Source organism: Salvelinus fontinalis, unplaced genomic scaffold (assembly GCF_029448725.1).
Source record: "Salvelinus fontinalis isolate EN_2023a unplaced genomic scaffold, ASM2944872v1 scaffold_0585, whole genome shotgun sequence".
Taxonomy (NCBI): domain Eukaryota; kingdom Metazoa; phylum Chordata; class Actinopteri; order Salmoniformes; family Salmonidae; genus Salvelinus; species Salvelinus fontinalis.
In genome coordinates, this window is record NW_026600794.1 from 1 (window position 1) to 124,432 (window position 124,432).

Consider the following 124,432-nt stretch of genomic DNA (forward strand, 5'->3'; position numbering starts at 1 on the left):
ATCTACATATTCATATTGAGCTTATACGTCTGTGTACAGGAACGTATTATTTGGAAGAGAAAATATATCAGCTTATTGTTAAATTATTATGACGTTCTTTCCAATACAAAAAAGTGTAGTAACTATTGTTTCCAAACTGCGTTACCCACTCCAGCCAGCAGATGGCGATGTGCGTCTTTCAGGTGTTGCTTCTTGCGTGACGTGTCATTTTCTGGACCGGACGCTTCTTCAGGAACAACAACACGGCTACTCTTTCAACCACCCCGGTAGCTTGCTAGCCAACATAAAACTGAAAGATTGACGTTTTAGACCATGTTTGTGTACATTAGCTAATCCCAGTGTTTTAAACAAATTTCGGTTGACGTATCAACTGCTTAACTTTAACCGAATTTGCTTGTTCAATTTGCAAACTTGTTAAAGATTGATACTGAGCCTAGCACTAGGCTAGTCGCTAATGCTACCTAGCTAGCTAACATCCCTGACAATGAGCACACCAAACTACTCCTCCCTTGCTAATGACGAGGGGGTCTGCTGTACGGAGAAACAATCTTTCAGAATGAAAAAGGAGGAAGAGGAGGCTGTTATAGTGATAGAAGAGAAAGCACCTTTTAGAGAGGAAGAGGATGCTATCTCAGTAAAGGTGAAGGAGGAAGACGTTTTGGGAGTGAAAGAGGAGACAGAAGATCCGATTAACACCAGTGAGTACTTTCTTAAAAGCAGGGACACAAACTATGCAGTTGTTGAACTGTGGGGGCGTTCTACTGAAGTTATATATTTTAATATGTTGTTCAGTACTGTATAAATTGTTAACGGTTCGATCTGCCATTGGTACATTTTTGTTGGGACTTTTCAATTAGATGTATTGAATTCTCCATGTGGTCTATATTAAAGTTCCCCTCATCTAATATAACAGGCTTTTAAAATTCAATATTGGTGCATATTTTCTACTTAAAATATAAAAGGGATGCAAAAGTCACCCATTTTGTGGAACGACCCTTTTACATTTGCACCACAAAGAACATTGTAGGAAATCATGATGAAAGTGGCCATTTTAGACATATTCATGCCCCTTGTAAGACTCTAAGATTGCAATAGATGGTCATAAGTTTACCATCTGTTTGATGTCCTCGTTCACACAGGAGAGAGACATGACTATCGTGGATCCTCTGGGGAGCCTCAACAACATCCTGATGCTGACGAGTCAGAGAAGAGTCTCTCCAGATCAGAACACCAGATGGTACAGGTTGGTCTGGTCTAGCATACAGCTTGCTCTATCGGGTCTGGGCTGGGCTTCTGTAAAACACTTTGTGACAACAGTGACATCAGCATCCATAATGATATGTGTCTGTGTCCCCTCTTTGTGGTTACCAGGACAACACTAGCCCTTCCTCCCTCCCGGAGTCCCCGTGTCGTGCCTCTCCCGGTAGCACCTTACTGCTGGGTATGAAGAGGTTGTCTGTGCAGCTGGTGGACTGCAGGAAAACAACGGGGCTGAGTGGAACTGTGAGAGGAGGAGGAGAGAAGAAAGGATCAGATTTGACTCATCAAAGTAAGTTCTGTAGTTCAGTTTGAACAAATAAATAGATCTGCCCACTGGTATCTGTTACCAGGACAACCAGCAGAGGTCTGTTAGTCGACAGGATGATAGACTGGTATCTGTTACCAGGACAACCAGCAGAGTTCTGTTAGTTGACAGGAAGATAGACTGGTATCTGTTACCAGGACAACCAGCAGAGTTCTGTTAGTTGACACGAAGATAGACTGGTATCTGTTACCAGGACAACCAGCAGAGTTCTGTTAGTTGACATGAAGATAGACTGGTATCTGTTACCAGGACAACCAGCAGAGTTCTGTTAGTTGACAGGAAGATAGACTGGTATCTGTTACCAGGACAACCAGCAGAGTTCTGTTAGTTGACATGAAGATAGACTGGTATCTGTTACCAGGACAACCAGCAGAGTTCTGTTAGTTGACAGGAAGATAGACTGGTGGATATGGATGTTATGAATATCATAACACTGAAAAAGGATTCTGCCAATGAAAAGAGAGAAACCAATAGACCATATAAAACCTTGATGAAAGTTCGTTTTGGAGAGAAAGTTTCAATGATCCGTTGTAAGGTGCTTGTTTTACAAAAACTTTTCCTTAAAACATTATGGATGTTACATTGTCCCAGTCAACCCCCCTATCTTTACAAGACTGTAGAACAGGCAAACTTAACTCCAGACACTGTTAATTAATTAACTAATATTGGAGGAAAGCTGTGATCAGGCTGCCCTCTCAAGAGAAAGCTTTGAACTGTAACCAGTGCCTGCAACCTTGATCAGGTTATCAATCAACCTACCAGGGTAGTTACAAACAGTACAGAAATGAAATCATCCACATATTTGGATCATATCTTTACTAATGCTGCAGATATTTGTTTGAAAGCAGTATCCAGATTCTTTGGATGTAGTGATCACAATATAGTAGCCATATCTAGGAAAACCAAAGTTCCAAAAGGCTGGACCTAATGTGCTATTTAAGAGGTCATACAATTGTTTGTAGTGATTCCTATGTTGTTGATGTTGTTGGGTTATTTTTTTTCACAGTAAATAACTCACGGACACTAGAGAAGCTTTAACCAAGTTTAATTATTCCCAAAGGTTTTGTACAGCTGTAATTCAGACAACCCAACATTTGTTCCATCCAGATATACAGTGGGGCAAAAATGTATTTAGTCAGACACCAATTGTGCAAGTTCTCCCACTTAAAAAGATGAGAGAGGTCTGTAATTTTCATCATAGGTACACTTCAACTATGACAGACAAAATGAGAAAAAAAATCCAGAAAATCGCATTGTAGGATTTTTAATGAATTTATTTGCAAATTATGGTGGAAAATAAGTATTTGGTCAATAACAAAAGTTTATCTCAATACTTTGTTATATACCCTTTGTTGGCAATGACAGAGGTTAAACGTTTTCTGTAAGTCTTCACAAGGTTCATTGGTGGCTGACTAAATACTTTTTTGCCCCACGTTATATCTCACGTAAGACACTCCTCCTTCTCTCCAATCCTTACATCTTATGGTTCCACAGGAAGAGAGTAAAGAGGGTAACAGGATACCAAACCTTTGTCTCCCTGATGAGAATCTGTCCTGACCTCAACCCCTCCTTCATCTAATCCACAGATGTCCATCTGTCTCCCCTGTTTCACACTTGCTTTCCTCTCGTCCACCCAACACATAGATAATGTGTTACTGGTGTATAGAAGAGTAGGATTGGTTAACACTGCTCTACACTCTCCTAGATAATGTGTTACTGGTGTAGAGAGGAGTAGGATTGGTTAACACTGCTCTACACTATCCTAGATAATGTGTTACTGGTGTAGAGATGAGTAGGATTGGTTAACACTGCTCTACACTCTCCTAGATAATGTGTTACTGTTGGTGGTAGTGGAGGACCAGGATTGGTTAACACTGCTCTACACTATCCTAGATAATGTGTTACTGTTGGTGGTAGTGGAGGACCAGGATTGGTTAACACTGCTCTACACTATCCTAGATAATGTGTTACTGGTGTAGAGAGGAGTAGGATTGGTTAACACTGCTCTACACTATCCTAGATAATGTGTTACTGTTGGTGGTAGTGGAGGACCAGGATTGGTTAACACTGCTCTACACTATCCTAGATAATGTGTTACTGTTGGGGGTAGTGGAGGACCAGGATTGGTTAACACTGCTCTACACTATCCTAGATAATGTGTTACTGGTGTAGAGAGGAGTAGGATTGGTTAACACTGCTCTACACTATCCTAGATAATGTGTTACTGGTGTAGAGAGGAGTAGGATTGGTTAACACTGCTCTACACTCTCCTAGATAATGTGTTACTGGTGTAGAGAGGAGTAGGATTGGTTAACACTGCTCTACACTCTCCTAGATAATGTGTTACTGGTGTAGAGAGGAGTAGGATTGGTTAACACTGCTCTACACAATCCTAGATAATGTGTTACTGGTGTAGAGAGGAGTAGGATTGGTTAACACTGCTCTACACTCTCCTAGATAATGTGTTACTGGTGTAGAGAGGAGTAGGAAGGATGCAGTCTCAGGTTTGGAAAGACTGAATTTATTTCAGCACCAACAGATCAAAGCGGAACAAAACCCAAACGTTGTTGTGCTCAAATTATATCTTCATTAACAAAAAGGCACAGGGTGAACTATATAAAGGACTCAGGAAATAGTAGGAGAGATTCCTCTCAGGAAAACAAGTAACATTTACAAATGACCGACAAAAAGGCGAATGTCAGAGGGAGTGTATATATACAGTGATAGAGGGGCGATTGGAACCAGGTGTGTGTAATGATGACGAGACAAGTCCGGGGGTTGATGAGTGAAGGGCGTTTGACAGCAGTAGGTTCGGCAGCAGCTAGAAGGCCGGGGGTTGATGAGTGAAGGGCGTTTGACAGCAGTAGGTTCGGCAGCAGCTAGAAGGCCGGGGGTTGATGAGTGAAGGGCGTTTGACAGCAGTAGGTTCGGCAGCAGCTAGAAGGCCGGGGGTTGATGAGTGAAGGGCGTTTGACAGCAGTAGGTTCGGCAGCAGCTAGAAGGCCGGGGGTTGATGATTGAAGGGCGTTTGACAGCAGTAGGTTCGGCAGCAGCTAGAAGGCCGGCAACGCTGAACGCCTAGACTGGACAGGAGGGGGAGCCAAAGCAAAGTCTGGTGTGACATAATGAGAGAAAATCAATAGAATATTTAATATATTTTCTCAAATTCCGTTTTCTCCGTTTAGTAATTTTCCAGGTTTCTGATATTGTCTCTGTTTTTCAGTTTTTCGCTCTCAAAATCACATTGTTAATAGAAAAACAACAAAAGGAGACCACTTTTGTCGTCTGAGAAAAATCTAAGACAGTTTCATTTTTGGGTGTAGATATCCTTTAATTCAAGTGGCACCAGCAAGAGCCTTGCTTGGTTAGTGGTGTCTCTGTAGCACACATGTGATTGCAGAGTTTGCTGAACAAATCACAACTGGATTGATGCAAATAATCATGATATCATTCTGCCAGGTAGGCATAGACTACTTTGTAGTTGACATTTAATTGAAAAGGTTTGTGGGAAAACTTGACTTAAATGTAAATGTAAATGTAAAACTTTTCCATCAACCAGAAGATGGTTGTCATTAGCATCATCGCTAAAAACTACACATAGTGGTAGACAAATGGACTCAGACAGGGGCATTTCCTGGCTGTTTCCTCTTCAGAAAGTTGAAGGAAAATACAAATCACTGAGGTGAATTTAAAAACGACTTGCAGGCAGTGGGTTAAAAATAACTATGACAAAAAAGGAATACAAATTATACCACCACCCAAAAGGGCACTTTAGAGACAGGAAGGGCAAAGGGGCATGTGCTCTACACAGGTAGAGTCCTATCTGTCCATGTTGCCTTTTGCAAAGTGGGCACTGCTTTATGTGCTAACACTCACCTAAATATCCCATATGCCACTGGGTGAGAAGTTTTAATTGTTTTTGGGCAGAATTATGTGAGGTGTTGTTAGCGATGAGCCTTGGTCAATTTGACGAGGATGGCATATTCCAAGCTAATGTCGCCCTCTTCAATCTGTCACCTAATGGGCAGGTCAGCCCTGGAGGAACGTTTTGGCTCTAAGAAGTAAGTTAACATAACATCTGGTTGTTTTTAAATTACTTTTTTTGACATTGCTTTATTTTTGTTCCAATCTGTGTTACCCACTCCAGTCAGCAGATGGCAATGTGAGTTTTTCAGGTAATGCTTCTTGTGTGACGTATCATTTAATGGACGGGGCGGGAGGCTTCTTCAACAGCGACAAAAGGCCTCTGATTCAACCAACGCGGTGGTTTGCTAGCGAACATAAAACAGGAGCATTTAAGCTCTTTAGACTAATCCTGTGTATATTATATTATATGGTGTTTAGAACACAATTCTGTTTACGTATCTAATAGTTCATTTTAACGTAATTTGCTTCTTAAATTAGGGAATGTGTTAACTTCATACTGCACTAGGCTAATCGCCCAGAGCATGAGCTCACTAAACTAGACGGAGAAAATAAGTTCTGGTGAAAGGAGAGGAAGAAGCTTCAGAATCAAAAAGGAGGAAGATGCCGTAACATTGAAGGAGGAGAATGTAGTGAAAGACGAGGAAGAACCTTTTGGAGTAAAAGAGGAAGAGGAGGCTATCTCAATAAAAGAGGAGGAAGACGTTTTGGAAGTGAAAAGGGAGGAGGAGGAGTCAGAATATCCGATTACCATCAGTGAGTACTGTCTTTAAAAACAGGGGCACAAACAGCAGTTGTTGAACTGTGGGGTTTTAAAGGGGGATTCTACTGAAGTTCTACACATGAATATGTTGTTCTGTACTGTATAAGTTGTTAGTTTCAATCTGCCATTGGTACATCTTTTTTTAGGACCAGGACGTGGTCTATATTAAAGCGCACTTCATCTTGTATAACAGGATTTTACAATCCAATTCTGGTGCATAATTTCTACATAAAATATCAAAGGAATGCAAAAGGCACCCATTTCGTGGTACAACCTTTTACATTTGCATCACAAACCGTATTTTAAAAAAAAGCATAATGAAAGTGGCCAATTTAGGCCCTTTTTAGACATATCAATGTCTCTGGTAAGACCCTATGATTGCAATAGAAGATCATAAGTTGACTGTCTGTTTGATGTTGTCATTCACACAGGAGAGAGATGTGACTATCATGGATTCTCTGGGGAGCCTCAACAACATCCTGATGCTGACGAGGCAGAGAAGAGTCTCTCCAGAACAGAACACCAGATGGTACAGCTTGGTCTGGTCTAGCATACAGCTTGCTCTATCGGGGGCTGGGTTTCTGTAAAGCACTTTATGACAACAGTGACATCAGCATCCATAATGATATGTGTCTGTGTCCCCTCTTTATGGTTACCAGGACAACGCTAGCCCTTCCTCCCTCCCGGAGTCCCCGTGTCGTGCCTCTCCCGGTAGCGCCTTACTGCTGGGTATGAAGAGGTTGTCTGTGCTGCTGGTGGACTGCAGGAAAACAACAGGGCTGAGTGGAACTGTGAGAGGAGGAGACGAGAAGAAAGGATCAGATTTGACACATCAAAGTAAGTGCTGTAATTTAGTTTGGACAAATACAATAGATCTGCCCACTGGTATCTGTTACCAGGACAACCAGCAGAGTTCTGTTAGTTGACAGGAAGATAGACTGGTATCTGTTACCAGGATAACCAGCAGAGTTCTGTTAGTTGACATGAAGATAGACTGGTATCTGTTACCAGGACAACCAGCAGAGTTCTGTTAGTTGACATGAAGATAGACTGGTATCTGTTACCAGGACAACCAGCAGAGTTCTGTTAGTTGACATGAAGATAGACTGGTATCTGTTACGAGGACAACCAGCAGAGTTCTGTTAGTTGACAGGAAGATAGACTGGTATCTGTTACCAGGACAACCAGCAGAGTTCTGTTAGTTGACATGAAGATAGACTGGTATCTGTTACCAGGACAACCAGCAGAGTTCTGTTAGTTGACATGAAGATAGACTGGTATCTGTTACCAGGACAACCAGCAGAGTTCTGTTAGTTGACATGAAGATAGACTGGTGGATATGGATGTTATGAATATCATAACACTGAAAAAGGATTCTGCCAATGAAAAGAGAGAAACCAATAGACCATATAAAACCTTGATGAAAGTTAGCTTTGGAGAGAAAGTTTCAATGATCCGTTGTAAGGTGCTTGTTTTACAAAAACTTTTCCTTAAAACATTATGGATGTTACATTGCCTGTCCCAGTCAACTCCCCTATCTTTACAAGACTGTAGAACAGGCAAACTAAACTCAAGACACTGTTAATTAATTAACTAATATTGGAGGAAAGCTGTGATCAGGCTGCCCACTCAAGAGAAAGCTTTGAACTGTAACCAGTGCCGTCAACCTGGTTCAGGTTATCAATCAACCTACCAGGGTAGTTACAAACAGTAGAGGAATGAAATCATCCACATATTTTGATCATATCTTTACTAATGCTGCAGAAATTTGTTTGAAAGCAGTATCCAGATTCTTTGGATGTAGTGATCACAATATAGTAGCCATATCTAGGAAAACCACAGTTCCAAAAGGCTGGGCCTAATGTGCTATATAAGAGGTCATACAATTGTTTGTAGTGATTCCTATGGTGTTGATGTTGTTAGGTTCTTATTTTTCAGAGTAAATAACTCACGGACACTAGAGAAGCTTTAACCAAGTTGAATTATTCCCAAAGGTTTTGTACAGCTGTAATTCAGACAACCCAACATTTGTTCCATCCAGATATACAGTGGGGCAAAAATGTATTTAGTCAGCCACCAATTGTGCAAGTTCTCCCACTTAAAAAGATGAGAGAGGTCTGTAATTTTTATCATAGGTACACTTCAACTATGACAGACAAAATGAGAAAAAAATCCAGAAAATCACATTGTAGGATTTTTAATGAATTTATTTGCAGATTATGGTGGAAAATAAGTATTTGGTCAATAACAAAAGTTTATCTCAATACTTTGTTATATACCCTTTGTTGGCAATGACAGAGGTCAAACGTTTTCTGTAAGTCTTCACAAGGTTCATTGGTGGCTAACTAAATACTTTTTTGCCCCACGTTATATCTCACGTAAGACATTCCTCCTTCTCTCCAATCCTTACATCTTATGGTTCCACAGGAAGAGAGTAAAGAGGGTAACAGGATACCAAACCTTTGTCTCCCTGATGAGAATCTGTCCTGACCTCAACCCCTCCATCTAATCCACAGATGTCCATCTGTCTCCCCTGTTTCACACTTTGCTCTCCTCTCGTCACCCAACACATTCCGAAGCCATCTGTCTTTCTTCAGAGAACCATTAACTTCTGACATAACACCCAGTCTCTTTCACTTCCTATCACTTCTTTAATGTCTCCATGTTCAAAGTTAAGCCGATTCCATCAATGGAAACAATATCTGTTGGTCCGTGGTGTGTAATGACGAGCCACCAGACGCTGCCCTTGACACGTTTATGAAATTGCTTATCCCAGTTACTCATAAGCATGCACCCATTAAGAAAATGACTGTAAAAAACGTTAAATCCACGTGGATTGATGAGGAATTTAAAAATGGTATGATGAAGAGGGAGGCAAAAGAGATGGCAAATAGGTCTGGCTGTATAACTGATTGGCAAACCTATTGCAAATTGAGAAATCATTTGACTAAACTGAATAAAAAGAAGAAACTACACTATGAAACAAAGATAAATGACATGAAGAATGATTGTAAAAAGCTTTGGAGCACCTTAAATGACATTTTGGGCAAAAAAATCAACAATGACATGTCACTGGTGTCTGACAACGTGGATGGAAAATGATTGAGGATAATAGCGGCCGATATTTCCACTTCTATTCGCATTATCTTCAATTTAAGCCTACTAGAAAGTGTGTTCCCTCAGGCTTGGAGGGAAGCTAAAGTCATTCCACTACCCAAGAATAGTAAAGCTCCCTTTACTGGCTTAAATAGCCGACCAATCAACCTGTTACCAACCCATACATTTAAAAAAATAAATGGTGTTTGGCCAGATACAATGCTATTTTACAGTAAACAAATTGAGACTTTCAGCTTATAGGGAAGTTCATTCAACAAGCACAGCACTTACAAATGACTGATTGGCTGAGAGAAATTGATGATAAAAATATTGTTGGGGCTGTTTTGTTAGACTTCAGTGCGGCTTTTGACAGTATCGATCATAGTCTGCTGCTGAAAAAAACGTATGGCTTTACACCCCCTGCTATATTGTGGATAAAGAGGTTTTTTTTATATGTAAACTTTATTTAACTAGGCAAGTCAGTTAAGAACAAAGTCTTTTTTTCAATGACGGCCTAGGACTGCCTTGTTCAGGGGCAGAACGACAGAGTTTTACCTTGTCAGCTCGGGGATTCGATCCAGCAATGTTTCGGTTACTGGCCTACCGCTCTAACCACTAGGCTACCTGCCGCCCCAGAGCTACCTGTCTAACAGAGCACAGTGTTCTTTAATGGAAGCCTGTACAACAAAATCAAGGTAGAATCAGGAATTGCCCAGGGCAGCTGTTTGGCACCTTCTTTTTTCAATCTTTACCAACAACATGCCAATGACATTTGAGTTAAGCCAGTGTATCTATGTATGCGGATGACTCAACACTGTACACTTCAGCTACTACAGCGACTGAAATGACTGCAACACTTAACATAGAGCTGCAGTGAGTTCCAGAATGGGTGGCAAGGAATAAGTTTGTCCTAAATATTTCAGATTACCTTAAGTTACATGGCCTACTATGCTAATTCTGTAGCGGTATTGTAAGAGGGGGGTAAAGATAAAGATGTTGTCTGGGCGCCAGGCAGGTATTAACTCTAGTTATTAAAGTTAGTTATTACCTATTATAACATTATTACTATTATAAATATGATTAAAACTGAAAGGATGAGAGTAGAATAGAGTAGCGCTTCCAGACACATTCTAAACATGATAGAGTCTTAAAGGAGGACTGTAGCATCTAATGATGAAACATAATGGAGTCTTAAAGGAGGACTGTAGCATGGAGTCTTAAAGGAGGACTGTAGCATCATGAGGTGGTCACCTGAAATGCATTTCAATTAACATGTGTGCCTTTTTAGAAGTTAAGTTGTGGAATTTCTTTCCTTAAACTTTAATTTGGTTTATTGCACTTGTGAATGCATGGAAGTTAATTATTTCAAATAAATAAATATTTTGCGCTCTGCAATTTCACCGGATGTTGTCGAAACGTTCCGCTAGCGGAACCCCAAGCTATAACAGGTTTTAATGTGTTTGAGCCAATCAGTTGTGTTGTGACATGGTAGGGGTGGTATACAGAAGATAGCACTATTGGGTAAAATACGAAGTTCATATTATGTCAAGAACAGCTCAAATAAGCAAAGAGAAACAACAGTCCATCATTACTTTAAGGACCACCACAGGAATGGGAGACCCAGAGTTACTTCTGATGCATAAGTTCATTAGAGTTACCAGCCTTAGAAATTGCAGCCCAAATAAATGCTTCACAAAGTTCAAGTGCTTTGTATCTTGTGCTTTGTATCTTCGACGTAAAAACAAGTTTTGGACTTCCACACAAAATTACTTCTTTAGTTATTTTATGTTTAAGGAAGTGTGTAGGTCACATTCTGTATCATACAGCTATGAAAGTTATATATTTAGAACTACCTGCTCGATTGGATTCTAGCGACGTCTGTGTCTTCAGTGTCCTAGAACTGTCTAGTTTTTTGTGTTCTGACTTGTAAAACAGGATGAATAAAATAAGTAATGTAAACATAGCAGTAATTGCCAGGAAGCTCTACATTTATTTTAAAATCACACTATAATTGTTAAAACTGGCCTCAGGTTATTGAGAGATCTGATTTAGGATTTACCCTCGTAGCAAGGTTGTTTTATCATGTGGAGGTTTCATTTGGGTCTCTATTTAAAAATAACACAGTGTCTTTGGCAGGAGAACGACCAGACTCAGAGGAACCAGAGCCAGGGACATCCAAACCAGCAAGACGACACCAGTGCTCCCACTGTAGAAAGAGTTGTAACCGGTTATGGGACCTGAAACAACATGAGAGAATACACACAGGGGAGAAGCCTTACCACTGCTCACAGTGTGGAAAGTGTTTCAAAATGTCACGGGACCTGAAACGACATGAGAGAATACACACGGGAGAGAAGCCTTACCACTGCTCCCAGTGTGGAAAGCGTTTCAGACAGCCAGGGCATCTGAAACAGCACGAGAGAATACACACAGGGGAGAAGCCTTACCACTGCTCCCAGTGTGGAAAGTGTTTCAGACAGCCAGGGCATCTGAAACAGCACGAGAGAATACACACAGGGGAGAAGCCTTACCACTGCTCCCAGTGTGGAACGTGTTTCAAAATGTCACGGAACCTGAAACGACATGAGAGAATACACACGGGAGAGAAGCCTTACCACTGCTCCCAATGTGGAAAGTTTTTCAACTGGCCAGGGGAGCTGAAACGACATGAGAGAATACACACCGGGGAGAAGCCTTACCACTGCTCCCAGTGTGGAAAGTGTTTCAACCAGTCAGGGGAGCTGAAACAACATGAGAGAATACACACATGGGAGAAGCCTTACCACTGCTCCCAGTGTGGAAAGTGTTTCAAAATGTCACGGGACCTGAAACGACATGAGAGAATACACACGGGAGAGAAGCCTTACCACTGCTCCCAATGTGGAAAGTGTTTCAACCGGTCAGGGGAGCTGAAACAACATGAGAGAATACACACAGGGGAGAAGCCTTACCACTGCTCCCAATGTGGAAAGTGTTTCAACTGGTCAGGGGAGCTGAAACGACATGAGAGAATACACACCGGGGAGAAGCCTTACCACTGCTCCCAGTGTGGAAAGTGTTTCAGCCAGTCGGGGGGGCTGAAACAACATGAGAGAATACACACCGGGGAGAAGCCTTACCACTGCTCCCAGTGTGGAAAGTGTTTCCGCCAGTCAGGGGAGCTGAAACAACATGAGAGAATACACACGGGAGAGAAGCCTTATCACTGCTCCCAGTGTGGGAAGTGTTTCAAACAGGCAGGGCATCTGAAACGGCACGAGAGAATACACACAGGGGAGAAGCCTTACCACTGCTCCCAGTGTGGAAAGTGTTTCAACCAGTCATGGGAGCTGAAAGGACATGAGAGAATACACACAGGGGAGAAGCCTTACCACTCCTCCCAGGGTGCAAAGCTTTTGCCCATTTAGGAAGCCTGAAATAACACATTAGACTGCACACAGAGCGGAGAATGCTTACAAAAGCCCAGACTTAGGGAAAATATATCACTCATAACAGTCTTTTAAACGTCATTAGAGAATCCACACAGGAGAGAGAAATTACTTCTCTTAGCGTGTATACTGATATTTCACATCACATTGACTTAATATTCATCAGAGTACATACACAGTGCTCCCATTGTCTTATATTGTTGACTGATAATGTGTTTACTTGTTTTTACCATATGAAATTAAATGGTACAAGGTATACTCAAACATATATTTGTTTGTTTTTATTAGAAAACATGAATTTAATATGGAGTATGTCACTTTGAATATAAAGTAGATCAGATTCCATGTGTTTAAATGGTCCTTTTTAAAACTCTTTGTGTGTGTTTATCTGGGTGTGTCATTCCTCCAGCACTACAGATAATACAGTGATATTTGGATGTGATGCATTTGTTCCATTGTTTACATTTGCATTGTTGGCCCACTGATGATTTAATGAAATTCAAATATTCAGACTGTAACGGAAAATGTTAATTGTATGTGTGTCCACATAACTGATTATGTGACTAACCTTGTGAAACTGTCCTATTATAATCTCCTGTTCTTTGGACCATCATTATGTGTTGCAAACCAGCTGCACCTGCGTCCTTGTATGAATAAAGTCCCTCCCAGGAACAGGAAACTATAAAGATATGTGCTCATCACCCAATGCTTTGGAATTCAGACTGTCTACACTGCGCTGTGCAACTCTGTTATTCTCTCTGAGCTCAGAAATAAAGAATCTTGGTTTGACTTGGACTCCAGCAGATGCTTATTTTATAATATCCACCTCAACTCTCCCACGGATTGCTGTTTATCATTGTCTCAATGAAGAGTTCCTCGTTCAACTTTTCTGGGGGCAATTACAAGCCTCCCACTGGTTGAATAAACGTTGTTTCCACGTACTTTCAACAAAACAAATCCATGTGATGATGATAGATGTAGAAAACTGATTGGATTTGTAAAAAGCCATCAACATCAGTTATTTTTAGTTATTTTTCATCCAACTGGCAACCTAAATCCAATGACAGGTGACATTTTGTGTTGATTTAATGTTGAATTCACTTTAGTTGACGACTCAAAGAAATGTAAATAGAAACTAGATGTTGAACTGCCGTCTGTGCCCAGTGGGCTGGTTTGAATACGTGGCAGGTGTTGGATCAATATCCACCTTAGTAGCTAAGTTTCCATGTAATTTGAGACAGATTTTCATGTGAATATTCTAAAATCTGCATAAAACAATATACGCCTTTTCCCACCAGAAATGTTTCTATCAAACAGACTCATTGCAGATAAAAGGCTTTGCGTGACAAAACTTAAATATACATTTTTGAGCATAAAGGAGTTTCCACCGCTATTTCTCGCTTAAACATTTTTACTGACACAAAAAGACCCCACCATGTCAAACGAACTAACATATCGTCTGTCGGCTTTTATAAAATTGTAAAGGCATATCCTGTTTCCATCAGCCTGGTCATTACTTTTGAAATGGTTGGATCAATATCCACCTTCATGATATGGATGAACCTCTGATAATCAAGTGATATTTAGAATGTCTGAGTAGTTCTATATGATGTCATAATACACCCCTCTGATAATAGGTTGACTGGGGAGGTGATGTACCACAGTCAAAGTCCTGCAATAAGAGCTAAGAGACTAATATTTGTGTAAACTATATAAACTGTTTACAATTTGGCTCATGCATCCTCCCTTCTCTCCCCTGTAATGATTCCCCAGGTTGTTGCTGTAAATGACAATGTGTTCTCAGTTGACTTACCTTGTTAAATAAATAATAACCATGTTTCCAGCCAAAGTTTATTCATTAGGATATATACAAATATGATGATGTCATAGTGATTTCATGACATGTGAATGAACAAGCCTTTTCATACTTTATAACATGGCTATATACAATGCCTTCAGAAAGTATTCAGACCCCTTGACTTTTTTCCACATTTTGTTACGTTACAGCCTTATTCTAAAATGTATTAAATCATTTTTTCCCCTCATCAATCTACACACAATATCCCATTATGACATCACAATATCCCATAATGACAAAACAAAAACAGGTCTTTAGAAATTGTTGCAAATTTTATTTTATTTTTTAACAACTGAAAAATAAAATGTTCATAAGTATTCAGACCCTTTACTCAGTACTTTGTTGAAGCCCCTTTGGCAGCGATTACAGCATTGAGTCTTCTTGGGTATGACGCTACAAGCTTGGCACACCTGTATTTGGGGAGTTTCTCCCATTCTTCTCTGCAGACTCTCTCAAGCTCTGTCAGGTTGGATGGGGAGCTTCGCTGCACAGCTATTTTCAGGTCTCTCCAGAGATGTTAGACCAGGTTCAAGTCCGGGCTCTAGCTCGGCCACTCAAGGACATTCAGAGACCAGAGACTTGACCCGAAGCCACTACTGCATTGTCTTGGCTGTGTGCTTTGGGTTGTTGTCCTGTTGGAAGGTGAACCTTCGCCCCCAGTCTGAGGTCCTGAGTGCTCTGGAGCAGGTTTTCATCAAGGATCTCTCTGTACTTTGCTCGGTTCATCTTTCCCTTGATCCTGACTAATCTCCTAGTCCCTGCTGCTGAAAAACATCCCCACAGCATGATGCTGCCACCACCATGCTTCCCCCCCAGGGATGGTGCCAGGTTTCCTCCAGACGTGACGCTTGGCATTCAGGCCAAAGAGTTCAATCTTGGTTTCATCAGACGAGGGAATCTGGTTTCTCATGGTCTGAAAGTCCTTTTGATGCCTTTTGGCAAACTCCAAGTGGGCTGTCATGTGCATTTTACTGAGGAGTGGCTTCCGTCAGGCCACTCTACCATAAAGGCTTGATTGGTGGAGAGGTGGAGAGATGGTTGTCCTTCTGGAAGGTTCTCCCATCTCCACAGAAGAACTCTAGAGCTCTGTCAGAGTGACCATCGGGTTCTTGGTCACCTCCCTGACCAAGGCCCTTCTCCCCCGACTGCTCAGTTTGGCTGTGCCGCCAGCTCTAGGAAGGGTCTTGGTGGTTCCAAACTTCTTCCATTTTAGAATGATGGAGGCCACTGTGTTCTTGGGGACCTTCAATGCTGCAGAAATGTGTTGGGACCCTTCCCAAGATCTGTGCCTCGACCTAATCCTGTCTCGGAGCTCTACAGACAATTCCTTCTACCTCATGGCTTGGTTTTTACCCTGACAGTCTCATAATAAAGGGTCTGAATACTTACTGTTTTGTAAAGAAGGTATATTTTTTATCTTTAATAAATGTTTCTAAAAAACTGTTTTTGCTTTGTAATTAGATGTTTTATATTTAACTAAGCAAGTCAGTTAAGAACAATTTCTTATTTACAATGACGGCCTACCGCTGAACAGTGCCTTGTTCAGGGTCAGAACAACAGAGTTTTACCTTGTCAGCTCAGGGATTCGATCCATCAACCTTTTGGTTACTAGCCCAATGCTCTAACCATTAGGCTACCTGCCACCCCAAATGATGGGCTATTGTGTGTAGATTGCTGAATATATATATATATTTTTAAATCCATTTTCAAATAAGGCTGTAACGTAACAAAATGTGGAACAAGTAAAGGGGTCTGAATACTTTCCGAATGCGCTGAACAAACATCACATTGAATATTCACCTCACTTTTGAAAAGCTCCATGAGGAAGAAAGGATTCCCAGATGATCTTTTAGATGTTCTGTCTTCAGGATGTTCTGGGTTGATGGCTGTTGGAGAGGGGAGGGGCAGTTGAGTGAGCTGGGGCCTTTTATGGCCCTGCCTCTGGGAGCCTGTCAGCTTGTGACATGATGAGAGAGAGTGAGAGAGGGCCGACTTGTAAGATATTTTGTGCTATAAACGTACTTCTATTTGAAGAGCTTTTTGACCATTCAGAGACCTAATCTCAAACACTCATGAAAACATGAAAAAAATATTGTCCACACGAAAGACTGAATTTGGTAATAAAAAGGATTTTTGACAAGTTATATGCATGAAAATAAAGATGTTAAATTTTTTTTGACATTTTGGAGAGTTTTTTGCAGACTATATGAGAGGAATAAGCCTTGTTATGGATACATGTCTATAAAGATAGACTGGTATTAGATATCTGAACCATTTTTGGGGCACATGTTGACAAGATGTTGGGGAATCACTGGAGGGGAATATTGACCAACTGAGCATCTCAGTGTACAGCTCAATAAACACAATAGTAGTTTTGTTACATTTCAGTCTTCTGTGATGAAGTGTCATATTGGGATGCAAACTCAAACATGAATACATTTAATCTGTATCTGACATGGTACTGGTGTCTTCTTTTTTAAAGCCCATAACCATGTGTGTGATGTGTAAACAACAAAGGGCACCCCCCCCCCCCCCCATAAAAAGATCCTGCGACAGAAAGCTGCACAATATGTTGAGTAAAGTATTTTGTTAACCATGACTATATCAAACCCAACTCCATGTGTTGCCACTATCATGTATCCTACCATGACTATATCCAACCCAACTCCATGTAATGCCACTATCATGTATCCTACCATGACTATATCCAACCCAACTCCATGTAATGCCACTATCATGTATCCTACCATGACTATATCCAACCAAGCTCCATGTGTTGCCACTATCATGTATCCTACCATGAATTTATCAAACCCTACTCCATGTGTTGCCACTATCGTGTATCCTACCATGACTATATCCAACCCTACTCCATGTGTTGCCTCTATCATGTATTCTACCATGACTATATCCAACCCAACTCCATGTGTTGTCACTATCATGTATCCTACCATGACTAAATCCAACCCAACTACATGTGTTGCCACTATCATGTATCCTACTTGGCTGAAGCTTTGATCCAATGGAAGAAGTATTAAGGAGCAGGGAGGTTAAAGGTCACTTCAGGATACAGCTGTTACTCTACAACAGTAAAAATGAAACACTGCTTTACACTCTCCTAGATAATGTGTTACTGTTGGGGGTAGTGGAGGATCAGGATTGGTTAACACTGCTCTACACTATCCTAGATAATGTGTTACTGGTGTAGAGAGGAGTAGGATTGGTTAACACTGCTCTACACTCTCCTAGATTATGTGTTACTGTTGGTGGTAGTGGAGGACCAGGATTGGTTAACACTGCTCTACACTCTCCTAGATTATGTGTTACTGTTGGTGGTAGTGGAGGACCAGGATTGGTTAACACTGCTCTACACTCTCCTAGATAATGTGTTACTGGTGTAGAGAGGAGTAGGATTGGTTAACACTGCTCTACACTCTCCTAGATAATGTGTTACTGGTGTAGAGAGGAGTAGGATTGGTTAACACTGCTCTACACTCTCCTAGATAATGTGTTACTGGTGTAGAGAGGAGTAGGATTGGTTAACACTGCTCTACACTCTCCTAGATAATGTGTTACTGGTGTAGAGAGGAGTAGGATTGGTTAACACTGCTCTACACTCTCCTAGATAATGTGTTACTGGTGTAGAGAGGAGTAGGATTGGTTAACACTGCTCTACACTCTCCTAGATAATGTGTTACTGTTGGGGGTAGTGGAGGACCAGGATTGGTTAACACTGCTCTACACTCTCCTAGATAATGTGTTACTGGTGTAGAGAGGAGTAGGATTGGTTAACACTGCTCTACACTCTCCTAGATAATGTGTTACTGGTGTAGAGAGGAGTAGGATTGGTTAACACTGCTCTACACTCTCCTAGATAATGTGTTACTGGTGTAGAGAGGAGTAGGATTGGTTAACACTGCTCTACACTCTCCTAGATAATGTGTTACTGTTGGTGGTAGTGGAGGACCAGGATTGGTTAACACTGCTCTACACTCTCCTAGATAATGTGTTACTGGTGTAGAGAGGAGTAGGATTGGTTAACACTGCTCTACACTATCCTAGATTATGTGTTACTGTTGGTGGTAGTGGAGGACCAGGATTGGTTAACACTGCTCTACACTCTCCTAGATAATGTGTTACTGGTGTAGAGAGGAGTAGGATTGGTTAACACTGCTCTACACTCTCCTAGATAATGTGTTACTGGTGTAGAGAGGAGTAGGATTGGTTAACACTGCTCTACACTCTCCTAGATAATGTGTTACTGGTGTAGAGAGGAGTAGGAAGGATGCAGTCTCAGGTTTGGAAAGACTGAATTTATTTCAGCACCAACAGATCAAAGCGGAACAAAACCCAAACGTTGTTGTGCTCAAATTATATCTTCATTAACAAAAAGGCCCAGGGTGAACTATATAAAGTACTCAGGAAATATTAGGAGAGATTCCTCTCAGGAAAACAAGTAACATTTACAATGACCCACAAAAGACAAAATGGCAGAGGGAGTGTATATATACAGTGCTAGAGGGGCGATTTGAACCAGGTGTGTGTAATGATGACGAGACAAGTCCGGGGGTTGATGAGTGAAGGGCGTTTGACAGCAGTAGGTTCGGCAGCAGCTAGAAGGCCGGGGGTTGATGAGTGAAGGGCGTTTGACAGCAGTAGGTTCGGCAGCAGCTAGAAGGCCGGGGGTTGATGAGTGAAGGGCGTTTGACAGCAGTAGGTTCGGCAGCAGCTAGAAGGCCGGGGGTTGATGAGTGAAGGGCGTTTGACAGCAGTAGGTTCGGCAGCAGCTAGAAGGCCGGGGGTTGATGAGTGAAGGGCGTTTGACAGCAGTACATTCGGCAGCAGCTAGAAGGCCGGCAACGCTGAACGCTTGAGCTGGACAGGAGGGGGAGCCAAAGCGAAGTCTGGTGTGACATAATGAGAGAAAACAATAGAATATTTAATATATTTTCTCAAATTCCGTTTTCTCCGTTTAGTAATTTTCCAGGTTTCTGATATTGTCCCTGTTTTTCAGTTTTTCGCTCTCAAAATCACATTGTTAATAAAAAAACAACAAAAGGAGACCACTTTTGTAGTCTGAGAAAAATCTAAGACATTTTCATTTTTTGTGTGTAGATACCCTTTAATTCAAGTGGCACCAGCAAGAGCCTTGCTTGGTTAGTGGTGTCTCTGTAGCACACATGTGATTGCAGAGTTTGCTGAACAAATCACAACTGGATTGATGCAAATAATCATGATATCATTCTGCCAGGTAGGCATAGACTACTTTGTAGTTAACATTTAATTGACAAGGTTTTGGGGAAAGCTTTTCCAACAACCAGAAGATGGTAAAGGTGCATGTGGTCTACACAGGTAGAGTCCTATCTGTTCATGTTTCCTTTTGCAAAGTGGGCACTGCTTTATGTACAAACACCAACACTCACCTAAATAGTCCATATGCCACTGGGTGATAAGTTTTCATTGTTTTTGGGCAGAATTATGTGAGGTGTTGTTAGCGATGAGCCTTGGTCAATTTGACGAGGATGGCATATTCCAAGCTAATGTCGCCCTCTTCAATCGGTCACCTAATGGGCAGGTCAGCCCTGGAGGAACGTTTTGGCTGTAAGAAGTAAGATAACATAACATCTGGTTGTTTTTAAATTACTTTTTTGGACATTGCTTTATTTTTGTTCCAATCTGTGTTACCCACTCCAGTCAGCAGAAGGCAATGTGAGTTTTTCAGGTAATGCTTCTTGCGTGACGTATAATTTAATGGACGGGGCGGGAGGCTTCTTCAACAGCGACAAAAGGCCTCTGATTCAACCAACGCGGTGGTTTGCTAGCGAACATAAAACCGGAGCATTTAAGCTCTTTAAGCTCTTTAGACTAACCTTGTGTGTATTAATCTTGGTGTTTAGAACACAATTCTGTTTACGTATCTACTAGTTCATTTTAACGTAATTTGCTTCTTAAATTAGCGAATGTGTTAACTTCATACTGCACCAGGCTAATCGCCCAGAGCATAAACTCACTAAACTAGACGGAGAAAAGAAGTTCTGGTGAAAGGAGAGGAAGAAGCTTTCAGAATGAAAAAGGAGGAAGATGCCGTTACATTGAAGGAGGAGAATGTAGTGAAAGACGAGGAAGAACCTTTCAGAATCAAAAATGAGGAAGATTCCGTAACATTGAAGGAGGAGAATGTAGTGAAAGAAGAGGAAGAACCTTTTGGAGTAAAAGAGGAAGAGGAGGCTATCTCAATAAAAGAGGAGGAGGAAGACGTTTTAGGAGTGAAAAGGGAGGAGGAGGAGTCAGAATATCCGATTACCATCAGTGAGTACTGTCTTAAAAACAGGGGCACAAACAGCAGTTGTTGAACTGTGGGGTTTTAAAGGGGGATTCTACTGAAGTTCTACACTTGAATATGTTGTTCAGTACTGCCATTGGTACATATATTTTTTTAAATTAGATTTATTTCATTCTCCATGTGGTCTATATTGAAGCGCACTTCATCTTGTATAACAGGATTTTACAATCCAATTCTGGTGCATAATTTCTACATAAAATATCAAAGGAATGGGGCCTCCCGGGTGGCGCAGTGGTCTAGAGCCGCAGTGCTAGCTGCGCCACCAGAGTCTCTGGGTTCGCGCCCAGGCTCTGTCGAAGCCGGGCGCGACCGGGAGGTCCGTGGGGCGAGGCACAATTGGCCTAGCGTCGTCCGGGTTAGGAAGGGTTTGGCCGGTAGGGTTATCCTTGTCTCATCGCGCACCAACGACTCCTGTGGCGGGCCGGGCGCAGTGCACGCTAACCAAGGTCGCCAGGTGCACGATGTTTCCTCCGACACATTGGTGCGGCTGGCTTCCGGGTTGGATGCACGCTGTGTTAAGAAGCAGTGCGGCTTGGTTGGGTTGTGTTTCGGAGGACGCATGGCTTTCGACCTTCGTCTCTCCCGAGCCCGTACGGGAGTTGTAGCGATGAGACAAGATAGTAACTACTAACAATTGGATACCATAATTGGGGAGAAAAAGGGGGTAAAATGTAAAAAAAAATTAACTGCCCGAGTTACATCAGGAACGCACAACCCCTCCATCAGTGCTCAGACAGCCTATTGCGGACAAAGAGAGAGTGGACTCAGGGCTTGTAGGCCTGTGTTAAGGCAGGTCATCACCAGACAGACCCAGCTGGACCAGACTGGACTGGCAAAAAGTGCTCTTCACTGACGAGTTGTGGTTTTGTATCACCAGGGGTGATGATCGGATTTGCGTTTATCGTCGAAGGATAAATGAGCGTTACACTGAGGCCTATACTCTGGATCGGGATCGATTTGGAGGTGGAGGGTCCGTCATGGTCTGGGGCGGTGTCACAGGAACATCATCGGACTGAGCTTGTTGTCATTGCAGGCAATCTCAACGCTGTGCGTTACAGGGAAGACATCCTCCTCCCTTATGTGGTACCCTTCCTGCAGGCTCATCCTGACATGACCCTCCAGCATGACAATGCCACCAGCCATACTGCTCATTCTGTGCATGATTTCCTGCAAGACAGGAATGCCAGTGTTCTGCCATGGCCAGCAAAGAGCCCGGATCTCAATCCCATTGAGCATGTCTGGGACCTGTTGGATCGGAGGGTGAGGGCTTGGGCCATTCCCCCCAGAAATGTCCGAACTTGAAGGTGTCTTGGTGGAAGAGTGGGGTAACATCTCACAACTAGAACTGGCAAATCTGGTGCAGCCCATGAGGAGATGCACTGCAGTACTTAATGCAGCTGATGGCCACACCAGATACTGACTGTTACTTTTCATTTTGAACCCCCCTTTGTTCAGGGACACATTATTCCATTTCTGTTAGTCACATGTCTGTGAAACTTGTTCAGTTTATGTCTGTTGTTGAATCTTGTGTAAATATTTGTATGAACATATGTTAAGTTTGCTGAAAATAAACGCAGTTGACAGTGAGAGGACGTTTCTTTTTTAGCTGAGTTTATATATAGTTACTATCAGTTTTAGGAACATCTACCCAAAACATTTCACCCTATTTTTTACTTTACCCAAAAAGTTCACGACATCAGCGTTTAGTCAAAATGTTGAACATTTGTGAACGTCTAAATAAATTGGCCTTTTAAATAGCGTTTCGAACCCTTTCGACAACGGGGAGATGTTACTGATGTGCTTTGTCTTCGACGTAAAAACAAGTTTTAGACTTCCACTTAAAATTACTTTACTTATTTTTGGTTTAAGGAAGTGTGTAGGTTGGATTCTGTATCATACAGCTATGAAGGTTATATATTAAGAACCACCTACTCGATAGGAATCCAGCGATGTCTGTGTCTTGAGTGTCCTAGAACTGTTTAATTTGTGTTCTGACTTGTAAAAACAGAATGAATAAAATAAGTAATGTAAACATATCAGTAATTACCAGGAAGCTCTACAACATTTGTTTTAAAATCACACAAAGATTAAAACTGGCCTCAGATTATTGAGGGATCTGATTAGGATTTACCCTCGTAGCAAGGCCGTTTTATCATGTGGAGGTTTCATTCAGGTCTCTATTTAAATAAACACTCTGTCTTTGACAGGAGAAAGACCAGACTCCGAGGAACCAGAGCCAGAGACGTCCAAACCAGCAAGAGGACACCACTGCTCCCACTGTGGAAAGGGTTGTAACCACTTAAGTGGCCTGAAAAGACATGAGAGAATACACACAGGGGAGAAGCCTTACCACTGCTCCCAGTGTGGAAAAAGTTTTGCCCAGTTATGTAACCTGAAAACACACGAGAGAATACACACAGGGGAGAAGCCTTACCACTGCTCCCAGTGTGAAAAGAGTTTTAAGGAGTTGGGTAACCTGAGAAGACATGAGATAAACCACACAGGAGGTAAGGGTGTAGGCTGTTGAACAGTAGGACATAGGACAGGAGAATTCCCAATACATGGTGGGACAGATGAGTCCAAATTTAATTTCAACCGCCATGTCTTTGTGAGATGCAGAGTAGGTGAACGGATGATCTCCGCATGTGGGGTTCCCACCGTGAAGCATAGAGGAGGAGATGTGTGGGTGCTTTGCTGTTGACACTGTCAGTGATTTTATTTTGAGTTAATGGCACACTTAACCAGCATGGCTACCACAGCATTCTGCAGCGATATCCCGTCTGTTTTGGGCTTAGTGGGACTATCATTTGTTTTTCAACAGGACAATGACCCAACACACCTCCAGGCTGTGTAAGGGCTATTTGACAAAGAAGGAGAGTGTTGGAGTGCTGCATCAGATGACCTGGCCTCCACAATCACCTGACCTCAATCCAATTGAGCTGGTTTGGGATGAATTGGACCGCAGAGGTTAGGAAAAGTGGCCAACAGCATTATCAGCATGTGTTGGAACTCCTACAAGACTGTTGGAAAAGCATTCCAGGTGAAGCTGGTTGAGAGAATGCCAAGAGTGTGCAAAGCTGTCATCAAGGCAAAAGGTGGCAAGTTTGAAGAATCTAAAATATATTTTGATTTATTTAACACTTTTTTTGGTTACTGATTCCATATGTGTTATTTCATAGTGAAAATAAAGAAAAACCCTTGAATGAGTAGGTGTGTCCAAACTTTTGACTGGTGCTGTCCGTAAAATCCCCTGGCAACCACCTCAATGGACATTCCTGCAGTCAGCATGCCAATTGCCCGCTGTGTTGTGTGACTCAGTTGGTAGAGCATGGCGCTTGCAACGCCAGGGTTGTGGGTTCATTCCCCACGGGGGGACCAGGATGAATATGTATGAACTTTCCAATTTGTAAGTCGCTCTGGATAAGAGCGTCTGCTAAATGACTTAAATGTAAAATGTAAAATGTGTGACAGAACTGCACATTTTTGTGGCCTTTTATTGTCCCCGGCACAAGGTGCACATGTGTAATGATAATGCTGTTTAATCAGATTCTTGATATGCCACACCTGTCAGGTGGATGGATTATCTTGGCAAAGGATAAATGTTCACTATCAGGGATGTACCACTGCTCCCATTGTGGAAAGAGTTTTAACATGTTAGGAAACATGAAATATCATGAGCGAAATACACACAGGGGAGAAGCCATACCATTGCGTTCAGTGTGGAAGGAGTTTTACGGAGTTAGTGAAGCAGAAAGCTCATACACACAGGGAGCGTATACACACAGGGAGAAAGAAGCCTTACAAATTTCACTTTTCAATCCAAGGTGCTACCCAGAACGAAGGCACCGTCCACCAGACAGACTGGACTTATAAACAAACAAACAAAAACTAATTGTTCAAGTTCAAATTAAAAGATGCAAAACAACTACAACAAGTTCTGGGACATGTTTCAGTTGTGGTTTGGTTAAAGTCTGATTGAATAAGAGAAGGAATGTTCTGTTAATTACTGATGTCCCCTTTAAGAACGGAGCACCCTTGGTCATGCGCAGTGTTGTTCTATGTTAATCTGGTACTAACTCGTTTTAGTAAATGTGAAGCTGCAGTTCCATTCCTTGTATGCGGAGTCTTATGATATAAATAAGTAATAAGAGCTAAGACAAAGAGACACGACAGTTATTATAGAAATATTTGCGCATAAAGCCGTTTCCACAGCCATTTCTCGCTTAGACATTTTTACTGACACAAAAAGACAACTAACAACTTGTCAAACAAACTAACAAATTGTCTGTTGGCATTTATAAAAGTGCATATCCTGTTTCCGTCAGCCCGGTCATTACTTTTGAAATGGTTGGATCAATATCCACCTTCATGATATGGATGAAGCCTGATTTGGAATGTCTGAGTAGTTCTATCTGATGTCATAATACACCCCTCTGATAATCAAGTGATATTTGGAATGTCTGAGTAGTTCAATCTGATGTCATAATTCACTCCTCTGATAATCATATGATATTTGGAATGTCTGAGTAGTTCAATCTGATGTCATAATTCACTCCTCTGATAATCATATGATATTTGGAATGTCTGAGTAGTTCTATCTGATGTCATAATACACCCCTCTGATAATCATATGATATTTGGAATGTCTGAGTAGTTCTATCTGATGTCATAATTCACTCCTCTGATAATCATATGATATTTGGAATGTCTGAGTAGTTCTATCTGATGTCATAATACACCCCTCTGATAATCATATGATATTTGGAATGTCTGAGTAGTTCTATCTGATGTCATAATACACCCCTCTGATAATCATATGATATTTGGAATGTCTGAGTAGTTCTATCTGATGTCATAATACACCCCTCTGATAATCATATGATATTTGGAATGTCTGAGTAGTTCTATCTGATGTCATAATACACCCCTCTGATAATCAAGTGATATTTGGAATGTCTGAGTAGTTCTATCTGATGTCATAATACACCCCTCTGATAATCAAGTGATACTTGGAATGTCTGAGTAGTTCTATATGATGTCATAATACACCCCTCTGATAATCAAGTGATACTTGGAATGTCTGAGTAGTTCTATATGATGTCATAATACACCCCAGTCAGTGTTGTTGAGCAGAGAATCAACCAGAGAATCAACCAGATTGATTCACAGTCAGTGTTGTTGAGCAGATAATCAACCAGGATGTCCATGTCGAAAGTCATTCAGGTGCATAATACAATGTTTTTCTTCTATTCTGTTATTCAATTAGAAAATGTAGTCTGAATGAGAACAAGCACATCTGTGAGCGTTATGCATTATAACATCGATTGACTAAATGATGACGTTGACAGCTTTGTAGTAAAACCAGGGTTGGAGTTAATTCCATTTCAATTCCAGTCAATTCAAGAAGTAAACCAAATTCCAATTCCACATATTCCTCATTGAAAACCATAGAAGAGAATTGGCATTTTCAGTTTACTTCCTGAATGCTGAATGGCAGTGAGATGCCATCCTCCTTCTCACATCCAGCCTGTTCCTGATATTCTGGTCTACATACACAATCACTTACAGTGCATTCGGGAGGTATTCAGACCTCCTGACTTTTTCCACATTTTGTTATGTTACAGCCTTATTCTAAAATTGATTAAATTGGGATGTTTTCCTCTTCAATCTACACACAACACCCCATAATGATAAAGCAAAGACAGGGTTTTAGAAATTTTTGCAAATGTATTTTATAATTAAAAACTGAAATATAACATTTACATAAGTATTCAGACCCTTTACTCAGTACTTTGTTGAAGCATCTTTGGCAGCAATTACAGCCTAGAGTATTCTTGGGTACACCTGTATTTTTGGCTGGGTCACTCAAGGACATTCAGAGACTTGTCCCGAAGCCACTTCTGCGTCCACGTCCACACTGTATTGGCTGTGTGCTTAGGATTGTTGTTCTGTTGGAAGGTGAACCTTTGCTCCAGTCTGTTCATCTTTCCCTCGATCATGACTAGTCTCCCAGTCCCTGCCGCTGAAAAACAACCCCACAGCATGATGCTGCCACCACAATGCTTCACCGTATTTGCTCTATTGTTTACAGGATGATTTGTATCTTATAGAGCGTGGCTTTAAGGGAGTAGTATGGTCACATCTAGATAAAAACGAATGTGAAAAATGAACAGAGCAAATGTGTTTTAACACACTACCTATTCATGGAAGTATTTATTAATCATCCACATGTTCATATTAAGCTTCTACTTCTATGTACAGGAATGTATTATTTGTAAGACGTAAGAGAAAAAACATCAGCTTATTGTTAAATTATTATGACGTTCTTTCCAATACAAAAGTGTAGTAACTTGTTTCCAAACTGCGTTACCCACTCCAGTCAGCAGATGGCGGATGTGCAATCTTTCAGACGATGCTTCTTGCGTGACGTATAATTTACTGGACGGGTCGCTTCTTCAGGAACAACAACGCGGCTACTCTTTCAACCGCCTCGGTAGCTTGCTAGCCAACATAAAACTGAAAGATTGACGCTTTAGACCACGTTTATGTACATTAGCTAATCTCACTGTTGTAAACATAATTCTGTAGACGTATTAACTGGTTAACTTTAACCTAATTTGCTTGTTCAATTTGCAAACTTGTTAAAGATTGATGCTGAGCCTAGCACTAGGCTAGTCGCTAATGCTAGCTAGCTAACATCCCCGACCATGAGTTCACTAAACTACTCCTCCCCTGCTAAAGAAGAGGAGGTCTGCTGGACGGAGAAAGAAGCTCTGGCGCTGAACATTGTCGTGAAAGAAGAAGAGGAGGGTATTACAGTGAAAGGAGAGAAAGAACCTTTCAGAATGAAAAAGGAGGAAGAGGAGGCTGTTATAGTGAAGGAGGAAGAGGCTGTTATAGTGAAGGAAGAAGAGGCTGTTATAGTGAAGGAAGAAGAGGCTGTTATAGTGAAGGAAGAAGAGGCTGTTATAGTGAAGGAAGAAGAGGCTGTTATAGTGAAGGAAGAAGAGGCTGTTATAGTGAAGGAAGAAGAGGCTGTTATAGTGAAGGAAGAAGAGGCTGTTATAGTGAAGGAAGAAGAGAAAGAACCTTTCAGAATGAAAAATGAGGAGGAAGAGGAGGCTATCTCAATAAAGGTGAAGGAGGAAGACGTTTTTGGAGTGAAAGAGGATGAGACAGAAGATCCGATTAACACCAGTGAGTACTTTCTTAAACATGGGCACAAACTATGCAGTTGTTGAACTAATGTGTGGTTTTAAGGGGCATTCTACTGAAGTTCTATACTTGAATATGTTTCGAGCAAGGATGCCAACAAACAACGCATACACAGTTGTATAGCGGCAGAATAGGATACCGGGTAGGGAGTGGGCTATTTCATAAAGTCTTTCACTCACCACGTTTATTCTGAAAAATGTCTGTCCTCACTCTGGTAGCCTATGGACAAACATTAAGAATAAGCTACATGGTGAGTTGATGCCCTTTTGGCAGCTAGTTAGCTAGGTGAATTGATCATGCTACTTTGTATGCGTTGTTTGTTGGCATCCTTGTCATTTACGAAGTTTTTTGAACAGATTCCTGTTGGAACGTTCCACAAACTATACCCACCCGTTTCCTACTGTATACATTCTTAAAGGTTCAGTCTGCCATTGGTACATTTATTTTGGGGACTTTTAAATTAGATGTATTGAATTCTCCATGTGGTCTATATTAAAGTTCCCCTCATCTAATATAACAGGCTTTTAAAATTCAATATTGTTGCATAATTTCTACTTAAAATATCAAAGGGACACAAAAGGCACCCATTTAGTAGAACGACCCTTTAACATTTGCATCACAAACAATATTTTATAGGCCCTTTTTAGACACATTCATGCCTATTGTAAGACCCAATGAATCACAGTGGTGGAAAAAGTACCCAATTGTCATACTTGAATATAAGTAAAGATACCTTAATAGAAAATGACTCAAGTATACGTGAAAGTCACCCTTTTACATTTGCATCACAAACAATATATTTAAAAATCATGATGAAAGTTACCATTTTTTTTGAGACCCTATGATTGTAATAGACGGTTATAAGTTGACTGTCTGTTTGATGTTGTCATTCAAGCAGGAGAGAGACGTGACTATGGTGGATCCTCTGGGGAGCCTCAACAACATCCTGATACTGACGAGTCAGAGAAGAGTCTCTCCAGAACAGAACACCAGATGGTACAGCTTGGTCTGGTCTAGCATACAGCTTGCTCTATCTGGGTCTGGGCTGGGTTTCTGTAAAGCACTTCATGACAACAGTGACATCAGCATCCATAATGTTATGTGTCTGTGTCCCCTCTTTATGGTTACCAGGACAACACTAGCCCTTCCTCCCTCCTGGAGTCCCCGTGTCGTGCCTCTCCCGGTAGCACCTTACTGCTGGGTATGAAGAAGTTGTCTGTGTTGCTGGTGGACTGCAGGAAAACAACGGGGCTGAGTGGAACTGTGAGAGGAGGAGAAGAGAAGAAAGGATCAGATTTGACTCATCAAAGTAAGTGTTGTAGTTTAGTTTGAACAAATGAAATAGATCTGCCCACTAGTATCTGTTACCAGGACAACCAGCAGAGGTCTGTTAGTTGACAGGAAGATAGACTGGTGGATATGGATGTTATGAATATCATAACACTGAAAAAGGATTCTGCCAATGAAAAGAGAGAAACCAATAGACCATATAAAACCTTGATGAAAGTTAGCTTTGGAGAGAAAGTTTCAATGATCCGTTGTAAGGTGCAAATTTTACAAAAACTTTTTCTTAAAACATTATGGATGTTACATTGCCTGTCCCAGTCAACCCCCCTATCTTTACAAGACTGTAGAACAGGCAAACTAAACTCCAGACACTGTTAATGAATTAACTAATACTGGAGGAAAGCTGTGATCAGGCTGCCCACAAAAGAGAAAGCTTCGAACTGTAACCAGTGCCTGCAACCTTGATCAGGTTATCAATCAACCTACCAGGGTAGTTACAAACAGTACAGAAATGAAATCATCAACATATTTTGATCATATCTTTACTAATGCTGCAGAAATGTGTTTGAAAGCAGTATCCAGATTCATTGGATGTAGTGATCACAATATAGTAGCCATATCTAGGAAAACCAAAGTTCCAAAAGTCTGGGCCTAATGTGCTATGTAAGAGGTCATGCAATTGTTTGTAGTGATTCCTATGTTGTTGATGTTGTTTGGTTCTTTTTTTTCACAGTAAATAACTCACGGACACTAGAGAAGCTTTAACCAAGTTTAATTATTCCCAAAGGTTCTGTACATCTGTAATTCAGACAACCCAACATTTGTTCCATCCAGATAAATATCCCACTTAAGACACTCCTCCTTCTCTCCAATCCTTACATCTTATGGTTCCACAGGAAGAGAGTAAAGAGGGTAACAGGATACCAAACCTTCGTCTCCCTGATGAGAATCTGTCCTGACCTCAACCCCTCCTTCATCTAATCCACAGATGTCCATCTGTCTCCCCTGTTTCACACTTTGCTCTCATTTACATTTACATTTAAGTCATTTAGCAGACGCTCTTATCCAGAGCGACTTACAAATTGGTGCATTCACCTTATGATATCCAGTGGAACAACCACTTTACAATAGTGCATCTAACTCTTTTAAGGGGGGGGGGGGGGGTTAGAAGGATTACTTTATCCTATCCTAGGTATTCCTTAAAGAGGTGGGGTTTCAGGTGTCTCCGGAAGGTGGTGATTGACTCCGCTGACCTGGCGTCGTGAGGGAGTTTGTTCCACCATTGGGGTGCCAGAGCAGCGAACAGTTTTGACTGGGCTGAGCGGGAACTGTACTTCCTCAGAGGTAGGGAGGCGAGCAGGCCAGAGGTGGATGCGAGCTTCAACTGGAAGCCTGTGGAGAGAGCGGAGGAGCGCGGTGACGTGAGAGAACTTGGGAAGGTTGAACACCAGACGGGCTGCGGCGTTCTGGATGAGTTGTAGGGGTTTAATGGCACAGGCAGGGAGCCCAGCCAACAGCGAGTTGCAGTAATCCAGACGGGAGATGACAAGTGCCTGGATTAGGACCTGCGCCGCTTCCTGTGTGAGGCAGGGTCGTACTCTGCGAATGTTGTAGAGCATGAACCTACAGGAACGGGTCACCGCCTTGATGTTAGTTGAGAACGACAGGGTGTTGTCCAGGATCACGCCAAGGTTCTTAGCACTCTGGGAGGAGGACACAATGGAGTTGTCAACCGTGATGGCGAGATCATGGAACGGGCAGTCCTTCCCCGGGAGGAAGAGCAGCTCCGTCTTGCCGAGGTTCAGCTTGAGGTGGTGATCCGTCATCCACACTGATATGTCTGCCAGACATGCAGAGATGCGATTCGCCACCTGGTTATCAGAAGGGGGAAAGGAGAAGATTAATTGTGTGTCGTCTGCATAGCAATGATAGGAGAGACCATGTGAGGATATGACAGAGCCAAGTGACTTGGTGTATAGCGAGAATAGGAGAGGGCCTAGAACAGAGCCCTGGGGGACACCAGTGGTGAGAGCACGTGGTGCGGAGACAGATTCTCGCCACGCCACCTGGTAGGAGCGACCTGTCAGGTAGGACGCAATCCAAGCGTGGGCCGCGCCGGAGATGCCCAGCTCGGAGAGGGTGGAGAGGAGGATCTGATGGTTCACAGTATCAAAGGCAGCCGATAGGTCTAGAAGGATGAGAGCAGAGGAGAGAGAGTTAGCTTTAGCAGTGCGGAGCGCCTCCGTGACACAGAGAAGAGCAGTCTCAGTTGAATGACTAGTCTTGAAACCTGACTGATTTGGATCAAGAAGGTCATTCTGAGAGAGATAGCAGGAGAGCTGGCCAAGGACGGCACGTTCAAAAGTTTTGGAGAGAAAAGAAAGAAGGGATACTGGTCTGTAGTTGTTGACATCGGAGGGATCGAGTGTAGGTTTTTTCAGAAGGGGTGCAACTCTCGCTCTCTTTAAGACGGAAGGGACGTAGCCAGCGGTCAAGGATGAGTTGATGAGCGAGGTGAGGTAAGGGAGAAGGTCTCCGGAAATGGTCTGGAGAAGAGAGGAGGGGATAGGGTCAAGCGGGCAGGTTGTTGGGCGGCCGGCCGTCACAAGACGCGAGATTTCATCTGGAGAGAGAGGGGAGAAAGAGGTCAAAGCACAGGGTAGGGCAGTGTGAGCAGAACCAGCGGTGTCGTTTGACTTAGCAAACGAGGATCGGATGTCGTCGACCTTCTTTTCAAAATGGTTGACGAAGTCATCCGCAGAGAGGGAGGAGGGGGGGGAGGAGGATTCAGGAGGGAGGAGAAGGTGGCAAAGAGCTTCCACTATGAAACAAAGATAAATGACATGAAGAATGATTGTAAAATGCTTTGGAGCACCTTAAATGACATTTTGGGCAAAAAAATCAACAATGACATGTCACTGGTGTCTGACAACGTGGATGGAAAATGATTGAGGATAATAGCGGCCGATATTTCCACTTCTATTCGCATTATCTTCAATTTAAGCCTACTAGAAAGTGTGTTCCCTCATGCTTGGAGGGAAGCTAAAGTCATTCCACTACCCAAGAATAGTAAAGCTCCCTTTACTGGCTTAAATAGCCGACCAATCAACCTGTTACCAACCCTTACATAAAAAATAAAAAAATGGTGTTTGGCCAGATACAATGCTATTTTACAGTAAACAAATTGAGACTTTCAGCTTATAGGGAAGTTCGTTCAACAAGCACAGCACTTACAAATGACTGATTGGCTGAGAGAAATTGATGATAAAAATATTGTTGGGGATGTTTTGTTAGACTTCAGTGCGGCTTTTGACAGTATCGATCATAGTCTGCTGCTGAAAAAAACGTATGGCTTTACACCCCCTGCTATATTGTGGATAAAGAGGTTTTTTTTTAAATGTAAACTTTATTTAACTAGGCAAGTCAGTTAAGAACAAAGTCTTTTTTTCAATGACGGCCTAGGACTGCCTTGTTCAGGGGCAGAACGACAGAGTTTTACCTTGTCAGCTCGGGGATTCGATCCAGCAATGTTTCGGTTACTGGCCTACCGCTCTAACCACTAGGCTACCTGCCGCCCCAGAGCTACCTGTCTACCAGAACACAGTGTTCTTTAATGGAAGCCTGTACAACAAAATCAAGGTAGAATCAGGAATTCCCCAGGGCAGCTGTTTGGCACCTTTTTTCAATCTTTACCAACAACATGCCAATGACATTTGAGTTAAGCCAGTGTGTCTATGTATGCGGATGACTCAACACTGTACACGTCAGCTACCACAGCAACTGAAATGACTGCAACACTTAACATAGAGCTGCAGTTAGTTTCAGAATGGGTGGCAAGGAATAAGTTAGTCCTAAATATTTCAGATGACCTTAAGTTACATGGCCTACTATGCTAATTCTGTAGCGGTATTGTTAGAGGGGGGTAAAGATAAAGGTTTTGTCTGGGCGCCAGGCAGGTATTAACTCTAGTTATTAAAGTTAGTTATTACCTATTATAACATTATTATTATTATAAATATGATTAAAACTGAAAGGATAAGAGTAGAATAGATAGAGTAGCGCTTCCAGACACATTCTAAACATGATGGAGTCTTAAAGGAGGACTGTAGCATCTAATGATGAAACATTATGGAGTCTTAAAGGAGGACTGTAGCATGGAGTCTTAAAGGAGGACTGTAGCATCATGAGGTAGTCACCTGAAATGCATTTCAATTAACATGTGTGCCTTTTTAGAAGTTAAGTTGTGGAATTTCTTTCCTTAAGCTTTAATTTGGTGTATTGCACTTGTGAATGCATGGAAGTTAATTATTTTAATAAATAAAAAAATATTTTGCGCTCTGCAATTTCACCGGATGTTGTCGAAACGTTCCGCTAGCGGAACCCCTAGCCATAACAGGTTTTAATGTGTTTGAGCCAATCAGTTGTGTTGTGACAAGGTAGGGGTGGTATACAGAAGATAGCCCTATTGGGTAAAAGACGAAGTTCATATTATGTCAAGAACAGCTCAAATAAGCAAAGAGAAACAACAGTCCATCATTACTTTAAGGACCATCACAGGAATGGGAGACCCAGAGTTACTTCTGATGCATAAGTTCATTAGAGTTACCAGCCTTAGAAATTGCAGCCCAAATAAATGCTTCACAAAGTTCAAGTTCTTTGTATCTTGTGCTTTGTATTTTCGACGTAAAAACAAGTTTTGGACATCCACACAAAATTACTTCTTTAGTTATTTTATGTTCAAGGAAGTGTGTAGGTCACATTCTGTATCATACAGCTATGAAGTTATATATTTAGAACCACCTGCTCGATTGGAATCTAGAGACGTCTGTGTCTTCAGTGTCCTAGAACTGTCTAGTTTGTGTTCTGACTTGTAAAACAAGATGAATAAATAAGTAATGTAAACATAGCAGTAATTGCCAGGAAGCTCTACATTTGTTTTAAAATCACACTATAATTGTTAAAACTGGCCTCAGGTTATTGAGAGATCTAATTTAGGATTTACCCTCGTAGCAAGGTTGTTTTATCATGTGGAGGTTTCATTCGGGTCTCTATTTAAAGATAACACAGTGTCTTTGGCAGGAGAAAGACCAGACTCAGAGGAACCAGAGCCAGGGACGTCCAAACCAGCAAGACGATACCAGTGCTCCCACTGTAGAAAGGGTTGTAACCGTTTATGGGACCTGAAACAACATGAGAAAATACACACAAGGGATAAGCCTTACCACTGCTCCCAGTGTGGAAAGAGTTTTAAGCTTTTAGGAACCCTTAAAGCTCATGAGAGAATACACACAGGGGATAAAATACACACAAGGGAGAAGCCTTACCACTGCTCCCAGAGTGGAAAGAGTTTTAACCAGAAAGCACACCTGAAAGCCCATGAGAGAATACACACAGGGGAGAAGCCTTACCACTGCTCCCAGTGTGGAAAGTGTTTCAAACAGCCAGGGCATCTGAAACGGCATGAGAGAATACACACAGGGGAGAAGCCTTACCACTGCTCCCAGTGTGGAAAGTGTTTCAACCAGTCAGGGGAGCTGAAACAACATGAGAGAATACACACAGGGGAGAAGCCTTACCACTGCTCCCAGTGTGGAAAGTGTTTCAAACAGCCAGGGCATCTGAAACGGCATGAGATAATACACACAGGGGAGAAGCCTTACCACTGCTCCCAGTGTGGAAAGTGTTTTAGCCAGTCAGGGGAGCTGAAACGGCACGAGAGAATACACACAGGGGAGAAGCCTTACCACTGCTCCCAGTGTGGAAAGTGTTTTAGCCAGTCAGGGGAACTGAAACAACATGAGAGAATACACACAGGGGAGAAGCCTTACCACTGCTCCGAGTGTGGAAAGTGGTTCAGCCAGTCATGGGAGCTGAAACGGCACGAGAGAATACACACAGGGGAGAAGCCTTACCACTGCTCCCAGTGTGGACAGTGTTTCAAACAGTCAAGGGAGCTGAAACAACATGAGAGAATACACACAGGGGATAAGCCTTACCACTCCTCCCAGGGTTCAAAGCTTTTGCCCATTTAGGAAGCCTGAAAGAACACATTAGACTGCACACAGAGCGGAGAATGCTTACAGAAGCCCAGACTGTGGGAAAACATATTACTCATAACAGTCACCTAAATGTCATTAGATAATCCACACAGGAGAGAGAAATTACTTCTCTTAGCGTGTATATTGATATTTCACATCACATTGACTTAAAATTCCTCAGAGAACATACACAGCTCCTGTTGTCTTATTGTTGACTGATAATGTGTTTACCTGTTTTCACCATATGAAATTGTTTCTTCCAATTATTGATAATACCTGTTAAGAAGCTGATTGTTAGAACTGTTAAGGAATTAAAAAACTGTATGGTCATTGGCAAAAATAGAAAAGAGTAGAGGGCCTGGAAAGAGTTTTAACCAGAAAGGACACCCAATCCAATACACACAGGGGTGAAGCCTTACCACTGCTCCCAGTGTGGAAAGGGTTGTAACCAGTTAAGGGACCTGAAAACACATGAGAGAATACACATAGGGGAGATGTCCTACCATTGCTCCCAGTTTGGAAAGCGGTTTACAATATTAGGGACTCTGAGAATACATGAGAGAATACATACAGGAGAAAAGCTGTACCACTGTTACCAGTGTGGAAAGAGTTTTTCCAACTTATGTCAACTGAAAACACATAAGCGAATACACACAGTCGAGAAGCCTTACCACTGCTCCCAGTGTTCAATGCATTTTAACAAATTAGGAAGCCTTAAATAACACACAAGACTGCACACAGAGGAGAAGGCTTACAAAATGCTCAGAATGGGAAAACATATTACTCATCACAGTCACTTAAACATCATGAGAGAATCCACACAGAAGAGAAGAATTACTTGTATATTGATATTTCACATCACATTGACTTAAAATTCATCAGAGAACATACACAGTGCTCCCATTGTCTTATATTGTTGACTGATAATGTGTTTACTTGTTTTTACCATATGAAATTAAATGGTACAAGGTATACTCAAACATATATTTGTTTGTTTTTATTAGAAAACATGAATTTAATATGGAGTATGTCAGTTTGAATATAAAGAAGATCAGGTTCCTTGTTTTAAATGGTCCTTTTTTAAAACTCTTTGTGTGTTTATCTGGGTGTGTCATTCCTCCAGCACTACAGATAATCAATTTATATTTGGATGTGATGCATTTGCTCCATTGTTGACATTTGCATTTTTGGCCCACTGATGATTTAATGACATGAAAATGTTCAGACTCTGTAATGGAAAACGTTAATTGTATGTGTCCACATAACTGAGTATGTGACTAACCTTGTGAAACTGTCCTATTATAATCTCCTGTTCCTGGGAGTATCATTCTGTGTTGCAAACCAGCTGCACCTGTGTCCTTGTATGAATAAAGTCCCTCCCAGGAACAGGAAACTATAAAGATATGTGCTCATCACCCAATGCTTCAGAATTCAGACTGTCTACACTGCGCTGTGTAACTCTGTTATTCTCTCTGAGCTCAGAAATAAATAATCTTGGTTTGACTTGGACTCCAGCAGATCCTTATTTTATAATATCCACCACAATTCTCCCACGGATTGCTGTTTATCATTGTCTCAATGAAGAGTTCTTTGTTTTACTTTCCTGGAGGCATTTACAAGCCTCCCACTGGTTGAATAAACGTTGTTACCCGAATGATGAGATTATTATTTTATTTGTCAAATGGCAACCAACCATCAATCATCATGTCACCAATATAAGACCATCAACATGTATTGGAATGGAGCATCAAGCTCATCACATGCTCTTTCACCACCCTGTAAAGTTCATAACTTATTTCATCTGTAGCCTAATAAACTACATGGGTTCCCAAGTCGTAGTGGGAGGACCACACAACATATCATCATGTGACTCCAGGTTAACTAAGATGTGATTGTTATTATATAAATATTTGAGCATTAAGGAGTTTCCACAGCCATTTCTCGCTTAGACATTTTTACTGACACAAATATACAAACAAATTGTCAAACGAAGTAACAAATCGTCTGTCGGCATTTATAAAAGTGTAAAGGCATATCCTGTTTCCATCAGCCCAGTCATTACTTTTGAAATGGTTGGATCAATATCCACCTTCATGATATGGATGAAGCCTGATTTGGAATGTCTGAGTAGTTCTATCTGATGTCATAATACACCCCTCTGATAATCAAGTGATATTTGGAATGTCTGAGTAGTTCTATCTGATGTCATAATACACCCCTCTGATAATCAAGTGATATTTGGAATGTCTGAGTAGTTCTATCTGATGTCATAATACACCCTTATGATAATCATATGATATTTGGAATGTCTGAGTAGTTCTATCTGATGTCATAATACATCCTCTGATAATCAAGTGATATTTGGAATGTCTGAGTAGTTCTATATGATGTCATAATACACCCCTCTGATAGTGATACATTTGCTCCATTGTTTCCATGTCAGTTGGTTTCCCACTCTGATGATTTATATCTGACAGAGGGGCTTTAAAGGAATAGTATGGTGACATCTTAGCGGGGCTTTAAATAAATAGGATTATTCATTAATTTAATACTCCTATACCAACAATACACTGCAGCTTTGACATCAAGAAGAGAATGGGCTGATGGGTGGTGGTGCTACTATATAGGTAAGGCTGTCCAATATGAATGTTCAATACACACACTAGGTTGATCAGTAGCCAGTTAGCTAGCTGCTACAGTCCAATATGAATGTTCAATACACACAATAGGTTGATCAGTAGTCAGTTAGCTAGCTGCTACAGTCCAATATGAATGTTCAATACACACAAAAGGTTGATCAGTAGCCAGATAGCTAGCTGCTACAGTCCAATATGAATGTTCAATACACACAATAGGTTGGTTATGGAGGTGATGTACCACATTCAAAGTCCTGCAATAAGAGCTAAGATGCTAATATTTGTGTAAACTATACATAGTTGTGTTCTGTGGTTGTCAGTGAGTTGGCTGATATCCCATTTAATGAGGTCACTCCACAGTTAAGGCTGTACAGTGACTATACAAAGTCTACACTCTACACTTTGTGTTAGTAGCTGATGACAGAAGTGACAGCCTGGACACACATCAAAGTTTGACACCGTCAGTGTTGTTGAGCAGAGAATCAACCAGATTGATTCACAGTCAGTGTTGTTGAGCAGAGAATCAACCAGATTGATTCACAGTCAGTGTTGTTGAGCAGAGAATCAACCAGATTCATTCACAGTCAGTGTTGTTGAGCAGAGAATCAACCAGATTGATTCACAGTCAGTGTTGTTGAGCAGAGAATCAACCAGATTGATTCACAGTCAGTGTTGTTGAGCAGAGAATCAACCAGATTGTCCATGTTGAAGATACTCAGGTGCAAAATACATTTTATTTGTTTAATTCTGTTTTATTAAATTAGAAAATGTAGTCTGAAAGAGAACAAGCACATCTGTGAGCGTTATGCATTATAACATCGATTGACTAAATGATGACGTTGACAGCTTTGTAGTAAAACCAGGGTTGGAGTCAATTCCAGTCATTTCAGGAAGTTAACCAAATTCCAATTCAACATATTCCTCATTGAAAACCATAGAAGAGAATTGGCATTTTCAGTTTACTTCCTGAATGCTGAATGGCAGTGAGATGCCATCCTCCTTCTCACATCCAGCCTGTTCCTGATATTCTGGTCTACATACACCACCACAATCACTTACATTCGGGAGGTATTCAGACCTTGACTTTTTCCACATGTTGTTACGTTACAGCCTTGTTCTCAAATTGATTAAATTGGGATGTTTTCCTCTTCAATCTACACACAATACTCCATAATGTTAAAGCAAAGACAGGGTTTTAGACATTATGGCAAATGTATTTTATAATTAAAAACTGAAATATAACATTTACATAAGTATTCAGACCCTTTACTCAGTACTTTGTTGAAGCACCTTTGGCAGCAATTACAGCCTAGAGTATTCTTGGGTACACCTGTATTTTTCTCACATTCTTCTCTACAGATCCTCTCAAGCTCTGTCAGGTTGGATGGGGAGCGTCGCTGCACAGCTATTTTCAGGTCTCTCCAGAGACGTTCGATCGGGTTCAAGTCCAGGCTCTGGCTGGGCCACTCAGGGACATTCAGAGACTTGTCCCGAAGCCACTTCTGCGTTGTCTTGGCTGTGTGCTTAGGGTTGTTGTTCTGTTGGAAGCTGAACCTTTGTCCCAGTCTGAGGTCCTGAGTGCTCTGGAGCAGGTTTTCATCAATGATCTCTCTGTATTTTATTTTTATTTATTTATTATTTATCCTTTATTTAACTAGGCAAGTCAGTTAAGAACAAATTCTTATTTACAATGACGGCCTACCAAAAGGCGAAAGGCCTCCTACGGCGGCTGGGATTCAAAATAAGAGTACATTTGCTCTGTTCATCTTTCCATTCGATCATGACTAGTGTCGCAGTCCCTGCCGCTGAAAAACCCCGCAGCATGATGCTGCCAACACAATGCTTCACCGTATTTGCTCTATTGTTTACAGGATGATTTGTATCTTATAGAGCATGGCTTTAAGGGAGTAGTATGTAGTAACTTGTTTCCAAACTGCGTTACCCACTCCAGCCAGCAGATGGCGGATGTCCAGCCAGCAGATGGCGGATGTCCAGCCAGCAGATGGCGGATGTCCATTCAGCAGATGGCGGATGTGCAATCTTTCAGACGATGCTTCTTGCGTGACGTGTAATTTACTGGACGGGTCGCTTCTTTAGGAACAACAACGCGGCTACTCTTTCAACCACCTCGGTAGCTTGCTAGCCAACATAAAACTGAAAGATTGACGCTTTAGACCACGTTTATGTACATTAGCTAATCTCACTGTTGTAAACACAATTCTGTAGACGTATTAACTGGTTAACTTTAACGTAATTTGCTTGTTCAATTTGCAAACTTGTTAAAGATTGATGCTGAGCCTAGCACTAGGCTAGTCGCTAATGCTAACTAGCGAGCTAACATCCCCGACCATGAGTTCACTAAACTACTCCTCCCCTGCTAAAGAAGAGGAGGTCTGCTGGACGGAGAAAGAAGCTCTGGCGCTGAACATTGTCGTGAAAGAAGAAGAGGAGGGTATTACAGTGAAAGGAGAGAAAGAACCTTTCAGAATGAAAAAGGAGGAAGAGGAGGCTGTTATAGTGAAGGAAGAAGAGGCTGTTATAGTGAAGGAAGAAGAGAAAGAACCTTTCAGAATGAAAAAGGAGGAAGAGGAGGCTGTTATAGTGATAGAAGAGAAAGAACGTTTTAGAGAGGAAGAGGATGCTATCTCAATAAAGGTGAAGGAGGAAGACGTTTTGGGAGTGAAAGAGGAGACAGAAGATCCGATTAACACCAGTGAGTACTTTCTTAAACAGGGGCACAAACTATGCAGTTGTTGAACTAATGTGTGGTTTTAAGGGGCATTCTACTGAAGTTCTACACTTGAATATGTTTTGAGCAAGGATGCCAACAAACAACGCATACACAGTTGTATAGCGGCAGAACAGGATACCGGGTAGGGAGTGGGCTATTTCATAAAGTGTTTCACTCACCACGTTTATTTCTGAAAAATGTCTGTCCTCTCTCTGGTAGCCTATGGACAAACATTAAGAATAAGCTACATGGTGAGTTGATGCCCTTTTGGCAGCTAGTTAGCTAGGTGAATTGATCATCCTACTTTGTATGCGCCGTTTGTTGGCATCCTTGTACATTATGACGTTTTTGGAATAGATTCGTGTTGGAACGTTCCACAAATTATACCCACCCGTTTCCTACTGTTTACATTCTTAAAGTTTCAATCTGCCATTTTTACATTTATTTTGGGGACTTTTAAATTAGATGTATTGAATTCTCCATGTGGTCTATATTAAAGTTCCCCTCATCTAATATAACAGGCTTTTAAAATTCAATATTGTTGCATAATTTCTACTTAAAATATCAAAGGGAAACAAAAGGCACCCATTTAGTAGAACGACCCTTTTACATTTGCATCACAAATAATATTTTATAGGCCCTTTTTAGACACATTCATGCCTATTGTAAGACCCAATGAATCACAGTGGTGGAAAAAGTACCCAATTGTCATACTTGAATATAAGTAAAGATACCTTAATAGAAAAGGACTCAAGTATACGTGAAAGTCACCCTTTCACATTTGCATCACAAACAATATATTTAAAAATCCTGATGAAAGTGGCCATTTTTTTTGGTCTCTTGTAAGACCCTATGATTGTAATACACGGTTATAAGTTGACTGTCTGTCTGATGTTGTCATTCACACAGGAGAGAGACATGACTATTGTGGATCCTCTGGGGAGCCTCAACAACATCCTGAAACTGACGAGTCAGAGAAGAGTCTCTCCAGAACAGAACACCAGATGGTACAGCTTGGTCTGGTCTAGCATACAGCTTGCTCTATCTGGGTCTGGGCTGGGTTTCTGTAAAGCACTTTATGACAACAGTGACATCAGCATCCATAATGATATGTGTCTGTGTCCCCTCTTTGTGGTTACCAGGACAACACTAGCCCTTCCTCCCTCCCGGAGTCCCCGTGTCGTGCCTGTCCCGGTAGCACCTTACTGCTGGGTATGAAGAGGTTGTCTGTGCTGCTGGTGGACTGCAGGAGAACAACGGGGCTGAGTGGAACTGTGAGAGGAGGAGAAGAGAAGAAAGGATCAGATTTGACTCATCAAAGTAAGTGCTGTAGTTTAGTTTGAACAAATACAATAGATCTGCCCACTGGTATCTGTTACCAGGACAACCAGCATTAAATCATCAGCATATTTTGATCATATCTTTACTAATGCTGCAGAAATTTGTTTGAAAGCAGTATCCAAATTCATCGGATGTAGTGATCACAATATAGTAGCCATATCTAGGAAAAGCAAAGTTCCAAAAGGCTGGGCCTACTGTTCTATATAAGAGGTCATACAATTGTTTGTAGTGATTCCTATGTTGTTGATGTTGTTAGGTTCTTTTTTTTCAAAGTAAATAACTCACGGACACTAGAGAAGCTTTAACCAAGTTTAATTATTCCCAAAGGTTATGTACAGCTGTAATTCAGACATCCCAACATTTGTTCCATCCAGATATATATCTCACTTATGACACTCCTCCTTCTCTCCAATCCTTACATCTTATGGTTCCACATGAAGAGAGTAAAGAGGGTAACAGGATACCAAACCTTTATCTCCCTGATGAGAATCTGTCCTGACCTCAACCCCTCCTTCATCTAATCCACAGATGGCTGTAAAAACTGTTAAATCCACGTGGATTGATGAGGAATTTAAAAATGGTATGATGAAGAGGGAGGCAAAAGAGATGGCAAATGGGTCTGGCTGTATAACTGATTGGCAAACGTATTGCAAATTGAGAAATCATGTGACTAAACTGAATAAAAAGAAGAAACTACACTATGAAACAAAGATAAATGACATGAAGAATGATTTTAAAAAGCTTTGGAGCACCTTAAATGAAATTTTAGGCAAAAAAATCAACAATGACATGTCACTGGTGTCTGAGAACATGGATGGAAAATGATTGAGGATAATAGCGGCCGATATTGCCACTTCTATTCGCATTATCTTCAATTTAAGCCTACTAGAAAGTGTGTTCCCTCAGGCTTGGAGGGAAGCTAAAGTCATTCCACTACCCAAGAATAGTAAAGCTCCCTTTACTGGCTTAAATAGCCGACCAATCAACCTGTTACCAACCCTTACATTTAAAAAAATAAATGGTGTTTGGCCAGATACAATGCTATTTTACAGTAAACAAATTGAGACTTTCAGCTTATAGGGAAGTTCATTCAATAAGCACAGCACTTACAAATGACTGATTGGCTGAGAGAAGTTGATGATAAAAATACTGTTGGGGCTGTTTTGTTAGACTTCAGTGCGGCTTTTGACATTATCGATCGTAGTTTGCTGCTGAAAAAAACGTATGGCTTTACACCCCCTGCTATATTGTGGATAAAGAGGTTTTTTTTTAAATGTAAACTTTATTTAACTAGGCAAGTCAGTTAAGAACAAATAATTTTTTTCAATGACGGCCTAGGACTGCCTTGTTCAGGGGCAGAACGACAGAGTTTTACCTTGTCAGCTCGGGGATTCGATCCAGCAATGTTTCGGTTACTGGCCTACCGCTCTAACCACTCGGCTACCTGCCGCCCCAGAGCTACCTGTCTAGCAGAACACAGTGTTCTTTAATGGAAGCCTGTACAACAAAATCAAGGTAGAATCAGGAATTCCCCAGGGCAGCTGTTTGGCACCTACTTTTTTCAATCTTTACCAACGACATGCCAATGACATTTGAGTAAAGCCAGTGTGTCTATGTATGCGGATGACTCAACACTGTACACGTCAGCTACTACAGCGACTGAAATGACTGCAACACTTAACATAGAGCTGCAGTTAGTTTCAGAATGGGTGGCAAGGAATAAGTTAGTCCTAAATATTTCTGATTACCTTTAGTTACATGGCCTACTATGCTAATTCTGTAGCGGTATTGTTAGAGGGGGGTAAAGATAAAGATTTTGTTGGGGCGCCAGGCAGGTATTAACCCTAGTTATTAAAGTTAGTTATTACCTATTATAACATTATTATTATAAATATGATTAAAACCGAAAAGATAAGAGTAGAATAGATAGAGTAGTGCTTCCAGACACATTCTAAACATGATGGAGTCTTAAAGGAGGACTGTAGCGTCTAATGATGAAACATTATGGAGTCTTAAAGGAGGACTGTAGCATGGAGTCTTAAAGGAGGACTGTAGCGTCTAATGATGAAACATTATGGAGTCTTAATAACTTCTTATGGCTGCAAGGGAAAGTATTGAGTAGCCAGTTAAGTCGTGCCCATTTCAAACGGCCTCGTACTCAATTCTTGCTCGTACAATATGCATATTATTATTATTATTGGATAGAAAACACTCTCTAGTTTCTAAAACCGTTGGAATTATTTCTCTGAGTGAAACAGAAGTCCTTCTGCAGCACTTTTCCTGACCAGGAAGTGAAATGTCAGAAATCGGTGCTCTGTTCAACTTCTTGCCTATACATGGGCATAAGACGTAAAAGCCTACGTACATTTCATACACCTTCCCCTGGTTGGTCAAGAGGTGGTGAGACAAAAAAAATGGTGTTTATCTTGGTCTAAGGTGGAATAAAAGCTCTTTCTTTGACGTGACCGTCCACTTCCGGTTTCTGGGGCGCGCAAAGGGGACATGGATTTGGCTTCTGTTTAGCTGTTGTTATGAACGAATAACTTCTCCGTCTTAGATTTTTTTTGATACATGTGTCCATATCATCGTAAAGTATGTTTTTTCAATATAGTTTAATCAGATTATTGAAATTTTTTCGGGAGTTTTGCCGTGATCCGTTCTCTGACTTTGATTACTTTGGAGATATATGTAGCACTTGGCAAGTGCCCATGCTAAATGAAGAGGGGAATTTGCCGTTCCAGTTCAAAACAACGACTGTTCTGGACAAAGGACACCTTGTCCAACATTCTGACGAAAGATCACCAAAAGTAAGAAACATTTTATAATGCTATTTCTAATATCTGTCGTGCATGTGAACTGGTCGTGGGCGCCCAAGTGTTTCTGGCTATTGTGGCTACGCTAATATAGCGCTACATTTTGTTTTCGCTGTAAAACATTTAATAAATCGGAAATATTGTCTGGAATCACAAGATGCCTGTCTTTCAATTGCTGCACACTATGTATTTTTCTGAAATGTTTTATGATGAGTAATTAGGTATTTGACGTTGGTGTCTCTAAATATTATGGCTGCTTTCGGTGCAATTTCTGATTGTAGCTGAAATGTGAACTATGATTTATACCTGAAATATGCAAATTTTCGAACAAAACATATGCTATACATAAATATGTTATCAGGCTGTCATCTGATGAAGTCTTTTCTTGGTTAGTGGCTATTTATTTCTTTATTTGGTCAAATTTGTGAGAGCTAGTGATGGAGTAAGAAACTGATGCAGTTAGAAAAGTGGTGTCTTTTGCTAACGTGGTTAGCTAATAGATTTACATATTTTGTCTTCCCTGTAAAACATTTAAAAAATCGGACATGTTGGCTTGATTCACAGGATGTGTACCTTTCATATGCTGTATTGGACTTGTTAATGTGTGAAAGTTAAATATTAAAAAAATATATATTTTGAATTTCGCGCCCTGCACTTGAGCTGGATGTTGTCATAAGTGTACCGGTGTCGGGCTGCCGCCCAAACAGGTTAAAGGAGGACTGTAGCATGGAGTCTTAAAGGAGGACTGTGGCATCATGAGGTAGTCACCTGAAATGCATTTCAATTAACATGTGTGCCTTTTTAGAAGTTAAGTTGTGGAATTTCTTTCCTTAACCTGTTTGGGATAGGGGGCAGTATTTTCACGTCTGGATGAAAAGTGTTCCCAAAGTACACTGCCTGCTACTCACGCCCAGAAGCTAGGATATGCATATAATTGGTAGATTTGGATAGAAAACACTCTAAAGTTTCTAAAACTGTTAACATACTGTCTGTGAGTATAACATAACTTATTTGGCAGGTGAAACCCCGAGGACAAACCATCCAGGAGGATTTTTTTGTTGTTGAGGGGACTCTGTTTTCAAATGGCTTTGTGTGGCACTTTTCTGTGGAACTTGGTTGCAGTTCCTATTGCTTCCACTAGATGTCAACAGTCTTTAGAAATTGGTTAATGTTTTTCTTTAGAGAAATGAAGAAGTACGGCTATTCAGAACGAGGGTCCAGCCTAGTGCTCTCTAATGTTTTGATGCGCGCTCCAGGTCACGCGCTTCACGTTGTTTTTATCCGGTATTGAACACAGTTTATCCCATCTTAAATTTTCTCGATTATTTACATTTTAAAATACCTAAAGGTCGATTAGGAAAGTTGTTTGAAATGTTTGGACAGCGTTTACAGGTAACTTAACTTATTAGATATTTGTAGTCATGCTGGGTGAGTTGGAACCAGTGTTTTTTTTTTATCAAACGCGCCAAATAAATGGACATTTTGGAGATATAACGACGGAATTAATTGAACAAAAGGACCATTTGTGATGTTTATGGGACATATTGGAGTCCCAACAAAAGAAGCTCTTCAAACTTAAGGCACAAATTATATAGTTATTTCTGAGTTTTGTATCGCACCTGGCGGGTTGAAATATGATTGTCATGTGTTTGTTTGATGGGGTGCTGTCCTCAGATAATCACATGGTTTGCTTTTGCCGTAAAGCCTTTTTGAAATCTGACACGGTGGATTTGGTGTATTGCACTTGTGAATAAAAAAATATTTTGTGCTCTGCAATTTCACCGGATGTTGTCGAAACGTTCCACAAGCGGAACCCCTAGCCATAACAGGTTTTAATGTGTTTGAGCCAATCAGTTGTGATTGTGACAAGGTAGGGGTGGTATACAGAAGATAGCCCTATTGGGTAAAAGACGAAGTCCATATTATGTCAAGAACAGCTCAAATAAGCAAAGAGAAACAACAGTCCATCATTGCTTTAAGGACCATCACAGGAATGGAAAGCCCAGAGTTACTTCTGATGCATAAGTTCATTAGAGTTACCAGCCTTAGAAATTGCAGCCCAAATAAACGCTTCACAAAGTTCAAGTGCTTTGTAACTTGTGCTTTGTATTTTCGACGTAAAAACAAGTTTTGGACTTCCACACAAAATTACTTCTTTAGTTATTTTATGTTTAAAGAAGTGTGTAGGTCACATTCTGTATCATACAGCTATGAAAGTTATATATTTAGAACCACCTGCTTGTTTGGAATCTAGCGACGTCTGTGTCTTCAGTGTCCTAGAACTGTCTAGTTTGTGTTCTGACTTGTAAAACAGGATGAATAAAATAAGGAATGTAAACATAGCAGTAATTGCCAGGAAGCTCTACATTTGTTTTAAAATCACACTATATTTGTTAAAACTGGCCTCAGGTTATTGAGAGACCTGATTTAGGATTTACCCTCGTAGCAAGGTTGTTTTATCATGTGGAGGTTTCATTCGGGTCTCTAATTTAAAAATAACACAGTGTCTTTGGCAGGAGAAAGACCAGACTCAGAGGAACCAGAGCCAGGGACGTCCAAACCAGCAAGACGACGCCAGTGCTCCCACTGTAGAAAGAGTTGTAACCGGTTATGGGACCTGAAACAACATGAGAAAATACACACAAGGGAGCCTTACCACTGTTCCCAGTGTGGAAAGAGTTTTAACCAGAAAGCACACCTGAAACAACATGAGAGAATACACACAGGGGAGAAGCCTTACCACTGCTCCCAGTGTGGAAATACTTTTAACCAGAAAGCACACCTGAAACAACATGAGAGAATACACACAGGGGAGAAGCCTTACCACTGCTCCCAGTGTGGAAAGTGTTTCAAACGGCCTTGTCATCTGAAACAACATGAGAGAATACACACAGGGGAGAAGCCTTACCACTGCTCACAGTGTGGACAGGTTTTCAAGCAGTCAGGGGAGCTGAAACAACATGAGAAAATACACACAGGGGAGAAGCCTTACCACTGCTCCCAGTGTGGACAGGTTTTCAAGCAGTCAGGGCATCTGAAACGGCACGAGAGAATACACACAGGGGAGAAGCCTTACCACTGCTCCCAGTGTAGAAAGTGTTTCAGCCAGAAAGGAAGCCTGACCCAACACGAGAGAATACACACAGGGGAGAAGCCTTACCACTGCTCCCAGTGTGGAAAGTGTTTCAGCCGTTCAGGGGAGCTGAAACAACATGAGAGAATACACACAGGGGAGAAGCCTTACCACTGCTCCCAGTGTGGAAAGTGTTTCGGCCGTTCAGGGGAGCTGAAACAACATGAGAGAATACACACAGGGGAGAAGCCTTACCACTGCTCCCAGTGTGGAAAGTGTTTCAGCCAGAAAGGAAGCCTGACCCAACACCAGAGAATACACACAGGGGAGAAGCCTTACCACTGCTCCCAGTGTGGAAAGTGTTTCAGCCGTTCAGGGGAGCTGAAAGAACATGAGAGAATACACACAGGGGAGAAGCCTTACCACTGCTCCCAGTGTGGACAGTGTTTCAAGCAGTCAGGGGAGCTGAAACAACACGAGAGAATACACACAGGGGAGAAGCCTTACCACTGCTCTTAGTGTGGAAAGAGTTTTAAGGGTTTAGAAAACCTCAAAGCTCATGAGAGAATACACACAGGGGAGAAGCCTTACCACTGCTCCATGTGTGGAAAGAGTTTTAACCAGAAAAGCAACCTAAACCAACATGAGAAAATACACAGAGGGGAGAAGCCTTACCACTCCTCCCAGGGTGCAACGTTTTTGCCCGTTTAGGAAGCCTGAAAGAACACATGAGACTACACACAGAGGAGAAGGCTTAGAAATTGCTCAGACTGGGAAAACATATTACTCATCAGTCACTTGAACGTCATGAGAGAATCCACACAGAAGAGAAGAATTACTTGTATGTTGATATTTCACATCTCATTGACTTAAAAGTTATCAGAGAACATACAAAGTCCATTGTCTTATATTGTTGACTGATAATGTGTTTACTTGTTTTTACCGTATGAAATTAAATGGTACAAGGTATACTCAAACATATATTTGTTTGTTTTTATTAGAAAACATGAATTTAATATGGAGTATGTCAGTTTGAATATAAAGTAGATCAGATTCCATGTGTTTAAATGGTCCTTTTTTAATCTCTTTGTGTGTGTTTATCTGGGTGTGTCATTCCTCCAGCACTACAGATAATACAGTGATATTTGGATGTGATGCATTTGTTCCATTGTTTACATTTGCATTGTTGGCCCACTGATGATTTAATGAAATTCAAATATTCAGACTGTAACGGAAAATGTTAATTGTATGTGTGTCCACATAACTGATTATGTGACTAACCTTGTGAAACTGTCCTATTTTAATCTCCTGTTCTTGGGACCATCATTATGTGTTGCAAACCAGCTGCACCTGCGTCCTTGTATGAATAAAGTCCCTCCCAGGAACAGGAAACTATAAAGATATGTGCTCATCACCCAATGCTTTGGGAATTCAGACTGTCTACACTGCGGTGTGTAACTCTGTTATTCTCTCTGAGCTCAGAAATAAAGAATCTTGGTTTGACTTGGACTCCAGCAGATGCTTATTTTATAATATCCACCTCAACTCTCCCACGGATTGCTGTTTATTATTGTCTCAATGAAGAGTTCCTCGTTCCACTTTCCTGGGGGCATTTACAAGCCTCCCACTGGTTGAATAAATGTTGTTTCCACGTCATTTCAACAAAACAAATCCACGTGATGATGATAGATGTAGAAAACTGATTGGATTTGTAAAAAGCCATCAACATCAGTTATTTTAGTTGTTTTTCATCCAACTGGCAACCTAAATCCAATGACAGGTGACATTTTGTGTTGATTTCATGTTGAATTCACTTTAGTTGACGACTCAAAGAAATGTAAATAGAAACTAGATGTTGAGCTGCCGTCTGTGCCCAGTGGGCTGGTTTGAATACGTGGCAGGTGTTGGATCAATATCCACCTTAGTAGCTAAGTTTCCATGCAATTTGCGACAGATTTTCATGTGAATATTCTAAAATCTGCATAAAACAATATACGCATTTTCCCACCAGAAATGTTTCTATCAAACATACTCATTGCAGATAAAAGGCTTTGCGTGACAAAACTTAAATTTAAATATTTGAGCATAAAGGAGTTTCCACCGCCATTTCTCGCTTAAACATTTTTACTGACACAAAAAGACCCCACCATGTAAAACGAACTAACATATCGTCTGTCGGCTTTTATAAAATTGTATAGGCATATCCTGTTTCCATCAGCCTGGTCATTACTTTTGAAATGGTTGGATCAATATCCACCTTCATGATATGGATGATCCTCTGATAATCAAGTGATATTTAGAATCTCTGAGTAGTTCTATATGATGTCATAATACACCCCTCTGACAATAGGTTGACTGGGGAGGTGATGTACCACAGTCAAAGTCCTGCAATAAGAGCTAAGAGACTAATATTTGTGTAAACTATATAAACTGTTTACAATTTGGCTCATACATCCTCCCTTCTCTCCCCTGTAATGATTCCCCAGGTTGTTGCTGTAAATGACAATGTGTTCTCAGTTGACTTACCTTGTTAAATAAATAAATAATAACCATGTTTCCAGCCAAAGTTTATTCATTAGGATATATACAAATATGATGATGTCATAGTGATTTCATGACATGTGAATGAACAAGCCTTTTCATACTTTATAACATGGCTATATACAATGCCTTCAGAAAGTATTCAGACCCCTTGACTTTTTTCCACATTTTGTTACGTTACAGCCTTATTCTAAAATGTATTAAATCATTTTTTCTCCTCATCAATCTACACACAATATTCCATAATGACATCACAATATCCCATAATGACATCACAATATCCCATAATGACATCACAATATCCCATAATGCCAAAACAAAAACAGGTCTTTAGATATTGTTGCTCTTTTTTTTTTTTTTTTTACAACTGAAAAATAACATTTTCATAAGTATTACGTATGACGCTACAAGCTTGGCACACCTGTATTTGGGGAGTTTCTCCCATTCTTCGACGCAGACTCTCTCAAGCTCTGTCAGGTTGGTTGGGGAGCGTCGCTGCACAGCTATTTTCAGGTCTCTCCAGAGATGTTAGACCGGGTTCAAGTCCGGGTTCTGGCTCGGCCACTCAAGGACATTCAGAAACCAGAGACTTGACCCGAAGCCACTACTGCATTGTCTTGGCTGTGTGCTTTGGGTTGTTGTCCTGTTGGAAGGTGAACCTTCGCCCCCAGTCTGAGGTCCTGAGTGCTCTGGAGCAGGTTTTCATCAAGGATCTCTCTGTACTTTGCTCGGTTCATCTTTCCCTTGATCCTGACTAATCTCCTAGTCCCTGCTGCTGAAAAACATCCCCACAGCATGATGCTGCCACCACCATGCTTCACCCTAGGGATGGTGCCAGGTTTCCTCCAGACGTGACGCTTGGCATTCAGGCCAAAGCGTCAGGCCAAAACCAGATAATCTGGTTTCTCATGGTCTGAAAGTCCTTTTGGTGCCTTTTGGCAAACTCCAAGTGGGCTGTCATGTGCATTTTACTGAGGGGGGGCTTCCGTCAGGCCACTCTACCATAAAGGCTTGATTGGTGGAGAGGTGGAGAGATGGTTGTCCTTCTGGAAGGTTCTCCCATCTCCACAGAAGAACTCTAGAGCTCTGTCAGAGTGACCATCGGGTTCTTGGTCACCTCCCTGACCAAGGCCCTTCTCCCCCTATTGCTCAGTTTGGCTGAGCCGCCAGCACTAGGAAGGGTCTTGGTGGTTCCAAACTTCTTCCATTTTAGAATGATGGAGGCCACTGTGTTCTTGGGGACCTTCAATGCTGCAGAAATGTGTTGGGACCCTTCCCAAGATCTGTGCCTCGACCCAATTCTGTCTCGGAGCTCTACAGACAATTCCTTCTACCTCATGGCTTGGTTTTTACTCTGACAGTCTCATAATAAAGGGTCTGAATACTTACTGTTATGTAAAGGTATATTTTTTATCTTTAATAAATGTTTCTAAAAACCTGTTTTTGCTTTGTAATTAGATGTTTTATATTTAACTAGTCAAGTCAGTTAAGAACAATTTCTTATTTACAATGACGGCCTACCGCTGAACAGTGCCTTGTTCAGGGTCAGAACAACAGAGTTTTACCTTGTCAGCTCAGGGATTCGATCCATCAACCTTATGGTTACTAGCCCAATGCTCTAACCAATAGGCTACCTGCCACCCCAAATGATGGGCTATTGTGTGTAGATTGCTGAATATATATATATTTTTTTTAAATCCATATTAAAATAAGGCTGTAACGTAACAAAATGTGGAACAAGTCATGGTGTCTGAATACTTTCCGAAGGCACTGAACAAACATCACATTGAATATTCACCTCACTTTTGAAAAGCTCCATGAGGAAGAAAGGATTCCCAGATGATCTTTTAGATGTTCTGTCTTCAGGATGTTCTGGGTTGATGGCTGTTGGAGAGGGGAGGGGCAGTTGAGTGAGCTGGGGCCTTTTATGGCCCTGCCTCTGGGAGCCTGTCAGCTTGTGACATGATGAGAGAGAGCGAGAGAAGTCCTACCTGTAAGATATTTTGTGCTATAAACGTACTTCTATTTGAAGAGCTTTTTGACCATTCAGGGACCTAATCTCAAGCAGTCATGAAAACATGAAAAAAATATTGTCCACACGAAAGACTGAATTTGGTAATAAAAATGATTTTTGACAAGTTATATGCATGAAAATAAAGATGTTACAAAAAAATTGACATTTTGGAGAGTTTTTTGCAGACTATATGAGAGGCCTAAGCCTTGTTGTGGATACATGTCTATAAAGATAGACTGGTATTAGATATCTGATCCATGTTTGGGGAACATGTTGACAAGATGTTGGGGAATCACTGGAGGGGAATGTTGACCAACTGAGCATCTCAGTGTACAGCTCAATAAACACAATAGTAGTTTTGTTACATTTCAGTCTTCTGTGATGAAGTGTCATATTGGGATGTAAACTCAAATATGAATACATTTAAATTGTATCTGACATGGTACTGGTGTCTTATTTTTTAAGCCCATAACCATGTGTGTGATGTGTAAACAACAAAGGGCACCCCCCAGTAAAAAGATCTCGCAACAGAAAGCTGCACAATATGTTGAGTAAAGTATTTTGTTAACCCTGACTATATCAAACCCTACTCCATGTGTTTCCACGATCATGTATCCTACCATGACTTTATCCAACCCAACTCTATGTGTTGCCACTATCATGTATCCTACCATGACTATATCAAACCCTACACCATGTGCTGCCACTATCATGTATCCTACCATGACTATATCAAACCCTACTCCACATGTTACCACTATCATGTATCATACCATTACTATATCCAACCCTACTTTACATGTTACCACTATCATGTATCCTACCATGACTATATCCAACCCAACTCCATGTGTTGCCACTTTCATGTATCCTACCATGACTATATCAAACCCTACTCCATGTGTTTCCACGATCATGTATCCTACCATGACTATATCAAACCCTACTCCATGTGTTGCCACTATCATGTATCCTACCATGACTATATCCAACCCAACTCCATGTGTTGCCACTATCATGTATCCTACCATGACTATATCCAACCCAACTCCATGTGTTGCCACTATCATGTATCCTACCATGACTATATCAAACCCAACTCCATGTGTTAACACTATCATGTATCCTACCATGACTATATCCAACCCAACTCCATGTGTTGCCACTATCATGTATCCTACCATTACTATATCCAACCCTATGTGTTGCCACTATCATGTATCCTACCATGACTATATCAAACCCTACTCCATGTGTTGTCACTATCATGTATCCTACCATGACTATATCAAACCCTACACCATGTGTTGCCACTATCATGTATCCTACCATGACTATATCAAACCCTACTCCACATGTTACCACTATCATGTATCCTACCATGACTATATCCAACCCAACTCCATGTGTTAACACTATCATGTATCCTACCATGACTATATCCAACCCAACTCCATGTGTTGCCACTATCATGTATCCTACCATGACTATATCAAACCCTAATCCATGTGTTTCCACTATCATATATCCTACCATGACTATATCAAACCCAACTCCATGTGTTGTCACTATCATGTATCCTACCATGACAATTTTCAACCCTACTCCATGTGTTGCCACTATCATGTATCCTACCATGACTATATCCAACCCAACTCCATGTGTTGCCTCTATCATGTATCCTACCATGACTATATCCAACCCAACTCTATGTGTTGCCTCTATCATGTATCCTACCATGACTAAATCCAACCCTACTCCATGTGTTGCCACTATCATGTATCCTACCATGACTATATCCAACCCAACTCTATGTGTTGCCACTATCATGTATCCTACCATGACTATATCCAACCCAACTCCATGTGTTGCCTCTATCATGTATCCTACCATGACTATATCCAACCCAACTCTATGTGTTGCCTCTATCATGTATCCTACCATGACTATATCCAACCCAAATCCATGTGTTGCCACTATCATGTATCCTACCATGACTATATCCAACCCTACTCCATGTGTTGCCACTATCATGTATCCTACTTGGCTGAAGCTTTGATCCAGTGGAAGAAGTATTAAGGAGCAGGGAGGTTAAAGGTCACTTCAGGATACAGCTGTTACTCTACAACAGTAAAAATTAAACACTGCTTTACACTCTCCTAGATAATGTGTTACTGGTGTAGAGAGGAGTAGGATTGGTTAACAATGCTCTACACTCTCCTAGATAATGTGTTACTGGTGTAGAGAGGAGTAGGATTGGTTAACAATGCTCTACACTCTCCTAGATAATGTGTTACTGGTGTAGAGAGGAGTAGGATTGGTTAACACTGCTTTACACTCTCCTAGATAATGTGTTACTGTTGGGGGTACTGGAGGACCAGGATTGGTTAACACTGCTCTACACTATCCTAGATAATGTGTTACTGGTGTAGAGAGGAGTAGGATTGGTTAACACTGCTCTACACTCTCCTAGATAATGTGTTACTGGTGTAGAGAGGAGTAGGATTGGTTAACACTGCTCTACACTCTCCTAGATAATGTGTTACTGGTGTAGAGAGGAGTAGGAAGGATGCAGTCTCAGGTTTGGAACGACTGAATGTATTTCAGCACCAACAGATCAAAGCGGAACAAAACCCAAACGTGGTTGTGCTCAACTGATATCTTCATTAACAAAAAGGCCCAGGGTGAACTATATAAAGTCCTCAGGAAATATTAGGAGAGATTCCTCTCAGGAAAACAAGTTACATTTACAATGACCGACAAAAAGACAAAATGGCAGAGGGAGTGTATATATACAGTGATAGAGGGGCGATTGGAACCAGGTGTGTGTAATGATGATGAGACAAGTCCGGGGGTTGATGAGTGAAGGGCGTTGGACAGCAGTAGGTTCGGCAGCAGCTAGAAGGCCGGGGGTTGATGAGTGAAGGGCGTTTGACAGCAGTAGGTTCGGCAGCAGCTAGAAGGCCGGCAACGTTGAATGCCTGAGCTGGACAGGAGGGGGAGCCAAAGCGAAGTCTGGTGTGACATAATGAGAGAAAATCAATAGAATATTTATTATATTTTCTCAAATTCCGTTTTCTCTGTTTAGCAATTCCAGGTTTCTGATTTGTCTCTGTTTTTCGCTCTCAAAATCACATTGTTAATAGAAAAACAACAAAAAGAGACCACTTTTGTAGTCTGAGAAAAATCTAAGACATTTTCCTTTTTGGGTGTAGATACCTTTTAATTCAAGTGCCACCAGCAAGAGCCTTGTTTCGTTAGTGTTGTCTCTGTAGCACACATGTGATTGCAGAGTTTGCTGAACAAATCACAACTGGATTGATGCAAATAATCATGATATCATTCTGCCAGGTAGGCATAGACTACTTTGTAGTTAACATTTAATTGACAAAGGTTTGTGGGAAAGCTTTTCCATCAACCAGAAGATGGTTGTCATTAGCATCATCGCTAACAGCTACACATAGTGGTAGACAAATGCACTCAGACAGGGGCATTTCCTGGCTGTTTCCTCTTCAGAAAGTTGAAGGAAAATACAAATCACTTAGGTGAATTTAAAAACGACTTGCAGGCAGTGGGTTAAAAATAACTATGACAAAAAAATGAATACAAATTATACCACCACCCAAAAGGGCACTTTATAGCCTGGAAGGGTAAAGGGGCATGTGCTCTACACAGGTAGAGTCCTATCTGTCCATGTTCCCTTTTGCAAAGTGGGCACTGCTTCATGTGGCAACACCAACACTCACCTAAATATCCCATATGCCACTGGGTGAGAAGTTTTCATTGTTTTTGGGCAGAATTATGTGAGGTGTTGTTAGCGATGAGCCTTGGTCAATTTGACGAGGATGGCATATTCCAAGCTAATGTCGCCCTCTTCAATCTGTCACCTAATCCTCTTCAATCTGTCACCTAATGGGCAGGTCAGCCCTGGAGGAACGTTTTGGCTCTAAGAAGTAAGTTAACATAACATCTGGTTATTTTTAAATTACTTTTTTTGACATTGCTTTATTTTTGTTCCAATCTGTGTTACCCACTCCAGTCAGCAGATGGCAATGTGAGTATTTCAGGTAATGCTTCTTGCGTGACGTATAATTTAATGGACGGGGCGGGAGGCTTATTCAACAGCGACAAAAGGCCTCTGATTCAACCAACGCGGTGGTTTGCTAGCGAACATAAAACCGGAGCATTTAAGCTCTTTAAACTAATCTTGTGTATATTAATCTTGGTGTTTAGAACACAATTATGTTTACGTATCTACTAGTTCATTTTAACGTAATTTGCTTCTTAAATTAGCGAATGTGTTAACTTCATACTGCACTAGGCTAATCGCCCGGAGCATGAGCTAACTAAACTAGACGGAGAAAATAAGTTCTGGTGAAAGGAGAGGAAGAAGCTTTCAGAATGAAAAAGGAGGAAGATTCCGTTACATTGAAGGAGGAGAATGTAGTGAAAGAAGAGGAAAAACCTTTTAGAGTAAAAGAGGAAGAGGAGGCTATCTCAATAAAAGAGGAGGAAGACGTTTTGGAAGTGAAAAGGGAGGAGGAGGAGTCAGAATATCCGATTACCATAAGTGAGTACTGTCTTAAAAACAGGGGCACAAGCAGCAGTTGTTGAACTGTGGGGTTTTAAAGGGGGATTCTACTGAAGTTCTACACTTGAATATGTTGTTCAGTACTGCCATTGGTACATATATTTTTTTTAATTCGATTTATTTTATTCTCCATGTGGTCTATATTAAAGCGCACTTCATCTTGTATAACAGGATTTTAAAATCCAATTCTGGTGCATAATTTCTACATAAAATATCAAAGGAATGGGGCCTCCCGGGTGGCGCAGTGGTCTAGAGCCGCAGTGCTAGCTGCGCCACCAGAGTCTCTGGGTTCGCGCCCAGGCTCTGTCGAAGCCGGGCGCGACCGGGAGGTCCGTGGGGCGACGCACAATTGGCCTAGCGTCGTCCGGGTTAGGAAGGGTTTGGCCGGTAGGGATATCCTTGTCTCATCGCGCACCAACGACTCCTGTGGCGGGCCGGGCGCAGTGCACGCTAACCAAGGTCGCCAGGTGCACGGTGTTTCCTCCGACACATTGGTGCGACTGGCTTCCGGGTTGGATGCACGCTGTGTTAAGAAGCAGTGCGGCTTGGTTGGGTTGTGTTTCGGAGGACGCATGGCTTTCGACCTTCGTCTCTCACGAGCCCGTACGGGAGTTGTAGCGATGAGACAAGATAGTAACTACTAACAATTGGATACTACAAAATTGGGGGGTAAAATTCAAAAAAATAAAACTGCCCGAGTTACACCAGGAACGCACAACCCCTCCATCAGTGCTTAGACAGCCTATTGACGACAGAGAGAGAGTGGACTGAGGGCTTGTAGGCCTGTTATAAGGCAGGTCATCACCGGCAACAATGTTGCCTATGGGCACAGACCCACCGTCGCTGGACCAGACTGGACTGGCAAAAAGTGTGCTTCACTGCCGAGTCGCGGTTTTGTCTCACCAGGGGTGATGGTCGGATTTGCGTTTATCGTCGAAGGATAAATGAGCGTTACACTGAGGCCTATACTCTGGATTGGGATCAATTTGGAGGTGGAGGGTCCGTCATGGTCTGGGGCGGTGTCACAGCATCATCGGACTGAGCATGTTGTCATTGCAGGCAATCTCAACGCTGTGCGTTACAGGGAAGACATCCTCCTCCCTTATGTGGTACCCTTCCTGCAGGCTCATCCTGACATGACGCTCCAGCATGACAATGCCACCAGCCATACTGCTCATTCTGTGCATGATTTCCTGCAAGACAGGAATGCCAGTGTTCTGCCATGGCCAGCAATGAGCCCGGATCTCAATCCCATTGAGCATGTCTGGGACCTGTTGGATCGGAGGGTGAGGGCTTGGGCCATTCCCCCCCAGAAATGTCCGAACTTGAAGGTGTCTTGGTGGAAGAGTGGGGTAACATCTCACACCTAGAACTGGCAAATCTGGTGCAGCCCATGAGGAGATGCACTGCAGTACTTAATGCAGCTGATGGCCACACCAGATACTGACTGTTACTTTTGATTTTGAACCCCCCTTTGTTCAGGGACACATTATTCCATTTCTGTTAGTCACATGTCTGTGAAACTTGTTCAGTTTATGTCTGTTGTTGAATCTTGTGTAAATATTTGTATGAACATATGTTAAGTTTGCTGAAAATAAACGCAGTTGACAGTGAGAGGACGTTTCTTTTTTTGCTGAGTTTATATATAGTTACTATCAGTTTTAGGAACATCTACCCAAAATATTTCACCCTATTTTTTTTTACTTTACCCAAAAAGTTAACGACATCAGCGTTTAGTCAAAATGTTGAACATTTGTGAACGTCTAAATAAATTGGGCCTTTTCAATAGCGTTTCGAACCCTTTCGACAACGGGGAGATGTTACTGATGTGCTTTGTGTCTTCGATGTAAAAACAAGTTTTAGACTTCCACTTAAATTACTTTACTTATTTTAGGTTTAACTTCTACCACCTCAGAAACCCGGGTCCTTGAGCACCCCCCACCACCCCCCACTGACTAGCATAGCTAGCATAGCGTCACAAGTAAATAGTAGCATCTAAATATTATTAAATCACAAGTCCAAGACACCAAATGAAAGATACAGATCTTGTGAATAAAGCCATCATTTCTGATTTTTAAAATGTTTTACAGGGAAGACAAAATATGTAAATCTATTAGCTAACCACGTTAGCAAAAGACAACTTTTTTTTTACTCCACCATTTTCTTACTGCATCAGTAGCTATCACATATTCGGCCAAATAAAGATAAACATAGCCACTAACCAAGAAACAACCTCATCAGATGACAGTCTGATAACATATTTATTGTATAGCATATGTTTTGTTAGAACAATGTGCATATTTCAGGTATAAATCAGAGTTTACCATTGCAGCCACCATCCCAACTCTCCCCAAAGCGACTAGAATAACTACAGAGACCATTGTGTATTAGCTAATTACTCATCATAAAATATTTCTTAAAAATACACAGCGTACAGCAGATGAAAGACACAGATCTTGTGAATATAGCCAATATTTCAGATTTTCTAAGTGTTTTACAGCGAAAACACAACATAGCGTTATCTTAGCTTACTACAATAGTCAGTCACACAGTAGCATTGATTCAAGGCAAAAATAGCAATAACGTTATAAACCACCAAACGCTATTAATTTTTTCACTAACCTTCTCAGAATTCTTCAGATGACAGTCCTGTAACATCATATTACACAATCCATATAGAGTTTGATCGAAAATGTGCATATTTAGCGTCACAAATCGTGCTTATACAATGGAAATACTGTCCAACTACTCAAGCAATCTGCCCGGCGCCATCTTGGAAAGACACCTATTTTTATCGAAAACTATTCATAAACTTGACTAAAAAAATACAAGTTGGACAGCAATTGAAAGACAAATTTGTTCTTAATGCAATTGCTGAATTACATTTTTTAAATTAACCTTACTGCGCAATACTGGGTACAATACAGGGTGCGATAGCGCAACGCTACACGGAAAATTATGGCGTCATTTACATTTTACTTTTTCAACAGACCAACGATTTATCAGCATAAATAGTACTTACTATTAGCTGAACTCCCATCAGAATCTTGGTAAAGGTTTCCGTTGGCCAAAAGAATCGTTGCTGGGTTGGAGAATGTTTCCTTCGAAGTAGCAATTAGCAGTACACCATGGCATTTGAGAGAGATACCCAACTTTCTACAACGTCACAAAATGAAATGGCCGAAAATTGCTATATATTGACAAACTGATAACTATCGGTTTAAAATAACAAGATTATGATGTCTTTAAAGCCTATAGCGAATAAAAATAGAGCCGGATATATCTAGTTTCTAAAACCAGAGATTCTAAAAAGACATGGCAAGTCGCTCTTTGCGTCAGGGCGCAGTTCCAAAAGGCTGGTCATCTCGGTTCCAACCAATTTATAGACTTTCTGAACTGTGTAGAGACTCCGTTTGAAGGCCCTCTATTCGCTGACACCCAGGGGAAGGCGTATGCAGTGCATCTCAACCAATAGAAGACAGGCAAAGTTAAAGACAGCTCTCAGAGCAGATGATAAAATTTGCCATTCTCACACAGACATAGGAAAAGTGCTCTAAGTCCAGTTCTCTTTCACTTACAGACATAATTCAAACGGTTTTAGAAACTAGAGAGTGTTTTCTATCCAATAATAATAAGAATATGCATATTGTACGAGCAAGAATTGAGTAAGAGGCAGTTTAATTTGTAAACAACAATAAAAAAAATAATGCTAACAGCTCCCCCTATTGACAAGAAGTTTTAAGGAAGTGTGTAGGTTGGATTCTGTATCATACAGCTATGAAGGTTATATATTAAGAACCACCTACTCGATAGGAATCCAGCGATGTCTGTGTCTTGAGTGTCCTAGAACTGTTTAATTTTTGTGTTCTGACTTGTAAAAACAGAATGAATAAAATAAGTAATGTAAACATATCAGTAATTACCAGGAAGCTCTACAACATTTGTTTTAAAATCACACAAAGATTAAAACTGGCCTCAGATTATTGAGGGATCTGATTAGGATTTACCCTCGTAGCAAGGCCGTTTTATCATGTGGAGGTTTCATTCAGGTCTCTATTTAAATAAACACTCTGTTTGTCTTTGACAGGAGAAAGACCAGACTCCGAGGAACCAGAGCCAGAGACGTCCAAACCAGCAAGAGGACACCACTGCTCCCACTGTGGAAAGGGTTTTAAACAGTTACGGGACCTGAAACAACATGAGAGAATACATACAGGAGAAAAGCCATACCACTGCTCCCAGTGTGGAAAGAGCTATAACCAGAGAGGATACCTGAAAAAACATGAGAGAATACATGCAAGGAGTTTCAACCAGAAAGGACACCTGATCCAACATGACAGAATACACCCATGTGTGAAGCCATACCACTGCTCACAGTGTGCAAAGAGTTTTACAAGGTTAGGGGGCCTGAAGATTCATGAGACAATACATACAGGAGAAAAGCCGTACCACTGCTCCCAGTGTGGAAAGGGTAGTAACCACTTAAGTGGCCTGAAAAGACATGAGAGAATACACACAGGGGAGAAGCCTTACCACTGCTCCCAGTGTGGAAAAAGTCTTACCCAGTTATGTAACCTGAAAACACATGAGAGAATACACACAGGGGAGAAGCCTTACCACTGCTCCCAGTGTGAAAAGAGTTTTAAGGAGTTGGGTAACCTGAGAAGACATGAGATAAACCACACAGGAGGTAAGGGTGTAGGCTGTTGAACAGTATGACATAGGACAGATGTAGGCTTCTGAACAGTAGGTCATAGGACAGGAGAATGCCCAATACATGGTGGGACAGATGAATCCAAATTTAATTCCAACCACCATGTCTTTGTGAGATGCAGAGTAGGATCTCCGCATGTGGGGTTCCCACCGTGAAGCATAGAGAAGGAGGTGTGCGGGTGCTTTGCTGTTGACACTGTCAGTGATTTTATTTTCAGTTTATGGCACACTTAACCAGCAGCTACCACAGCATTCTGCAGCGATATCCCATCTGTTTTGGGCTTAGTGGGACTATCATTTGTTTTTCAACAGGACAATGACCCAACACACGTCCAGGCTGTGTAAGAAAACATGTGGAAATGCTTGAACCAATTTCTCATCTGCAATTTTGATTTCTGGGTTGTCTACTACCTCTAACACAGGAGTCACATTGCTATTAGGGAATGATATTGCTGGTGGTAACGTTACTCCTGTGTTAGAGATAGTAGACAACCCAGAAATCAAAATTGCAGATGAGAAATTGGTTCAAGCATTTCCACATGTTTTTCCTGCTTGTGTCTTAACGAGGGCACAATCTCGCAAGCTTGGAGATGTGGTGGATTTGGCTAGTTCCATTTTTGAGAATGTTGAAGTAGAAGACAATGCACCGAGTATTCCTTCTGCAAGTCCGACAGTTTTTACTCCTGTAAAAACTAAGGCAGAGGACTGCGAAATCGCACCCCAATTACATGACATTCTTTTGTCTGTCACCCCTGAGAAGGTGATTGAATGTCAAAAAAGGAGACACCAGTCTTCGCAAGTGTTTTGCTTCGGTAATTTCCATTGAGGAAGCTAAAACTAGAGAGACTGCCTACTTTATGGAAGCAGGAGTTTTGATGCGTAAATGGGCAGCTCATGACACCGTTAATGACTGGAGTGAAGTGTGTCAAGTGGTTGTTCCTACACCGTTCCGACAGCAGGTGCTGTCACTCGCCCATGACCAGGCGTGGTCTGGACATTTGGGGATCACAAAGACTTATAACCGGGTCCTTCGTAATTTTTTCTGGCCAGGTTTGAAGTCTGACGTGGTCCAATTTTGTAAAACGTGTCACGTATGTCAACTCACTGGGAAAGCGAATCAAACAGTTCCTATAGCACCGCTCTACCCGATTCCTGTGGTGGGGGAACCGTTTTGAAAGAGTGATAGTTGATTGTGTAGGTCCGTTGCCGAAAACCAGGTCAGGTAACCAGTTCCTATTAACAATAATGTACAGATAGCCTATATGAAGGGCTCAGCGAATGTGGTTGCTGACGCTCTATAACGGGTTTACTAACTGGGGAAGCGTTGGTTTTTGTTATTACAAACTGTATGTTTGCAATTTTTGTGGTGGGCGTGTTACGTTCCCCAGTTTCTGTGTTCTGTTTTGTATTTGAGTGTGTGTTTCAGGAGATGGCTTCCGGAAGTACTCCCCAACCAGCTGATTGGTCTACCCCAGGCTAATTGATGATTGGAGCTGACCCCGCCCCCTCGTCAAGAAGCAGCTGACACTAATCACCATTGCCACCTGAAGATAAAAGCCAGTGTTCTGCCCCAAGAGATGGGAGAGATTGAGAGAGGAGAGAGATGAGATAAGGAGTAGAGATTTGGAGATTGAGAGAGAGAAAAATTAGATTGTGATATAGTTATTTGACAAAGGAGAGTGATGGAGTGCTGCATCAGATGACCTGGCCTCCACAATCACCTGACCTCAATCCAATTGAGATGGTTTGGGATGGTTTGGGATGAATTGGACCACAGAGGTTAGGAAAAGTGGCCAACAGCATTATCAGCATGTGTTGGAACTCCTACAAGACTGTTGGAAAAGCATTCCAGGTGAAGTTGGTTGAGAGAAAGCCAGGAGTGTTGCAAAGCTGTCATCAAGGCAAAAGGTGGCAAGTTGAAGAATCTAAAATATATTTTGATTTATTTAACACTTTTTTTGGTTACTGATTCCATATGTCTTATTTCATAGTTCATAGTGAAAATAAAGAAAAACCCTTGAATGAGTAGGTGTGTCCAAACTTTTGACTGGTGCTGTACATAAAATCCCCTGGCAACCGCCTCAATGGACATTCCTGCAGTCAGCATGCCAATTGCCCGCTCCCTATGAGACATCTGTGCATTGTGTTATGTGACAGAACTGCACATTTTTGTGGCCTTTTATTGTCCCCGGCACAAGGTGCACATGTGTAATGATAATGCTGTTTAATCAGATTCTTGATATGCCACACCTGTCAGGTGGATGGATTATCTTGGCAAAGGATAAATGTTCACTAACAGGGATGTACCACTGCTCCCATTGTGGAAAGAGTTTTAACATGTTAGGAAACATGAAATATCATGAGCGAAATACACACAGGGGAGAAGCCATACCATTGCGTTCAGTGTGGAAAGAGTTTTACGGAGTTAGGGAAGCGGAAAGCTCATGAGCGTATACACACAGGGAGAAAGAAGCCTTACAAATTTCACTTTTCAATCCTAGGCGCTGCCCAGAACGAAGGCACCGTCCACCAGACAGACTGGACTTATAAACAAACACAAACAAAAACGAACTGTTCAAGTTCAAATTAAAAAGATACAAAATAACTACAACAAGTTCTGGGAAGTGTTTCAGTTGTGGTTTGGTTAAAGTCTGATTGAATAAGAGAAGTAATGTTCTGTTAATTACTGATGTCCCCTTTAAGAACGGAGCAGCCTTGGTCATGCGCAGTGTTGTTCTATGTTAATCTGGTACTAACTCGTTTTAGTAAATGTGAAGCTGCAGTTCCATTCCTTGTATGCAGAGTCTTATGATATAAATAAGTAATAAGAGCTAAGACAAAGAGACACTACAGTTATTATAGACATATTTGCTTATAAAGCCGTTTCCACCTCCATTTCTCGCTTATACATTTTTTACTGACACAAAAAGACAACTAACAACTTGTCAAACAAACTAACAAATTGTCTGTTGGCATTTATAAAAGTGCATATCCTGTTTCCATCAGCCTGGTCATTACTTTTGAAATGGTTGGATCAATATCCACCTTCATGATATGGATGAAGCCTGATTTGGAATGTCTGAGTAGTTCTATATGATGTCATAATACACCCCTCTGATAATCAAGTGATATTTTGAATGTCTGAGTAGTTCTATATGATGTCATAATACACCCCTCTGATAATCAAGTGATATTTGGAATGTCTGAGTAGTTCTATATGATGTCATCATACACCCCTCTGATAATCAAGTGATATTTGGAATGTCTGAGTAGTTCTATAAGATGTCATAATACACCCTTCTGATAGTGATCCATTTGCTCCATTGTTTCCATGTCAGTTGGTTTCCCACTCTGATGATTTATATCTGACAGAGGGGCTTTAAAGGAATAGTATGGTGACATCTTAGTGGGGCTTTAAATAAATAGGATTATTAATCATAAACTCCTACAGCAATAATACACTGGAGCTTTGACATAAAGAAGAGAATGGGCTGATGGGTGGTGGTGCCATTACTGGACATAGTAGCATATTAACTTTGTGCTGTTGATGTATTGCCACTCATAATATTATTTCAGAGAGTCTGAAACTCTGCTCCTAACAAGGAGATGAAGTACATCATGTTTCAATCACAGCTTCTGGAACTCTTCAGAACTTGTCTGATGTGCAGCGAAGGTGCCATGGACGGTGATGAAGGCTGTGGGAATGAAAATAGTGTTCTCACTATGGAAGAGGGAGCAGGCAGCCGTCATCCAGTCTCTCAGAAACCCATGTTGAGCCAGCAGTGTTGTCACTATGGAAGAGGGAGCAGGCAGCCATCATCCAGTCTCTCAGAAACCCATGTTGAGCCAGCAGTGTTGTCACTATGGAAGAGGGAGCAGGAAGCCGTCATCCAGTCTATCAGAAACCCATGTAGAGCCATCAGTGTTGTCACTATGGAAGAGGGAGCAGGCAGCCATCATCCAGTCTCTCAGAAACCCATGTTGAGCCAGCAGTGTTGTCACTATGGAAGAGGGAGCAGGAAGCCGTCATCCAGTCTATCAGAAACCCATGTAGAGCCATCAGTGTTGTCACTATGGAAGAGGGAGCAGGCAGCCATCATCCAGTCTCTCAAGGACAAAGGTGCAGCACTTGGTGTTAGTAGTTGATGACAGAAGTGACAGCCTGGACACACAGCAAAGTTTGACACCGTCAGTGTTGTTGAGCAGAGAATCAACCAGATTGATTCACAGTCAGTGTTGTTGAGCAGAGCATCAACCAGATTGATTCACAGTCAGTGTTGTTGAGCAGAGAATCAACCAGATTGTCCATGTTGAAGATACTCAGGTATATAATAATTTTATTTGTTTAATTCTGTTTTTTTTCTATTAGAAAATGTATGTAAGAATGATGTGTTATTTGGGACCTTCAATGCTGCAGAAATGTTTTGGTCCACTTCCCCAGATCTGTGCCGTCACACAATCCTGTCTCGAAAAGAATATATCACATCAAATGTAGGCTACTTAAAGTTCATGAGAGAACAGGCATACTGCTCGTACACTTGTCTCATGTTTTTCTACAAAAATATAATTGTGCTTTTGGTCATTAAGCCTCATTAAATCAAACTGTATAAAGCTGTATGTTTTTTATTTCAACACCTGCTCCTAAGCTGTACCTCAGTATATTGACTCTGTACAGTTACCCCCTGTATATAGCCTCCACATTGACTCTGTACCGTTACCTCCTGTATATAGCCTCCACATTGACTCAGTACTGCTAACTCCTGTATATAGCCTCCACATTGACTCTGTACTGGTACCTCCTGTATATAGCCTCCACATTAACTCTGTACTGGTACCTCCTGTATATAGCCTCCACATTAACTCTGTACTGGTACCCCCTGTATATAGCCTCCACATTGACTCGACTCTGTACTGGTACCCCATGTATATAGCCTCCACATTAACTCTGTACTGGTACCTCCTGTATATAGCCTCCACATTAACTCTGTACTGGTACCCCCTGTATATAGCCTCCACATTGACTCTGTACAGGTACCTACTGTATTCTTTATTGTGTTACTTTTTTTATTTCGTTTATTTACTAAATATTTTCTTAACTCTTATTTTTCTTAAATCTGCATTGTTGGTTAAGGGCTTGTAAGTAAGTAATTCACAGTAAGGTTGTATTCAGCATTTCACGGTAAGGTCTACTACACCTGTTGTAATCAGCGCATGTGGGAAATAACAATTTATTTGAACTAAATATGGAGTATGTCAGTTTCAGTTTAGATGTAATTATATTTAGTATACTTTTATCACCAAATAATAATTGAATTAAACATACTACTTTGCATCCTCCTCTGGTTACATTGACTTCAATACAACACCTAGGAGGATCCTCAAGGCTTCCATAGACTTATTATTATTATGACAACTTCCGGAGGACGTCCTCCAACCTATCAGAGCTCTTACAGCATGAACTGATGTCCAACCAATGAAAGGATCAGAGAATGAATCTAGGACTGAAAGCATAAGCTACAGCTAGCTAGCACTGCAGTGCATAACATGTGGTGAGTAGTTGACTCAAAGAGAGAGAAAGACAATAGTTGAACAGTTTTGAACAAATTATTTTATTCCAAAATGAAGGAGAAGCGAGAGAGAGATATTTCATCACTTATTTTCCACTTTCACTTACTTAGCTAGCAAATGCAGCTATCTAGTTTAGCCTACTCAAACACTTGGCTCAAACAAAGGGATGCTATGTTAGCTAGCTGGCTATGACTATCCAACAAAACACTGGAACTCTTCCAAGTCAAGGCAAGCTTTTGGTTTTACTAATTTATTGCCACTGGGACCTGCCAATGTAAGTGCTAAACTGCTTACTGACTGTACACTGTAATGTTACTGCATGATTGTACCAGGTTTACTAACGCGTTAGTTCTATTAACTATGTTGACTATGATGTTACTTTAGCTAATATGGTGACAAGGATATAGGCTGTGTGTAGCAGTTATGAAATGGTTTGGCTTGGAAGGGTTTTTTCGCCTGGTCACACACAGCTGATGTGTTGTGCATTGAAGTCCAGAAGCAAAGGGAGAAGGTGAGAGCAGGAGAGAAGGAATACAACGTGGCTGTTATGAAAGTGAACTGTGTTTATGCCTGATCAGGGTTGTATTCATTCCGCCGATTCTGTTGACAAATGTTTCTTAAACGGAACAAAACCAGGATAAACATACCTGAATTTGTCCAGTAATATCTCTATTTCAGCTAGATGCAGGCAAGAGTGTGCAAGGCGATATTGAATGTGTCACTGTCTGTCCATGTGTCACTGTCTGTCACCGCAAAATTCGCTCTCGACCAGTGTGACCTACATTCTAAACTTTCATTCATAGGCTAGGTTGCTACCTCATGGGCCGCGGCTTTTGTGGAGCGATGGGTAACCATGCTTCGTGGGTGACTGTTGTTGATGTGTGCAGAGGGTCCCTGGTTCGCGCCCGGGTATGGGCGATGGGACGGTCTAAAGTTATACTGTTCACCTTCTCTATCTTAGCTAGATGCAGGCGAGAGTGTGCAAGCCGATATTGAATGTGTCTGTCCATGTGTCACTGCAAAGGTTTAGGCTAGGTTGCTACCTCATGATGGGTATAGGGACAATTAGAGTATCATGTAGTAGCCTAAACCTATTGCTGTTACATTGAACAGGGTGAGTGAAATATGAATGACAGTCATCCAATATGCTGTAATAGAATTAAGGCCATGCTCATGAAAAAACCAATCGTCCTGCCTCATCTTAAACGGCACTGACCACCACTGTTTGGGTGGTGGACCATTCTTGGTAAACATGGGAAACTGTTGAGCTGAAAAACCCAGCAGCGTTGCAGTTCTTGACACAAACCGATGCGCTTGGCACCTACTACAATACCCCGTTCAAAGACACTTAAATATTTTGTCTTTCACATTCACTCTCTAAATGGCACACATGCACAATCCATGTATCATGTCTCAAGGCTTAAAAATCCTTATTTAACCTGTTTCCCCCCTTCATCTACACGGATTGAAGTGGATTTAACTAGTGACATCAGTAAGGGATCATAGATTTAGCCTGGATTCACCTGGTCAGTCTAAGTCATGGAAGGAGCAGGTGTTCTTAATGTTTTGTAGACTCAGTGTATAGCACTACAGATAATCAAGTGCTATTTGCATGTGATGCATTTGCTCTGTTGTTTACAGGATGATTTGTATCTTATAGAGCGTGGCTTTAAGGGAATAGTATGGTCACATCTAGATAAAAACGAATGTGAAAAATAAACAGAGAAAATGTGTATTAATAACACAATACCTATTCATATAAGTATTTATTCATCATCTACATATTCATATTGAGCTTCTACGTCTGTGTACAGGAACGTATTATTTGGAAGAGAAAATATATCAGCTTATTGTTAAATTATTATGACGTTCTTTCCAATACAAAAAAGTGTAGAAACTATTGTTTCCAAATTGCGTTACCCACTCCAACCAGCAGATGGCGATGTGCGTCTTTCAGGTGATGCTTCTTGCGTGACGTGTCATTTTCTGGACCGGACGCTTATTCAGGAACAACAACGCGGATACTCTTTCAACCACCTCGGTAGCTTGCTAGACAACATAAAACTGAAAGGTTTACGTTTTAGACCATGTTTGTGTACATTAGCTAATCCCAGTGTTTTAAACAAATTTCGGTTGACGTATCAACTGCTTAACTTTAACCTAATTTGCTTGTTCAATTTGCAAACTTGTTAAAGATTGATACTGAGCCTAGCACTAGGCTAGTCGCTAATGCTACCTAGCTAGCTAACATCCCTGACCATGAGCACACCAAACTACTCCTCCCTTGCTAATGAAGAGGGGGTCTGCTGTATGGAGAAAGAATCTTTCAGAATGAAAAAGGAGGAAGAGGAGGCTGTTATAGTGATAGAAGAGAAAGAACCTTTTAGAGAGGAAGAGGATGCTATCTCAGTAAAGGTGAAGGAGGAAGACGTTTTGGGAGTGAAAGAGGAGACAGAAGATCCGATTTACACCAGTGAGTACTTTCTTAAAAGCAGGGGCACAAACTATGCATTTGTTGAACTGTGGGGGCGTTCTACTGAAGTTCTATATTTTAATATGTTGTTCAGTACTGTATAAATTGTTAACGGTTCGATCTGCCATTGGTACATTTTTGTTGGGACTTTTCAATTAGATGTATTGAATTCTCCATGTGGTCTATATTAAAGTTCCCCTCATCTAATATAACAGGCTTTTAAAATTCAATATTGGTGCATATTTTCTACTTAAAATATAAAAGGGATGCAAAAGTCACCTATTTTGTGGAACGACCCTTTTACATTTGCACCACAAAGAACATTTTAGGAAATCATGATGAAAGTGGCCATTTTAGACATATTCATGCCCCTTGTAAGACTCTAAGATTGCAATAGATGGTCATAAGTTTACCATCTGTTTGATGTCCTCGTTCACACAGGAGAGAGACATGACTATCGTGGATCCTCTGGGGAGCCTCAACAACATCCTGATGCTGACGAGTCAGAGAAGAGTCTCTCCAGATCAGAACACCAGATGGTACAGGTTGGTCTGGTCTAGCATACAGCTTGCTCTATCGGGTCTGGGCTGGGCTTCTGTAAAACACTTTGTGACAACAGTGACATCAGCATCCATAATGATATGTGTCTGTGTCCCCTCTTTGTGGTTACCAGGACAACACTAGCCCTTCCTCCCTCCCGGAGTCCCCGTGTCGTGCCTCTCCCGGTAGCACCTTACTGCTGGGTATGAAGAGGTTGTCTGTGCTGCTGGTGGACTGCAGGAAAACAACGGGGCTGAGTGGAACTGTGAGAGGAGGAGGAGAGAAGAAAGGATCAGATTTGACTCATCAAAGTAAGTTCTGTAGTTCAGTTTGAACAAATAAATAGATCTGCCCACTGGTATCTGTTACCAGGACAACCAGCAGAGGTCTGTTAGTCGACAGGATGATAGACTGGTATCTGTTACCAGGACAACCAGCAGAGTTCTGTTAGTTGACAGGAAGATAGACTGGTATCTGTTACCAGGACAACCAGCAGAGTTCTGTTAGTTGACATGAAGATAGACTGGTATCTGTTACCAGGACAACCAGCAGAGTTCTGTTAGTTGACATGAAGATAGACTGGTATCTGTTACCAGGACAACCAGCAGAGTTCTGTTAGTTGACAGGAAGATAGACTGGTATCTGTTACCAGGACAACCAGCAGAGTTCTGTTAGTTGACATGAAGATAGACTGGTATCTGTTACCAGGACAACCAGCAGAGTTCTGTTAGTTGACAGGAAGATAGACTGGTGGATATGGATGTTATGAATATCATAACACTGAAAAAGGATTCTGCCAATGAAAAGAGAGAAACCAATAGACCATATAAAACCTTGATGAAAGTTCGCTTTGGAGAGAAAGTTTCAATGATCCGTTGTAAGGTGCTTGTTTTACAAAAACTTTTCCTTAAAACATTATGGATGTTACATTGCCTGTCCCAGTCAACCCCCCTATCTTTACAAGACTGTAGAACAGGCAAACTTAACTCCAGACACTGTTAATTAATTAACTAATATTGGAGGAAAGCTGTGATCAGGCTGCCCTCTCAAGAGAAAGCTTTGAACTGTAACCAGTGCCTGCAACCTTGATCAGGTTATCAATCAACCTACCAGGGTAGTTACAAACAGTACAGAAATGAAATCATCAACATATTTTGATCATATCTTTACTAATGCTGCAGAAATTTGTTTGAAAGCAGTATCCAGATTCTTTGGATGTAGTGATCACAATATTGTAGCCATATCTAGGAAAACCAAAGTTCCAAAAGGCTGGACCTAATGTGCTATTTAAGAGGTCATACAATTGTTTGTAGTGATTCCTATGTTGTTGATGTTGTTGGGTTATTTTTTTTCACAGTAAATAACTCACGGACACTAGAGAAGCTTTAACCAAGTTTAATTATTCCCAAAGGTTTTGTACAGCTGTAATTCAGACAACCCAACATTTGTTCCATCCAGATATACAGTGGGGCAAAAATGTATTTAGTCAGCCACCAATTGTGCAAGTTCTCCCACTTAAAAAGATGAGAGAGGCCTGTAATTTTCATCATAGGTACACTTCAACTATGACAGACAAAATGAGAAAAAAAATCCAGAAAATCACATTGTAGGATTTTTAATGAATTTATTTGCAAATTATGGTGGAAAATAAGTATTTGGTCAATAACAAAAGTTTATCTCAATACTTTGTTATATACCCTTTGTTGGCAATGACAGAGGTTAAACGTTTTCTGTAAGTCTTCACAAGGTTCATTGGTGGCTGACTAAATACTTTTTTGCCCCACGTTATATCTCACGTAAGACATTCCTCCTTCTCTCCAATCCTTACATCTTATGGTTCCACAGGAAGAGAGTAAAGAGGGTAACAGGATACCAAACCTTTGTCTCCCTGATGAGAATCTGTCCTGACCTCAACCCCTCCTTCATCTAATCCACAGATGTCCATCTGTCTCCCCTGTTTCACACTTGCTTTCCTCTCGTCCACCCAACACATAGATAATGTGTTACTGGTGTATAGAAGAGTAGGATTGGTTAACACTGCTCTACACTCTCCTAGATAATGTGTTACTGGTGTAGAGAGGAGTAGGATTGGTTAACACTGCTCTACACTATCCTAGATAATGTGTTACTGGTGTAGAGAGGAGTAGGATTGGTTAACACTGCTCTACACTATCCTAGATAATGTGTTACTGGTGTAGAGAGGAGTAGGATTGGTTAACACTGCTCTACACTCTCCTAGATAATGTGTTACTGGTGTAGAGAGGAGTAGGATTGGTTAACACTGCTCTACACTCTCCTAGATAATGTGTTACTGGTGTAGAGAGGAGTAGGATTGGTTAACACTGCTCTACACTATCCTAGATAATGTGTTACTGGTGTAGAGAGGAGTAGGATTGGTTAACACTGCTCTACACTCTCCTAGATAATGTGTTACTGGTGTAGAGAGGAGTAGGATTGGTTAACACTGCTCTACACTCTCCTAGATAATGTGTTACTGTTGGTGGTAGTGGAGGACCAGGATTGGTTAACACTGCTCTACACTATCCTAGATAATGTGTTACTGTTGGTGGTAGTGGAGGACCAGGATTGGTTAACACTGCTCTACACTATCCTAGATAATGTGTTACTGGTGTAGAGAGGAGTAGGATTGGTTAACACTGCTCTACACTATCCTAGATAATGTGTTACTGTTGGTGGTAGTGGAGGACCAGGATTGGTTAACACTGCTCTACACTATCCTAGATTATGTGTTACTGTTGGGGGTAGTTGAGGACCAGGATTGGTTAACACTGCTCTACACTATCCTAGATAATGTGTTACTGTTGGTGGTAGTGGAGGACCAGGATTGGTTAACACTGCTCTACACTATCCTAGATAATGTGTTACTGTTGGGGGTAGTGGAGGACCAGGATTGGTTAACACTGCTCTACACTATCCTGGATAATGTGTTACTGGTGTAGAGAGGAGTAGGATTGGTTAACACTGCTCTACACTCTCCTAGATAATGTGTTACTGGTGTAGAGAGGAGTAGGATTGGTTAACACTGCTCTACACTCTCCTAGATAATGTGTTACTGGTGTAGAGAGGAGTAGGATTGGTTAACACTGCTCTACACTATCCTAGATAATGTGTTACTGGTATAGAGAGGAGTAGGATTGGTTAACACTGCTCTACACTATCCTGGATAATGTGTTACTGGTGTAGAGAGGAGTAGGATTGGTTAACACTGCTCTACACTATCCTAGATAATGTGTTACTGGTATAGAGAGGAGTAGGATTGGTTAACACTGCTCTACACTCTCCTAGATAATGTGTTACTGGTGTAGAGAGGAGTAGGATTGGTTAACACTGCTCTACACTCTCCTAGATAATGTGTTACTGGTGTAGAGAGGAGTAGGAAGGATGCAGTCTCAGGTTTGGAAAGACTGAATTTATTTCAGCACCAACAGATCAAAGCGGAACAAAACCCAAACGTTGTTGTGCTCAAATTAGATCTTCATGAACAAAAAGGCCCAGGGTGAACTATATAAAGGACTCAGGAAATATTAGGAGAGATTCCTCTCAGGAAAACAAGTAACATTTACAAATGACCGACAAAAAGACAAATGTCAGAGGGAGTGTATATATACAGTGATAGAGGGGCGATTGGAACCAGGTGTGTGTAATGATGACGAGACAAGTCCGGGAGTTGATGAGTGAAGGGCGTTTGACAGCAGTAGGTTCGGCAGCAGCTAGAAGGCCGGGGGTTGATGAGTGAAGGGCGTTTGACAGCAGTAGGTTCGGCAGCAGCTAGAAGGCTGGGGGTTGATGAGTGAAGGGCGTTTGACAGCAGTAGGTTCGGCAGCAGCTAGAAGGCCGGGGGTTGATGAGTGAAGGGCGTTTGACAGCAGTAGGTTCAGCAGCAGCTAGAAGGCCGGGGGTTGATGAGTGAAGGGCGTTTGACAGCAGTAGGTTCGGCAGCAGCTAGAAGGCCGGGGGTTGATGAGTGAAGGGCGTTTGACAGCAGTAGGTTCGGCAGCAGCTAGAAGGCCGGGGGTTGATGAGTGAAGGGCGTTTGACAGCAGTAGGTTCGGCAGCAGCTAGAAGGCCGGCAACGCTGAACGCCTAAACTGGACAGGAGGGGGAGCCAAAGCGAAGTCTGGTGTGACATGATGAGGGAAAATCAATAGAATATTTAATATATTTTCTCAAATTCCGTTTTCTCCGTTTAGTAATTTTCCAGGTTTCTGATTTGTTTCTGTTTTTCAGTTTTTCGCTCTCAAAATCACATTGTTAATAGAAAAACAACAAAAGGAGACCACTTTTGTCGTCTGAGAAAAATCTAAGACATTTTCATTTTTGGGTGTAGATACCCTTTAATTCAAGTGGCACCAGCAAGAGCCTTGCTTGGTTAGTGGTGTCTCTGTAGCACACATGTGATTGCAGAGTTTGCTGAACAAATCACAACTGGATTGATGCAAATAATCATGATATCATTCTGCCAGGTAGGCATAGACTACTTTGTAGTTGACATTTAATTGAAAAGGTTTGTGGGAAAACTTGACTTAAATGTAAAACTTTTCCATCAACCAGAAGATGGTTGTCATTAGCATCATCGCTAAAAACTACACATAGTGGTAGACAAATGGACTCAGACAGGTGCATTTCCTGGCTGTTTCCTCTTCAGAAAGTTGAAGGAAAATACAAATCACTGAGGTGAATTTAAAAACGACTTGCAGGCAGTGGGTTAAAAATAACTATGACAAAAAATGAATACAAATTATACCACCACCCAAAAGGGCACTTTAGAGACAGGAAGGGCAAAGGGGCATGTGCTCTACACAGGTAGAGTCCTATCTGTCCATGTTGCCTTTTGCAAAGTGGGCACTGCTTTATGTGCTAACACTCACCTAAATATCCCATATGCCACTGGGTGAGAAGTTTTCATTGTTTTTGGGCAGAATTATGTGAGGTGTTGTTAGCGATGAGCCTTGGTCAATTTGACGAGGATGGCATATTCCAAGCTAATGTCGCCCTCACCAATCTGTCACCTAATGGGCAGGTCAGCCCTGGAGGAACGTTTTGGCTCTAAGAAGTAAGTTAACATAACATCTGGTCGTTTTTAAATTACTTTTTTTGACATTGCTTTATTTTTGTTCCAATCTGTGTTACCCACTCCAGTCAGCAGATGGCAATGTGAGTTTTTCAGGTAATGCTTCTTGCGTGACGTATAATTTAATGGACGGGGCGGGAGGCTTCTTCAACAGCGACAAAAGGCCTCTGATTCAACCAACGCGGTGGTTTGCTAGCGAAGATAAAACAGGAGCATTTAAGCTCTTTAGACTAATCCTGTGTATATTATATTATATGGTGTTTAGAACACAATTCTGTTTACGTATCTAATAGTTCATTTTAACGTAATTTGCTTCTTAAATTAGCGAATGTGTTAACTTCATACTGCACTAGGCTAATCGCCCAGAGCATGAGCTCACTAAACTAGACGGAGAAAATAAGTTCTGGTGAAAGGAGAGGAAGAAGCTTCAGAATGAAAAAGGAGGAAGATGCCGTAACATTGAAGGAGGAGAATGTAGTGAAAGACGAGGAAGAACCTTTTGGAGTAAAAGAGGAAGAGGAGGCTATCTCAATAAAAGAGGAGGAAGACGTTTTAGGAGTGAAAAGGGAGGAGGAGGAGTCAGAATATCCGATTACCATCAGTGAGTACTGTCTTTAAAAACAGGGGCACAAACAGCAGTTGTTGAACTGTGGGGTTTTAAAGGGGGATTCTACTGAAGTTCTACACATGAATATGTTGTTCTGTACTGTATAAGTTGTTAGTTTCAATCTGCCATTGGTACATCTTTTTTTAGGACCAGGACGTGGTCTATATTAAAGCGCACTTCATCTTGTATAACAGGATTTTACAATCCAATTCTGGTGCATAATTTCTACATAAAATATCAAAGGAATGCAAAAGGCACCCATTTCGTGGTACAACCTTTTACATTTGCATCACAAACCGTTTTTTAAAAAAGCATAATGAAAGTGGCCAATTTAGGCCCTTTTTAGACATATTAATGTCTCTGGTAAGACCCTATGATTGCAATAGAAGATCATAAGTTGACTGTCTGTTTGATGTTGTCATTCACACAGGAGAGAGATGTGACTATCATGGATTCTCTGGGGAGCCTCAACAACATCCTGATGCTGACGAGGCAGAGAAGAGTCTCTCCAGAACAGAACACCAGATGGTACAGCTTGGTCTGGTCTAGCATACAGCTTGCTCTATCGGGGGCTGGGTTTCTGTAAAGCACTTTATGACAACAGTGACATCAGCATCCATAAGGATATGTGTCTGTGTCCCCTCTTTATGGTTACCAGGACAACGCTAGCCCTTCCTCCCTCCCGGAGTCCCCGTGTCGTGCCTCTCCCGGTAGCGCCTTACTGCTGGGTATGAAGAGGTTGTCTGTGCTGCTGGTGGACTGCAGGAAAACAACAGGGCTGAGTGGAACTGTGAGAGGAGGAGAAGAGAAGAAAGGATCAGATTTGACACATCAAAGTAAGTGCTGTAATTTAGTTTGGACAAATACAATAGATCTGCCCACTGGTATCTGTTACCAGGACAACCAGCAGAGTTCTGTTAGTTGACAGGAAGATAGACTGGTATCTGTTACCAGGATAACCAGCAGAGTTCTGTTAGTTGACATGAAGATAGACTGGTATCTGTTACCAGGACAACCAGCAGAGTTCTGTTAGTTGACATGAAGATAGACTGGTATCTGTTACCAGGACAACCAGCAGAGTTCTGTTAGTTGACATGAAGATAGACTGGTATCTGTTACCAGGACAACCAGCAGAGTTCTGTTAGTTGACAGGAAGATAGACTGGTATCTGTTACCAGGACAACCAGCAGAGTTCTGTTAGTTGACATGAAGATAGACTGGTATCTGTTACCAGGACAACCAGCAGAGTTCTGTTAGTTGACATGAAGATAGACTGGTGGATATGGATGTTATGAATATCATAACACTGAAAAAGGATTCTGCCAATGAAAAGAGAGAAACCAATAGACCATATAAAACCTTGATGAAAGTTAGTTTTGGAGAGAAAGTTTCAATGATCTGTTGTAAGGTTTTACAAAAACTTTTCCTTAAAACATTATGGATGATTGCCTGTCCCAGTCAACTCCCCTATCTTTACAAGACTGTAGAACAGGCAAACTAAACTCAAGACACTGTTAACTTCTTATGGCTGCATCACGCTACCGGGATCGATATGACAACAGCCAGTGAAAGTGCAGAGCGCCAAATTCAAAAACAACAGAAATCTCATAATTAAAAATAATCTTGTTGTTAATCCCACGAAAGTGTCCGATTTCAAATATGCTTTTCAGCGAAAGCACTACAAATTATTATGTTTAAGTCACACCAAACCACAATAAGCACAGCCATTTTTCCAGCGAAAGATAGCTTTCACAAATAGCAGAAATATAGATAAATGAATCACTAACCTTTGATTATCTTCATCAGATGATTCTCATAGGACTTCATGTTACACAATACATGCAGTTCAAGTGCTTTGTATCTTGTGCTTTGTATTTTCAACGTAAAAACAGCTTCACAAAGTTCAAGTGCTTTGTATCTTGTGCTTTGTATCTTCGACGTAAAAACAAGTTTTGGACTGCCACACAAAATTACTTCTTTAGTTATTTCATGTTTAAGGAAGTGTGTAGGTCACATTCTGTATCATACAGCTATGAACGTTATATATTTAGAACCACCTGCTTGATTGGAATCTAGCGACGTCTGTGTCTTCAGTGTCCTAGAACTGTCTAGTTTGTGTTCTGACTTGTAAAACAGGATGAATAAAATAAGTAATGTAAACGTAGCAGTAATTGCCAGGAAGCTCTACATTTGTTTTAAAATCACACTATAATTGTTAAAACTGGCCTCAGGTTATTGAGAGATCTGATTTAGGATTTACCCTCGTAGCAAGGTTGTTTTATCATGTGGAGGTTTCATTCGGGTCTCTAATTTAAAAATAACACAGTGTCTTTGGCAGGAGAAAGACCAGACTCAGAGGAACCAGAGCCAGGGACGTCCGAACCAGCAAGACGACACCAGTGCTCCCACTTTAGAAAGGGTTGTAACCGGTTATGGAACCTGAAACAACACGAGAAAATACACACAAAGGAGAAGCCTTACCACTGCTCCCAGTGTGGAAAGAGTTTCAAACGGCCTTGTCATCTGAAACAACATGACAGAATACACACAGGGGAGAAGCCTTACCACTGCTCCCAGTGTGGACAGTGTTTCAAGCGGTCAGGGGAGCTGAAACGACATGACAGAATACACACCGGGGAGAAGCCTTACCACTGCTCCCAGTGTGGAAAGTGTTTCAGCAGTTCAGGGGAGCTGAAACGACATGAGAGAATACACACTGGGGAGAAGCCTTACCACTGCTCCCAGTGTGGACAGTGTTTCAGCCAGAAAGGAAAGCTGAACCAACACGAGAGAATACACACAGGGGAGAAGCCTTACCACTGCTCCCAATGTGGAAAGAGTTTTAAGGTGTTAGAAACCCTTAAAGCTCACGAAAATATACACACCGGGGAGAAGCCTTACCACTGCTCCCAGTGTGGAAAGTGTTTCAGCAGATCAGGGGAGCTGAAACGACATGAGAGAATACACACAGGGGAGAAGCCTTACCACTGCTCCCAGTGTGGACAGGGTTTCAGCCGGAAAGGACACCTGAACCAACACGAGAGAATACACACAGAGGAGAAGCCTTACCACTGCTCCCAGTGTGGAAAGAGTTTCAAACGGCCTTGTCATCTGAAACAACATGAGAGAATACACACAGGGGAGAAGCCTTACCACTGCTCCCAGTGTGGAAAGTGTTTCAGCCGTTCAGGGGAGCTGAAACGACATGAGAGAATACACACAGGGGAGAAGCCTTACCACTGCTCCCAGTGTGCACAGTGTTTCAGCCTGAAAGGAAGCCTGACCCAACACGAGAGAATACACACAGGGGAGAAGCCTTACCACTGCTCCCAGTGTGGAAAGAGTTTTAAGGTGTTAGAAACCCTTAAAGCTCATGAGAGAATACACACAGGGGAGAAGCCTTACCACTGCTCCCAGTGTGGAAAGTGTTTCCGCCGTTCAGGGGAGCTGAAACAACATGAGAGAATACACACCGGGGAGAAGCCTTACCACTGCTCCCAGTGTGGAAAGAGTTTTGTGCTTTTAGGAACCCTTAAAGCTCACGAGAGAATTCACACAGGAGAGAAGTATTACCACTGCTGCATTTGTGGAAAGAGTTTTAATCAGAAAAGCAACCTGAACCAACACGAGAAAATACACAGAGGGGAGAAGCCTTACCACTCCTCCCAGGGTGCAAAGTTTTTGCCCATTTAGGAAGCCTGAAAGAACGCATGAGACTACACACAGAGGAGAAGGCTTAGAAATTGCTCAGACTGGGAAAACATATTACTCATCACAGTCACTTAAACGTCATGAGAGAATCCACACAGAAGAGAAGAATTACTTGTATATTGATATTTCACATCACATTGACTTAAAATTCATCAGAGAACATACACAGTGCTCCCATTGTCTTATATTGTTGACTGATAATGTGTTTACTTGTTTTTACCATATGAAATTATATGGTACAAGGTATACTCAAACATATATTTGTTTGTTTTTATTAGAAAACATGAATTTAATATGGAGTATGTCAGTTTGAATATAAAGTAGATCAGATTCCATGTGTTTAAATGGTCCTTTTTAAAACTCTTTGTGTGTGTTTATCTGGGTGTGTCATTCCTCCAGCACTACAGATAATACAGTGATATTTGGATGTGATGCATTTGTTCCATTGTTTACATTTATATTGTTGGCCCAGTGATGATTTAATGAAATTCAAATATTCAGACTGTAACGGAAAATGTTAATTGTATGTGTGTCCACATAACTGATTATGTGACTAACCTTGTGAAACTGTCCTATTATAATCTCCTGTTCTTGGGAGTATCTTCCTGTGTTGCAAACCAGCTGCACCTGCGTCCTTGTATGAATAAAGTCCCTCCCAGGAACAGGAAACTATAAAGATATGTGCTCATCACCCAATGCTTCAGGAATTCAGACCGTCTACACTGCGGTGTGTAACTCTGTTATTCTCTCTGAGCTCAGAAATAAAGAATCTTGGTTTGACTTGGACTCCAGCAGATGCTTATTTTATAATATCCACCTCAACTCTCCCACGGATTGCTGTTTATTATTGTCTCAATGAAGAGTTCCCCGTTCCACTTTCCTGGGGGCATTTACAAGCCTCCCACTGGTTGAATAAACGTTGTTTCCACGTCATTTCAACAAAACAAATCCATGTGATGATGATAGATGTAGAAAACTGATTGGATTTGTAAAAAGCCGTCAACATCAGGTATTTTTTATTTATTTTTCGCCTAACTGGCAACCTAAATCCAGTGACTGCTGACATTTTTAGTTTCACCCAACTGGCAACCTAAATCCGACTCAAAGAAATGTAAATAGAAACTAGATGTTGAACTGACGTCTGTGCCCAGTGGGCTGGTTGGAACAAGTAGCAGGTGTTGGATCAATATCCACCGTCGTAGCTAAGTTTCCACCTGCTGTTAAAGTGGCAGTGTTTCTATCAAACACACTTATTGCGGATAAAAGGCTTTTGCTGTTACATTGTATTGTTACATTCTGCATGAAACAACATACGCATTTTAACATTCCCATGTACTGAATAAGAAAAATACAAATTAACAAGTTAAAATACAAGTTAAATGGGTTTCCATCACATTTTCAACTCTACTGATGTTTTTTTTTTAAACTGTTGTGTTTATATAGAAAGCGTGTTCTTGGCGCATGCACTGTAGCCAGCAGCTCACAGAGACAGTGCTGGTAGGCTACCTACATGATGAGATTATTATGGATAAGAGACATATTATTTTATTTGTCAAATGGCAACTAAGCATCGATCATGTCACCAAAATAAGACCCTCAAAATATATTGGAATGGAGCATCAAGCTCATCCCGTGAAGTTTCACCACCCTGTGAATTTCATAACTTATTTAGTCTGTAGCCTAATAAACTACATGGGTTCCCAAATCGTAGAGGGAGGACCACACAACATATCATCACGTGACTCCAAGTTAACTAAGATGTGATGGTTATTATATAAATATTTGCACATGAAGTAGTTTCCACCGCCATTTCTCACTAAAATGTTTTTACTGGCACAAAATGATCCCACCATGTAAAACTAACTAATAAATTGTCTGTCTGCATTTATAAATTGTAAAGGCATATCCTGTTTCCATCAGCCTGGTCATTACTTTGGAAATGGTTGGATCAATATCCACCTTCATGATATGGATGAAGCCTGATTTGGAATGTCTGAGTAGTTCTATCTGATGTCATAATACATCACTCTGATAATCAAGTGATATTTAGAATGTCTGAGTAGTTCTATATGATGTCATAATTCACCCCTCTGATAGTGATACATTTGCTCCATTGTTTCCATGTCAGTTGGTTTCCCACTCTGATGATTTATATCTGACAGAGGGGCTTTAAAGGAATAGTATGGTCACATTTACAGGTTGTGGCTCAGTATTCTTAGTATGATGTGAAGAAAGACCAATTACCTTTTTTTATAATAATGTATTTTCCTATTCAGCTTCTACATCTGCGGAGAGACAAACAGCATCTTAAAATTTATAAAGTAATAAGTATACACTTCTATTTTCACAATTTGAATGATTATTAATCATAAACTCCTATAGCAACAATACACTGCAGCTTTGACATCAAGAAGAGAATGGGCTGATGGGTGTTGGTGCTACTATATAAGTAAGGCTGTCCAATATGAATGGTCAATACACACAATAGGTTGACTGGGGAGATGATTTCCCAATAAGAGTCCTGCAATAAGAGCTAAGATGCTAAAATTTGTGTAAACTATATATATTTGTGTTCTGTTGTTGTCACTGAGGTGGCTGATGTCCCACTCCATAGTTAAGGCTGAACAGTGACTATAGGAAGTCTATACCCCCTTGACATTTATTTCACATTTTGATCCCTTAAAATTACATCTAAAAAGGGATTAAATTCGATTTTATAGAACATGTTCAACAATTTGTTTTGTTTTATATTATAATTGGATAAGTCCCCCCCCCCCACTGAGGTGGGTTTTATTTTTTTTACCTGGGCTTTGCTCCTTTCATATTTATTTTGATCCTGACAAACTCCCCAGTCCCTGCCGGTGACAAGCATACCAATAACATGATGCTGCCACCACAATACTTATTGTGTGGTTAATGTGTGGTCTATCTCCAGGTCATCAGACTGTTAAATAGTTAACTCTAGCCGGCCTCCGCCCAGTACCCTGCCCTGAACTTTAGTCACTGTTACAAGCCGTCTAGCACCCAGTACTCCACCCTGTATTCTAGTCAAGTCTCATCCTATATAACTACTGCTGTTCACACCTTTCCTATTAAAATACGCTCCAGAATGTCTATACAGTGATCCCTCGCCACTTCGCGGTTCACTTATCGCGGATTCGCTATTTCGCGGATTTTCATAATGCATTTTTTATTTTTTTTTGGTGCATTGTGCTCTGCATTCTGATTCGCTAAAAACTCACTCCCGCTTCTTGTATCAAAACATGCTACGAATTGTGCTATCATTTTGTCGTCTCGTGCAGTTATGTGTACGTACATAAAACAGCTTGGCAAATTTACATTAAGTTGGCCAAATTATCTTGTAATTTCGAACATCTCCTTAACCCATAATGTCGACGAAACGCTCTGAAGAGCAGTGAAACGGCCTACACGTGAGTCACTGTATTTGTATACATGTAATAGTTGCTAATTGTAAAAAAAAAAAAAGTTTTCTATTTCGCGGATTTCACTTATCGCGGGTCATTTTCGGAACGTAACCCCCGCGATAAACGAGGGATTACTGTACACACAATCATATACATTGTAAACAAACTGTGTAATTATATTCCGGACTCTGACATTAATCGTTCTACTATTTCTATAATTCTTCATCCTTAAAATAAATTGTGGGGATTTGCATTTATTGTTTTGTTAGATATTACAGCACTGTTTCGCTACACCCGCGATAACATCCAAGATATATGTGAATGCAGCCATCATCCAGCCTCTCAGAAGCCCATGTTGAGCCAGCAGTGTTTTCACTATGGAAGAGGGAGCAGGCAGCCATCATGGCAGCTGATGACAGGAGTGACAGCCTTGGACACACAGCAAAGTTTGACACAGTCAGTGTTGTTGAGCAGAGAATCAACCAGATTGATTCACAGTCAGTGTTGTTGAGCAGAGAATCAACCAGATTGATTCACAGTCAGTGTTGTTGAGCAGAGAATCAACCAGATTGATTCACAGTCAGTGTTGTTGAGCAGAGAATCAACCAGATTGATTCACAGTCAGTGTTGTTGAGCAGAGAATCAACCAGAGAATCAACCAGGTTGTTGAAGTTATTCTGTTGCATAATACATTTTATTTGTTTAATTCTGTTTTATTCAATTAGAAAATGTACTCTGAATGAGAACAAGCACATCTGTGAGCGTTATGCATTATAACATCGATTGACTTACTCACTATCATCTCATATGTATATACTGCGAAATGTATCCTATATTATCTATTCTACACTATCTATTGCATCAGCCGCTCTAACACTGCTCATCCATATATTTATATTTATATATTCTAATCCCATTCCTTTACTAGATTATGTGTATTAGGTTTTGTTGTGGAATTGTTGGATCTAGAAGCACAAGCATTTCGCTACACTCACAATAACATCTGCTAACCATGTGTATGTGACCAATAACATCTGCTAACCATGTGTATGTGACCAATAACATCTGCTAACCATGTGTATGTGACCAATAACATCTGCTAACCACGTGTATGTGACCAATAACATCTGCTAACCATGTGTATGTGACCAATAACATCTGCTAACCACGTGTATGTGACCAATAACATCTGCTAACCATGTGTATGTGACCAATAACATCTGCTAACCATGTGTATGTGACCAATAACATCTGCTAACCATGTGTATCCGACCAATAACATTTGATTTGACTAATTGATGACGCTGACAGCTTTGTAGTGAAAAACAGGGTTGGAGTCAATTCCATTTCAATTCCAGTCAATTCAGGAAGTAAACCAAATCACAATTCCACATTTTCCTCATTGAAAACCATAGCAGAGAATTGGAATTTTCACTTTACTTCCTGAATTTACTGGAATTTAAATGGAATTGACCCCAAACCTAATTAAAAATGAATATTCCTTTTTACCTGTCTCCAAACCACAGCACTTTAACACCACATCCAGCCTGTTCCTGTTCCTGTCTCCAAACCACAGCACTTTAACACCACATCCAGCCTGTTCCTGTCTCCAAACCACAGCACTTTAACACCACATCCAGCCTGTTCCTGTCTCCAAACCATAGCACTTTAACACCACATCCAGCCTGTTCCTGTCTCCAAACCACAGCACTTTAAACACCACATCCAGCCTGTTCCTGTTCCTGTCTCCAAACCACAGCACTTTAACACCACATCCAGCCTGTTCCTGTCTCCAAACCACAGCACTTTAAACACCACATCCAGCCTGTTCCTGTCTCCAAACCACAACACTTTAAACACCACATCCAGCCTGTTCCTGTTCCTGTCTCCAAACCACAGCACTTTAACACCACATCCAGCCTGTTCCTGTCTCCAAACCACAGCACTTTAACACCACATCCAGCCTGTTCCTGTCTCCAAACCACAGCACTTTAACACCACATCCAGCCTGTTCCTGTCTCCAAACCACAGCACTTTAAACACCACATCCAGCCTGTTCCTGTCTCCAACCCACAGCACTTTAACACCACATCCAGCCTGTTCCTGTCTCCAAACCACAGCACTTTAAACACCACATCCAGCCTGTTCCTGTCTCCAAACCACAGCACTTTAAACACCACATCCAGCCTGTTCCTGATATTCTGGTATTCACCACCACAATCACTTACATTGCATTCGGGAAGTATTCAGACCCCTTGACGTTTTCCACGTGTTGTTACGTTACAGCCTTATTATAAAATGTATTAAATTGGGAGATTTCCTCATCAATCTAAATACAACACCCCATTATGACAAAGCAAAAACAGGATTTTAGACATTTTTTGCTAATGTATTTTAAAATGTATTCAGACCCTTTACTGAGTACTTTGTTGAAGCACCTTTGGCAGCGATTACACCCTGTTCTTCTTGGGTATGACGCTACCATCTTGGCACACCTGTATTTGGGGAGTTTCTCCCATTCTTCTCTACAGATCCTCTCAAGCTCTGTCAGGTTGGATGGGGTCGCTGCACAGCTATTTTCAGGTCTATTCAGAGTTGGTCTATCGGGTTCAAGTCCAGGCTCTGGCTGGGCCACTCAAGGACATTCAGAGACATGTCTCGAAGCCACGTCCACACTGTTTTGGCTGTGTGCTTAGGGTCGTTGTCCTGTTGGAAGGTGAACCTTTGCCCCAGTCTGAGGTCCAGAGTGCTCTGGAGCAGGTTTTCATCAAGGATCTCTTTGTATTTTGCTCCGTTCATCTTTCCCTCGATCATGTCTCGCAGTCGCTGCAGCTGAAAAACATCCCCACAGCATGATGCTGCCACCCATGCTCCAACGTAGGGATGGTGCCAGGTTTCCTCCAGACCTGACGCTTGGCATTCAGGCCAAAGAGTTCAATCTTGGTTTCATCAGACCAGAGAATTTTGATCCTCATGGTCTGAGAGTCCTTAAGGTGCCTTTTGGCAAACTTCAAGATGGCTTTCAGGTGCCTTTTCCTGAGGTGTGGCTTCCGGCTGGCCACTCTACCATAAAGGCCTGATTGGTGGAGTGCTGCAGAGATGGTTATCCTGGAAGGTTCTCCCATCTCCACAGAGAAACTCTGGAGCTCTGTCAGACTGACCATCAGGTTCTTGGTTCCTCCTAAGCTGTACCTCAGTACATTGACTCTGTACCGTTACCCCCTGTATATTGTCTCCACATTCACTCTGTACTGGTACCTCCTGTATATAGCCTCCATATTGACTCTGTACCGGTACCCCCTGTATATAGCCTCCATATTGACTCTGTACTGGTAACCCCTGTATATAGCCTCCACATTGACTCTGTACTGATACCCCCTGTATATAGCCTCCACATTGACTCTGTACTGGTACCCCCTGTATATAGCCTCCACATTGACTCTGTACTGGTACCTCCTGTATATAGCCTCCATATTGACTCTGTACCGGTACCCCCTGTATATAGCCTCCATATTGACTCTGTACCGGTACCCCCTGTATATAGCCTCCACATTGACTCTGTACCGGTACCCCCTGTATATAGCCTCCACATTGACTCTGTACTGGTACCTCCTGTATATAGCCTCCATATTGACTCTGTACTGGTACCCCCTGTATATAGCCTCCACATTGACTCTGTACCGGTACCCCCTGTATATAGCCTCCACATTGACTCTGTACTGGTACCCCCTGTATATAGCCTCCACATTGACTCTGTACCGGTACCTCCTGTATATAGCCTCCACATTGACTCTGTACTGGTACCCCCTGTATATAGCCTCCACATTGACTCTATACTGGTACCCCCTGTATATAGCCTCCACATTGACTCTGTAATGGTACCCCCTGTATATAGCCTCCACATTGACTCTGTACTGGTACCCTCTGTATATAGCCTCCACATTGACTCTGTACTGGTACCCTCTGTATATAGCCTCCACATTGACTCTGTACTGGTACCCCCTGTATATAGCCTCCACATTGACTCTGTACCGGTACCCCCTGTATATAGCCTCCACATTGACTCTGTACCGGTACCCCCTGTATATAGCCTCCACATTGACTCTGTACCGGTACCCCCTGTATATAGCCTCCACATTGACTCTGTAATGGTACCCCCTGTATATAGCCTCCACATTGACTCTGTACTGGTACCCCCTGTATATAGCCTCCACATTGACTCTGTACTGGTACATTTACATTTAAGTCATTTAGCAGACGCTCTTATCCAGAGCGACTTACAAATTGGTGCATTCACCTTATGATATCCAGTGGAATAGCCACTTTACAATAGTGCATCTAACTCTTTTAAGGGGGGGGGGGGGGGGGGTTAGAAGGATTACTTTATCCTATCCTAGGTATTCCTAAAGAGGTGGGGTTTCAGGTGTCTCCGGAAGGTGGTGATTGACTCCGCTGAACTGGCGTCGTGAGGGAGTTTGTTCCACCATTGGGGTGCCAGAGCAGCGAACAGTTTTGACTGGGCTGAGCGGGAACTGTACTTCCTCAGAGGTAGGGAGGCGAGCAGGCCAGAGGTGGATAAACGCAGTGCCCTTGTTTGGGTGTAGGGCCGGATCAGAGCCTGAAGGTACGGAGGTGCCGTTCCCCTCACAGCTCCGTAGGCAAGCACCATGGTCTTGTAGCGGATGCGAGCTTCAACTGGAAGCCAGTGGAGAGAGCGGAGGAGCGGGGTGACGTGAGAGAACTTGGGAAGGTTGAACACCAGACAGGCTGCGGCGCTCTGGATGAGTTGTAGGGGTTTAATGGCACAGGCAGGGAGCCCAGCCAACAGCGAGTTGCAGTAATCCAGACGGGAGATGACAAGTGTCTGGATTAGGACCTGCGCCGCTTCCTGTGTGAGGTAGGTACCTCCTGTATATAGCCTCCACATTAACTCTGTACCGGTACCCCCTGTATATAGCCTCCACATTGACTCTGTACTGGTACCTCCTGTATATAGCCTCCACATTGACTCTGTACTGGTACCTCCTGTATATAGCCTCCACATTGACTCTGTACAGGTACCTCCTGTATATAGCCTCCACATTGACTCTGTACTGGTACCCCCTGTATATAGCCTCCACATTGACTCTGTACTGATACCCCCTGTATATAGCCTCCACATTGACTCTGTACTGGTACCCCCTGTATATAGCCTCCACATTGACTCTGTACTGGTACCTCCTGTATATAGCCTCCACATTGACTCTGTACTGGTACCCCCTGTATATAGCCTGCACATTGACTCTGAACTGGTACCCCATGTATATAGCCTCCACATTGACTCTGTACTGGTACCCTCTGTATATAGCCTCCACATTAACTCTGTACTGGTACCCCCTGTATATAGCCTCCACATTGACTCTGTACTGGTACCCCCTGTATATAGCCTCCACATTGACTCTGTACCGGTACCTCCTGTATATAGCCTCCACATTGACTCTGTACTGGTACCCCCTGTATATAGCCTCCACATTGACTCTATACTGGTACCCCATGTATATAGCCTCCACATTGACTCTGTACTGGTACCCCATGTATATAGCCTCCACATTGACTCTGTACTGGTACCCTCTGTATATAGCCTCCACATTGACTCTGTACTGGTACCTCCTGTATATAGCCTCCACATTGACTCTGTACCGGTACCCCCTGTATATAGCCTCCACATTGACTCTGTACCGGTACCCCCTGTATATAGCCTCCACATTGACTCTGTACTGGTACCTCCTGTATATAGCCTCCACATTGACTCTGTTCCGGTACCTCCTGTATATAGCCTCCACATTGACACTAGCCACGGTATAGTTGTTTTATTGTGTAACTTTTTTTATTTTGTTCTTAACTACATTGTCAGTAAGAATTTCACAGTAACAGCTACACCTGTTGTAGCTTTGTAGCGTAGCTTTACGGGAATAGTATGGTCACATCAAGATACAAATTAACAGAGTAAATGTGTATTAACACACTACCTAGGTATTTTTTCATCATCTACATATTCATATTAAGCTTCTACGTCTGTGTACAGGAACGTATTAGTTGTAAGACGTAAGATAAAATATATCAGTTTATTGTTCAATTGTTATGACGTTCTTTCCAATACAAAAAGTGTAGTAACAATTGTTTCCAAACTGCGTTACCCACTCCAGCCAGCAGATGGCGATGTGCGTCTTTCAGGTGATGCATCTTGCAACGTATAACTGACTGGACGAAAAATAGACTGGACGGGATGCTTCTTCAGGAACGACATCGCGGATACTCTTTCATCCATCTCGGTAGCTTGCAAGCCAACATAAAACGGATAGATTGACGTTTTAAGCCATGTTAATGTGCATTAGCTAATCTCAGTGTTCAAAACACATTTCAGTTGACGTTAACTTGAACCTAATCTGCAAATTTGTTAAAGACTGATACTGAGCCAAGCACTAGGCTAGTCGCTAATGCTAACTAGCTAGCTAGCTACCTAGCTAACATACATGACTATGAGTTCACTAAACTACTCATCCCCCCCTAAAGAAGATGAGGTCTGCTGTTTGGAGAAAGAAGCTCTGGCGCTGAACATTGTCGTGAAAGACGAAGAGGAGGATATTACAGTGAAAGGAGAGAAAGAACCTCTGGCGCTTAACATTGTCGTGAAAGACGAAGAGGAGGATATTACAGTGAAAGGAGAGAAAGAACCTTTCAGAATGAAAAAGGAGGAAGAGGAGGTTGTTATAGGGAAAGAAGAGGAAGCACCATCTTCCTCTCTAAACGGTTCTATCTCAATAAAGGTGAAGAAGGAAGACGTTTTGGGAGTGAAAGAGGAGGAGACAGAATATCAGATTAACACCAGTGAGTACTGTCTTAAACACAGAGTCACACACTATGCCGTTGTTGAACTAATGTGGTGGTTTTAAGGGGCATTCTACTGAAGTTCTACACTTGAATATGTTGTTCAGTACTGTAGGAATTGTTAAAGGGGCCATCTGCCATTGGTACATATATTTTTGGGACTTTTAAATTAAATTATATAATATAACGGGCTTTTAAAATTCAATATTGGAGCATAATTTATACTTAAAATATCAAAGGGACACAAAAGGCACCCATTTCATTTAGATATATTAATGTCTCCTGTAAGATCCTATGACTGTAATAGACGGTAATAAGTTTACCATCTGTTTGATGTTCTCATTCACACAGGAGAGAGACATGACTATCGTGGATCCTCTGGGGAGCCTCAACAACATCCTGATGCTGACGAGGCAGAGATGAGTTTCTCCACATCAGAACACCAGATGGTACAGCTTGGTCTGGTCTAGCATACAGCTTGCTCTATCGGGGTCTGGGCTGGGTTTCTGTAAAGCACTGACAACAGTGACAACAGTGACATCAGCATCCATAATGATATGTGTCTGTGTCCCCTCTTTATGGTTACCAGGACAACGCTAGCCCTTCCTCCCTCCCGGAGTCCCCGTTTCGTGCCTCTCCCGGTAGCGCCTTACTGCTGGGTATGAAGAGGTTGTCTGTGCTGCTGGTGGACTGCAGGAAAACAACGGGGCTGAGTGGAACTGTGAGAGGAGGAGAAGAGAAGAAAGGATCAGATTTGACTCATCAAAGTAAGTGCTGTAGTTTAGTTTGAACAAATAAATAGATCTACCCACTGGTATCTGTTACCAGTAGGGCTGTCCCTGACTAATACAAATACAGCTTTGCACACTGTTGGCATTCTCACATTTACATTTACATTTAAGTCATTTAGCAGACGCTCTTATCCAGAGCGACTTACAAGTACATACATTCATACTTTTTTTTTTTTTTTTTGTACTGGCCCCCCGTGGGAATTGAACCCACAACCCTGGCGTTGCAAGCGCCATGCTCTACCAACTGAGCCACACGGGGCTTCTCTCAACCAGCTTCATCTGGAATGCTTTTCTAACAGTCTTGAAGGAGGTCTCACATATGCTGAGCACTTGTTGGCTGCTTTTCCTTCACTCTGCGGTCCAACTCATTCCAAACCATCTCAATTCGGGTTGAGGTCGGGTGATTGTGGAGGCCAGGTCATCTGATGCAGCACTCCATCACTCTCCTTCTTGGTCAAATAGCCCTTACACAGCCTAGAGGTGTGTTGGGTCATTGCCCTGTTGAAAAACAAATGATAGTCCCAATAAGCTCAAACCAGATGGGATGGCGTATCGCTGCAGAATGCTTTGGTAGCCATGCTGGTTAAGTGTGCCTTGAATTCTAAATAAATCACAGACAGTGTCACCAGCAAAGCACCATCACTCCATGCTTCACGGTGGGAACCACACATGCGGAGATCATCCGTTCACCTACTCTGCGTCTCACAGACATTTCGGTTGGAACCGAAAATCTCAAATTTGGACTCATCAGACCAAAGGACAGATTTCCACTGGTCTAATGTCCATTGCTCATGTTTCTTGGCCCAAGCAAGTCTCTTCTTCTTGTTGGTGTCCTTCAGTAGTGGTTTCTTTGCAGCAATTCGACCATGAAGGCCTGATTCACACAGTCTCCTCTGAACAGTTGATGTTGAGATGTGTCTCTTACTTGAACTCTGTGAAGCAGTTATTTGGACTGCAATTTCTGAGGCTGGTAACTAATGAACTTATCCTCTGCAGCAGAGGTAACTAATGAACTTATCCTCTGCAGCAGAGGTAACTAACGAACTTATCCTCTGCAGCAGAGGTAACTAATGAACTTATCCTCTGCAGCAGAGGTAACTAATGAACTTATCCTCTGCAGCAGAGGTAACTAATGAACTTATCCTCTGCAGCAGAGGTAACTAATGAACTTATCCTCTGCAGCAGAGGTAACTAATGAACTTATCCTCTGCAGCAGAGGTAACTCTGGGTCTTCCTTTCCATTCTGAGGCTGGTAACTAATGAACTTATCTTCTGCAGCAGAGGTAACTATGGGTCTTCCTTTCCATTCTGAGGCTGGTAACTAATGAACTTATCTTCTGCAGCAGAGGTAACTCTGGGTCTTCCTTTCCATTCTGAGGCTGGTAACTAATGAATTTATCCTCTGCAGCAGAGGTAACTATGGGTCTTCCTTTCCATTCTGAGGCTGGTAACTAATGAACTTATCTTCTGCAGCAGAGGTAACTCTGGGTCTTCCTTTCCTGTGGCGGTCCTCATTAGAGCCAGTTTCATCATATCTCTTTATGTTTTTTGCGACTGTACTTGAAGAAACTTTCAAAGTTCTTGACAATGTTCCTGATTGACTGATCTTTGTGTCTTAAAGTAATGATGGACTGTTGTTTCTCTGCTTATTTGAGCTGTTCTTGCCATAATATGGACTTGGTATTTTACCAAATAGGGCTATCTTCTGTGTACCACTCCTACCTTGACACAACACAACTGATTGGCTCAAACGCACTAAGAAGGAAAAACACAAATTTGTTTTTAACAAGGCACACCTGTTAGTTGAAATGCTTTCCAGATGACTACCTCATGAAGCTGGTTGAGAGAATGCCAAGAGTGTGCAAAGCTGTCATCAAGACAACGGGTGGCTACTTTGGAGAATCTCAAATATAAATATATTTTGATTTGTTAAACACTTCTTTTTGTTTACTACACGATTCCATATGTGTTATTTCATAGTTTTGATGTCTTCACTATTATTCTACAATGTAGAAAATAGTAAAAAATTAAGTTAAACCCTTGATTGAGTAGGTGTGTCCAAATTTTTGACTGGTTCTGTATATTTATATATACTGAACAGAAATATCATCGCAACGATTTACATGAGTCATGTAAATACCTTTATTAGGCCCTAATCAGTTACATGACTGGGCAGGGACGCAGCCATTGGTGGGTCTGTGGGAGCGTAAGCCCACCCACTTGGGAGCCAGGCCCAGCAAATCAGAATTAGTTTTCCCCACAAAAGGGCTTTGTTACAGAGATACATACTCCTCAGTTTCATCAGATGTCCGGGTGGCTGATCCTCAGACGATGTGGAGGTCCTTGATCTGCAGTTGTGAGGCCTGTTGGACGGACTTCCAAATACTCTAAAAAGATGTTGGAGGCGGCTGATGGTAGAGAAAGCAACATTCAATTCCCTGGTAACAGCTCCAGTGGATATTCCTGCAGTCCTTAATCCATTTTCACACTCCCTCAAAACTTGAGACATCTGTGGCATTAGAGTGGCTTTTATTGTCCCCAGCACAAGGAACACCTGTGTAATGCTGTTTAATCAGCTTCTTGATATGCTACACCTGTCACGTGGATGGATTATCTTGGCAAAGCAATGTAAATAAATTTACACATAATTGGAGAGTGGAGGTTTCATTCTGGTCTCTTTTTATATAAACACTGTCTTTGGCAGGAGGAACACCAAACTTGGAGGAACCAAAGACCAGCAAGACGACACCAGCAAGACAAACACTAGCAAGACGACACCTCTGCTCCCAGATCAAGTTAGGAAGCCTGAAAAGACCTGAGAGGACACACACAGGAGAGAAGCCGTACCATTGCGCCCAGTGTGGAAATAGTTTTAGCCGGTTAGGAAGCCTGAAAGCTCATGAGCGAATACACACAGGAGAGAAGCCATACCATTGCGGCCAGTGTGGAAAGAGTTTTAGCCTGTTAGGAAGCCTGAAAGCTCATGAGCGAATACACTCAGGAGAGAAGCCATACCATTGCGGCCAGTGTGGAAATAGTTTTAACCAGTTAGGAAACATGAAAAGACATGGGAGGATACACACAGGGGAGAAGCCATACCACTGCTCCCAGTGTGGAAAGAGTTTTACTGCGTTAGTTAAGCTGGAAGCTCATGAGCGAATTCACACAGGGGAGAAGCCTTACTACTGCTCCCATTGTGGAAAGAGTTTTAACCATTTAGTTAACATGAAAAGACATGAGCGGATACACACAGGAGCGAAGCCTCACCATTGCTCCCAGTGTGGAAAGAGTTTTAAGCGGTTAGACACCCTCAAAGATCATTTGCGAATACACACAGGGGAGAAGCCTTTCCGTTGCGCCCAGTGTGGAAAGAGTTTTAGCCGGTCAGGAAGCCTGAAAGAGCATGAGCGAATTCACACAGGGGAGAAACCTTACCACTGATCCCAGAGTGCAATGCGTTTTTACCAAATTAGGACGCCTGAAAGAAGACATGAGACCGCACACGGGGGAGAAGCCTTACAAATGTTCAGACTGTGGGGAAGGCATTTCACTCATCAGTCACTTAAAAAATATGTGTGAATCCACACAGGAGAGAATAATGATTCCTAGTGTGTAAATGTATATTTCACATCACATTGACTTAATTACTTCTCCTTGTGGGTATATTGATATTTCACATCACATTGACTTAAAATTCATCAGAGAACATACACAGTGTTCCCATTGTCTTATAATGTTGACTGATAATGTGTTTACCTGTTTTTACCATATGAAATGATATGGTACAAAGTATACTCAAACATATATTTGTATGTTTTTATTAGAAAATATGAATTGAATATTGTTGTGTCTTTGCCATCATTAAAAGTGGAGACTTATTTTATCAAATCAATTCTCTGTAATTATTATTTTGTGATTAATCTGAAAATGTAAATTTAATTAGCTAGGAAGTCGGGGCACCAAGGAAAATCTTCAGATTACAAAGTTATAATTTTCTGAATATAACTCTTCAGATATTTTAATATCTGATCAATTAGTCATATATTAATTAATTATTCTTTACCTCACGTCAGTCTCATTCCAAACGTCGTAAATTGTTGGTTATCTGCACGAACCCAGACTTTTTTTTATAAATCATCCATACACCAATTTGCTTAATCATTTATTTACTAACTAAATAATCACAGAAATGCGCAAACAAACAGTAGATACTGGTTACTAACGAATGATAGGGAAGGTTCCCTAGTGAGCCGATATGACGGCAAACAGTAGATACTGGTTACTAACGAATGATAGGGAAGGTTCCCTAGTGAGCCGATATGACGGCAAACAGTAGATACTGGTTACTAACGAATGATAGGGAAGGTTCCCTAGTGGGCCGATATGACGGCTAACAGTAGATACTGGTTACTAACGAATGATAGGGAAGATCCCCTAGTGGGCCAAGCCGATATGACGGCTAACAGTAGATACTGGTTACTAACGAATGATAGGGAAGGTTCCCTAGTGGGCCGATATGACGGCTAACAGTAGATACTGGTTACTAACGAATGATAGGGAAGATTCCCTAGTGGGCTAAGCCGATATGACGGCTTGGTGGACAAAGGGAAGTGGGCGTGGACTGAGATAGAAGCGGGAAAGACAAAAGGGATCACTACACACAGTTGATAAACTGTGAACAACAGTCCATCATTACTTTAAGGACCACCACAGGAATGACCCAGAGTTACTTTTGATGCAGAGGATAAGTTCATTAGTTACCAGCCTAGCAGAAATAGCAGCCCAAATACAGTTGAAGTCGGAAGTTTACATACATTAGCCAAATACATTTAAACTCAGTTTTTCACAATTCCTGACATGTAATCCTTGTAAAAATTCTCTGTCTTAGGTCAGTTAGGATCACCACTTTTTTTTAAGAATGTGAAATGTCCTGGCTGATGTCTTGAGATGTTGCTTCTATATATCGACATAATTTTCCTACCTCATGATGTCGTCTATTTTGTGAAGTTCACCAGTCCCTCCTGCAGAAAAGCACCCCCACAACATGATGCTGCCACCCCCGTGCTTCATGGTTGGGATGGTGTTCTTCAGCTTGCAAGCCTCCTCCTTTTTCCTCCAAACATAACGATGGTCATTATGGCCAAACAGTTCTATTTTTTTTTTCATCAGACCACAGGACATTTCTCCAAAAAGTTCGATCTTTGTTCCCATGTGCAGTTGCAAACCGTAGTCTGGCTTTTTTATAGCGTTTTTGGAGCAGTGGCTTCTTCCTTGCTGAGCGGCCTTTCAGGTTATGTCGATATAGGACTTGTTTTTCTGTGGATATAGATACTTTTGTACCTGTTTCTTCCAGCATCTTCACAAGGTCCTTTGCTGTTGTTCTGGGATTGATTTGTACTTTTCGCACCAAAGTACGTTCACATCTAGGAGCGAGAATGGGTATCCTTCCTGAGCGGTATGGTGGCTGAGTGGTCCCATGATTTTTATACTTGCGTACTATTGTTTGTACAGATGAACGTGGTACCTTCAGGCGTTTGGAAATTGCTCCCAAGGATGAACCAGACTTGTGGAGGTCTACAATTTTTTTTCTAAGGTCTTGGCTGATTTCTTTGATTTTCCCATGATGTCAAGCAAAGAGGCACAGAGTTTGAAGGTAGGCCTTGAAATACATCCACAAGTACACCTCCAATTGACTCAAATTATGTCAATTAGCATATCAGAAGCTTCTAAAGCCATGACATAATCTTCTGGAATTTTTCAAGCTGTTTAAAGGCACAGTCAACTTAGTGTATGTAAACTTCTGACAACTGGAATTATGATACAGTGAATTATAAGTGAAATAATCTGTCTGTAAACAATTGTTGGAAAAATGACTTGTGTCATGCACAAAGTAGATGTCCTAACCAACTTGCCAAAAGTATAGTTTGTTAACAAGAAACGTGTGGAGTGGTTGAAAAATGAGTTTTAATGACTCCAACCTAAGTGTATGTAAACTTCCAACTTCAACTGTATATTATTCGAAATGCTAATCCTTTGCACACGAACGCTCACTCATTCAGGAATAATTGCAATCAATATATACACTGCTCAAAAAAATAAAGGGAACACTTAAACAACACAATGTAACTCCAAGTCAATCACACTTCTGTGAAATCAAACTGTCCACTTAGGAAGCAACACTGATTGACAATAAATTTCACATGCTGTTGTGCAAATGGAATAGACAAAAGGTGGAAATTATAGGCAATTAGCAAGACACCCCCAAAAAAGGAGTGATTCTGCAGGTGGTGACCACAGACCACTTCTCAGTTCCTATGCTTCCTGGCTGATGTTTTGGTCACTTTTGAATGCTGGCGGTGCTCTCACTCTAGTGGTAGCATGAGACGGAGTCTACAACCCACACAAGTGGCTCAGGTAGTGCAGTTCATCCAGGATGACACATCAATGCGAGCTGTGGCAAAAAGGTTTGCTGTGTCTGTCAGCGTAGTGTCCAGAGCATGGAGGCGCTACCAGGAGACAGGCCAGTACATCAGGAGACGTGGAGGAGGCCGTAGGAGGGCAACAACCCAGCAGCAGGACCGCTACCTCCGCCTTTGTGCAAGGAGGTGCAATGCCAGAGCCCTGCAAAATGACCTCCAGCAGGCCACAAATGTGCATTCATCTTTCTGTTTCCCTGAAGTTCAAAGTCTTTCTTGGTTAGAATGGATACCTCAGATTTCCATTATGAAATGTTCTCATAGAATAGATGTTTCGGCGGTTGTCGGTATTCGCATCCCAGGTTTACATCATTTCTAGCTGCCCCCACAGACCCACCAATGCTCTTATTCTGTAGGGGTTGATAGTCTCAGAGTTGAACCATTTCCAGCCATGTAGCCAATGCTCCACGTGGGATGGTTTTCTAGTCTTGGCACTCAAACCTGTGCCACCTCAGCTCACACCGAGGTATGCGTTGTCTAAACTATTCGCAATCACAGCTCACGCTGTGGGTTTGCTCAGTCTGAGGATGATTTCTTTTTATGAGGGGCTTTTATTCGTAACAATAGGAAAGGGCGGTTCCATGATCATGTCTGTGCTCACGGGGACGGGCCAATGACTTAGACTTTAACTTTTAAAGGAATACAATTCTCTCCCATTAAAGGTTTAACATCACATAACTGTCCCGTAAGTGTTCACGGACCCTTCCCACACTCTCAAAGGTGGACATATAGTTTAATTTTCCCATTTTGGGGATTTAGGAGTTCGGCCACGTGAAATCCTTTGTTCACTCTGTGGTCTCTCTCTGCATGAAAAGGGGGAGAGAGTCTCCGCCAGGAATTTACTACCTGAGATAACAGAACCTGGGTGTAGGAAAGGGGGAAGCCACAATCTATACCCAGAAAAGGCCACGTCATGACAATATGGAGTATGTCAGTTTGAATATAGAGTAGATCAGATTCCATGTGTTTAAATGGTCCTTTTTAAACTATGACTCTGTGTTTATCTGGGTGTGTCATTCCTCCAGCACTACAGATAATACAGTGATATTTGGATGTGATGCATTTGTTCCATTGTTTACATTTGTATTGTTGGCCCACTGATGATTTAATGACATGAAAATGTTCAGACTCTGTAATGGAAAACGTTAATTGTATGTGTCCACATAACTGATTATGTGACTAACCTTGTGAAACTGTCCTATTATAATCTCCTGTCCCTGGGAGTATCATCCTGTGTTGCAAACCAGCTGCACCTGTGTCCTTGTATGAATAAAGTCCCTCCCAGGAACAGGAAACTATAAAGATATGTGCTCATCACCCAATGCTTCAGGAATTCAGACTGTCTACACTGCGCTGTGTAACTCTGTTATTCTCTCTGAGCTCAGAAATAAAGAATCTTGGTTTGACTTGGACTCCAGCAGATGCTTATTTTATAATATCCACCACAACTCTGCCACGGATTGCTGTTTATCATTGTCTCAATGAAGAGTTCCTCGTTCCACTTTCCTGGGGTCATTTACAAGCCTCCCACTGGGTGAATAAATGTTGTTTCCACGTCATTTCAACAAAACAAATCCATGTGATGATGATGATGATAGATGGAGAAAACTGATTGAATTTGTAAAAAGCCGTCAACATCAGTTATTTTTAGTTATTTTTCATCCAACTGGCAACCTAAATCCAATGACAGGTGACATTTTGTGTTGATTTCATGTTGAATTCACTTTAGTTGACGACTCAAAGAAATGTAAATAGAAACTAGATGCTGAACTGCCGTCTGTGCCCAGTGGGCTGGTTTGAATAAGTAGCAGGTGTTGGATCAATATCCACCTTAGTAGCTAAGTTTCCATGTAATTTGAGACAGATTTTCATGTGAATATTCAGAAATCTGCATAAAACAATATACGCCTTTTCCCACTAGAAATGTTTCTATCAAACATACTCATTGCAGATTAAAGGCTTTGCGTGACAAAACTTAAATATAAATATTTGAGCATAAAGGAGTTTCCACCGCCATTTCTCGCTTAAACATTTTTACTGACACAAAAAGACCCCACCATGTAAAACGAACTAACATATCGTCTGTCGGCTTTTATAAAATTGTAAAGGCATAACCTGTTTCCATCAGCCTGGTCATTACTTTTGAAATGGTTGGATCAATATCCACCTTCATGATATGGATGAAGCCTGATTTGGAATATCTGAGTAGTTCTATATGATGTCATCATACACCCCTCTGATAATCAAGTTATATTTGGAATGTCTGAGTAGTTCTATATGATGTCATAATACATCCCTCTGATAGTGATCCATTTGCTCCATTGTTTCCATGTCAGTTGGTTTCCCACTCTGATGATTTATATCTGACAGAGGGGCTTTAAAGGAATAGTATGGTGACATCTTAGTGGGGCTTTAAATAAATAGGATTATTAATCATAAACTCCTACAGCAACAATACACTGGAGCTTTGAAATAAAGAAGAGAATGGGCTGATGGGTGGTGGTGCCATTACTGGACATAGTAACATATTAACTTTGTGCTGTTGATGTATTGCCACTAATAATATTATTTCAGAGAGTCTGAAACTCTGCTCCCAACAAGGAGATGAAGTACATCGTGTTTCAATCCCAGCATCTGGAACTCTTCAGAACTTGTCTGATGTGCAGCGAAGGTGCCATGGACGGTGATGAAGGCTGTGGGAATGAAAATAGTGTTGTCACTATGGAAGAGGGAGCAGGAAGCAGTCATCCAGTCTCTCAGAAACCCATGTTGAGCCATCAGTGTTGTCACTATGGAAGAGGGAGCAGGCAGCCGTCATCCAGTCTCTCAGAAACCCATGTTTAACCATCAGTGTTGTCACTATGGAAGAGGGAGCAGGCAGCCATCATCCAGTCTCTCAGAAACCCATGCTGAGCCCTCAGTGTTGTCACTATGGAAGATGGAGCAGGAAGCCGTCATCCAGTCTCTCAAGGACAAAGGTGCAGCACTGGTGTTAGTAGTTGATGACAGAAGTGACTGCCTGGACACACAGCAAAGTTTGACACCGTCAGTGTTGTTGAGCAGAGAATCAACCAGATTGATTCACAGTCAGTGTTGTTGAGCAGAGAATCAACCAGATTGTCCATGTTGAAGATACTCAGGTATATAATCATTTTATTTGTTTAATTGTGTTTTTTTCTATTAGAAAATGTATGTAAGAATGATGTGTTCTTTGGGACCTTCAATGCTGCAGAAATGCCTTGGTCCACTTCCCCAGATCTGTGCCGTAACACAATCCTGTCTCGAAAAGAATATATCACATAGGATACTTAAAGTTCATTAAAGAACAGGCATAGCTTTGAGTAATTATCGGTTAGCTAGCCAGCTATTTTTCGCCTGCCGCGCTGCCGTCCTCCTACCTAGCCAACACTGCTAGCTAGCCAACATCTACCGAATAGCAGCACTGTAGAAACTTACATTACAACGGAACGACTTGATTAGCGTAGTGTTAGCTAGTTGTCTTTGCTGTCCTTGTATCCATGATAATTGTGTAGTTTAGAGAAATTTAGTGAAATTGTCGAGGTTACCTAGCCAGCTTCACTTTCAACAACGTAGCCACTGCTAGCCAGGCTACTTCACCAGCCAGCAGTACTATATCATTTTAGTCAATAAGATCTTTTATTTTATTTATTTTTTTTGCAACGTAAGCTTAACTTTCTGAACATTCGAGACGTGTAGCCCACTTGTCATTCTAATCTCCTTTGCATTAGCGTAGCCTCTTCTGTAGCCTGTCAACTATGTGTCTGTCTATCCCTGTTCTCTCCTCTCTGCACAGACCATACAAACGCTTCACACCGCGTGGCCGCGCCCACCCTAACCTGGTGGTCCCAGCCCGCACGACCCACGTGGAGTTCCAGGTCTCCGGTAGCCTCTGGAACTGCCGATCTGCGGCCAACAAGGCAGAGCTCATCTCAGCCTATGCGTCCCTCCAGTCCCTCGACTTCTTGGCACTGACGGAAACATGGCTCGCCACAGATAACACTGCTACTCCTACTGCTCTCTCTTCGTCTGCCCACGTGTTCTCGCACACCCCGAGACCTTCTGGTCAGCGGGGTGGTGGCATCGGGATCCTCATCTCTCCCAAGTGGTCATTCTCTCTTTCTCCCCTTACCCATCTGTCTATCGCCTCCTTTGAATTCCATGCTGTCACAGTTACCAGCCCTTTCAAGCTTAACATCCTTATCATTTATCGCCCTCCAGGTTCCCTTGGAGAGTTCATCAATGAGCTTGATGCCTTGATAAGCTCCTTTCCTGAGGACGGCTCACCTCTCACAGTTCTGGGTGACTTTAACCTCCCCATGTCTACCTTTGACTCATTCCTCTCTGCCTCCTTCTTTCCACTCCTCTCCTCTTTTGACCTCACCCTCTCACCTTCCCCCCCTACTCACAAGGCAGGCAATACGCTTGACCTCATCTTTACTAGATGCTGTTCTTCCACTAACCTCATTGCAACTCCCCTCCAAGTCTCCGACCACTACCTTGTATCCTTTTCCCTCTCGCTCTCATCCAACACTTCCCACACTGCCCCTACTCGGATGGTATCGCGCCGTCCCAACCTTCGCTCTCTCTCCCCCGCTACTCTCTCCTCTTCCATCCTATCATCTCTTCCCTCTGCCCAAACCTTCTCCAACCTATCTCCTGATTCTGCCTCCTCAACCCTCCTCTCCTCCCTTTCTGCATCCTTTGACTCTCTATGTCCCCTATCCTCCAGGCCGGCTCGGTCCTCCCCTCCCGCTCCGTGGCTCGACGACTCATTGCGAGCTCACAGAACAGGGCTCCGGGCAGCCGAGCGGAAATGGAGGAAAACTCGCCTCCCTGCGGACCTGGCATCCTTTCACTCCCTCCTCTCTACATTTTCCTCTTCTGTCTCTGCTGCTAAAGCCACTTTCTACCACTCTAAATTCCAAGCATCTGCCTCTAACCCTAGGAAGCTCTTTGCCACCTTCTCCTCCCTCCTGAATCCTCCTCCCCCTCCCCCCCCCTCCTCCCTCTCTGCAGACGACTTCGTCAACCATTTTGAAAAGAAGGTCGACGACATCCGATCCTCGTTTGCTAAGTCAAACGACACCGCTGGTTCTGCTCACACTGCCCAACCCTGTGCTTTGACCTCTTTCTCCCCTCTCTCTCCAGATGAAATCTCGCGTCTTGTGACGGCCGGCCGCCCAACAACCTGCCCGCTTGACCCTATCCCCTCCTCTCTTCTCCAGACCATTTCCGGAGACCTTCTCCCTTACCTCACCTCGCTCATCAACTCATCCTTGACCGCTGGCTACGTCCCTTCCGTCTTCAAGAGAGCGAGAGTTGCACCCCTTCTGAAAAAACCTACACTCGATCCCTCCGATGTCAACAACTACAGACCAGTATCCCTTCTTTCTTTTCTCTCCAAAACTCTTGAACGTGCCGTCCTTGGCCAGCTCTCCTGCTATCTCTCTCAGAATGACCTTCTTGATCCAAATCAGTCAGGTTTCAAGACTAGTCACTCAACTGAGACTGCTCTTCTCTGTATCACGGAGGCGCTCCGCACTGCTAAAGCTAACTCTCTCTCCTCTGCTCTCATCCTTCTAGACCTATCGGCTGCCTTCGATACTGCGAACCATCAGATCCTCCTCTCCACCCTCTCCGAGTTGGGCATCTCCGGCGCGGCCCACGCTTGGATTGCGTCCTACCTGACAGGTCGCTCCTACCAGGTGGCGTGGCGAGAATCTGTCTCCTCACCACGCGCTCTCACCACTGGTGTCCCCCAGGGCTCTGTTCTAGGCCCTCTCCTATTCTCGCTATACACCAAGTCACTTGGCTCTGTCATAACCTCACATGGTCTCTCCTATCATTGCTATGCAGACGACACACAATTAATCTTCTCCTTTCCCCCTTCTGATGACCAGGTGGCGAATTGCATCTCTGCATGTCTGGCAGACATATCAGTGTGGATGACGGATCACCACCTCAAGCTGAACCTCGGCAAGACGGAGCTGCTCTTCCTCCCGGGGAAGGACTGTCCGTTCCATGATCTCGCCATCACGGTTGACAACTCCATTGTGTCCTCCTCCCAGAGCGCTAAGAACCTTGGCGTGATCCTGGACAACACCCTGTCGTTCTCCACTAACATCAAGGCGGTGGCCCGTTCCTGTAGGTTCATGCTCTACAACATCCGCAGAGTACGACCCTGCCTCACACAGGAAGCGGCGCAGGTCCTAATCCAGGCACTTGTCATCTCCCGTCTGGATTACTGCAACTCGCTGTTGGCTGGGCTCCCTGCCTGTGCCATTAAACCCCTACAACTCATCCAGAACGCCGCAGCCCGTCTGGTGTTCAACCTTCCCAAGTTCTCTCACGTCACCCCGCTCCTCCGCTCTCTCCACTGGCTTCCAGTTGAAGCTCGCATCCGCTACAAGACCATGGTGCTTGCCTACGGAGCTGTGAGGGGAACGGCACCTCAGTACCTTCAGGCTCTGATCAGGCCCTACACCCAAACAAGGGCACTGCGTTCATCCACCTCTGGCCTGCTCGCCTCCCTACCACTGAGGAAGTACAGTTCCCGCTCAGCCCAGTCAAAACGGTTCGCTGCTCTGGCACCCCAATGGTGGAACAAACTCCCTCACGACGCCAGGACAGCGGAGTCAATCACCACCTTCCGGAGACACCTGAAACCCCACCTCTTCAAGGAATACCTAGGATAGGATAAAGCAATCCTTCTGCCCCCCCCCCCCCCCTTAAAAGATCTAGATGCACTATTGTAAAGTGGCTGTTCCACTGGATGTCATAAGGTGAATGCACCAATTTGTAAGTCGCTCTGGATAAGAGCGTCTGCTAAATGACTTAAATGTAAATGTAAATGTAAATAATGCTCGTACACTTGTCTCATGTTTTTCTACAAAAATAGAATTGTGCTTTTGGTCATTAAGCCTCATTAAATCAAACTGTATAAAGCTGTATGTTTTTTATTTCAACACCTGCTCCTAAGCTGTACCTCAGTATATTGACTCTGTACCGTTACCCCCTGTATACAGCCTCCACATTGACTCAGTACTGCTAACTCCTGTATATAGCCTCCACATTGACTCTGTACTGGTACCTCCTGTATATAGCCTCCACATTAACTCTGTACTGGTACCCCCTGTATATAGCCTCCACATTGACTCTGTACCGGTACCCCCTGTATATAGCCTCCACACTGACTCTGTACCGGTACCCCCTGTATATCCATGTATATAGCCTCCACATTGACTCTGTACCGCTACCCCCTGTATATAGCCTCCACATTGACTCTGTACCGGTACCCCCTGTATATAGCTTCACATTAACTCTGTACTGGTACCCCATGTATATAGCCTCCACATTGACTCTGTACCGCTACCCCCTGTATATAGCCTCCACATTGACTCTGTACTGGTACCCCCTGTATATAGCCTCCACATTGACTCTGTACTGGTACCCCCTGTATATAGCCTCCACATTAACTCTGTACTGGTACCCCCTGTATATAGCCTCCACGTTAACTCTGTACTGGTACCCCCTGTATATAGCCTCCACATTAACTCTGTACTGGTACCCCCTGTATGTATCCTCCACATTAACTCTGTACTGGTACCCCCTGTATATAGCCTCCACATTAACTCTGTACTGGTACCCCCTGTATATAGCCTCCACATTAACTCTGTACTGGTACCCCCTGTATATAGCCTCCACATTAACTCTGTACTGGTACCCCCTGTATATATCCTCCACATTAACTCTGTACTGGTACCCCCTGTATATAGCCTCCACATTAACCCTGTACTGGTACCCCCTGTATATAGCCTCCACATTGCATATGTACAGGTACCTCCTGTATTCTTTATTGTGTTACTTTTTTTCTTTCGTTTATTTACTAAATATTTTCTTAACTCTTATTTTTCTTAAATCTGCATTGTTGGTTAAGGGCTTGTAAGTAAGCAATTCACAGTAAGGCTGTATTCAGCATTTCACGGTAAGGTCTACTACACCTGTTGTAATCAGCGCATGTGGGAAATAACAATTTATTTGAACTAAATATGGACTATGTAAGGTTTCAGTTTAGATGTAATTATATTTAGTATACTTTTATCACCAAATAATAATTGATTAAAACATACTACTTTGCATCTGCCTCTGGTTACATTGACTTCAATACAAAACCTAGGAGGATTCTCAAGGCTTCCATAGACTTATTATTATTATGACAACTTCCGGAGGACGTCCTCCAACCTATCAGAGCTCTTACAGCATGAACTGACATGATGTCCAACCAATGAAAGGATCAGAGAATGAATCTAGGACTGAAAGCATAAGCTACAGCTAGCTAGCACTGCAGTGCATAACATGTGGTGAGTAGTTGACTCAAAGAGAGAGAAAGACAATAGTTGAACAGTTTTGAACAAATTATTTTATTCCAAAATGAAGGAGAAGCGAGAGAGAGATATTTCGTCACTCATTTTCCACTTTTAGTTTCACTTACTTAGCTAGCAAATGCAGCTATCTAGTTTAGCCTACTCAAACACTTGGCTCAAACAAAGGGATGCTATGTTAGCTAGCTGGCTATGACTATCCAACACAACACTGGAACTCTTCCAAGTCAAGGCAAGCTTTTGGTTTTACTAATTTATTGCCACTGGGACCCGCCAATGTAAGTGCTAAACTGCTCACTGACTGTACACTGTAATGTTACTGCATGATTGTAGCAGGTTTACTAACGCGTTAGTTCTATTAGCTATGTTGACTATGACATTACTTTAGCTAATATGGTGACAAGGATGTAGGATGTGTGTAGCAGTTATGGTATGGTTTGACTTGGAAAGGTTTTTTCGCCTGGTCACATACAGCTGATGTGTTGTGCATTGAAGTCCAGAAGCAAAGGGAAAAGGTGAGAGGAGGAGAGAAGGAATACAACGTGGCTGTTATGAAAGTGAACTGTGTTTATGCATGATCAGGGGTGTATTCATTCCGCCGATTCTGTTGACAAATGTTTCTTAAACATGGATAAACATACCTGAATTTGTCCAGTAATATCTCTATTTCAGCTAGATGCAGGCGAGAGTGTGCAAGGCGATATTGAATGTGTCACTGTCTGTCACCGCAAAATTTGCTCTCGACCTGTGTGAACCTACATTCTAAACTTTCATTCATAGGCTAGGTTGCTACCTCATGATGGGTATAGGGGAAATGTTAGTATCATGTAGTAGCCTAAACCTATTGCTGTTACATTGAACAGGGTGAGTGAAATATGAATGACAGTCATCCAATATGCTGTAATAGAATTAAGGCCATGCTCATGAAAAAAACAATCGTCCTGCCTCATCTTAAACGGCACTGACCACCACTGTTTGGGTGGTGGACCATTCTTGGTAAGCATGGGAAACTGTTGAGCTGAAAAACCCAGCAGCGTTGCAGTTCTTGACACAAACCGATGCGCTTGGCACATACTACAATACCCTGTTCAAAGACACTTAAATATTTTGTCTTCCACATTCACTCTCTAAATGGCACCGATGCACAATCCATGTATCATGTCTCAAGGCTTAAAAATCCTTATTTAACCTGTTTCCCCCCTTCATCTACACGGATTGAAGTGGATTTAACTAGTGACATCAGTAAGGGATCAAAGCTTTAGCCTGTATTAGCCTGTATTAGCCTGTATTTAGCCTATATGACCAAGGTGGCTTAGCAGTTCAGACGTATTTTTCCGTGTTGTCGTGTTGTGTCCGTGTCGTGTCCTGTATATATATATATATTTACACCTTTTCTTCACATATCTTTTATTTATTTTATTATCCAAGAACTCAACTACAAAAGCTTTCCTGCAACCCGCTTCACCAATTACAATAAGTACTATTTACCTCAATCTGAAATCCATCGTGGAAGATAGCCAGGGGCTAATTCAGAAGCTAGCCTGAAAGCTAATCCAGAAGCTACTCCGATAGCTAGCCAGAAGCTAATCTGTAGCTGCCCCGAAATTAGCCGGTTTGCTGGCTAGCGTTGGTGTTTCAGCTGCCCACGTTTTGCGGTCATCAGCTATTCCTCTAGCTCGATAATCTACCGGCACTTTTGTGCAACGCGACTCGGACCGGAGCATTCCGGGACTTTTTTTCTCTCAGTTTCCCCGGATTCCAACCGCAGCCTCTGGACACTTGCACCTTGATTTCGCAGCTAGCTAGCTGCATACCGTGTGACTATTGGCTTACGTCGACCCCGGAGCTAACTCAAATCATGCTGGAGCTAGCCAGCTGAGGAGTTCCATCACCATCCGGACCCGTTTCTTTGTTGCTGCTGCAGATACGGAACCCCACCGGGCCTTCACGACTGACTGCCGACGTTATCTGCCCGAGGGATTTATCCAACCGGCACCTCCGTCCCGGCGTTACCTGAACGCTCATCTGAGGCCCGCTAATCGTTAGCTGTCTTATCGGCTGCTATCTGAACAAAACCCCACTACACGGAACCTACCGACGGAAACGCACGAGGTATCTACAAACAGACCTCCATCCTATGTTGCTACCGATAGCCATATGCCCGACCAGCTTTCTGGATCGCCACGACCCCAACCAACCTCTACTCACTGGACCCTTATTTATCACTCGATTAAGCTTGCCTCTCCTTAATGTAAATATGCCTTGTCCATTGCTGTTCTGGTTAGTGTTTATTGGCTTATTTCACTGTAGAGATTCTAGCCCTGCTCTCTATACCATATCCAACCCTGCAGTTCCACCACCCACATATGCGATGACATCACCTGGTTTCAATGATGTTTCTAGAGACAAGATCTCTCTCATCATCACTCAATACCTAGGTTTACCTCCACTGTATTCACATCCTACCATACCTTTGTCTGTACATTATTCCTTTAAACTATTTTATCGCCCCCAGAAACTTCCTTTTACTCTCTGCTCTGGTAGCTCTAGGCGACCAATTCTCATAGCTTTTAGCCGTACCATTATCCTACTTCTCCTCTGTTCCTCTGGTGATGTAGAGGTGAATCCAGGCCCTGCAGTACCTGGCTCCACTCCTATTCCCCAGGCGCTCTCTTTTGATGACTTCTGTAACCGTAATAGCCTTGGCTTCATGCATGTTAACATTAGGAGCCTCCTCCCTAAGTTTGTTTTGTTCACTGCTTTAGCACACTCTACCAACCCGGATGTTTTAGCCGTGTCTGAATCCTGGCTTAGAAAGACCACCAAAAATTCAGACATTTTTATCCCCAATTACAATATTTTCAGACAAGATAGAACGGCCAAAGGGGGCGGTGTTGCAATCTACTGCAAAGACTGCCTGCAGAGTTCTGTTATACTATCCAGGTCTGTTCCCAAACAATTTGAACTTCTACTTTTAAAAATCCACCTCTCTAAAAACAAGTCTCTCACCGTTGCCGCCTGCTATAGACCACCCTCTGCCCCCAGCTGTGCTCTGGACACTATATGTGAACTGATTGCCCCCCATCTATCTTCAGAGCTCGTGCTGCTAGGCGACCTAAATTTGAACATGCTCAACACCCCAGCCACCCTACAATCTAAGCTTGATGCCCTCAATCTCACACAAATTATTAATGAACCTACCAGGTACCACCCCAATTCCGTAAACACGGGTACCCTCATAGATATCATCCTAACAAACTTGCCCTCCAAATACACCTCTGCTGTTTTTAACCAAGATCTCAGCGATCACTGCCTCATTGCCTGCATCCGTAATGGGTCAGCGGTCAAACGACCTCCACTCATCACTGTCAAACGCTCCCTGAAACACTTCAGCGAGCAGGCCTTCCTAATTGACCTGGCCGGGGTATCCTGGAAGGATATTGATCTCATCCCGTCAGTAGAGGATGCCTGGTCATTTTTTTAAAATGCCTTCCTCACCATCTTGAATAAGCATGCCCCATTCAAGAAATTTAGAACCAGGAACAGATATAGCCCTTGGTTCTCTCCTGACCTGACTGCCCTTAACCAACAGAAAAACATCCTATGGCGTTCTGCATTAGCATCGAACAGCCCCCGTGATATGCAACTTTTCAGGGAAGCCAGAAACCAATATACACAGGCAGTTAGAACAGCCAAGGCTAGCTTTTTCAAGCAGAAATTTGCTTCCTGCAACACAAATTCAAAAAAGTTCTGGGACACCGTAAAGTCCATGGAGAATAAGAACACCTCCTCCCAGCTTCCAACCGCCCTGAAGATAGGAAACACTGTCACCACCGACAAATCCACTATAATTGAGAATTTCAATAAGCATTTTTCTACGGCTGGCCATGCTTTCCACCTGGCTACCCCTACCCGGGACAACAGCACTGCCCTCCCCTCTGCTACTCGCCCAAGCCTTCCCCATTTCTCTTTCTCCCAAATACAGTCAGCTGATGTTCTTAATGAGCTGCAAAATCTGGACCCTTACAAATCAGCCGGGCTAGATAATCTGGACCCTTTCTTTCTAAAACTATCTGCTGAAATTGTTGCCACCCCTATTACTAGCCTCTTCAACCTCTCTTTCGTGTCGTCTGAGATCCCCAAAGATTGGAAAGCAGCTGCGGTTATCCCCCTCTTCAAAGGGGGGGACACCCTTGACCCTAACTGCTACAGACCTATATCTATCCTACCCTGCCTTTCTAAGGTCTTCGAAAGCCAAGTCAACAAACAGATTACCGACCATTTCGAATCACACCACACCTTCTCCGCTATGCAATCTGGTTTCAGAGCTGGTCATGGGTGCACCTCAGCCACGCTCAAGGTCATAAACGATATCGTAACCGCCATCGATAGGAAACAATACTGTGCAGCCGTATTCATTGACCTGGCCAAGGCTTTTGACTCTGTCAATCACCACATCCTCATTGGCAGACTCGACAGCCTTGGTTTCTCTAATGATTGCCTCGCCTGGTTCACCAACTACTTCTCTGATAGAGTTCAGTGTGTCAAATCGGAGGGTCTGTTGTCCGGGCCTCTGGCAGTCTCTATGGGGGTGCCACAGGGTTAAATTCTTGGACCGACTCTCTTCTCTGTTTACATCAATGATGTCGCTCTTGCTGCTGGTGATTCTCTGATCCACCTCTACGCAGACGACACTATTCTGTATACTTCTGGCCCTTCTTTTGACACTGTGTTAACAACCCTCCAGGCGAGCTTCAATGCCATACAACTCTCCTTCCGTGGCCTCCAACTGCTCTTAAATACAAGTAAAACCAAATGCATGCTCTTCAACCGATCGCTGCCTGCTCCTGCCCGCCTGTCCAACATCACTACTTTGGACGGCTCTGACTTAGAATATGTGGACAACTACAAATACCTAGGTGTCTGGTTAGACTGTAAACTCTCCTTCCAGACCCACATCAAACATCTCCAATCCAAAGTCAAATCTAGAATTGGCTTCCTATTCCGCAACAAAGCATCCTTTACTCATGCTGCCAAACATACCCTTGTAAAACTGACCATCCTACCAATCCTCGACTTCGGTGATGTCATTTACAAAATAGCCTCCAAAACCCTACTCAATAAATTGGATGCAGTCTATCACAGTGCCATCCGTTTTGTCACCAAAGCCCCATATACTACCCACCACTGCGACCTGTACACTCTCGTTGGCTGGCCCTCGCTTCATACTCGTCGCCAAACCCATTGGTTCCAGGTCATCTACAAGACCCTGCTAGGTAAAGTCCCCCCTTATCTCAGCTCGCTGGTCACCATAGCAGCACCTACCCGTAGCACGCGCTCCAGCAGGTATATCTCTCTAGTCACCCCCAAAACCAATTCTTCCTTTGGATGCCTCTCCTTCCAGTTCTCTGCTGCCAATGACTGGAACGAACTACAAAAATCTCTGAAACTGGAAACACCTATCTCCCTCACTAGCTTTAAGCACCAGCTGTCAGAGCAGCTCATAGATTACTGCACCTGTACATAACCCATCTACAATTTAGCCCAAACAACTACCTCTTTACCTACTGTATTTATTAATTTATTTATTTTGCTCCTTTGCACCCCATTATTTCTGTCTCTACTTTGCACTTTCTTCCAATGCAAACCAACCATTCCAGTGTTTTTTTAGTTTTTATTTTACTTGCTGTGTTGTACTCACTTCGCCTCCATGGCCTTTTTATATTTTTATTTATTTATACATATATCTGTTTGCCTTCACCTCCCTTATCTCACCTCACTTGCTCACATTGTATATAGACTTATTTTTTTATTTTTTCACTGTATTATTGACTATATGTTTGTTTTTACTCCATGTGTAACTATGTGTTGTTGTATGTGTCGAACTGCTTTGCTTTATCTTGGCCAGGTCGCAATTGTAAATGAGAACGTGTTCTCAATTTGCCTACCTGGTTAAATAAAGGTTAAATAAAATAAATAAATAAAATTCACCTGGTCAGTCTAAGTCATGGAAGGAGCAGGTGTTCTTAATGTTTTGTAGACTCAGTGTATAGCACTACAGATAATCAAGTGCTATTTGCATGTGATGCATTTGCTCTGTTGTTTACAGGATGATTTGTATCTTATAGAGCGTGGCTTTAAGGGAATAGTATGGTCACATCTAGATAAAAACGAATGTGAAAAATAAACAGAGAAAATGTGTATTAACACACTACCTATTCATATAAGTATTTATTAATCATCTACATATTCATATTGAGCTTCTACGTCTGTGTACAGGAACGTACTATTTGGAAGAGAAAATATATCAGCTTATTGTTAAATTATTATGACGTTCTTTCCAATACAAAAAGTGTAGTAACTATTGTTTCCAAACTGCGTTACCCACTCCAGCCAGCAGATGGCGGATGTGCAATCTTTCAGACGATGCTTCTTGCGTGACGTATAATTTACTGGACGGGTCGCTTCTTCTGGAACAACAACGCGGCTACTCTTTCAACCGCCTCGGTAGCTTGCTAGCCAACATAAAACTGAAAGATTGACGCTTTAGACCACGTTTATGTACATTAGCTAATCTCACTGTTGTAAACACAATTCTGTAGACGTATTAACTGGTTAACTTTAACCTAATTTGCTTGTTCAATTTGCAAACTTGTTAAAGATTGATGCTGAGCCTAGCACTAGGCTAGTCGCTAATGCTAACTAGCTAGCTAACATCCCCGACCATGAGTTCACTAAACTACTCCTCCCCTGCTAAAGAAGAGGAGGTCTGCTGGACGGAGAAAGAAGCTCTGGCGCTGAACATTGTCGTGAAAGAAGAAGAGGAGGGTATTACAGTGAAAGGAGAGAAAGAACCTTTCAGAATGAAAAAGGAGGAAGAGGAGGTTGTTATAGTGAAGGAAGAAGAGGCTGTTATAGTGAAGGAAGAAGAGGCTGTTATAGTGAAGGAAGAAGAGGCTGTTATAGTGAAGGAAGAAGAGAAAGAACCTTTCAGAATGAAAAAGGAGGAAGAGGAGGCTGTTATAGTGATAGAAGAGAAAGAACCTTTTAGAGAGGAAGAGGATGCTATCTCAATAAAGGTGAAGGAAGAAGACGTTTTGGGAGTGAAAGAGGAGGAGACAGAAGATCCGATTAACACCAGTGAGTACTTTCTTAAAAGTAGGGGCACAAACTCTGCAGTTGTTGAACTGTGCAGCGTTCTACTGAAGTTCTACACTTGAATATGTTTTGAGAAAGGATGCCAACAAACAACGCATACACAGTTGTATAGCGGCAGAAAAGGATACCGGGTAGGGTGTGGGCTATTTCATAAAGTGTTTCACTCACCACGTTTATTCCGAAAAATGTCTGTCCTCTCTCTGGTAGCCTATGGACAAACATTAAGAATAAGCTACATGGTGAGTTGATGCCCTTTTGGCAGCTAGTTAGCTAGGTGAATTGATCATGCTACTTTGTATGCGTTGTTTGTTGGCATCCTTGTACATTATGACGTTTTTGGAATAGATTCGTGTTGGAACGTTCCACAAATTATACCCACCCTTTTCCTACTGTTTACATTCTTAAAGGTTCAATCTGCCATTTTTACATTTATTTTGGGGACTTTTAAATTAGATGTTTTGAATTCTCCATGTGGTCTATATTAAAGTTCCCCTCTTCTAATATAACAGTCTTTTCAAATTCAATATTGTTGCATAATTTCTACTTAAAATATCAAAGGGACGCAAAAGGCACCCATTTAGTGGAACGACCCTTTTACATTTGTATCACAAATAATATTTTATAGGCCCTTTTTAGACACATTCATGCCTATTGTAAGACCCAATGAATCACAGTGGTGGAAAAAGTACCCAATTGTCATACTTGAATATAAGTAAAGATACCTTAATAGAAAATGACTCAAGTATACGTGAAAGTCACCCTTTCACATTTGCATCACAAACAATATATTTAAAAATCATGATGAACGTTACCATTTTTTTTGAGACCCTATGATTGTAATAGACGGTTATAAGTTGACTGTCTGTTTGATGTTGTCATTCAAGCAGGAGAGAGACATGACTATTGTGGATCCTCTGGGGAGCCTCAACAACATCCTGATGCTGACGAGTCAGAGAAGAGTCTCTCCAGATCAGAACACCAGATGGTACAGCTTGGTCTGGTCTAGCATACAGCCTGCTCTATCTGGGTCTGGGCTGGGTTTCTGTAAAGCACTTTATGACAACAGTGACATCAGCATCCATAATGTTATGTGTCTGTGTCCCCTCTTTATGGTTACCAGGACAACGCTAGCCCTTCCTCCCTCCTGGAGTCCCCGTGCCGTGCCTCTCTCGGTAGCACCTTACTGCTGGGTATGAAGAGGTTGTCTGTGCTGCTGGTGGACTGCAGGAAAACAACAGGGCTGAGTGGAACTGTGAGAGGAGGAGAAGAGAAGAAAGGATCAGATTTGACTCATCAAAGTAAGTGCTGTAGTTTAGTTTGAACAAATAAAATATATCTGCCCACTAGTATCTGTTACCAGGACAACCAGCAGAGTTCTGTTAGTTGACAGGAAGATAGACTGGTATCTGTTACCAGGACAACCAGCAGAGTTCTGTTAGTTGACATGAAGATAGACTGGTATCTGTTACCAGGACAACCAGCAGAGTTCTGTTAGTTGGCTGGTATATTTCCACCACATCAGACAGTTCTGTTAGTTAACATATCAAATCTTGAGGAAAGTTAGATTGAGAGTGTAAGTTTCAAGATGATCTGATGTAAGCTGCATGTTTTACAAAAACATTTTCTCAAAACATTATAGATGTTACATTGCCTGTCCCAGTCAACTCCCCTATCTTTACAAGACTGTAGAACAGGAACTTGTCAGCCCTGCATTAAAGACCAACATTGTGATAAATGGAACTGTATACCAGTTCCATTTAAGGACCAAAAAACTGACAGCTGTGCCATATACATTTAATTTTCCATATAAATTTCAAAATGGTTGGCAAGAGATTTTCAATGTACTGATTCCATGGCACATGGTTTATGAATTGACACGCAAAGTGATGCCGGATTCAAAGCTTAAATTAATATACAAAATTCTTGCAACCAATAGAATGTTATATATGGGGATATAATCTTCCCAGCTCTGCAGATTTTGCTGCGAGGAGGCAGTCATTAGATTATTTATTTTGGTACTGTCCATCTGTAGCTCGTTTTTTGGTCACAGGTCCAGGAATCACTGAAGAATTGCAACATTTACCTAGGATACATGATAGTGGCAAAACATGGAGTTGGGTTGGATATAGTCATGGTAGGATACATGATAGTGGAAACACATGGAGTTGGGTTGGATACAGTCATGGTAGGATACATGATAGTGGCAGAACATGGAGCTGGGTTTGATATAGTCATGGTAGGATACATGATAGTGGCAACACATGGAGTTGGGTTGGATATAGTCATGGTAGGATACATGATTGTGGAAACACATGAAGTAGGGTTGGATATTGTCATGGTAGGATACATGATAGTGGCAAAACATGGAGCTGGGTTTGATATAGTCATGGTAGGATACATGATAGTGGCAACACATGGAGCTGGGTTTGATATAGTCATGGTAGGATACATGATAGTGGCAACACATGGAGCTGGGTTTGATATAGTCATGGTATTATACATGATAGTGGCCAAACATGGAGTAGGGTTGGATATAGTCATGGTACAACAAATATTGTGGTTAAACTCAAATATACTAATTGATTAAAAAAAAATGTTTTCTAAGAAATGTAAATTTTAAAAAAGGTATAATTTTAGTGAATGATATCATAAATAGGACTGGTGGAGTAATATCACACACAGCTAACACAGACATATGGAAATGTCTGCTTTCAACTAATTGCAGCCTTACCACAAAAATGGTAAAAAAGTAAGGAGCTTGTATGTCGGCCCTGTATTAAAGAACATAAATGGTTAAAGAAAAGTATGATAAATAAAAGCATATACCAATTTCATTTCAGGACCAAAAAACTGACAGCTGTGCCATATAAATTGCAAAATAGTTGGGAAGAGATTTTCGATGTACCCAAATTCAAGGCACGTGGTTTATGAATTGATATGCAAAACAATGCCGGATTCAAAACTTTCAAATTTTTCAATTTAAAATACTATACAAAATTATTGCAACCAACAGAATGTTATATATATATCATACAATCATACATACATACATACAATCTTCCCAGCTCTGCAGATTTTGCTGTGAGGAGGCAGTCATTAGATCATTTATTTTGGTATTGCCTGTTTCTGTTCTCAGGTTCAGGAAACCTATAAATAGTATTGTTGGGAGAATCTGGAGAGAACGGGTATGTCAATTACTAATATCCCATATATACTATATCATTCTTAGTAAAGTAGTTATCTTCAACTCGCAATCTGTGGATCCTATTCGATTGTATGAAAAGTTGTAGAAACATCTCAAGGATGATCAATGGAAACAGGATGCACCTGAGCTGAATTTCGAGTCTCATAGCAAAGGGTCTGAATACTTATCTAAACATTTATATTTTCAATATTCATATTTTTCAAAATTCATGTCAGAATTGTTTGAATTAAATCAAAATACTACTCATATTACAGAAAAGGTGGTAATGCTTCATGACACCCCTTGTTGAAGGCCTGTAGCATCTGATGTTTAAACATTATGGAGTCTAATGATTAAACGGGAAGGGAAAGGGGATACCTAGTCAGTTGTACAACTGAATCCATTCACCCTAAACGTGTCTTCCTCATTGAACCCCTCTGAATCAGGGAGGTGCTGGAGACAGCCTTAATCGACGTCCACGTCATCGGCGCCCAGGGGACCACTTGTTGTTGGGGTTATTTGCCTTGCTCAAGGGCAGACCGGCAGATTTTTCCTACTCTCCGGCGTGGGGATTCGAACCGGAGACATTTCAGTTACTGGCCCAACACTCTTAACCGCTAGTCTACAAATGTTCCAACTTTAATTAATTATTTCTCAATGATGCTTTAAAGGAGAAGTTTACCCAACATCCAGAAACTCCTAAGTGATTCCATACTATGAAACTAGTCCAGTGGAGTTTGTCCTCTCCCCCTCTCTCTCCCTGTAGTGTTGTACTGAAACAGCTGCAAAAATGGGACTTGTGACGTTTCTGGATGCGGCCGTCGCTTTTCTGCTTTGCCAGTTAATAAATGATTCAGAAATCCACAAAGTGTGTGGACAAATTTGTTTTATTAAAGCTATTGGCCTTTGTCTTTCACCTTGAGAAAAAAAACACTTTTCAACCCATATTATCTATTACATAATAAAATAAAAGAGAATGGCGTCAGAGATGATGGCTGCCGTTTTATGGGCTGCTAATCAACCGTGCTATTTAGTTTGTTTTTTCACGTGTTTGTATCTTATTTTGTCCATAATGTTGCTGCTACCGTCTCTTATGACCGAAAAGAGCTTCTGGACATCAGAACAGCGATTTCTCACCTTGAACTGGGGGAATAATTTTTCTTTTTAATGATTCGGACGAGAGGGATTTACTCCAGACACCCGACAAGGCCCTCATCCCCATAATTCGCAGGAGAAAGAGACGGAGATATCGCGGACAGAGGTCGGAGTGCCTTGTAAGGATCTGGGGACGAGTGGGTAATCTGCCTTTACCATCGGTACTATTAGCCAACGTACAATCATTGGATAATAAAATAGACAAACTACGATCACGTATATCCTACCAACGGGACATTAAAAACTGGAATATGTTCCACCGAGTCGTGGCTGAACGATGACATAACACTGTATCGGCAGGATAGAACAGTAGCCTCTGGTAAGACAAGGGGTGACGGTCTATGTATATTTGTAAACAACAGCTTGTGGACAATATCTAAGGAAGTCTCAAGGTTTTGTTCGCCTGAGTTATAGTATCTCATGATAAGCTGTAGACCACACCATCTACCAAGAGAGTTTTCATCTACAGTTGAAGTCGGAAGTTTACATGCACCTTAGCCAAATACATTTAAACTCAGTTTTTCGCAATTCCTGACATTTAATCCTAGTAAAAATGCCCTGTCTTAGGTCAGTTAGCCACTTTATTTTAAGAATGTGAAATGTCAGAATAATAGTTGAGAGAATTATTTATTTCAGTTTCTATTTCTTTCATCACATTCCCAGTGGGTCAGAAGTTAACATACACTCAATTAGTATTTGGTAGCATTGCCTTTAAAATTGTTTAACTTGGGTCAAATGTTTTGGGTAGCCTTCCACAAGCTTCCCACGATAAGTTGTAAAATATATTTTGATTTGTTTATCACTTTTTTGGTTACATGATTCCTTTTGTTTTTTCATAGCTTTGATGTCTTTACTGTTATTCTACAATGTAGAAAATAGTAAAAATAAAGAAAAACCCTTGAATGAGTAGGCGTGTCCAAACTTTTGACTGGTACTGTACATTAAATTCCCTGGCAACAGCTCCAGTGGACATTTCCGCAGTCTCTCTGAGACATCTGTGACATTGTGTTGTGTGGCAAAACTGCACATTTTAGAGTGGCCTTTTATTGTCCCCTAGCACAAGGTGCACCTGTGTAATGACAATGCCCAATTTGAGAGAAAAAAAGCTTTTTGTACATATGTAAAAATTCTGGGATCTTTTATTTCAGCTCGTGAAACATGGGACCAACACTTTACATGTTGCATTTATATTTTTGTTGATTAAAGTATCAGTTTTAGATACATGTTATTTCATGACCATGTGAATGAACAAGCCTTTTCAGACTTTATAATATGGCTATATATAGACTTACTAAACTCAGCAAAAAAAGAAATGTCCCTTTTTCAGGACCCTGTCTTTCAAAGATCATTCGTAAAAATCCAAAATAACTTCACAGATCTTCATTGTAAAGGGTTTAGCCTTTTCTCAATATAGGGGGTGCTGTTTCAACGTTACCATTTATCGTTCCCAAATTAAACTGCCTCGTACTCAATTCTTGCTCGTACAATATGCATATTATTATTACTATTGGATAGAAAACAATCTCTAGTTTCTAAAACCGTTTGAATTATGTCTGTGGGTGAAACAGAACTCTTTCTGCAGCGAAATTCATGACAGGAACTGCGAAGGTCTGAAAACGAGGCTCTGTTCTCAGATCAGTTTAAAGCTCTGTATGTATCCTATGGGTCGACATGAACTGCACCCGCCTTCCCCTGGATGTCAGTAACCAATGAGGATTGAAATGGAGTTTCTACGCAGATCTCAGACCTTATAAAGCCACAAGGAACGGAGGGATCTTTCTTTTTGACGTTCGTCATGACGCAAAGCAAGACCTCAGGATGGCATTTTGAAACGCTCAGTCATCGGCCTTAGATATATCCGTCTGTAATTTAATTCGATATAGGTGCTAGAAACATCATAATGAAGTTATTTTAAACCGAGTTATATCAGTTTATGCCATTTTCGGAATTTCCTTAGTATTGCGTTTTGAACATTTGGGCATGTCGGCGTCACATAGCTATTGTTAGCTGCTAGTTCCAAAGTTTAAGAGGACTTTTTACAACCGAGCAACGATTCTTTTGGACAAAGGACATCTTGCCCAAGATTCTGATGGAAGCTCGTCCAAAAGTAAGAGCTATTTATGATGTTATTCTGTATTTATGTGGTAAAATGAAAAAGGATTTGTCCGCCATTATTGCGGCACTGGTCTGGCTGTAACGCACACTGTATGTCTAGTAACATTAATTTTAAAAATCTAACACAGCGGTTGCATTAATAACTAATGCATCTTTCATTTGCTGTCCAACCTATATTTTTTTGTCAAGTTTACGATTATTTATCGATTAGATTAGGTGCCTCTCCAAGATGACACCGGCCAGAATGCATGAAATGCTGCTAATGATCACATTGTATAACCACGATTTGTGCTGCTAAATATGCACATTTTCGAACAAAACCTATATGCATTGTGTAATATGATGTTACAGGACTGTCATCTGATGAAGTATATGAAGGTTAGTCAAATTATATATCTTTTGCTGGATTGTTACGATCGCTAACATTTGCTGCTGGTAAATGCGGTTGTGTTTCTGGCTATTGTGGTAAGCTAATATAATGCTATATTGTGTTTTCGCTGTAAAACACTTAAAAAATCTGACATGTTGGCTGGATTCACAAGATGTTGGGCTTTCATTTGCTGTACGCTGTGTATTTTTCAGAAATGTTTTATGATGAGTAATTAGGTATTTGACGTTGGTCTCTGTAATTATTCTGCCTGCATCGACGCTATTTCAGATTGCAGCTGCAATGTAGAACTGTGATTTATACCTGAAATATGCACATTTTTCTAAAAAAACATATGCTATACAATAAATATGTTATCAGACTGTCATCTGATGAAGTTGTTTCTTGGTTAGTGGCTATTTATATCTTTATTTGGTCGAATTTGTGATAGCTACTGATGGAGTAAAAAAGTGGTCGTTAAGACACTAACAGCTTACAGACAGTAGGCAATTAAGGTCACAGTTATGAAAACTTAGGACATCAAAGAGGCCTTTCTAGGGACTCTGAAAACACCAAAAGAAAGATGCCCAGGGTGCCTGCTCATCTGCCTGAATGTGCCTTAGGCATGTTGCAAGGAAGCATGAGGACTGCAGATGTGTCCAGGGCAATAAATTGCAATGTCCGTACTGTGAGACGCCTAACACAGAGCTACAGGGAGACAGGACGGACAGTTGATCGTCCTCGCAGTGGCAGACCACGTCTAACAACACCTGCACAGGATCGGTACATCCGAACATCACACCTGCGGGACATGTACAGGATGGCAACAACAACTGCCTGAGTTAGGTCTAGGGCACTGCATCGCAGCGCTAGCTGTGCCACCAGAGACTCTGGGTTCGCGCCCAGGCTCTGTCGCAGCCGGCTGCGACCGGGAGGTCCGTGGGGCGACGCACAATTGGCCTAGCGTCATCCGGGTTAGGAAGGGTTTGGCCGGTAGGGATATCCTTGTCTCATCGCGCACCAACGACTCCTGTGGCGGGCCGGGCGCAGTGCACGCTAACCAAGGTCGCCAGGTGCGCGGTGTTTCCTCCGACACATTGGTGCGACTGGCTTCCGGGTTGGATGCACGCTGTGTTAAGAAGCAGTGCGGCTTGGTTGGGTTGTGTTTCGGAGGACGTATGGCTTTCGACCTTCGTCTCTCACGAGCCCGTACGGGAGTTGTAGCGATGAGACAAGATAGTAACTACTAACAATTGGATACCACAAAATTGAAAATTGGGGGGTAAAATTAAAAAAATAAAACTGCCCGAGTTACACCAGGAACGCACAACCCCTCCATCAGTGCTTAGACAGCCTATTGAGGACAGAGAGAGAGTGGACTGAGGGCTTGTAGGCCTGTTATAAGGCAGGTCATCACCGGCAACAATGTTGCCTATGGGCACAGACCCACCGTCGCTGGACCAGACTGGACTGGCAAAAAGTGTGCTTCACTGCCGAGTCGCGGTTTTGTCTCACCAGGGGTGATGGTCGGATTTGCGTTTATCGTCGAAGGATAAATGAGCGTTACACTGAGGCCTATACTCTGGATTGGGATCAATTTGGAGGTGGAGGGTCCGTCATGGTCTGGGGCGGTGTCACAGCATCATCGGACTGAGCATGTTGTCATTGCAGGCAATCTCAACGCTGTGCGTTACAGGGAAGACATCCTCCTCCCTTATGTGGTACCCTTCCTGCAGGCTCATCCTGACATGACGCTCCAGCATGACAATGCCACCAGCCATACTGCTCATTCTGTGCATGATTTCCTGCAAGACAGGAATGCCAGTGTTCTGCCATGGCCAGCAATGAGCCCGGATCTCAATCCCATTGAGCATGTCTGGGACCTGTTGGATCGGAGGGTGAGGGCTTGGGCCATTCCCCCCCAGAAATGTCCGAACTTGAAGGTGTCTTGGTGGAAGAGTGGGGTAACATCTCACACCTAGAACTGGCAAATCTGGTGCAGCCCATGAGGAGATGCACTGCAGTACTTAATGCAGCTGATGGCCACACCAGATACTGACTGTTACTTTTGATTTTGAACCCCCCTTTGTTCAGGGACACATTATTCCATTTCTGTTAGTCACATGTCTGTGAAACTTGTTCAGTTTATGTCTGTTGTTGAATCTTGTGTAAATATTTGTATGAACATATGTTAAGTTTGCTGAAAATAAACGCAGTTGACAGTGAGAGGACGTTTCTTTTTTTGCTGAGTTTATATATAGTTACTATCAGTTTTAGGAACATCTACCCAAAATATTTCGCCCTATTTTTTTTACTTTACTCAAAAAGTTAACGACATCAGCGTTTAGTCAAAATGTTGAACATTTGTGAACGTCTAAATAAATTGGCCTTTTCAATAGCGTTTCGAACCCTTTCGACAACGGGGAGATGTTACTGATGTGCTTTGTGTCTTCGATGTAAAAACAAGTTTTAGACTTCCACTTAAAATTACTTTACTTATTTTAGGTTTAACTTCTACCACTTCAGAAACCCGGGTCCTTGAGCACCCCCCACCACCCCCCACTGACTAGCATAGCGTCACAAGTAAATAGTAGCATCTAAATATTATTAAATCACAAGTCCAAGACACCAAATGAAAGATACAGATCTTGTGAATAAAGCCATCATTTCTGATTTTTAAAATGTTTTACAGGGAAGACAAAATATGTAAATCTATTAGCTAACCACGTTAGCAAAAGACAACTTTTTTTTTACTCCACCATTTTCTTACTGCATCAGTAGCTATCACATATTCGGCCAAATAAAGATAAACATAGCCACTAACCAAGAAACAACCTCATCAGATGACAGTCTGATAACATATTTATTGTATAGCATATGTTTTGTTAGAAAAATGTGCATATTTCAGGTATAAATCAGAGTTTACCATTGCAGCCACCATCCCAACTCTCCCCAAAGCGACTAGAACTACAGAGACCATCGTGTATTAGCTAATTACTCATCATAAAACATTTCTTAAAAATACACAGCGTACAGCAGAAGAAAGACACAGATCTTGTGAATATAGCCAATATTTCAGATTTTCTAAGTGTTTTAGAGCGAAAACACAATATAGCGTTATCTTAGCTTACTACAATAGTCAGTCACACAGTAGCATTGATTCAAGCCAAAAATAGCAATAACGTTATAAACCACCAAACACTATTAATTTTTTCACTAACCTTCTCAGAATTCTTCAGATGACAGTCCTGTAACATCATATTACACAATCCATATAGAGTTTGATCGAAAATGTGCATATTTAGCGTCACAAATCGTGCTTATACAATGGAAATACTGTCCAACTACTCAAGCAATCTGCCCGGCGCCATCTTGGAAAGACACCTATTTTTATCGAAAACTATTCATAAACTTGACTAAAAAAATACAAGTTGGACAGCAATTGAAAGACAAATTCGTTCTTAATGCAATCGCTGAATTACATTTTTGAAATTAACCTTACTGCGCAATACTGGGTACAATACAGGGTGCGATAGCGCAACGCTACACGGAAAATTATGGCGTCATTTACATTTTACTTTTTCAACAGACCAACGATTTATCAGCATAAATAGTACTTACTATTAGCTTTCTTACTATAAGGTTTCCGTTGGCCAAAAGAATCGTTGCTGGGTTGGAGAATGTTTCCTTCGAAGTAGCAATTAGCAGTACACCATGGCATTTGAGAGAGATACCCAACTTTCTACAACGTCACAAAATGAAATGGCCGAAAATTGCTATATATTGACAAACTGATAACTATCGGTTTAAAATAACAAGATTATGATGTCTTTAAAGCCTATAGCGAATAAAAATAGAGCCGGATATTTCTAAAACCAGAGATTCTAAAAAGACATGGCAAGTCGCTCTTTGCGTCAAGGCGCAGTTCCAAAAGGCTGGTCATCTCGGTTCCAACCAATTTATAGACTTTCTGAACTGTGTAGAGACTCCGTTTGAAGGCCCTCTATTCGCTGACACCCAGGGGAAGGCGTATGCAGTGCATCTCAACCAATAGAAGACAGGCAAAGTTAAAGACAGCTCTCAGAGCAGATGATAAAATTTGCCATTCTCACACAGACATAGGAAAAGTGCTCTAAGTCCAGTTCTCTTTCACTTACAGACATAATTCAAACGGTTTTAGAAACTAGAGAGTGTTTTCTATCCAATAATAATAAGAATATGCATATTGTACGAGCAAGAATTGAGTAAGAGGCAGTTTAATTTGTAAACAACAATAAAAAAAATAATGCTAACAGCTCCCCCTATTGACAAGAAGTTTTAAGGAAGTGTGTAGGTTGGATTCTGTATCATACAGCTATGAAGGTTATATATTAAGAACCACCTACTCGATAGGAATCCAGCGATGTCTGTGTCTTGAGTGTCCTAGAACTGTTTATTTTTTGTGTTCTGACTTGTAAAAACAGAATGAATAAAATAAGTAATGTAAACATATCAGTAATTACCAGGAAGCT

General features: G+C 41.8%; 3 protein-coding genes and 1 pseudogene across 5 annotated transcripts; all 4 read left to right on the forward strand.

The window, feature by feature from the left end:
• Nucleotides 1-227: 227 nt before the first annotated feature.
• Nucleotides 228-37,040, forward strand: LOC129846553 (zinc finger protein 252-like). Its single transcript, XM_055914496.1, has 10 exons — nt 228-698; nt 1,140-1,243; nt 1,372-1,549; nt 6,704-6,801; nt 6,932-7,109; nt 11,505-12,773; nt 27,697-28,194; nt 29,108-29,208; nt 29,344-29,521; nt 34,579-37,040. The coding sequence occupies exons 1-10, from the start codon at nt 485-487 to the stop codon at nt 35,529-35,531; spliced, it is 3,771 nt and encodes a 1,256-aa protein (XP_055770471.1). The 5' UTR covers nt 228-484; the 3' UTR covers nt 35,532-37,040.
• A 3,050-nt stretch (nt 37,041-40,090) lies between these two features.
• Nucleotides 40,091-94,952, forward strand: LOC129846550 (zinc finger protein 91-like; annotated as a pseudogene).
• On the forward strand, nt 56,093-66,640 carry LOC129846551 (zinc finger protein 239-like). Its single transcript, XM_055914491.1, has 2 exons — nt 56,093-57,256; nt 61,365-66,640. Exons 1-2 carry the CDS (start codon nt 57,088-57,090, stop codon nt 61,985-61,987), a joined length of 792 nt encoding a protein of 263 aa, XP_055770466.1. The 5' UTR covers nt 56,093-57,087; the 3' UTR covers nt 61,988-66,640.
• Nucleotides 94,953-112,378: 17,426 nt separating the features above from the next.
• LOC129846552 (cilia- and flagella-associated protein 251-like) lies at nt 112,379-117,200 on the forward strand. 3 transcript variants are annotated; one of them, XM_055914495.1, is made up of 5 exons: nt 112,379-112,826; nt 112,875-113,082; nt 113,985-114,085; nt 114,221-114,398; nt 116,731-117,200. In XM_055914495.1, the coding sequence occupies exons 1-5, from the start codon at nt 112,668-112,670 to the stop codon at nt 116,751-116,753; spliced, it is 669 nt and encodes a 222-aa protein (XP_055770470.1). In that variant the 5' UTR covers nt 112,379-112,667; the 3' UTR covers nt 116,754-117,200. The 3 variants fall into 3 exon arrangements, with proteins under 3 accessions (XP_055770470.1, XP_055770467.1, XP_055770469.1); XM_055914492.1 differs by having other exon boundaries at nt 112,379-113,082; XM_055914494.1 differs by having other exon boundaries at nt 112,379-113,082; nt 113,988-114,085.
• The last annotated feature ends 7,232 nt before the right edge of the window (nt 117,201-124,432 follow it).

What these genes read in the sequence shown, in the direction of transcription:
- LOC129846552 (XM_055914492.1), top strand. Translation starts at nt 112,668, where the DNA reads ATGAGTTCACTAAACTACTCCTCCCCTGCTAAAGAAGAGGAGGTCTGC. An exon ending in AGAAGATCCGATTAACACCA is followed by an intron (nt 113,083 to 113,984) that starts GTGAGTACTTTC and finishes TTGTCATTCAAG; the next exon opens with CAGGAGAGAGACATGACTAT. An exon ending in ATCAGATTTGACTCATCAAA is followed by an intron (nt 114,399 to 116,730) that starts GTAAGTGCTGTA and finishes CCTCTGAATCAG; the next exon opens with GGAGGTGCTGGAGACAGCCT.
- LOC129846551 (XM_055914491.1), top strand. Translation starts at nt 57,088, where the DNA reads ATGAAAAAGGAGGAAGATTCCGTTACATTGAAGGAGGAGAATGTAGTG. An exon ending in AGAATATCCGATTACCATAA is followed by an intron (nt 57,257 to 61,364) that starts GTGAGTACTGTC and finishes TGTCTTTGACAG; the next exon opens with GAGAAAGACCAGACTCCGAG.
- LOC129846553 (XM_055914496.1), top strand. Translation starts at nt 485, where the DNA reads ATGAGCACACCAAACTACTCCTCCCTTGCTAATGACGAGGGGGTCTGC. An exon ending in AGAAGATCCGATTAACACCA is followed by an intron (nt 699 to 1,139) that starts GTGAGTACTTTC and finishes TCGTTCACACAG; the next exon opens with GAGAGAGACATGACTATCGT. An exon ending in CCAGAACAGAACACCAGATG is followed by an intron (nt 6,802 to 6,931) that starts GTACAGCTTGGT and finishes TATGGTTACCAG; the next exon opens with GACAACGCTAGCCCTTCCTC.